The 144179-nt window shown below is 37.5% G+C and overlaps 2 protein-coding genes across 2 annotated transcripts; one reads left to right on the forward strand and one right to left on the reverse strand.

The window, feature by feature from the left end:
- Positions 1-2018: 2018 nt before the first annotated feature.
- LOC145993910 (uncharacterized) lies at positions 2019-56183 on the forward strand. Its single transcript, XM_083129822.1, has 15 exons — positions 2019-2292; positions 7354-7529; positions 12218-12328; positions 12909-13047; positions 18071-18185; positions 20177-20352; positions 23294-23494; positions 27081-27234; positions 31625-32013; positions 33620-33946; positions 37585-37666; positions 41332-45345; positions 51404-51510; positions 52668-52801; positions 56066-56183. Exons 1-15 carry the CDS (start codon positions 2137-2139, stop codon positions 56097-56099), a joined length of 6315 nt encoding a protein of 2104 aa, XP_082985948.1. The 5' UTR covers positions 2019-2136; the 3' UTR covers positions 56100-56183.
- Positions 56184-126675: 70492 nt separating this feature from the next.
- Positions 126676-128550, reverse strand: LOC145994103 (uncharacterized). Its single transcript, XM_083130190.1, has one exon. It carries the CDS (start codon positions 128548-128550, stop codon positions 126676-126678), a length of 1875 nt encoding a protein of 624 aa, XP_082986316.1.
- Between the last annotated feature and the right edge of the window lie 15629 nt (positions 128551-144179).

The following is a 144179-nucleotide window of genomic DNA, read 5'->3' on the forward strand; positions in this document are numbered from 1 at the left end:
ATTACTGTACAAACTGAGAGAGGCAAACTTATAGCAGAATTATTCTCATACAAATTCAATTTCAATTCAAAACTATTAGTAAACTTTGTCATGGGTAAATCAGATATAAGAATTCATGATACAAATACAAAGAGGACAACATTACTTATTTTATTAAAATAGCATTAAATATTATAAGCTGTTTGCGTAGTAGTCCTGTAAATTCACCCACGGTACTGCCTTCTATTCGCAAGACAAAAAGGTTCGATATTCTTTGATACCTCCGTCAATAATATCACTTTCAATCTTAATGGTAGAAGATGTTTAAGATTCATACAGATTTAACCATGTACCGTAAATAACAAAGTAGAAATATTTATTTTTCCCTTCCTTTCTTAGTATTGCCTCTGTTTTTAACAATTTCGATCGATTGGTGCTTTTTATTATCGTAATATGGCAATACAACAATGCTGGTTTAGCACAGGGCGCTACGATGCCAGAGGTCCAGTGGTTAGACTCACGGTCGGGTTTGTTTGTCTCTAGAAGAAAAATGTGAGGAACATGTGTATTTAATATACAGCGTATTATAATGCTCAACAGTATTATGTGTTGTCACCTGAAAATGTTAACTTTTAACTATTGTATTCAATATTTTGTTTTGGCGATCCCAGTGAGATCAATGTAAATTATTTGATTTCTTCGTGACTTATCATTCATCGGAAGAAGACCACGAAGAAAATTTTAATCTTTCCCATATTCAAAGTTTCCCCCGGGTAAGCGGGGAAATTCCTAAATGCCTAAATTGACATTCACAGTTGTTATTATGAACTTATTTAGTGAGAGAAGTTTTAAGGTGTTTGCTACATTGATACATATTTCTCTTGTTCAAAAAATATGTTGCTAAACATTGAACATCCAGGAATGGCTGATATAAGGAATATTATCATAGTGATTGCTCAAGTGGGTTAGTATAGTCACATATTCAAAGTTATGACGTAATAATTCTTTACTTATGGAACCTCTAAACTTAACATACATGTAATTTATAGGCAAAAGCCAGGGTCCCATGTTCTACGACCTAAAAATGAAATGTTATATGAATATAGCACGAATAATATTATGATAAGACCACCTATCTGAAGATTAAGTGTACTATACAAAACTCACAAAAGCGTAATATGAACAAATGTTGTTTTCTTTATAGAATGTCAAAGGTCAGTGTTGAAAACACTGTCAAACCACAATGATTGAAGAATGTTATGCAGCGTATGTAGTACTCTAGCTCTTATTAATTATGTATTATTAATTGCATTACGATTCTTTAACTTTGCATCAGTCTGTTGCGTTTAATGTAAATAAATAAGTTGCAGACACGAAGAAGCTTCAATGTATTAGCAAGAGCATTATATCTAGAATTCCCAACTTTACGGAGCGTTTCGTTAAGACCTCAGTTACAAAGTCTAGCTACTGATCAATCAAAAAAATATGTGTAAACAAATCGCAGCCAGTAAAATCAATAAAAGATTCCCAAGCGGGATTAAGGATAAAAATTATAAAATGTGTAAAAACTTTAGAATTGTTGTCGGAATATAATTGTTATGTAAATAACAAAGAGTGCATCCATGCATAGTATAACCTACAAGAATAATTTCATGCACAAAGTCAAGCGTAATAGCAATAGAACAGTAGGAGGATACTTTACGAGCGTAGCGTCGATCAGTGTCATATCGTTACATGTAAAGTGACCTACAAGCATCGAGCATTCGGCGTGACCATTCTCCTATAATTCATACCTTGGCTCCTTGGAGATAGGAATACGTGATAGAAGCGTCAACATTGACAACCAAATTAAATAGATTGTTGCGCAACATCTAGGAATAGACAATACAAACATGATTACCATTCGGATATGATTGTACGCTCCAGCAATTGAAATTAAAAGACGGGCCAGCAAAAGCGATTATACGCAGAGCCATTCTGCATGCACATAAACTTTATACTTATCTATATTCCACATTTGGGTCGTATAATCTTAACCTTGTACGTGACATTCTGCATAAGGCAGGTTGTATATTGGAAGATTCTTCAACTCTTGCCAATCGCCATCCACGTAGGACAGTCGGCCGACAGACAGCGTAGTGACAGTCCGGCTGAAGGATGGACCTGGTCAGGCACAGAAGGCCTTCCCTTCGATTACTTGTTGCAATCATTTTCTTCTTTTCCACAACAGCCTTAGCTGGCGCACAAAACCCTGATACGTACGACTCGTTAGATTATCCCGTGAGGAAAAATTCTTACAAGAGACCACCACCGGTGAGTTTTCAGGGGTTTCTACATTCCATTCATCAAACGTTCTAACATCTAGTTTTCACTTCCACTATAATATTAAATTCAATCTCTATAGTATTACTGACTCAAGCAAAAGCTCAATATGATTTTCATAATTGTGAATATTAATTGCATGAATATCGCGCAGCGTGCGGTCTAAGGCGTCATATATTGGGCTCCGGTTATTGGACGCGCGCAGGTTCGAGTCTCCTCTGGGAAGCGCAACAACTTTTCTGCTGACATTTCGGCCTGTGTATGGGGACCGGTGGCCACCCACCATCGTAAGGAAATTGGAGTGCTACGAAAGAGTAGCGTAACCCGGTCATGGAAACCTACAACGACTGAGGGTTAGTCGTGCTGACCACACGTCACTCCGTAAATGGTTGGATGGTCTACCAACTCGGCTGAGTGAGTGAGTAGGTGGGAGTGAGACCGGCAGTTGGTAAGTAGGCTCAGGCCCTCAGTGGGATGTTGCGCACGTGTTATTATTAATTACATGAATATATTTATTTTATTTCTAACAGTTCATTTTTTTTTGTTTTTTGTTTAACTACGTAATGTACATCTTACTTTTAATAGCTTCCACGCTGCATAGGAAAGTGCTAATCTATAAAAATGTACGTCAACATGTATTCGGAATTTAATCGTATTTCTACGTGTATATAAACCAAATTAGAATTTCAAATATAATACTATAAAAATAAATCGATTAGTGCATAAAATGAACTATTCAACCGATTTTTAGTATCCTATCCAATATTATTTTTCAAAAAGGTTGTTGTTGAAGGAATTTATGTGTATTTTGCTTCAATATTTGCCAGATTGATTCTACAATGTGTGGCTCTGCTCTTGTCGTTTGTGGCATATAAGCACAGTTTTTGTTGTAGCATTTCAGTAGATCATACGCTCCTTTTTCAGACATGTATTTTTAGTTTGATTAATTATACAGTTAAACAAAAGGGAAATTAAATTAAAATACATAGTTTTTGCAATGAATCTTGTCAATAATATTACATTGTTGGAATATACTCGTAGTAACTTAATTGTGAAACAAACAACATGTTATTTGGTTGTTATATTATTGTTATTTTAAATGAAGATCTTTATAATTTTTTTATTATCGATCACAAATATTATAAGCTAATTCAAAATCATTTTCATTTAAAATAATAATAATCATATAATAATGACAAAAATTAAATCGCTTGTTTCACAGTTAAGTTGTTACATTACAACAACGTAACATTACTGACAAGATTCATTGTTATATCTTAACCTGTAGCTCGATAGCCCAGGAAGGTCCTTGGCCTATCTCCCGAATGCCAGTCTCCCTACCACAATCCTACCTAGAGGTGTGGAGATCTTCAACCGGTAATTGTGTGAGGTGGGGTCAGCACGTCGAACCCTCAGCCGTTCTAGAAGATATCCGAGACCGGGTTACGCTACTCACTCGTAGCTCCCCAATTTCCTCACGATGGTGGGTTGCCACCGGTCCTATACGCAGGACGAATACCCAGAGACTGAACCCAGGTGAACTCGAACCCATGCCGTCCCTCACGGCGCCTTAGACAGCACGGCCACGGAGGACGACTCGTTGTTATAACTGCTTCTCTCGATTAAATTTAACGCATTGTTATAACTGTATCATTAACCAAACCAAAAGTATATGTCTGGTGAAGGGAGCGTGTGTGCTCCTGAAACGTTGCCACGTAAGCTCGTTTATATGCTAGTAACAGCGGAAAACTACAAGAGAAATAATTCTACAGTGCATAGTTTACGTACAGTCACCGGCAATAAAAATGGGACAGCCAGATCATGGAATAATCGCTTCCCTGGAAGGCGTTATGTGTGCTACCTAAGTCTACGGCGATAAGTGGGTTTTAATAGAAACATGTCAATGGCAAATTCTACCAGCACCATTAAGTTAGGCAACACACATAACCTTGCAGGGAAGCGAGTATTTCAGGATATAGGTGTCCCAGTTTTTATTGCCGGTGAGTGTACATACAAAATAAATATTCCAGCTTTGTTCACATAGTACTTAACTGAACCTAATAAGTTTTGTCTTGATATTGTTTAGGTCTCCTCCCTCCTTTCATCAACGTAGAGAAAATTCAACAAATCCGACACATCATTTTGTATTTTACCCAGAAGTCAGAGAAGAGTAGGAATTTTCAGGAATTGGAATGCATCAATTCCATACCCAAGTATAAGCTGTGTAACAATATCCATTACAACAACATCTTTTATGACAAAATCTTTTTATCACGAAAGATACAATTATGACATCTGAGGAATTGAGTTCCTAAACCGACATACACCTCTTTGAGGAAGGAATTAAATTATAAAGCAACACACAAAAAAAATGGATATAACTTAGTGAGGCTGCTCATTTGGCACGTACAAGAGAAGAAATCTCGTTACCTATGCCTGTACCAAACGGAATGAAGTCAGCATCAATAAATATATTCCTGTTTAATGGATACATATTCCATGAACTCCATTTACTGCTATTTCCCCGAACTGCCCTTTTAAATAGACTTTGCCCAGCAGCTCCGCTTTATCAAACTGACAAGCCGGCATTCCGTTTGACCGAAGGATTTGATTTTCGGCATAATAAACCTTTAAAGGTCACACAAAGCTTTTTTCCAAGGCCTGCAGCTTGTCGGCCGAGTATGATGTTAATGATTAATTTTCGCAAAGTTCTTGCTACGTCAATTAATTCAATGTCACGGGTTTCACTTAACAATTTCTTATTTTAGGGAACCCAATTATTGACGTACGTCGGTTTAGGGAACGACTCCATCAATAACAATAACCTCAAAATCAGTGGCGTAACTAACACGCTCTGCGCCCCACCCCAACTATCATTAAAAAGAAAACTATATTTTCCAAAATATTTATTCATGTCTACATTTATGTTAGGTACATATAAATATGATATTAGATCTCCTTCTATCTCAATCTTGTCATTAAAAAATAAACATTGCAACAGCCCTTGAAGGACCTAGGCAGATCTTCAGATTGCCGGTCTCCCTCCCACAATCCAGCTACAGGTGTGGAGATTTTCAACCGGTATTGGGGTGACGTGGGGTCAGTACGTCGAACCCTCAGTCGTTATATGAGATTTCCGAGACCGGGTTACGTTGCTCACTCGTAGCTCCCCAATTTCCTCACTCCGCTTTTCAAGTAATTTCTGATCAATTTTAGCTTGGAAAACAACCTCTCAGCTAATGAAGACATAGGTAGGGTCAAATACAGCATATAAACAGTGCATCCGTCAAGAATTCTACTATTTTCTATTCAAGATGAATTCTTCAACTTTGCTGATTATCGACATGTTTCGTCTTTTGATTTCAGTTGACACCGCATTCTGAAAAAGAAAACAATTTCTGTAGCTATAGGAAAGGGTATATCTTCATATTTCTCTCAGAAATTAGCATCGCATTCCATTCCAACAACTACAAAATAAACCTAACAATGTACGAAGCAGCACAGTTTCACCAAACGTTGCTGAAACGCGGGCAGAAGTAGAGGCGGGGAGAGGGTGAAACTCAATGTTGACAGCAAGGGCGCTTACCCCACACCCCGCCTGAGATTTCTGGAGAGCGTTTGTGTAATTCGAATAGTGAAATTGTAGCGATGTTTTATTACCAAAAAAATAATGTTTTCTGTGACTTACAGGCCGAAAGTTACGGCAACTATTATTATTATTATTATCATTATTTAACAGTACCCATCGGCAACAAAGAAACATGCATCAGAGGTACATGAAGGAAACTAGATTTAGTGCTCTCTAACTCTGATATCTGTGCCATTGTGAAAAAGAACAAAAAGACAAAGAACTGTTCATCAACATAGTGATAGATGTTTACTGAAAGGAAGCAACGCTAGTCCAGTTTCTATGTATGTAGTAGACTTGAGTCTGAACCTGTGTATCATACGAGTACAACGCCAAAATATTATCAATTCAATTTGAATTTTATGATTTCTAAAGTAGTAGTGGTACTAGTAAACTTAATAATAATAACAAAGGTAATAGTTATAATAATAACAGTAATAATAACAACAACGACAACATTAATAACAGTTTCTATGACTGCCTCCCTTGAGAAGGAATCCCGCGGGTGCCCTTGGTTGCCAGCGCATTCTCTTGACTGTCCTCTACCCTTCGGCGATGTTATCAGACTTGAACTATTCTCTAATGAAGGTTTTCTTATAAGCTGGTAATTAACTTACTAATATTGTGGTGATTAAAATTTCCTGTTTACAGTTGTAGGAGCATAAAAATATAATATGTTTGGTTGAAAATATATTTTAACGCCGAAAGAAAATCTTTTGTGAATTCGTAATATATCATTCTTACTGCGCCCCCCCCCCCAACCTCCGTTGCGGGGGTGTTATTAAGGCCACTGCTAAAAATCTACAAGCACCACATCTTTACAACTAAAATTGGGAATCGTTATTCTATATACATAATGTGACAAAACTGTAAAACTTTACTCACTCTTCCCGTATGAATAATATATTAGTACGTACTCTTCACAGACAAAAAAATATTGAAATCACCCAGAAACAAAAATCTCTTCCTACCCGTACCGTCTTCATCGCTCATTTCGCTGGTCGCACAGTATCTTGGGAGCTTAAAGAATAGCTAGAGTTACGCTGTTACCCCGAAGTGGCAGGACCTTTCGGCTGCGAAATGGGGATGTGGCGGTTTAGGAGCCCCATATCAGTTTTGGAGACTCTACTTAATTCTTCGTACTTTCTATGTAGGTCCTTCCTTGCATTATAACATCACAAATGCTGGAAGCATTTAATCGATAGCATTGATTCTTCACCATTTACGAACTTTCATGGAATGAAACTCTTAAGAAGTATATAATTTATTCGTATATGACACTCTGATGTTGGAATAACCTAATTTTCTGTTATGAGAGAAGATCCTTTATTGGTTTTTGTTGTATCAATATTTACTTCTTAAAACAATTTTGAATAAAATAGAAGCACGTGTGTCTTACATCTTACCGCCTTATCTCGTTGCAGTCATATCCTTCAGTGCCAAAACCCAAACTCCACAGCTGGCACGTGAGATCAGACATCCAGTTCAGGTACGCAGTGACCGTGATCAGCAGCCAACTCTCGAACCCCGCTCGGGAAGCTCAGGAGATATCCTTCAGCATCATCCTGCCAGAAAACACCTTCATTTCGGATTTCCTTCTGTAAGTAGGCCAGAATTTTTGGCATAGACCGGGTACCAGTGTCATGTTTTCAAAGTTTTATTAATAGTAATGTGGAGTTTTAAAAATATAGTTTTTTATTACTTAAATTGTATTTGACTCTTTTTACCACCATACTCATAGATAGGAGTATATTAATTTTAAAAAAAGAAGTCGTCTTCACAAAACTTTTCCTGCAATAATAATAAAAAATATGTTTCCAATATTTTAGAGAGATAGAGAGAGAGAGAGAGAGAGAGAGAGAGAGAGAGAAGAGCTTAAACGTAACTATACTCTAAATAATCATAATAATTGTCTTGTCACTAACGTAAATATAGGCTTAATAGTAACCACACTTATGAAAAGCATGAGAAGGCACTAAAGAAATTTCCAAAGGTTAGCACGCAATGCATTTTGTAAGTAGAGAGTTAATCATATGTACCTAGGTGCTTAATCTGTGCTATTGAGATAGCATAAAAACTAGGATTTCATACAATAATAATCATACTTTCGTTGAAGTCGCCAGCATTCTGAAGGGTTTGAGGTGCATTTAAAAGCTGATACGAAGTGTGTATAACTTTTGTAGGATTATTTTTGATAATATTCGTGTTTCTATGGCTGAAAGAAGACGAATGACAGATAGTGAGTGCTGGCGTGCTGTAGGACGCATTGAAGCAGAACAGTCAATCAAAGATGTTGCTATTTTCTTTGGCGTTGATCATTCGGTAATTTCTCGATTATGGAAACAATTCCAAACAAGTCAAACAGTTGTCCGAAGACCTGTGTCTGGTCGTCCAAGGGTTACCGCCCCCTCTGATGATCGATATATTGCTATAGTAGCTAAGCGGAATCGACGAGCGACCTCCACAACTGTTACATCCATGGTTGCAGCTGCACTTGGTAAGACAATATCTGCCAGTACTGTGCCCCGAAGGCTCTACATGAAGGGATTGTATGCCCGAGTACCATGTGCTTGTGTTTGTGTTGCACTAACCGTCCAATCCAGAGGGGCAAGATTAAAGTGGTGTCGTCAACATGTCAATTGGATTGTCTCAGATTGGTGCAACGTCCTGTTTACGGACGAGTCCAGATTTGCCCTGGAATCAGATGATAAGCGTGCAAGGGTCTGGAGAGAACGAGGCACACGCAATCAGGCCAACAACATAATCGAACATCACAAATTCAGAAGTAGTAGCGTCATGATGTGGGCTGGAATTTCAAAGGGGTATTGCATGGAGCTGCACACCTTTAAAGGCGGTTCTGTGACTTTTGCTCGGTTTCGGGATGAAGTCACCCCATTGTGAGACTCTACGCTGCAGCAGATTGTCCTGATTGTCTCCTATTGGACGATAATGCCCGTCCCCATCGATCAAACATCGTTGACGAGTACCTGGAAAGTGAGGGCATTTCTCGTATGGAGTGGCCGGCGTATTCCCCCGATCTGAATCTCATTGAAAACGTTTGGGATGCCCTCGGGCGTGCTGTCTCTGCACGTTTACCTCTTCCAGCCAGTCTCAGAGAGTAGAAAACTGCCCTAATGAAGGAATCGCCATTGCTCATATCTGCGATGGTTGATCATCGCATTGAAATCATGGAAAATCGTTGTAAAATTTGTGTGAAGGTCCGGGGTGGCCACATACCATATAGTTTTGTTTTGGTCACATACCATATTACTGTAAGTTTTGTTTGGTTTGTTTGCCTTTAAACATCATTATGTTAATAACCCAAATGTGACATCATCATATAACTTACAAAAAGTAAATATTCTTTTTGATCTTTGTACACAATTCTTGTTTTCTTTAATGCATAAACACCTTTGCTACATTTATGTGTATGGATATTTATGTGTATGTGTACCCAATTTTGTGTTAATCATAACTAACTAACTAACTCTCTAGCCTTCTTAAACCCGAAGGTTCATGGCTGCAGCAACACAGGCCTTCCATCTGTCCCTATCTTGAGCAAGATCTATATACTCTTTCCCATCCCTACCGATTTCCTTTAGGTCCATCTCAACGTTGTCCCTCCATCTTCGTCTTGGCCTTCCTACAGGTCTCTTACCATCTGGTTTCCCAACAAGAATCCTGTAAACTCCTCTTTCCTCTCCCATTCGTGCCACATGGCCTGCCCACCTAAGTCTTCTTGATTTAATTATTCTAATAATATCTGGACATGAATACAAATTCTGTAGTTCTAAATTATGTAACCTTCTCCACTCACCTGTCTCCTCATCCCTTTTAGGTCCAAAGATTTTCCTAAGGATCTTATTTTCAAATACTCTCAATTTATGTTCCTCTTTCAATGTAAGGGACCAAGTTTCACACCCATATAATACTACAGGCAAAATTACTGTTTTGTATATTTTAACTTTTAGTTTCTTAGATATTAAACGAGAACATAAAAGTTTATGAAGAGAGAAGTAACATGCATTTCCTGAATTGAGCCTACTTTTTATTTCCTCTTTAATAGAATTTTCATTTGTTAATATTACTCCTAAGTATTTGAATTTGGAAACTGGTTCAAACGAGTTGTTATCAATAATTAGATTTTGATTATTACCTAACACTTGGTTTCGGCCTGTAAGCATATATTTAGTTTTCTCTTTGTTAACTTCCAAACCTATCTCTTTAGCAGTTTTGAAAAATATTTTAGCATTATTCTTAATTGTATTCACATCATCCCCCAGTAAGTCTACATCATCTGCATATGCTAACAACTGAGTCACACCATTTAATTTTAGTCCTTCTTTAGTTTCTCTTACCTTCCTTACAGCATATTCTAAGGCAAAATTAAAGAGCAATGGAGATAATGCATCTCCTTGTTTTAACCCATCATGAATTGTAAATTTGTCAGACACATTATTACCCACACGAATTTTACTTTCTGTTTCACTGGTGCATATTTTTATCATACTAACAAGCTTCTTAGGTATTCCAAACTCTACTAATATATTATATAATTTATCTCTTTTGACCGAATCATATGCTTTTTTGAAATCAATGAATAGCTGATGGACATTTTGATTATATTCCCACTTTTTTTCAAGTGTCTGTCTGATGTGAAAAATTTGATCTGTAGTTGATCTGTTACGTTTAAATCCACATTGATAATCACCTATAATTTCATTAGCATATGGGGTTAGTCTTGTTAAAAGAATGTTAGACAATATTTTGTATGTTGTTGAGAGTAGAGAAATTCCACGGTAATTACTGCAGTTCATTTTATCACCTTTTTTAAACACAGGAACAATTATGGATTCTTTCCACTGTTGAGGGATTTCTTCTTTATTCCATATTAAACAAATTAATTTATGAATTTGACATATTAATGAATTTCCACCATATTTAATTAACTCAGCTGGTATTAAATCAATGCCAGGTGCTTTGTTATTCTTTAGGCTTTTAATAGCATCTTTAACTTCAGTCAAGTTAGGTTCTGGAACTAAAGGTTCTGCTGTGTGTACTTCATTTACTTCTGATTTATCTCCTACATGGACATTTAAAAGGTCATTAAAGTAGTTCTTCCATCTATTTAGAATATCGCTTGGGTCAGCTAGAAAATTACCGTCTTTATCTTTTATCAAATTTACTTTAGGTTGCCACCCCTTTCTAAATTCATTTACACCTTTATATAAATCTCTGATATTTTTATTTTTGCTGTTTATTTCAATTTCGTTAATTTTGCTTTTCAAGTAATCTCTTTTTTTACTTCTAAACGTGCGGTTAACTTCTCGCTTTATTCTATTATAATTGCTTAGATTTGTATCATCAGAGTTATTTAACCACCTAAGTCTAGCCTGATTTCTTATTTCTATTAGATTATGACATTCATTATCAAACCATGGCTTACTTTTTCTCGGTTTATGGTATCCTATACTTTCTTTAGCTGCTGATTCTATTGCATTACGTATGTGCTCCCAATTCTTATTTACGTCTGTTTCATTTATATTTTCATCATCATTTAAATCCTGCAAAACATCAAATCTATTTGACAGTTTAATTTGGTAATCTTTCTTAATTCTTTCATCAGTAAACTTTCCTGTATCAAATTTTATAACTTTTAGATTTTGTTGCTTATGATTTATCACTGAGAGTCTTTCTCTTAATTTAGCAATTACTAAATAATGGTCACTGGCACAGTCAGCACCTCTATGTGTACGAACGTCAATTATACTAGTATGCCTTCTCTTATCAATGAGAATATGATCTATCTGATTATGAGTTTTACCATCTGGAGAAGACCAGGTATATTTGTGGATATCTTTATGTTTAAAAGTGGTACTTTTTACAATTAAATTCTTTGAGGTTGCAAAAGTAATCAATCTTATACCATTATCATTACTTAATTCATGAAGACTTTCTTTACCAATCGTGGGTTTAAATGTCTCTTCTTTGCCAATCTGTGCATTACATAACAGATTTGTGTTAATCATAGCTTTACATTTCCATTTTTGTTGATTTTACCATCGGGTGCTTAACTCTTGGAAGTTTGTTTATATCTTTGATTTGCGAAGTAAAAATTTATTTTACGTGCGCTACGTGCATGGATTGACTACTTCAAAATTAACCTAGAATATCTAAAGTTCTAAGTCAGAATTAACACTGAACCGAAAACGGGAATAGGTGATATCAGTAAAGTTTGTAAGCTTTTTGAAGAATAGAAACAACATTATACTCTTGTTTCCGTTACAGCGAGTCCGATGGAGAAGTGTACAGAGCTTTGACTAAACGAAGAGAATCCACGAAAAGGGAGTACAAGTATGTTTTACAAAACAGAAGGATAGGAGCATATATAGAATCAAGGTAAGGGCAAAAACACGTCCTACACAAATTATTGTCAAGTAGCAAAATATCCGCCTGCAAATCTTCCTTAAGATTTCTCTACGAAACTTTGTTAATGAATCCAAATCATTTGAACAAAGACAAAAAATCCTTTTGAAGAATACCACAGGTAACGAAGGTGCTAAGGTAGTAATCAGTGTTTATTCTCCAAGACGTACATTGATACATAAATTCAAGTTCTTTCTCAAAATGTATTTGCAAAATACAGTATTTGATCAATAGTGTATACAAGAATCCTAGAATTTAATATAAGTCCATGTCATTTTTTAATATATGTTCTTACTGATAAGAATAAAGAGAGATATGTTCAAAACGAGATTGCAAATTAAATACAATATATCTAACATTATAAAAATGTAACCTGTAGAATTTGTCTCATTTAATTTTTTTTTTGTAATACATAAATTTTGGAAATTTGTTTATTTTATACTTCCTTTTGTGGTGTCGTGGGAAGAAGCTTTAATTACCATTGGACTGTATTACGAAAATGGTAAAAAATGCGTTTTCTCATTTGACTATCATGACATTTTCTATTGCACAGCGGAGATGACATAAGTACCTACATTGTGTCCATCAACATGGCTCCTCAGTCGCAGGTGTCCTTTGATCTAACGTACGAAGGACTTCTTGATCGCCGACAAGGACTATACGAACTTGAAGTTCCTGTTAATCCTGGGCAGGTACGTAAGAAGGTTGAATGATTGATTTGCTTTACTTTACTTCGCTTTTCGTGCCACTTTTGGCTAATTTGCGATGATAGGGATGAGTGATGATATGATAAAATTGATGAATGGCCACTCACAAACATCCATGCCCAGGCCAGAATTCGAACCCGGGAGCCCTGGCTTCGTGGGCGCGATGTGCTAACCACTCCGCCAAGGGGCCGGCACGTAAGAAGTCTATCATTGATAACTTAGTAATACACCCACTACAGCCCATCCCGCACATAGTGTAGTATATTATGTAGATGTGACGAGGGGAATGCTAAATTTGCACTCATAACTTAGCTACAATATATTACAATCTTCCCAAAATTTCGGAAAGACTTTATGTACCACGTGTACTCCCAAAAGCGTACGTGGCGTTCGAAATCAAATTTGCGTTCTGCGCTTCATAGTCATGAGCTAGGCTCGTTGGATTTTCGAATATATTAGTTTAATTAGAACGTACTAGAGATAAAGTGCTTCCTAACCCAAGTTATTTAATTTTAATAATTTGAAGTAGCTGGTTATTAATCTTCCGAATGTAAGTTGTTACTTGTTTCTATTTTTTAAAGACTTCGAAGACAACCGATAAACTAGTACTGGTTTGTTTCGTCGTATGCCCTGCAGAAATCTCAAAGCATTCTTATAAATCGGAAAACATTTCCGTCAGAAGACTGATTATTCATGGAGCATTCCATGTCAAAACACACACCACCAACAATCATGTCCAATGTTGTCCAAATTTTTAGTAATAATCCCCTCAAATACACTGACGTAATTCAAAGACACACGTTTTTACACATGCATCATTTTTAATACTTCGTTTCTCATTTTTTTTTTCAGACAAATATTTCAAGATTTTAATCTGTTTTCAAGTGAGAAACCCAACTCTGAAAACACTCATTTGTACCTCTTAGACGCACACATACTAAGGCTGGTTAAAAACTGTACTTTATTTTAAAACTTTCAGTTTTAAATATGTTTATGTAACTAACTCTCTAGCCTTCTTAAACCTGAAAGTTTATAGTTGCAGCAACACAAGCCTTCCATCTGTCCTTATCCTGAGCAAGATAAGTCCAATCTTTTCGTCCTTACCGATTTCCTTTAGGTCCATCTCAACGTTATCCCCCCATCCTCGTCTTAACCTACCTACAGGTCTCTTACCATCAGGTTTCAAAACAAGAATCCTGAAAACTCTTCTTTCCACTCCCATTTGTGCCACATGGTCTGCCCACCAAATCTTATTGATTTAATTATTCTAATAATATCTGGACATGAATACAAATTATGCAGTTCTAAATAATGTAATCTTCTCCACTCACCTGTCTTCTCAACTATTTTAGGTCCAAATATTTTTTTAAGGATTTTATTTTCAAATACTCTTAATTCCCGTTCCTATTTTAATATTTTTGAAAATTTTAATATATTTTGAATATTTAAAGAAACTTTCAATTTTAAACAGTTTTGAAAATACCAGTGGTTCCTCTAGATCATTAATTGAAGGCGAGAATTGGCAGTTGTCGCAAATATGGAGGAAATTAAATTTTAGGCAGGATGTTAGAAAATAATCATAAATGTATTCCAACAAGAGTTTCGCCTGTTTCCTTTTGCTTCCCCTACATGAACCCAACCTGAAGATCAAAATGGAGCCCACTTTCCTTCCATCTAATATATCGGTGTAGTACTTCGAAGTTTCTAAAATAGATTACTTACATTCTCAGTTAAAACTTTCGATGCATTATTGTTTCTCTTATCTCGTACAGATATTTTGTAATTCTATTTAATAAGAAAAAAGAAATGTGAAAGTAGGAATGAATGTTTGAAAAGTGTAATAACTTTAAAATAAATGAGAATTTTGAAATTTCAGATAAAGTTGTCGAACAATTACAAAGTTCTTGAAAAATATGTCATTTTAAGATATTATTTTGTGAAATGGAGCCACTGTTAATTCGCTGAGTGTTGAAATGCAAGCGGATATTAAGCCACTCAGCCTATTGCCCCAATTAATTAACGTTTCATTTCGAAAAATATGAAGAGATGTTTGCTTAAATTCATCTCATTATAAGGGTGCATTAAAGCAAGCGTCACCGCCTCTCCTCTCGTTCGTCCAAGGGTAAATCCGTACAAAGAACAGAATGAGCCCAAAATACTTTTGACCTTATTTATCTGTGACGATGAACTTTGCATTTTCTTATTCAATTTATCCTGGAATTCAATAATTATTATCGCCTGAAACTTTCCTTGTGTGAGGAAACGTTGTTTGATAGGCGATTAAAGAGTGCGTTAATTTTACCACTATCACCCTAAAGAACATCTCCCATTTCCCAGTCTATCGCCTCTAGTAGTTTGAGTCTGAAGACTTAGTCTGTAAATTATTATTTCATTGTTGTTGTTGTAACTAGAATTTTGAGAGGTTTACAGATGAAATCGAGCCTGGTGTGCTTGTCGCGAAACGATTATATTCACTAATCTGATTTTGCAAAAAGTACGTATCTGTTTAGAACAAATGGGAAGGTTGTGATTGTAACTTAATTTTACGTGTAAACAAAAATACGTGCAATAAAACTTACTTTTAATTCAGTTTCCTCTTTGAAACGGCCATCGTTCGTAGCGGGGATTTAAATACCTAATAAAATGTTGCTTGTACTTTGAGATCATTCATCATACTTTGTGAACGAAAAGGTGTCGTGAATTTAAAACAAATAACTCTAGTCATGAATTTTAAGTGTTAAGCAACCTTTAGTTCGAAAGCGTTGTTGAATTAGTGAAGGACCGTCTAATTTTGGCTGCAGAAACGTTACGACCAAATAAGTGCCACGTGTGCTTAACGAAGACCAAATGGTTCGGCGAATAATGACATGCCAGGAAATGATCGGGAAAATGAGTATAATTTCATATCACCAGTTGCTTGTCATATGACTCGCGAAATGGGTATGCTTCAAGATACACCAACGTGAAATGTGAAAGCTTACAGCGAATGAGGAGAAAAATGTAAGGGGAATATGCTTGCTTGCAAGTCTCGTATACTTGGAAGGGTGTCGTGTCCCAAGGAATACAACGGTGAATAAATATGTTTCAGAATCTGCAATGGAGGAGTTGAATGCCCACTTGTTGTATCTTGTAGCTGTGATGATAGCATTCACTCTTTTGCAAGAAGCTATCTAACCGAGGTAAAAAAAAAGACGTAGTGTTAGTACTACTGGGTGGCCAGAATTAAAGTTACCCAACTCAGAGCCCTCTGTAGTATGTTTGAGACATTGTAGAACTATGACATTTGGTGAATCCACTATGCAGACCATGGGGAAGAGGATGGCAATAAAAAGTCCAATTTTCCGCCACCAGGTTGAAATGTGGCGCCTACTTCCATGATGGGTTGTAACAATGACGTAAACTGCTCCAATTGGTTATGGATTTGTCTTTACCTTGCAATCTTGCAATGAACCAGAGATTATTTTCTCACAACTTCCAGCCACTAACAAATGTCTTTCTAATTAATAACTCAGCTAAATCACTTAACGTGATTATTTGTACAACCCATCATGGAAGTACAGAGCCACATTTCAACCTGCTGGCGGAAGATTAAACTACGATGCCTCAAACAGGCTACAGAGGGCTCTGAGTTGGGTAACTTTAATTCTGGCCACCCGGTAGGTACTTTGGGAAAGAGAAAATTTCAGCAGTGTGCTACCAGAATATAAGCCTGCAAGGAAAATAGGAAGAATTATTTCTAATTTAAAATTATTCAATTCTGCTTTACACGAAACATTGTTATAAATAGACCTCGGACTTTAGGTTTCTAACCTATTTTTTCCTTTGCAGGTAAATAAGAAATATCAAGTAACGTCAGCGTTTCATTACAAAACGCAACAACCGATGAAGTTTTATAGTGCCTCAAATTAACTACCTATTTTGCTTGTTAGGACCTATTGTAGGTTTATGGACGTAAATCAAAGTTTTTTTCGGTCTTCGTGTATATTTTCGAGGTTTTACAGGATTTTTATATCACGTCGTTTGGTGTTGAAACATTATATGACTGACGTGTTTCAAACACATGTTCTGTCGGTTTCCCAGCGCCTTGTAATCAAAGGGTCCCCGTGTTTGATACCCCGTGAAGGCACATTATTTCAATGTTTTGAAGCCCACTTTAAATTGTAGTTACAGTCCCGATTAGCATATCTGTACCTAATTTGCAATTTCTTTTAAGTTAGCAATATTGACAGATTTTTTTTAACCTCTGTTGATCCATTAGCGATCCGAGGTAGTTCATTATTCTTCGTCGCATATTCTAAATTGATGCCTTAAAAAAGAGCTTTGGATGGCGTTCTCTGTAAACGGTGCCTAGCCTACCCCTCGCAACGAGCGTATTAAAAATTGTGATGAAAATTGGAAATGAAGAAGTAGAGAAACAAAGAGCCTGCATGATTTGGTCGATTCCCTCACCTCTTGCGCCTTACCCTGGCGTCCGGTTGACGCCGACGTCATGTTGCGTTGTAATTCCGGCCGCTGGAGTAATTCCCAGTTGGTGCTCAAAATTCAGTGCCTCTTATATTCAACTTTAATGAACAAATAACAAGGAAAGATAGTGAAGTACAATGCCTATTTCAGGGATATGGAGGACCAAACATGTGTTCCACAAGCACGAAAGCGCATTTTGAAAACTTGCATACTTCGATGGTTATATTTAGATATAAAAAACACTGATTTTGAAACTAACAGAAACTGAACATTTAAATTATCTCATTTACTTTTTTAACGAAAATTCATTTCCAAGTGCAAATAGTAGAATGTCGTTAATAATTACTGAATGCTCTAGAACGTTCCATATCTATACCACATATACGATATATACGTTTACATCCAATGGATAAACTTCATGAAATTAGAGCGACCACTAATTTTTACGTGCCACAAACGTAATTAGATTAAATTGATAGTTTAGCCAATTGCAGCATCTGTCTGGTTTTTCCTTCCCATACACCCTATTCTATCTTCTTTTCAGATCGTAAAGGACCTGAATGTTGAAGTGAACATCCGTGAAGCGCAGCCAATCAGGGACGTCTACTTCCCTCCGCTGCGGTCTTCCAACAAGAAACCTTGCAAAGACTGCAGGGAAGGTAGGGTCCAAGTAATTAGTTCAAGAATTATTCAATTATAATAACTTACTAAATTACCAACTTTGAAATTCAACCTTTCATTTGGTATGTTAGTTTATCAGCAGAATGTGTTGTTTAGTCTAAGAACCGTTTACAGCAAACCTGACGTAAGTCCGTTATGAGAATGAAATTAGATTTTGTACATTTAATAGTTTAGTGCGTCATAATTGCCAAATTTCCGTGGAAATTTGATTTAATTGACCTTATCTATTATCATATTAATATTCAGCAGCTTCAAACTTGTAAAGAACAGTAGGCTTCAATTCTGTGGCAGAACTATCATCAAAATTTGTTGAACAGTGCAATATCTACGTTTCTTGATATCGTATCATTAAGGTTAAAGTATAAGTACTGTAAAGTACTTTTTAATGGAGAAATTAATGTGACCTTCGCACGATCCACTCACTACAAATATCTGCAATTAGCAACGTTCATTTGGATTCCAAATATCGTATCAATCCATAAGATTATATTGCGTTGTAATTCCGGCAGCTGGAATAATTCCCAGTTGGTGATGAAAATTCACACTGCCGTAAGTTATCATTGTTTCATGAATTTTCTTTTTTCACTCATGATTTCATTCTATAATTAAACACTTTTTCAAGGAATCCCTTTTTATTCTTGAAACCAGGATTCGAAATGGACCGGAACGACTTTCCGGTTCCGTTCTGTCTCGTCAGAAATGGTAACGGATTGTTCCGGTTCCTTTAGTTTTATAGATATCTCATTACATTTTACTTTTTAATGTAAACTAAATTGTTATTGCTCCTTAATAGTTCATATTCTAGCATTCATATAAGCTTCCCCTCTACGTGATAATGTATTTTGCCGTGATGTGCCTCCACGGTCACGCAGTGGTAGCGCCATCGCCTTGCAATCAAGGGTTCCCGGGTTCGATTATCGGTGGAGGCACATAGTGGTTCGTATCCCACTTTAAACTTTATGTCCAGTCCCAATTTGCCTTACTGTGCATAAAGTGGACTTAAAACAACAACTTAATCGTTGTTGCCGCGAAAAGCTTAGCAAAGTATGATGGCATGCATGTTACCATTTTTTCTTCTCCCACCTGGTTCTTTTTTTTCTTAATTTTTTCACTTCTTAATTATTATTCTTTGTTGTGTCTTTTGCATTCGATTGTTCTGAAAGAGGTATGCTCCTGAAGAAGATATTTACATCAATTCGGATTCTCTTTATATGTTCCTAATTTCATAGCTATATAACACACAAAATATAGCAATAATTTCGTGGCTACGTAAGGCCTAATGAACTACAAACCACAAGAAGATTCCCGTGAATGCTCTAGAAGGAATTCGAATCAGACGTAGTGGTGAAGTCTATCCATTGTATTATCGCTTTCGTGGATTATCCCCCTCGTGATTTTAGCTCACTCGTGTCCCTTATGAACTCCATTATGCGAAAGCATAGGTAAACTGCTTGATAAGAAGTTGCAAACAAGTACATAGCGCTGGAACTGCAACCAGAACACCATAGACGTCAAATTCTCTTAAGTATAGAACTTAATGTTGTCTGGGTTAAGCTTTTCTGTTTCTGAATATCAGTAGTCCAGTACATCGGGCACGAAATGTAGTCGTAATAATAACTCTTGCTTCTTAACAAACTGATCAGCCTGGAGACGTGGATGTTCCTTGGTGGTAATTACACTGTCAATTTATTAATTCATGTTGTTCGTTGTATTTATTTTAACAATGCAGGAAAGTCATGCAATCTAAAATATACTTAAACATATTTTGTTTCCCTCATTTCAAACAACTAACTGGAAGGTTAAATATTAAAATGCATCAAGAAAATGGTGAGTACACGAAATTAATTAATTATTCAAGATCTTGATTTTTTCATTTATAATGTTTGTTTTAGATATTCATTTAGAACGGTCATATTGACTGGAACCATTAATGCATGCCTCTGGAATAAATACACTTTTTTAATTATAGTAAATCCTTACGCAAAGGTGAAGTCAGTTACCAATGGCGGACGCAAGTACAAAATAAAGTTTGCACCAACTCCAGAACAGCAGAGGAGGTTAACCAAGGAAGGGAGAGAAGATGGTGACTTGGGACAATTTGTTCTTCAATACGACTTTAACAGAGAACAGAGGGATGTTTTATCGGTAGGTATATTTCTCAAGAGTGATTATGGGGAAAATATGTTCAGGACTTCCATATGAAAGGACTGTGACACAACGAATATTAGGGAATCACCTCTAGGCTGACATTTTCAGGAATGTTCTTCTTTTTCATACGTACCACTATTTCGCTCCTTGTGATTAAATCGTCTACCGTTCAATTCGTAAACCAGAACAGCTGCTGCAATTAAAGGAACACTTGCTTACAAATAGTTATAGACACGATCAAGAATATGCTTAAATCAATGGCGCAAAGGCACATTGTACAGGACTATTCTGAAAAAAAAACATAGCATGTAAAATAAAGGAGAACGAAAATAACTTTGGACAATATACTACTGCTATCTTTGTCGCTGATTATTCATCATATGTTGGTCGGGGGAAAAAAACTCCATTTCCGTAGAAGATTACACAAATGCACATATTTCCACAGCTTAAGAACAATCCTGCTGGTCAGTAGCATACGGTTTTCTTTTAATAAACAGACCCTACATGAGTAGAGAAGATATGATGGAAATTTGAAATATTCAAAGTATTTATCTATAGGCTATTGTGCCCATTGGTCCAGTTATGATACTGCGTGTTTGTATTCTTCACATACACAGAGAAAAGAAACCAGCTGATCCTTTCTTACCTGTAGATAGAGTAGAGCATTATTATATATATAAATCACAGATTATACAGAGCTGTTATGGAAATTATCTGTAACTTTAAAGTCAGTCAAGTAAGTGGAGTATAGCTGGAAAAGTCCATTATCTATCATCAGGGCTCGAAATGGGAATTTTGACAAAACGGAACGCTTTACTTTCGTTAACATGCTGTTGTCTGTCGTTTTGTCTTCGATTACGAGAGTGACAGGACGGAATGGGAAAGTTGCAGATATTCGGCAAAGCGGAACACCGTTGCTGTCCGCTTTGGTCCATTTCGACTGCTGTCTAACATGCTAACATTGAAATAAAAAATGTCTGGTCCTGGAGGTGATTGAGGAAAGTAGTCTTCATATTCTCAGCATTTTGTAAATCACTTCCAATCGGGCTATTTTTCATCCATAGTGTTATATACATTTCTTCATTACATATCCCGGGCTGTAAAGAAATTTTGTAAAAGATATATTATTATTAGCAAAGGTAAAATTTATGATCTTCATCTCTCCAACAGGTTGTATCAAAACTACATGTTTGATTTTAGAACAAAAAATTATTGGAGCACATTCTTCTAAAATTTCTTGAAAAATGAATATCTTAAGATTACACATACACGCGCGCACATACATATAAACGGATATATTCACATTGGGGAAGGATACCAATGTTGTTTCACTTATAAACTGCAGGGTACGACCCTGCCCTCTATGGGTTTAAGGTAGGAACATCCTAACTGACTGATAAGTAGTGTGTAGTGTATGAAAGTTTACACAATATAACACTCTTGTTCCGAGTTATATATAATTACAGAGTTAGCATAAAAGAAACAGACACTTTCAAAGTTTTACAGAAAGAAGACTTTTTAATAATAGGACTGAAATACTTACATGGTTTGGAGAGCCTGAAGTTTACATTGATAAGTTACAAGTGTTCTATGTGTGAGTCTTTGTAACACGACAGATATCAACGCGATATTCCAGTTCTCCTCTCCCAGCACTTTTCCCCTAGCACAGGCAACAAGTTTCCTCAAATTTCTTGCTGCCATCGTAGATGGACTGCCCTGTGGGTGGTTGTTAGCCATACAGTGTTCTAAAAAGATGCTGTACAGTAACATAATTTGTTATTTCAAATTCAATCACGCAGAAAGCCTTCTACACCTGGCTAGTGGCCTTACTGCTCGACTTACGTTAAGGGTGCTCACGTGATCCTGACGTCACGAAGACAAACGAAAAGCGGAGGTCGTAAACTTGAAGACTTTCTCTGCTTTCTGATGTAACAAACAAATTTCAATTTATGAATAGCTTAAACTGCATATTTCTTTTAGGCCAACCCTGTATATTCGAGGAAATACATTTACATTCAAAATTTTAATTTAAATTCGAACATTTATAGAATGCAAAGAACGGGTGTCTGCTGACCCTTGTCAAAGATACCGTAGTAGCAATTGTCTAAAAGATACGGAAGAAAACTACAGTAAAACCTTAGCCAGGATGGATTGATAGATTAGTAAGAGAAGATCATATTTTGGACACAAATTGTGTCCAACACAGAATTTTCATAAGGTTTGAAATGAGCGAGAGCTTCTATTCAGTTGCAGAACTTCTCCTCAGACGTTTTTTTGGTGACTCCAGAATTCAAATAACCGTAAGAAAATATGCAGCCGTGATGCTAATTCTAATCGTTTCCATTATCATTACACGCAGCTAAAACTGTTAATAGAAGAACAAAAACCGAAAAGGATTTTGAGAACAGTACCCTAAAAAGCCACAATTTTCGATAATATACATACTTGGCATGTATTTTGGATGTCATATTCATTTTCTCCCAAGGACTTGGTGAGAGCAATGCTGCTCTTAGCAATATCATGTCCACATTTCACGAGCGAGGTGAAAATAAAATAATTAGCTAGGTCCGCCAAAGATATCCCGTGTTCGCAGGATTCCCGCTTTACGAAAATCATATTAGTATTTAACACAGCTAACAAATGGCAATAAATTACATAAATAAAGAACACAAGTTACAAGCCATTTTACAAAATATCCATTTCGCACACATTATTAGTTATAGGGGCTATTTTTTTTTATTTCAGAAATTTATATTTCATTAGAGGTTTGTAAATTGTCCTAGAAGCTTAACTATTCACCTACCATAATAGGGAATTTTCCGCGCATTTTGATTTTGCTGCCTCAAATAATGTGGGCTCCTAGGCCACTCCTAGACTTAAATCTGTCCCTGACTAGTGGCATGAGTAATCCTATTTCGTTGTTGCTTTTGTATTCCAGGTCGTCGACGGCTACTTTGTAGATCTCCCGCCTGCCCGGAATTTGAAGCCTTTGCCGAAGCACGTGGTTCTGGTGATCGACACCAGCCTGTCGATGGCAGGACGTAAATGGACGCAGCTGAAGGACGCCGCCGCTTACATCCTGGACGACCTACACAAGGAAGATTCCTTCAATCTCGTGAAGTTCTCTACGAACGTTGTCGTGAGTATTCACTTCATGAAGTTTCAGGAAGCACCAATTTATATTTAAATTGCCGGGAATTGCAGGGCCGGGCGACTGGGTCAACTGCCCGGGACGCCATACACTAGAGTCCCCTTGAGTAGCGCCAAAACCTTATTTCTTATTATGTATTAGGGTGGCTATTTGATTTTAAATGATTATGATTTTTCAGACAATGATTAATTGAAGTTACTGCTGCATAACATAATAAGTATATTGCAAAATTATGCATCGGCCAAGCTACGAGATTACCGTTATTTTGATGCACCTTTAAACCACAAAAGCGAATCACTGCTCGCTGTTATTTTTTGCTAGTACGGAGAGTTTTAGTGTAAGCGATCATGTTTATTGCAACAAATAAAATAGAAAATGAGCAGTGGAGGTCAAATGTACGCTAAACCAACAAAAATTACGTACATTATTGACGAGGAATATCTACGGTGGCGCCGCCAAGTGGTAGAAATTGCAATCTTCCAAAAAGTGATAGCAGTTTGTAGACATGCATGGACGTTTATAGAGAAATGGTGACAATGTCGTAAAGAAAACCAGTTTCAACCAGTCTGGGAGTTAATTGGATCTCAAAACTGATATCTGTATAAATGTTAAAGAGTGGAAAGGATCACGAAATTGATGGGCTTCTGCGTTGTCATCTTCAAAGAATGCTCCGATCTGTTTGCCCGCCAATTTTGACGTAAACAAATATGAAGAAACGAGGACTTCACGTAGAACGAAACCAAATTCAATGAAGTACTGCTTGGTTTACGGGTGCAATGTGCATAAAGCTTCAAACATAGCACTGCAAACTTTCCCAGCAGACAAGAAGTTAATACATGGGCAGCGGAATTTTCAACTGGCAAGGAAGTAACAAAGCTTATGCCGGAGCGCTGTTTATACTATTTTCCTGAAAAGTTTTGGTTCCCGAACGTAAGTACTTCTTTATTGTATGTCTTACGTAAAATATAATTAGATACAATATATATATACAATATTCTTATTTTATGTTAGTATATTCTTTACTACTTTAGATAGTGAATCGAAATTCACTGGAATTTAATCAAGGTGGTACGATTATATTACATAACTGTGGAAGGAAGGAAGATAGTTAGATCCGCTGTCAAGGACTAAATATCAAGAAGTTCAATCTTGAATGTGCAGTATTTGTTCTGGTTCATTGTCAATTTGTGCGTGGTTCAACTTAGAACACAACGTAAATGGTAGCATTTAAATCATATGTTCTGACTTGAGTATAATAAGAATTTCTACCAGCGAATTGATTAATATTGTAATAACTTTGCCGGTTTTCATCAATTCCTCGCTCATTTTGCATTTTTTAATGCAATTGTTCGCCAAAACGATTGACCTGCTAGATTAGAAAAATAGCAGCAGCCAGGTACTTATGGATAACTTTTCCATAAACCTTGGACTGATAACATAAACGTATGCATCAATGTGAGGGAGTCGTTTCCAGTAAATGACAAACCCTCTCCATAGCCCGTGGCTTATATTCTACTTTTGCTTTTTTGTGCCTTGCACGAGACCCTTCCTCGAGCCTCGCGTTTTGAATAGGTCGCTACTCTCCAGGAAACGCAAGCGCTAGCGGACAACACACCACCAACTTATCACCGTTTGGACGCCATACTGGAAACATATGAACGAAGGCCACGCCTCCGTTTCCCTCGTCAATACTGGCACAGAAAGCAGTATGGCCATTCTAAAGCAAATGACAACAAAATGTTGATACATGTTGACTCTCCCTGCATACAATCTCAAGACTAATAAATATATTTTCTTTTATACACAACAGTGCTAGACTATATCATCATTAATTATTTGTAAACGAACTGTACAGGGTGGATCAAAAGTCACTATCTGCTATCCATATATTATTATTATTATTATTATGATAGAAAATGCAGTACTCAATTCAGAAACTATAAGTGTGTCCGTAAAATAATGGTGGGTTTTTAAACTGTCATAGTTTTGGAACAAAGCATGGTAGAGAGATGAACGATACGTCAAAGCAAGGAGATACTCCCCACGTTTCTTAGCTGTTCAGTAGACTTCGATGTGTGAATCCTTAGTTGCCTGCAGATGTCAAGACATTAGTCAGTCTCTTCCCATACACGACAGAGAACATCCGGCGTGATGGACAAAACAGCTTCAGCGATCCTTGCTTTTAAATGGTCCAGATTTTTAACTTGACATGAAAACACTTGTGTTTTGACATAACCCTACTAATAGAAATCCATGGGTGTAAGGTCTGGAAACCGTGGGGGCTGGCAATCCACCCTCCTCGTCCGACCCATCGCTGAGGAAATGTTTCGTTAAGAAAATACCGCACGATTGTGGAAAAATGTGGAGGAGCACCATCTAACTGGAAAATGGAACTCTCCGGTATTTGTGGCACCGCATACCCTTGTAACATATCCAGGAAGGTGGTCCCCGTTATTGTTTGTTCAGCAAAAAAGAAGGGACCAATAACTCTGTCTCGTCCAATAGCGCACCACACATTCACTTTAACACTTTCACGCTTATGTTCCATAAAGGCATGTGGAGGTTCACTACCCCATATACGAACATTATGACGATGTACTCGTCCCGAAACATGAAACGTTGCTTCATCACTGAAAACAGTTGTTGAAAAACTCCTCATCCTGCTCTAATCTCTCCAGAATGTCTTTATCAAAATCACATATTTTAACTTTGTCCTCATCTTTATAACATGTGAAGTTTGTACGCCGTGAAACGTAACCGTTTTTTAACATCATGTGAACAGTTGTTTTCGGAATGCCCAACTCTCTAAAGCACTTCCGCACTGATTTCTTCGGGCTACACAAAAAAACTGTTCGCACAGCTTCAATTGTTTTATCAGTAACTGCTGGCCTTCCTGGAAGTGTTTGCTTCAGTAGGCTGCCTGTTTCTCTGAGTTGTCTGTCCCATCGGAGAATTATATTTTTATGGGGAGGGTCTTCATTGTATACACGCCGGTATTCACGCCTAACACGTGTAACTGACTCAAACTTAGCAAGCCACAACACACATTGAACCTTGCTCTGCACCGTAAACATGATGACTAAGTAGCGAGGATGACTAACGAGCTTGCGTGTTCTTGTGTAGGTGTCAGCGCTTAAGCTTTCGCATACATAAACTTGGGGAGTTTCTCTTTGCTTTGAGGTATCGTTCATCTCTCTATCATGCTATGTTCCAAAACTATGACTGTTTAAATCTCCACCATTTTTCTACGGACACACTGTATTGAAATAAGAATGTGAGGAAACCAAGTACATCAGTAACACAAGTCGCCACAAGTTTCCTATTAACTGCAGCATTCGAAAAACCTGACTCCTAACCACGGAATTAGTATGGACCTACGAATTATTACCACGCAACTTATGTGAGAGAAATAAACATTCCAGTTAAACTACGACACCTCCTTGCGTGAAAATCGCTTCAGAATGATGCGTTCTTGCACTATAAATAGCACACGCACGTGCGTTTTGGTCCGCGGTGTGCATTATGTATCTAACGTTTTCTTTCTAATCAAATTGTGTGAAAATTTCTACTTCAGGAATGGGACTCTGACATGCCAAACGTGGATTCCGGAAGATATGCTTACCCTTGCAAGGACTCTGGGTCAGAGCGTTATGGACGAATGTACCCGGTGACCCCAAAAATCGTAAAGAGAGCAAAGAACTACATTAGGAACTTGACCGTCGAAGGAGGTAAGCTCTAGTGGTTGTGAATAAGGAACTAGAATCAAATAACGCTATCTAGTCTTAACCAATTGTTTATGATTCAGGGGTGAAAATAAAATAGTGTCCTTATATAGTTGTGGCATTTTGCAGTAACCCTTTTATTGCACCGTACCATGAAGAGACAAAACAGGTATGGAGGTAGATCTCTATGCATTCTCCATCTCAGCCGCGTACATCCGACCACCTACTTGGCAAACACAGAACCCCATTATGTACAGACTAGGGAAGGCCAAATTCGGATTAAAATCCGGAATCCGGGTAGCAAAAACGAAGAATCCGTATTTCGGATAAAATACGGATTTCGGACGGAATTTGTGGTCAGTGATGTTTGCATTAGTATTGTACAAAGTTTCGGCCAAACATGCCCACATTGCTCGATGACTCCTTATCTGCCGTAGCAGTTGCACAACAGCGATATTTTGATAGATTGGACAAGTTCACGCTACAGTATAATGCACAAGCAGTTTCTGACGACGAAAGAATATAATCATTTGCATTTGCTTCATGAGAGGACATTCTTCGGAGATCAAACAATGAAATCGTATACAACACAAAATGTCATATATATTTCTTTCTGCTTACGACCAAACTTTTCTTGCATTCATGCATGGGTGGCGCGGGGAAGAAGGTGCGAAAGGGTTTTTCAGCACCCCTTAATTTTCGTCCGTATCTGCCATGTCACGTTATGTCTAACTTACTATAACTTTGTCGTCACATTGGAGTAACACCGCTGTCATTGTAGACAACAGACAATGATCCTTATCTGAAAGAGAACCCGCATTTGCTTTCCTCTATTGGCGGGGGGGAGGGAGTCTCTACACTTATTAGTCGCTATTGTCCTTCCTTCCTTTCTTCCACCATTATTACTTTTTTTATATAAAAAATTCCTTTTTTAAGATAAAGTATATATGGTCATTGGCCTGCAAAAACAAGCCTTGTTCGTTTAACATTACAAAACATTTGCTTGTAGTGGCCAAAACAAACAAATCTGAAACAAGTCACTAATAGTCTTCAGTTTCATTGACATATTTTCATAAAAGCCTATTAAATGTTCATTGGTATTTGATATAATGGTTATAGAATGCATGTTTTCTTTATTTTCAACATCACACCCCGAAAATTTCATTCCACGCCCCCTCAGCACACCTACATGATTAATACTGGCGCTGCCGCTGCTTTCGTATCATACGTACAAAAAATATTCAGATTACATCTGACTGTTGCGGAACTGATCTCATGTAACAACTTTTTGTTAACCTGTACCAATTATTTTATGGTAAAAAATGGAAACATAATGTAGTGCAATCATTTCATAGAAGAAGGGAAATCTGCTATATTTCTAAGCGCAGTCGGCTTCTTTCATGCGCAGCGCTAGAAATTTTTGATCTTCTGGGCAGGAGACAAATACTGATAAATTAGGGTTGATTGATATAAAGTTTGAGTTTCACAAACAGATATTCCCTCGCCCTCTCCCGAATTCCTTTGTAAGTCTTTCACCTTTTATCATTGCTGTTGTACGTCTTATTTTCCCCTTCCACCATTTTTCTCTGCTTCTATTACCCCCTCCCCTCTCTCTGTGTTTTAAAAGACACACCTGCGTGCACGGGTAATCCGTTCACCAAATCTTCGGATGGAAATTCTCTCCATCCCCTCCAGTCTAGAATAAAGTAGCGAAAGTAACCGATGTCGTCACCTGTTGTAAAGCGTCTTAGCTATCATTTCTATCTTTCGATCACACTTTAAACTGTAGGTCCCGTTCCGATTAGCCTTACTGTGCATAAAATGGACTTAAACCACCAACTCAATCAATCTATCTTTCCTGTGTGAATCTTGATATTACTTCCCTACTTCTCTCATTTATGTGTCCCTTCCCTGATGCCCTTCAATTGCTAAGTATGTACTTCGCTTTGTACGTACAGGGGATATTCTATCTTATCCATATAAATTAAGAAGAAATTTATCATAGCCCATACTTTATTAGTTGAACGACATATTTCATTAATTGATTTGATTTATTTGTTGTATTTAACTTCGCTCTTCTTCCACTTTTGGCTAATCGCGAGGATGAGGATGAATTGTGATAAGATGAAGCAGACGAAGGGACAATCACAAACACAAATGGGCTGGTCACAATACCACAAAAGAACTCCACGTAGGATTGTACAATTATTGAAAATATGGATCAAAATCCGTTTTCCCTGCAAAATTCGCTTTCCCTTTATAATCCGTTATTCTTCCAGAACCTGCTTTGCCTCCGTAATTCTTCTCGCTCCGAAATCCGGATTGCCTCCGAAATCCGGATAGCATATTTTCCAATTCCGGATTTCGGATTTTTTGGCTATCCCTAGTACAGACATGATTGGGAGAAATAAAATCCCTCTTGGATTCACCTAAAACATAATGTAACGGATTTTTTTTTCTTGGAATTGAAACAGCTAAAACTCGTTCTTTTCGTATTTATTCCGTTACTTTAAAAATACGTAGAAATTACATAGTGAATATCTAAATTATTATATGTAAATGTTTTAAAATTAAATATTGTATCGGAGGAATTCTTATCCACGGAGAATAATTTCCAATTCAGTTTAAAACATTGGTGTAACAATTACGCTAAACGTGACTATTTTTTTTAACATGATAACAGGGTGGATAAAAATCATGATTTTCATTTAAAAAAATCATTTTTGTTGATTTGTTTTATTTAAATCGGATTTTTTTTAAAAAAATCAATTTTTTAGAAAACACGCTTAAAATTCATTGTATGTTTTTTGGCCCCATACATAAAGATATATGTCTTTTATGGAAAGGATTTTTCTAGTAAACGGTCCTGTAAAATATTTGAACAGTTTTATAAAAGCAAATTAAAAAAATATAAGTAAATATACATTTTTCTGTTTCTGATACAGTACCTAGTATGGAAATGCTTGTTGAGTGCGTTATTAAAACTATAATAAACTTAAGTAATTTCCCTTCAAGTTAAAATAAAACATTCTGAATATACTCTAAAATATTAACTTAAAATATTAACTTTAAAATTTTAATAATCCTTGTAGCTGCATTTTGGAAATTTTTTTATTGGTAGTTTGAAAAATACCAGCTGCCATGTTTATTTACAGTTTATGACACTATTTATTGTTCAACATGGTTAGTATTTAGTAAATTTTTCTACACAAAACGTTTTCAATTTTTGCCTATAAAAATTATTGATTTTTAAATCAAGAGAAATGTGTGTTTACATTATCCTCTGTATGAGCTTCACACCATCAGTAAATGTATTTTGTTTTTTTCCCCCCTTTTTTTAGAGACTAATAAACACCATTCAATGATCATGAGATTACTGTATTTCCACCAAAAGTGATTCTGGTATATACAAAATAATTATGTTCATTATTCCATAAATTATTTATTTCAAGTGATTTAAATCAGCATTTCTTTTAAATCACCTGATTTAAATCTTGATTTAAATCGCGATTTAAATCAACTTGATTTAAATCAATCCACTTTGCATGACAATGATTGAACTTTATATACTTTAACCAGCTGATCGTTCTTGTCGTTGCGATTAACGTAGACGTGGTAAGACCTCACGGGTTCCGGGTTAGAATCCCGGACATAGGTGTTTTGTATGAACGTCCCTTCATCAATTTCATCCTATCAATACTCATTCTTATCGTTGCAATTATCCGAATGTGGAAGAAAAGGGACGCTCAACAACAAAAGTAAAACATCAAATCAAGTAATTTAAATAGAAAGTTTGCATTACAGTGTACGAACATATTATTTTTCGATTTTTTAAAGCCATATTTTCACCAAAGTAAACAGAAATACGTATATGATACTACGACCATTGCATTCAATATAAGCACAATGCACTAACGTCTGCCAGAACAGATATCCAGGCGGTACTCTCATCATCATCGCCAAACCTTCTGTAGAAAGTGTTTGTTGTCTTCGATGCAATCCCACAGGAAGAAATCGCACTCTGTATGGCCCGGCGACCGTGCGACCATGTGCTTCAGCAGGCTTGGTGAGAATATGAATACCGCCTGGATATTAGTCCTGCCACACGTTTGATACAAATCGAATTAATTTAAGATCTATTTGAAACTGCAAATATTGCTGCCTTACATGATTGTAATATAATGTATTTCACTTCAGTATTGGTGAAAATATGACCTTACAAAATCGACTAATAATTTGTGCTCACCTTGTTAACTATGATGTCCAATATGTATAAATATGAAAGATAAAATAATATTATTGAATAAATCTCCTTAACATTCTTCGAACAACGGCTGTAATTATGTTTTTTTTACCGTAATTGAATTATAATTTTAACATAACTGTTTGGTAACAGGCAGCAACATAAAAGCCGCGCTGACTCGTGCTCTGAAGATTGCGAAGCGAGCGAAGTCCAAAGGCTACGACGAATTCTCTGGTAAGCAGCAGGCAGAACCCGTCATCATTTTCTTGAGCGCCGGGAAACCAAACGTAGGAGCGGATTCCGTGAACGACATCTTGGCGTCTCTGAACGGCGCCAACGAAGTGGAGGGAGTCCCTATTTTCAGCCTCGTCTTCAGGGAAACCACGGGCTACGACCTCATGAAGCAGCTGGCGAGGGAGAACAGCGGAGTGGTGAGAAACGTGTACGAGGACCTGGACATCGACCTGCAGCTCAAGGGCTTCTACGACGGCCTCTCCTCCGTGGTGGTGAGCAACGCCACCTTCAACGCCACGAAGCTGGAGGTAGGTGGATCATGTTGAGCAACTTCCTCATATAAGTGTGGGTCAGGGTTGGCGAGGTGGTACTCACGTCTTACACTAGTACTTGCATTTATAACATAACATAACATAACATAACATAACATAACATAACATAACATAACATAACTACTGATTTAACATAGTAACATTTGACTTTTTATTTTAAAATTAACAGATTTTGCTTCCAATACTGAAACAAAAGTTTGTCGTTATTTTAATTTCACTCCAAAAATGGTTAACACTTTAAATTGTTGACACATATTCGGAACGAAGTTTTTTTTACAGCCTTTGTTTCATTTCTGCTACTTCCAACTGCCATACATAAGAAAAAACATAAAAAAACGTGATTTGTTTTAATTTTAATGTTTGATTCTAGTTTCTTTAAGTACTTTACGATTTTTACGTATTCTACGAGCTTTTACGCGTAATTTACGAGTCATGCAGAAAATCTTTTTTAACGCGTAATTGCACATCACTACTGTGGGGTTAACAACTTTCTCTCGTGGGTGCGATTGACTTTAAGTCATGAAGTAGATTCATACGTCATCTCCAGAGAGGACTGAATGACGATCTTCAAATTCTCTTACGTTAATTGGCAATTCATTATTAGTGTTAAATACCTCGATGCTGATTTAGGATGTCAAGGAAGGACCAGCAAGATTAGTTCAGGGGAGTACAGTATTAGTAAAGCAAGAACGTTTCCAAGTTATGAATCGAGTGTCACAAAACTTTCTAGTTATTATAAAACTATTTTTTAAAACGTCAATTAACTTTATAGTTTGAACTGTATGAAATTCGTTTCTCCTGAAAAAATCACGGATGGAAACTTCTTGGGCAAGATTAAATAATATTGCTGTTCATTATTTTCAGTAACCATCCAAGATGTGTTAAGAAACTACATATACAATGCTGACAATTAGGTGGATCTGATGAAACCATCTTAAATTTACACATGGATTTTATTGTTTTAGTGTAACTATTTTTATGTGTCACAAATAATGTAGTATAGTTATTGTTCTTGATGTTATTTTTTGTAATCTCTGGAAGTTAGCTTACCATAGATATATAAACGTTCAATATTTTAGCCCAGTTTTGATGACATCGAATATAGTATATATATCTTGCGACACAGGTTGTTACAAGGATTACAATGCTGTTCTTTTGATAAGGTGGAACAATTTTTAGTGACGGAATATGATTGGATTTTGTTAAAAAATGTTAAAAATTGAATTATGAAATTTCATGATTTTTCATAAATACTTGGCAATATACAAATAAGTGTAGTGCTTGATAATAAGTGAAATCTACTTATTTAAAATATTCAAAACCTTTTTTTTACTTAATAATAAGCGAAGAAGATTTTACCATTACTGAGAATCATCTTGAGTCTGATGTTCATATTTTTGCGTCTTTTATAAAAATAGTATATTTCTTCTTTGATAAAAAAACATTAATTTTATGACATAAATATGTGTTGACTCTCAGAGTACTATAACTTGCAGCTTTTTAAACGAATTTCATAATGTCAACAAGAAACTGCAAGTACTCAAGTTCCATTCATAATTATCTTAATTGTTCCACTGAGCAGGGCGAATGGAGCTTGATAACCAGGACCCTGTACGACTACGACGACAGCTGGCAGCAGAAGTACATCCAGAGGAAAGGCGACCTCGACTACCAGTTCCAGGGGAAATCCAACTTCGAGAGATCTCCCCCAAAGGTGTCCATCAACAACAGCACCCGGAAGATCGGCTTCAAGGAGCGCCTCTGGGCTTTCCTCACCATCAAGCGGATACTGGAAGACGACGGGACCCTCAGAAGGAAGACCGAGGACGACGACCGCTCCGAGAGGCTGCCACGTGACCCGAATTCCAGCCAGTCACCACGAGAGAAGGCTCTCAGGTTGGCACTGCAGGTAAGCATTCCCTACCTTGGTCTTGACGAAGGTGACATACATAGCACATGCTCCGGCTCGGTTTAGCACTAGATGCACAGAAGCTAATTAAGCCCTAGTACCACTCACTGGAAGTGTTCCCATCTAAATACACCTATTTCAGGATTTGAAACAGGATACTATTCTGAAATTATCAGTTACGATTATACACTTCGATTTCATCAACACGTGATTTATTGCTGTTTGTCAGAAATATGAAACAATCTTGGAGAATGGTCTGGAATCATTGAAAATAGTGAAAATCTTTCGAATTGCACTTCGACTAGAGCGTCAAATACGATCCGTAGATAAAACTTAGAACACATTGCTTTTACCGCTTTTTAAACGTATATAGAAATCCATAAAATCATAAAAATCACATAGCATTTTAAAATATTCTTATACTTATATTTCCACATATTAGAATAACTACAACAACATCCGGCTGACATTCAACTTCCATGATTTGAAACAAAGAACAACGAATGAAGAAGTGTAGCAAAGAATACTACATTATCGAGTCCTGCATCCTGCTAACTCCAATGGTAGTTTAATTGGCGCAATTAGCCTTCCTGTACATAACGTGGACTTAAAACAAATAACTCAAACTCAAACTTTATTGGCGCTTTCGAATTGCAATTGGTGACAAGCCTGTTTAGGGACTTTTCGGATAGAGCCTTATTATCTTATTAAGTTTTTTCCCAGTGATCTGTCTCTATAGATCGATACTGTCACTTCGACGTTCACAATTTATTGTTTTACTTATCCTGACATTAATCATAAATACATTTCTGTCATTTTGAACTATTTCAGATTTTTTTCCAAAATTCCATGGAAGTGTACCATACAATTAAATTTGATTGGTTTGATTTCATTGCTGGGCGAGATTCAGCCTACCACCTAAACCCAACAGTACAGATTAAAATACTGATAATATTAAAGATTTCAACGAAATGAAACGACAAGACAATACAATCAAAATAAAATCAAGAGACAATTGAATAACTAAGTAGGCCAAAATGTCCATGTGCAGCTTCCACTTAACCTACCGCCATTCATTGTAAGCTTTCGGTTGTTCTAAAACTACTGAGAGTATTAACTTAGTATCTAGTCATCTAAAAGAGCCCCGAACAGCAGTTGGTTCTTATATATAAAAGTTGCAAACAATATTATGTCCTAATAAACCTAGATTATTCAATTCACAGTTTCATAATACACTTTAGATAATATGCTAGTATATACCATGAAAAAAATATGATTCATACAATGACCTAAAAACATCTACGCAGCATAATGTATTAACACAGAGGCACCGATTTATTGACATCTGACTACTCAATGATTCTTATCACGTACAACATAACATGATTTCAAACCAAAACGCAGACCAAAATTCTAACTTCTTATAATCGCAAATAGATGTATTTGGACATAGATGCAAGAGAAAATAATAATTTTAATTATCATCATGAAAAGATTGATATAGAACGTTACGTGGGGAACTTATGTCTTCTCTCCGAAATAACCCTGCTAGCATTTCTGCTAGCATTTCTGCTAGCATTTCTTGACCTACCGTAACACATAATTATATAGGTAGAATTCATTCGACTTGCTTTCAGAATCCCTATTTCATTTCTACAGTAATATAATCTGTGTTGACAAATTGCTGACCCCGAAGTTAACTCTTCTTTTCAGGGAAGCGAAATAATTTTGTGGGTACGACATCAGGGAGATCCATCAATGATCATGAGTTATGAGATGTGTAAGGAAATTCTCTTATTCCTTAAGGAAAAATCTCAATTAATAAAAACAAGACAGGGCTCGAACAAGCTCAGAATTTACTACGAATCGCTACGAATATTTCTAGAGGCAAATTATCCTTGATCAACTGGTAACGAACTGTTGTTGGTTCTTCAGTTAGGAAAGACCAGTACTAGAATGGTGATTACAACTCAAGTGACTTTCATATTTTTTGTTTTGTTTCTTCATTTTTATCAGACATGTAAGTGTCGATTTTTTATTTTCTTTTACTGCTAAAGGGTGTCTGTCTGGAGTAGTTTTGCATTAATAATTAATAAAGTATTATTATTATTTTTTAAGATCGTCTTTTCACATAAAAACACCACATGCGTAATTTCTTTACAATGTATTGTAGTTCAGAAATAAGTTACGAGTTAAAGTAAGGAGTCTATACAACAGAAAATATCTAATTTATCATACATTAAACCCTCCCCTCAAGAAGTCAAATCTCTCCTCAATTCTTTGCCGTTGTGCCGTTCTTTAGGCCCCGATGAAAACTTCTGACTCACTGGCTCAATCTCTGTGTCTCTTACCAAACAAGTGTTTTTTTTTATGCAGCTGTGTTTCCTGAACAGTTCAAGGGTGCCCATGTTGTACAGATCTATAAATCTGTAGAGAGATATTCAGTAAAATCTTATCGACCAATCTGTCTTTTGTCACCTCTCTCTATCATATGTGAGAAAATGATCAAAGACAGGTTGCTAAAGTTCACATCCCCCCTTATAAATACTGCTCAGCATGGTTATCTTCCAGGAAACTCTTGTTTGTCCAATGTATCGTTATAACTTCCCCATGCTACTCAGTCTATCTCAAATAATTCTCAGCTTGACGTTATATATTTGGACATTTCAAAAGCCCTCGATAAAATTAATCATAATCTTCTTCGTAAATTACAATCCAGTTCTAATATCATGGTAAACTTCTATATTTGCTAAAAGACAATCTGCATGCACGAGAGCAGCTTGTTATCCTTTCTGGCTCCTCTTCCAGCTTTCTAACTGTCCTATCAGGTGTTCTCCAGGGGAGAACCTTAGGCCCACTTTTGTTTCTTCTTTACATGGATGATCTGTCCGACATAATGTCTTAACTTCCCATAAATGTGCTTCTCTTTGCCGATCACTGTAGACTCTTGAAAGAAATTTCATTTGAACGCGATTCACTAATCCTACAACAAGCTCTTACAGAACCACTTGCGTGGTATCGCCCGTGGAAACTTGAATTGAACCCTCAGAAATGGTCCTGCATCACCATTTCCTTAAAAGAGTACAAAGTGCTTTCTCTTTATAATCTCAAAAACGATCTCATCAAAAAGGTTTCCTCTCAAAAAGATCTTGGTGTTAACATTGACGAAAAACTAAACTTCAATCACCACATTACATATAATAGTAGATGAGACCATGCGTCTCCTTGGTCTTCTGCACAGGTTTCGTGAAATACAAAACGAATCGTCCATTAACATAATTTTCAAACCCTTTATCTCCCCCATTCTTGAATACTGCTCCCCAATCTGGACTATAACATCTAAAACTAATCGATCCAAAATTGATTCTGTCCTCATGTACATGTAACACTTTTTTCTTTCCCATCTTGTATTGTCTTGTTTTGTTGTTGTTGTTTTTGTTTTCTTGTTGCACAGTTTCAGTATAAAATGGTCTCTTAGCATTGTATCTGAAACTTTAAGTAAATAAATAAATAAAAAAATATTATACACACCTTATGAAAACAGTTTTCTTGTAGTGTTCTACAAATGAGGAAAATGCCACATGTGTTTCTTATGAAATAACAGATTCAATAAAAGAATGGAATTTGTTTTCTTTCAGTATTCATTTGTGACTCCTCTCACATCTCTGGTGATTGTAAATCCTAATGACTCTCTTGACAACAGAAGCAAGAAGTACAAACGTAAGTAAATACTAGCAATTGAATCTTTCTTCTTGATAACTACAAACAGAATACTTCATTAATATGCTTATTAAACGAAATGTGTAAATTGATTCTTCAAAATGTTTGAAAGGGAAGAATTTAATATTGGAAACATAGACGCCAGCAAGGATTTTCATTAAAGAAATTAAATGAAACACTTTTGCCAAAAAAAATGCTTAATATGACGTTATCGTATTTCTGTAAGATCTGTGCCAGTCCCTTTAAAATAAGTATAGCAAATTACTCTGAATGAAATTTTACATGTGACACAATATTTTTCGGACCTCCGTGGTGGAATGGTTAGCACCTACGACGCCAGTGGTTCCGTATTCGAATCCCGTTCATAGCATGGTTCTTCTGTTTGAGTGTCTCTACATTAATTTAATCATCTCAAACCTCATCGTCATCTTCGCGACTAGCCAAAAGTGACAGAAAACGAAGTAAAATTAATCTAATCAAACATATATAATTAATATTATGTTGACATTCATTATGCCTGAAGGAAGCATGCAGCCTTTACCCACCTTCGAACGCTTATGTTTAGAAAGTAAAATAACAATCGATGTTCACCACTAATATAAATTTCCAGTAAAGAAGTGAGAGGTTTACACTATGAATGTACAATGCAGGGTTAGAATAGAAGCACCTGAGATTTTTAAGATAATGTTAAACTGCTTCAGTTAGCGAATGTTTTCTGGTGTTTTCTTAGACTTTGAAATATGTGATTACTTTTCGTCACGGTCTAATATATCTGTTACATTAAACTTATGTTTTCAAACTGTAAATCTTAAAAGTAACGTTGTTTAAGCAAGCCATTGGTTCGTTATTATGAATACAACATTCAACGCAGTGTTGCAAACAAAAGCGGAACTGAGGGCATTAACCTTGGACGGGTTTCCTCTCTACTCCACTCGTATTTGCGAACTAAAAGTAAGTCAGTAGTATCATCTTTTATATTTTGTTGGACATTAGGGAAGCATTAGAAATTTTCAATCTGTTCAACCCTAAATAGCAACAGAAACTATATATATATATATATATATATATATATATATATATATATATATATATATATATATATATATATATAGTATATATATATATATATATATATATATATATATATATATATATATATCGGAACGTTTTTATCATAAATCCAAAAAAATAGTTTGGAAATTACTATTTTCCTTACAAATACACCTCATCGAAGATTTTGATTTTGTTATATATTTTGTTATTTCATCTCAAATCATACATTTTAGTAATAAATGTGCACATTAGAATTACAAATTGAGCTGAAGAAATGTCCATAAATAAATTATTTTCATTTTCTGTTGATTTGTTACAATATTGCATGTTCACAAACAAACACGGTATTTGGTAAAATATTTTAAATGAGGAAATTACTACAATTTTCGAATCAAAAATCGAAAATGATAGAGACTTAAGGTTTTCGTTATTTGAAAGCGTGTTAAAAGTATTTCTAAATACACATTAGCAAAAGTATTTATGAAACTGTTTTTCAACAATAATATTTAAAATGAAAATGCAAAAAATATTTTTTTTTAAGGTCTATCTTTTTAGAAATTGGAAAAGCATAGCTGGAAATGAATTTTGTAGCCATTATAAAATATTTAAGCTAGACTATTAGAAATTCCATTTTGGTACAACTCCTTGTTATGTGGAGAATTCTTTGTTAATAATTTTTAAGAAATACATTTTGTATGTTTTAGAAATTGTTTTCTCAAAATTTCTGAAAATTTTGCATAGTTTTTGGTTATTGTACCTGAAGGATGTGCCTTCAGATTTGGCAATATTTGTGTGTGTAATCATGGATAAATTTTTCTAAAATGTCACCCATATTCCATATTTCTTATCTCTAGTTGTAAAATATATTACACTGGCAACACGGTTTCCGATTGCTGCTGATCAGGAAACCTGTTGACATGAAATATATTAATTATTGATAACACTTAATGTGTATGTGAGAGACAGAGAGAGAGGGTAGAGGGAGAGAGAGGGTTGAAGAGAATGGGAGAGTTAGACAGAATGAGAAAGAGAGGTGGAAAGAGAGAGAGAGAGAGAGAGAGAGAGAGTAGTGGAGAGAACCTACTTGAAATATGGTCATTCCCTAACATTTCGATCACCCCTTGAAGCATCACCATTTGTAGAAATATTAATAATTTAATAACTTATGTATATATCCTTCAAGTGTTCAAAATCGACAATTATTAATTTTTCAGGCTTGCATTTAGATTTGGCGGTCATTTTTAATTAAGCGCGTGCGGTGATTTTTGAAGATTCAAACGTTTATGAAAAAGCTAGAACTTCCGTTCTGAAATTGAAAATGTAATGATTCAGAATCAATTTTCTCGAGAAATATGTTTTTTTTAAATTTTGTTTGATACTGTATTTTCGCCCATATTAGTAACTTCAATGCTATACTACGAGATTAAAGGTTAAGTACGAAAATTGTTAAACGAATGACATGCCTGAGCCCTCATTTTTCTATAATCTTCCCAAAATTGATAATTTTTTAAAATGCACGTTTACCGGATCTAACGCCTTAGGATTCCACCTTTAAGAATATTTCAAGGAAATGTCATATGCACTAAAAATCTGTGATATTGACCATCTGAGAATTCTGTGATGCTATTACACGTCACAACTTCTGAAATGTTTTGTGTAAGTTGGAGAAACGTCAACGAGTGTACATATATCAACATGGACAATATTTTAAGCACATTTTATAAGTGGAAGATGTACGTACAACTCGTTTCTGATTAAATATACGTTGAAAGAAGCTTCCGCACTGCTGAAATTCTAGACTGACGTTTATGACATTCAAATAATAACAAAACCTCTACATTATTTTCATTTTGTACAAGTAGTTCACCAATCAAAACCTGAAACACTCTACAAAAATTCATACCAATATCAATTTTCACATCAATGCTAATTTCCGTATTATATTTTGTTTCTACCGTTAAGATATCCCCAAATAAGAACTCTATTAGAACAAAGGAACTATTAGATATCTATTGGGTGTTATGAATTACATAAGAAATATAGATTAAGTTTTCCTGTTTTTAATTAAATTATTGAGAAATATTCTATTTGGAGATTGGTATCATGGTCTAATATATCCAGAATCTTGAACTTGCCGTCGACATTCCTTTTTATTCTGTCTCAGTTGTCCAACTTTTTCGTCGAAATGGCAAGGACAGTCCAATATGAACCCGCTTAGACTTATTCGTATCGTGAGGTTAGTTGCTTGCACAGAATTGCTATTGAACTTCAACATTAATCAACCTCTGTACAATGCGGGAGAGGAAATTCCCCTTTCGCATTTCGCTAGGCCATGCTATACTAAACTGGTAAATGTCAAAAAAGTATAAATAATAAAGTTAATTTGAAAAACATAAGGGTCGAAGGTTTTAAAAAAGCAGAAAATCTAGTATATATTTATGTGGTATAAAATTAAATCTTTCAAATTTTAATAATATTTGTATGATTCAGATTTTAAAAATATGTTATATATTTGAGTATCATGAAATTAATATACAGAATATTTATATTGTGCAATTCTGGAAATATGTGTGTGAATACGAACTTGAAGTGATACTGAATTTTCATTTCAGAGTCCGGTAAGCGCAGCCCTTATGGAACAAGTTTCCTAGGCCTAAGTGCGGCAGCAGAAGGATCAATGCAAAAGAAGGTGAACGAAGAGCTTCAAGGAATTGAGAGTCTATTGGAAGGAAGCGACCCATTCCCTGCTGTCACTAAATACAGAGATCCATCCGGCGATGCATTTGATCCATGTCGTTATAATCCCAAAAAACCTAAATTATACGAAGATGATGATATCCGAGAGAGGACTCGACATCACCCAAAAGTGCCGAAAGATGAAGATGGCATGACTAAATCTTCAGAAGAAAATAGCAGTGAAGAATTTCAACCAAAGCTTCAAAAAGGAAAAGCATATCCAAAATCCTACGAACCCATGAGTGGACAAGGATTGACTGCAAATGCAGGTTCCAAATCTACAATACTTGGTGGACATGGAAGATCTCCTAAACTAGGTTCCCAATCAAACACACAAGCTGGAGCCTTTGGTAATCCCCAATATGGAGGAAATCCTGGAGCAATTGCAATCTCTAATGCTGTAGTCACTCAAGGTGGACATAATATGCCGTATGGTCCCAGACCTCCAATACCCAGTTACCCTGGATACCCAGTTAGGCCGTCGGGCTACTTAACACCAACAGGCCAGCAGTATGGAAACGCTTTGTACGGAAAATATCGCGCTCCCGAAAATGGTCCCTCATTTGGACCTTCAGGACTTGCATATCGCCCATATGGAAAAGATCAGGGGGAATCAGCAGCAGCTCTAGCGAATGCATTGACTGCTGGACAACCAGATGGAGGCACAGCAACGGCAATATCGAATGCTGTTGTAGGAGACGATATGAATAGAAATATACCATCTAAACAATCAGCTAAAGCACTAGCAAAAGCAGCAGCTGAAGAGAGGAGACGCTCTAGACAAAAGGAGAGTGCAGCAGCAGCAGCTGCTGCAGCCGCAGCCGTACAGAATGAAGAAGATGACATCGGTACACTGCAACGTAGGAGACCCAAGGGAACAGCCACTGCATTATCAAAAGCAGAAGCAGAAGAAAATTCATATGAGAGACCGTCTAGATCTAAAGCCATAGCATCATCACTTGCAACTGCTACCGACGACGAAGAGATTCCCCGCCCAAGACCTAAATCAGCAGCAGGTGCTGCCGCAGCAGCAGCAGCCACTGCACAAGACGATGAAGACGAGATCGGTTCACCACATCGTAGAAGACCCAAGGGATCAGCCACTGCATTATCAAAGGCAGAAGTGGAAGACAATTCATATGAGAGACCGTCTAGATCTAAAACCCTAGCATCATCACTTGCAACTGCTACCGACGACGAAGAAATTCCCCGCTCCAGACCTAAATCAGCAGCAGCCGCTGCCGCAGCAGCAGCAGCCGCCGCACAAGACGATGAAGATGATATGGGTACACCCCAACGCAGAAAACCCAAGGGATCAGCCAGTGCATTATCAAAGGCAGAAGCAGAAGACAATTCATATGAGAGACCGTCTAGATCTAAAGCCCTAGCATCATCACTTGCGACTTCTACCGACGACGAAGAAATTCCCCGCCCAAGGCGTAAGTCAACAGCAGCCGCTGCCGCAGCAGCAGCAGCCGCCGCACAAGACGATGAAGATGATATGGGTACACCCCAACGCAGAAAACCCAAGGGATCAGCCAGTGCATTATCAAAGGCAGAAGGAGAAGAAAATTCATATGAGAGACCGTCTAGATCTATAGCCCTAGCATCATCACTTGCGACTGCTACCGACGACGAAGAAATTCCCCGCCCAAGGCGTAAGTCAGCAGCAGCCGCTGCCGCAGCAGCAGCAGCCGCCGCACAAGACAATGAAAATGAGATCGGTTCACCACGTCGTAGAAGACCCAAGGGATCAGCCAATGCATTATCGAAGGCAGAAGCAGAAGACAATTCATATGAGAGTCCATCTAGATCCAAGGCACTAGCATCATCACTTGCAACTGCTACAGACGACGATGAGATTCCCCGCTCCAGGCCTAAGTCAGCAGCAGCCGCTGCCGCAGCAGCAGCAGCCGCCGCAGCAGCAGCAGCCGCCGCAGAAGACGATGAAGATGAGATTGGTTCACCACGTCGTAGAAGACCCAAGGGATCAGCCAATGCATTATCAAAGGCAGAAGCAGAAGACAATTCATATGAGAGACCGTCTAGATCTAAAGCCCTAGCATCATCACTTGCAACTGCAACCGACGACGAAGAGATTCCCCGTTCCAGGCCTAAATCAGCAGCAGCCGCTGCCGCAGCAGCAGCCGCACAAGACGATGAAGATGAGATCGGTTCACCACATCGTAGAAGACCCAAGGGATCAGCCACTGCATTATCAAAGGCAGAAGCAGAAGACAAATCATATGAGAGACCGTCTAGATCTAAAGCCCTAGCATCATCACTTGCAACTGCTACCGACGACGACGAGATTCCCCGTTCCAGGCCTAAGTCAGCAGCAGCCGCTGCCGCTGCCGCAGCAGCAGCAGCCGCCGCAGAAGACGATGAAGATGATATGGGTACACCCCAACGCAGAAGATCCAAGGGATCAGCCAGTGCATTATCAAAGGCAGAAGCAGAAGACAATTCATATGAGAGATCGTCTAGATCTAAAGCCCTAGCATCATCACTTGCGACTGCTACCGACGACGAAGAGATTCAACGCCCAAGGCCTAAGTCACCATCAGGTGCTGCCGCAGCAGCAGCAGCCGCCGCACAAGACAATGAAGATGAGATCGGTTCACCACGTCGTAGAAGACCCAAGGGATCCGCCAATGCATTATCGAAGGCAGAAGCAGAAGACAATTCATATGAGAGTCCATCTAGATCCAAGGCTCTAGCATCATCACTTGCAACTGCTACAGACGATGATGAAATTCCCCGCTCCAGGCGTAAGTCAGCAGCAGCCGCTGCCGCAGCAGCAGCAGCCGCCGCACAAGACGATGAAGATGATATGGGTACACCCCAGCGTAGAAAACCCAAGGGTTCCGCCAATGCGTTATCAAAGGCAGAAGCAGAAGACAATTCATATGAGAGACCGTCTAGATCTAAAGCCCTAGCATCATCACTTGCAACTGCTTCCGACGACGATGAGATTCCCCACCAAAGGCCTAAGTCAGCAGCAGCCGCTGCCGCAGCAGCAGCAGCCACAGCACAAGACGATGAAGATGAGATTGGTTCAGCACATCGTAGAAGACCCAAGGGATCAGCCAATGCATTATCAAAGGCAGAAGCAGAAGACAATTCATATGAGAGACCATCTAGATTCAAGGATTCACGTGCAAGATCAAAACCTCTTCATGTGCCTAGAGGTTCTGCCGTTGCACAATCCTTAGCAATAGCAGCAGAGGAACCATATGAGAGGAAAGCAAGAAGGAGACCAGAGTCTGCTGCTTCTGCTGCCGCCGCTGCAGCAGCAGCTTCCGGCGAAGAAGATGAACCAAACAGAGGTTTACGACCTCGCGGTAAGCAAAATGAAAATTCTGCCGCAGCCGCTGCCGCTGCCGCTGCAGCATCAGGTGAAGAGAACGAGGAACCAAGGAGGATATCACGACCACGTGGTAAGCAGAGTGCAAATGCTGCCTCATTGGCTGCTGCACAAGAAGAAGGTGGTTCTTACCGAGGGCCAGTGGCTGGATCACAGGCTATAGCACTTGCAAATGCGGTATCAGGCGATCGACCATACAAACGAGCGCCAAAGTCGTCTAAAGCAGCCGCTGCCGCCCTTGCAGAGGAGCAACCTTCGAGGTCAAGGGCTAATGCAGCAGCCTTAGCTGCCGCAGAGGAGGAGCGTCCATACGAAAGACGACCAGGATACGGAGCAACGGCAGTGTCGGGCGCTTTCTCGAAGGCAATGCGAAGGAAGCAGCCTGCAGGATATCCATCGGGCGGTCAAGCTATAGCAGTATCAAAGGCAATCGCAAATCAAGGAGAAGGTGATGGTGGTGACGCTTTTCTGAATCAACAACCTGGTCGTAGTCGCCCAACCAGTCGGAAGGCGAGAAACCAGCGTGAGTATTAATATTTTCAATTTCGTTTAACTTCTCGAGTTGATTTATATCTCCCACTCTCTATGTCTTACTTAAACTCCTCATGATCGTTTTACTTTTGTGGAAAATTACTGTAATGTGGCCTGCATTACTGGATACATTTTTAAGTAATTATAAAAGCAAATTAATGTATGTTAAATTATCTTAAAATCAGACATCGAAGTATTTAATAGCAACTTCTTGTCGCTCTATTTGAATCGCTTAAACAAATTACTTTACAAACAATAAATTGCGTTTGGGGAACCCTTGAGTGAAATTCTTATTCATCAATGTGTGCAGGAAAATATGTAATTTTTCTCACATTTGATTTTTTTACGTTAGAATTTATGACAATTCCTTACAATAAGTTTATCAAACTGAATATAATTTTTTGGTTATTATCGTTATTTACCTAATTGAATGTTTATCTTGCTTCGTTTCTTCTTAATTGATTCTGAATTTAAAAATATATAAGTTACTCATTTTAGTTCGATTTCGGTTAGCAATTCATCTGTTTATTTGTATAGTTTTCTTAAGATGGAATTTACGGAACCCTCTATTTTTTTTGTCTACTTGGCCACTTGTATTCAAATATGTTGAACATATAAATTGAAGGAAGTACGTTGTTTTCCGAGAGAAATTACATATCGATGTATACATTTACATGTATTTACATGTAAGTCTTAGGCAGAAAAATAGAAACATGTTGAAACAAGAAATTATCTCGTCAGCGTAAGACTTTTCTTCCACGAAAATCTAAAAAACAATTTCTCATATCATTCGTTCCATGAATGTGATCAGCGCTGGTAAGCAAAGCACACGAAGAATTTGTTTTCATTCATTCTTTTCAATGGTGTAGGAACTTTGTAGACATGCCTACATTACAGAGCTAAAATTTATATTGCATATTGTAGTCACTCTGTCACGCTTCTCCTCTTCCACTCTCAAACAAGGGACAGGGTCCTGTATAGAAGAAGGTGCATATTATCGTCTCATATCACCACTTCGTTTACTAACCATTGATTTTCCTTTTCATTTCCACGAAGCGTGTGCTTTGCCCATAACAATATCATCAAATATTCATTCATAGAATATTTGTATTGAACAATTTTAATCTATTACCAGTAGTTTCCACTGATTGAAGTTCTTGCCTCTGTGCGAGATGTGTCGGACTTTTCTTGGAGGAGCTATAAGCTCCAGATGAGAGAAAATGTTGAGGATTTTTGCACAAGACACATTCCTGGCGCATATATCACTTATGAATGCATGCCTCTTCTTACATGGATAAGTTTCGGAATCCATAAGTTTAAATATTATGCAATTGTTTTGCAGTATGCTTCCACATCCCCTTACAATACCTTTATTGGGTGAAACATGATAAATTCAAACTATGATGTAATAGCCCTAGTTCGCTGCACTTTTTGACTCTCTTTACAGTCACGCATCTAGTTGGTTACAAAGTGCTACACCGAGCCTTCTACATCGTTGATTTGGTGTCACATAGTGTATTGGTGTCTGCAGCGTTTGAACTACTTTCTAGAGCCAGGGCTCGAGCCACCCCCCCCCCCTCCCGAAAGTTTTCGGTTTACACTAGATAACATGAGGTTCTTTGTTTCTTGTGGTGTGAAATAAGATAATGTGACGATAATATAAAGAGAAATAATTATGGAGGCAATACGGAGAATGTTCTGTAACCCTGTTATTGTTAATAGCGCGTATCCAAGGTGGGAATCAGGGGCTCGAGGCCCCCCTCCCCCCACATACACCTTCAGAAAATGTTTCTGTTTACACTAGATTAAATTAGGACTTAGGCTTCTTGAATAATGTGATGAAAATTTGAGAGAAATAATAATCGAGAAAAGACGGAGAATGTTCTGTAACCCTGTTATTGTTACTAGCGCGTATCCAAGGTGGGCATCAGGGAGCTCGAGCCTCCCCCTCCAGGATTTTTTTCAGTTTACACAAGATAAAATTAGGTTCTTGTCTTCTTGAAAAATGTGACGATGATTTAAGGAGAAATAATTATCGAGGCAATACGGGGAATGTTCCATAACCCTGTTATTGTTAATAGCGCGTATCCAAGGTGGGAATCAGAGGGCTCGAGCATCTCACCCCACCTTCAGGATTTTTTTCTGTTTACATTAGACAAAATTAGGATTTTGGCATTTTGAATAATGTGATGATAATTTGATAGAAATAATTATCGAGAACAGACGGAGAATGATCTATAACCCTGTTATTGTTACTATCGCTTATCCAAGGTGGGGATCAGGTGGCTCTAGCCCCCCTAGGGATTTTTTTTTATTTTACACTACATAGAATTAGTTTTTTGTCTTCTTGAATAATGTTACGATAATTTAAGGAGATAAATACTTTTGAAGCCAAGACGGAGAATGTTAAATATCCCTGTTCTTGATAATATTGCATGTAAACATTTCTTGAGCTTTCAGTGTTGTTGCAGCAAACTTGAGCAACTTGGAAGCTGCACAGCAAAGGAATCGCCACACGTAGGGCGATTCGTTGTAATTTTTAATCTCTGGAAGGCCCGAGAGGAAATGTTCTTGAATAAGAGGAGTCGAACTACTGGCAATATTTATAAATCGTTTATATGCGAAACGTTCTAGAATGTAATGAGGATATAAATATAAATAGAACCATTCCTAAATAGAAAATATTTGACCGAACCTTGGATCCAATGAGAAAAATTACATTGTCTCTGACATCATTTCCTTTTATGCGTCCAATTCAAGAACTTGTTCATGATTTATTTGATCGTGTACAAGGTGCTTTACTTTAGTCTCCAATACGAAATGATAAAAAACTTCTGGTGAGTTGATTTTTGAAAATGTGTCCGAGATAAACAGTGGCGTGTCCAGGATTTTCGAAAGGGAGAGGGGTTACGCATACTATTTTTGGTGGTCAGTCCCCATTTTGCTATCTTTTCCTGTCTTTGACGTTCTTTTGGAAAGAATACTGGATCAAATGGGATTATGACCCCACCAACCCTCCCTTGGGCACGTTACTACAGATAAATGAGTAAAGCATTTGATCATATTGGGAGAAGAAACATTAGATGTGTTGGGAACAGAAGGGTTTTCACTGTGCATTAATTGTTTCGCGTTCCAGCTGTATTCTAGAAGACTTCCTTTGTTTCGTGGCTATATATGAAAAAGACTGCGGAAGCTTTAAGTTGTGACAGACAATTTTGAACACTTGCGAGTGCTTAGGCCTAAATGTGAACAATTTGGTGGTTTTCGGCTTTTATAAGAGCTGCAAACATGGGAGGACAAGACACATAACTGGTGTTCAGGCTCGGATCAGAGAAAAATATTCGGGAACTTTCTGCGTCCAGTTCGCAGCCCACAGTTTGAATCTCGCGTTGTCGAGTGGATTGTCCATCCCGTGCGTGTGTAACAGCTTGGTAAAAACACTTAAAGACGCCACAGATGTTTCGATGCCTGATGAGAAGAAATGGACAAACACAGATACTGAGATGGTTCCAGCACACAATGTTAAGGCATGGAAACAGTGGAGTTGAGTGGTAAAAAATGTTCCGATTTCACGTTCTGAATAATTTGGCAGCCTTAAACAGTGGCGACGATTTTGGAGATAGTTGCTTCCCCATTTTTTTGCCTCCATACTATGGCCTCTTAATGCTAAGCCTTCTCTACCAAGATAAACTTAACTTTCCTTGCAGCCCCTTCCCCCCCAGCCCGTTTTGGAACCAAAGTGCCACCACTGGCCTTAAGCATACAAATGGGAAGTTATATCTATAACCCTTTTAAAAAAATGTGTTAAGCCACCCTCCCCCCGAAAGGAATTCCTGGATACGTGCCTGTCTAGAGCGGCGTACAATATGGTGTATAGTCACGTGGTATGTGCTAAACAATCAAGTTAACGATGAAATCAGCTAACAGGCTTTTGTTGAATTTCTTGGACTTGAACACCGATATTCGCCTACTTCGTTGAATGCGGTTTCCTTGCACCAGCTTGGCACGGGGATACACCTGCACTACATCTTGTGTCAAAAAGTGTAACGAACCAGAGAAGGCTAATTTATTCTCGTTGATTGGCACCGAAGACTCAGGGTTGGAGGAGACCGAGCTTAGATATTAGTTTTTCTGTGAGTGTTACGTCATCAATTTCAGCAAATACTTATTCAACTTGAAGATTGCGATTAATCTAAATATGCAAAAAACTTGCACAAGTAAAACACGAATTTTTACTCTTAGTATTATATACTTGTATATGAAGTTTCTATGTTGTAAAACCTTGTTTGTTTTTACAATATGTACATAATTTGTTTACGATTGAAACTCTAACAAACTGGATTCTTCTTTATTTATTTATTTATTTACTCACAGTTTCAGATACAGTCTTATTTGGCCATTTTACACTGAAACAACATAAAGTAGAAATAAAAAATAACAAAAGATAAAAACAATAACAAGATGGGATAGATTTACATGTTCTTCGTCAGTAATATACAAAAATTTCGTTCTGGAAGAAAAATATCTACATTCAGGGGAAGTTTGTTGTAGATTTCTGGGAGCCTGTAAAACAAGGAGCGCTGTAGAGGGGATAGCCTAGTGGTTGGGTTGTGGAAGAGTTGCAGGTTTCGCGTTAGCTTTTGGGGTACCCTAAACGTGAATTCACTGATTAGGAGATCTGTTCTGATTTTGCCATTTATTATCTTGTATAAAAATTTCATGTCAGCTCGATCACGACGAAAGGATGGAGTGTGAATATTCAGAGCAGCCATGGTGTCTGATTTGGATACATGTCGAAAGGAAGGTATTCTGTGGCGAACAATTGCAAGAAAGAAACTGAGAACAGAATCTATTTTGGTGAGATTGGTTTTTGAGGCCATTGCCCAAATTGGGGAACAGTATTCAAGGATGGGCGAGATGAAAGATTTAAAGAATAAAGCAAGAGATGATGGGTTTTGAATTTCGCTAAATCTGTATAGAAGACCGAGAAGGCGCATGGCTTTTTTAGTGGTAGCAATAATATGATAATTAAAAGTGAGTTTTTCATCCATGATAATACCTAGGTCCTTTTGCGTGGAAACGTTTTGGATTGGATTGTTTTGAATAGTATAAGTAGACACCACTTTGTTCTTTTTTAGGGAATAAGTAAGGAAAGAGCATTTCTGAGAGTTTAGTTCTAAATGCCACTGACGACACCACTTAACAAGTTCTGTGAGAGCATTTTGAAGAATCATCATGTCATGATGCGATGAGATCTCCTTAAAGAGTTTACAGTCATCCGCAAACAAAAATATATTAATAGGGAGGGAGGACAGTTTTTCAGGGAAGTACAGAAGGAATAGGAGCGGCCCTAAGACAGTCCCCTGGGGAACTCCAGACAAAACGGGAAGAAAGTTAGAAGAGGTACCTGAAAGAACAACACGTTGTTCACGCTCATGGAGGTAGTCCTGGAGTAAAGAAAGAAATTTGCCATGGATGTTAAATCTGGATGATAATTTATGAAGAAGAAATTTATGATTAATTTTGTCAAAGGCTTTCGAAATGTCCAAATATATAGTGTCAATTTGGGAGTTATTATCAATAGCTCTGGCAGCATGCGAAAGTAAGACAAAAAGGTTTGTTAGGCAAGAGCTGCCTGGAAGAAAACCATGTTGTGCTGTGTTGATATATGGTGACGCAAACTGAAGTAACCTGTTTTTAATGATTTTTTCACAAATAATTGATAGTGGGGATAGAAGTGAGATGGTCTATAGGATTTTACACATTTTTTATCTCCAGTTTTGTTAATGAGCACAATGTTGGCCCGTTTGAATTAGTGTTTGCTAGTGTTTCATCTTCCATTAGGGACTTCTAACGCTCCTGCTATTAGAAGCTCTTTATTGCTCTGATTGTAAATACGTGTGACATCCTCTATTCCCGTTTTACTTGTAGTTGGGAGCATAGCCCGTTATGACTGATTGATGGTTTTATTTTATTTTATACAGCCAAATTTCATTACTAGTTTCACGCCATATCTCCATTTACAGTTATATTTAATTTCTACTTTTCAGAGCTAGTATCCCTGAATGAAATCACTTGGCTTCCCGAGGAAAATTTCATCTCACTTCCAGTTGGCGTAGGAGGTGCCGACGAGGAGCTGCAAATTGGCCTGAACAAGGTAAATGCGGGGAGCTCTTCTTCAAGTCCTCAAACGAATTCAGAAAGTTACTGTGGCGGATCATTTTCGGTTATAAGGTCAAGTATTCGCAGAACAGATTCATCCCTCTGTAGTTAACACATGACTGGCTGCAACGTTACCCAGGAAAATAGCACCATTTTTAGCAGGTCCGACCTTAATCTGAGTGCAAGTAGCTTTGCTAATTATTCATTCCCATTTAATACATTGTAACCTTTCGAAGCTTTCATTATTTCCTTGGTAAGCGAAACAGTTCAAAATTTAAACGACACGTAAATGTATAGGGTATGATCTTTTAAGTCCACTTGATGCAAATATAGGCTAATCATAATGCGATCTGAATAACTATGTATCTCCACCGTACATGAAACAGGGACCCGTGATTACAGTACAGATCGATTACTTTGCCATTATGCCATAAGAAGAGACCTAGGAAGATCGTGAGCTTCTGAAGAGGAGGAGATGGGGTTTGAGGCATCCTTGATTAAATTATTTTTGACGGTGTGTCGCCAATATAAGGCGAAGGTTAACATATAACATACAATTGAAGCAGGTAGAACAGAAAACAAATCTGGATAATTGTGTACCAACTGTCACGTTAGCGAAGAACAACAAAGTTGCACGAAATGTCTAAATGGGTGTATTGGCGAACCAGAATATCGCATTTATGTTATCACCATGCAAATTATTTACCTCATTAGCAAACCCATATAAAGTACTTGGAAAGTTCTTTCATTGATGACAACTACTGAATTGCCAACTGCGAAACGTGCAAGGTTCACTATAAATAAATATCTGGATATTTTTCTTTGTTATGCATCCAAAGATATTGCCATTTCAAATGCGATACACTACTGAGAGAAAAAAATAATATGTCAACTTTGAAAATTTGAAAGTTTCAACCTGCACGATGTGAGAACATATCACGCTGTATTTCGTGATTAAAGTTTATTATGGAAGTTGAATCATTATACTGTCAATATCCTCCTGCAAAATCTTCTTGATAGAACTTCTAGAGCGGTTTGTTTTATGAAAATATCACAATCCGACTAATTTGTTGTAACGTGGTGCAAGTCTCAATATATATTACTATTTTCCTTAATATCATATGTAACCTGCCATTTAATTTGCTTCTGCAGCGGAACGTTGGATTGTTTGATTGCTCTGGACCAACCGGATACACAGGTCAATGCAAGCACCTGGAGCACTGCGCCATGAGGGCCTTCAGCAAAGACATCAATGCTTACCTTGACTATTTCTGTAAAATCGACAGGTAAAATTCAGCTTTAATCCCAATGGTTTATCTATAGGATATCAATGTCTAATTATATAATTTACCTCTGTTATCTCTGTATGTCTATACATATAATATTCGATTAGTGCAAGTAGCAAAAATTCTCCTACCATGTATCGAATTTTACTGACATCTAAAGATAATGTTATATCACCATTTCTCACTGGTTACTGTTCAAAGCGAAATCAGTAGCATAGCCCCCTTCACCAAACACACATATCAAGGTTCCTTGAATATGTGCTATGTTCCCTCTAGTTCTGAAAGTAGCATGCTTGGAAGGTTGGGAAAAGGCATTTATTTATTTTTGACAAAATGTGACGACTTGAAATAAATTTGCATACCTGAATTCAAACAGTTCTCTGGATTATCCTGTAGCACGTCTTACAGTTCCAACTTCAGTCTACTTGCAATAAACCCAACATATAGGAAGCCCGAATACCGCTCGCTTACTTATCCGGTCGCTCACTCACTGTGATAAGTCGACCTCCCTGGGAGAGTGGTCTGGTCGTGGGTGTTCTTTGTAAGTGCCCCTTCGCCAATTTCATTATAGCATCACACGAAGTATCAGAAAAGCGACGTTAATAACAAAAAACAAAGCAAATGAATATACTGACAACAATTCTCGTCACGAAGGAACCTCTGAGCCAGATTATGCTTCAATACAATCCCTAATGAAATTTGTCTGAAAATACAAAAAAAACTTCAAAGATCACTTTTTTTTCCATAGTTCTAATGGCTCCTCGCGGCACTGTCAACATTTCCCCTATATCCATGTGGGTAATGAAGAGCGTAGTTTTGAAAACATTATTTAAAATTTGTTCGATGATTGTTGCGTAAACATACATTTCTCTCCCTCAATAACAGCATCATCTTTTCGGATATATCTTTGGTGATTAAATAATAGGAGATAAAAATACATGCATCGGGAAACGATATAGTCCAAAAAGTGTCGTCATAATTGCGAATTACCTGAACACGAATAACACTGTATTATCTACAAGGGTTGTGTTATAAATGCCAACACATTTTTCTACTTTGGGATCTACAACTTTCTCACACACTTCCTGAGTCTTCTTGAAGGGCTCAGTTTCAGACATGAAGCTGGTCAGCGCCTATGGATCACTGATGATGAGGATGATAATAAAATGATAATGATAAAATAACAATAAAATCGTCTTTATTAGAGAAGGCTTTTTTCGGCCTCAAGGACAGTATTTACAACTGACCCTTGATGATTTAAATGTTGCAGTTCAAACTGAAGGTATTCTATATAGCATATTTCCTACTAATTTGACAGGACAGAGAGCCAGACGTTGGATAATATATTGGGAAAATACAGGGTGTCTATAAAAGAACTCCGGGTTTTTGAAGCTAAATAATTTATTAAAAACGCAAACTCAGGAAAAAGTAAATACATGTTTTTGAAGGTAATGCTATCAACTTTTGTTTATAATTTAGTAAATTTCAATATGTGCCCCGTTTGTAGCACGACATACATTCAAACGATAATTGACTTCTTGCCACTTCCTGACCAGCATGTCTGGGGTGATGGTTGCCACAGACGCGATAATTCTTTGCCTTAGATGGTTGACATGTTGAATGTTCTCCGCATAAACCATGCTATTCACATATTACCATAGGAAAAAGTCTAAGGGAGTAAGGTCCGGATTTCTTCGAGGCCATGGAATAGACCTTTTCCTTCCAATCCACCTGTCGCCGAATCGATTGTTGAGTGCTTCTCGCACACGCAAGCTGAAGTGGGGCGGAGCTCCATCTTGCTGATAGTAGACGGGCCCCTTCTCCGCTTCAATATCACCCAACTGAGGAAAAAGATAGAGCTCTAGCATGTCACAGTACACATCACCATTGACGGTTCTTTCGGCAAAAATGAAGGGTCCAATAACACGGTCATGCATAAGACCGCACCAAACATTCAACTTTTGCGGGTCACGTTGATGCTCAATGAACTTATGAGGCGGCTTTGAGCTCCAAATGCGACAATTGTGTCGGTTAACATTTCCACTGACATGAAAAGAGACCTCATCGGCAAAAATAACATTGTTTAGAAAATCATTGTTTTCTTCAATCTTGTTCAACATATAAACCGCAAACTGTGATCTCTTGGTCTTGTCTGTAGGCTTAATTTCATGCAAAAGTTGTACCTTTTAAGTTGTTAGACGAAGCCTCTTGTGCACCACTTTATGAACAGTCGATCTTGGTATCCCCAACTGAAGACTGCGTCGTGTCAAGTATTTTTTGGGTCTTTGTATGTATGAAGTGCAAATTCTTTCCACGTCCTCTTCAGAAACACGCGGTCTACCTAGCGACTTCTGTTTCAGAACACTTCTAGTTTCTTCGAACGCCTTAAGTTATTGACGAATGGTTTTGTCCGAAGGCGCAACACCACCATACTCGCGTCGAAAGTTACGCTGTACAGTAATTACAGATCCAGTTGATACGAGCCATATCACACACTACACCTTCTGTTGTGGCGTCGCCATTGGCACGGCCACTTCAACCGTTGTTGGAATAAACTCTAAACGGCGTCAATAATAGTTGCTGAGCTACTGATTTCAAAGTAATTAACTAACCTGAGTTACTTAATACCATTTGCGCGCTATGGTTGTTTAAAACACCGAAGTTATTTTATAGACAACCTGTAATTTATAATCTGCACTAAGTTGTGGAACGGTAATGAGAAATTTTATTTTGTTTCGCTATTTTTGGGACTAATACTAGAACTCCAATATTTGACGATTTATCTGTGAGATGTGTTTTAAAGAAATTACTTATCAACTTTGTTATTACACTGTGACACATCAAATTCCAAAATGTTCTAAACAAAAGTGTAGAAAGCTCACAAATTCCAAGGGAAGAAAATGCTTTCTCTACATTACTATTTTGTGCATTTTCTTCTTTGTGACATTATTGTCTCTAGTGAATTTATCAGAGTCATAGAACACTTGGACATTTATTTACCAATAGCTTTAACACACATTGAAAGTAAATAGTACCCTTAAAGAGCTTCATTCTCTTCCGCAAATAATGATAGGTGCCTGGGATTGTCACATAATGGTTATATTCATGGAGTCTTCCTTGAAGTGTTAATGCTTTTTGAGCATGTTCTTATCTCACTATGTAAAATCATCATTGCCATTTTGTGAAGCTTACCATAAAAACAATGGTAATGTAATGAGGAACTACTATTTGATTCAGATTATAATGTGTTCATTTCTGTTTCAGGTTTGCGGGAGTTTGCTGTCCGCACCTGGATTAGTGTACACATCCATGTCATCAACGATCATAACTTGTTATTAGTGTAAAAATTAAAAGTTAGTAAATAAAGTAGCTCCAATTAAAATTGTATCCTATTCACTTCCTAGCATTTTATACGTCACTCGTGTTTTGCAATCATGGGAAAGATTAAATAAGTTTTTGAGCCTTTAGAGAGTGCTTCACAAAGTGGGTGTAGCCGCCCCCTTCATTTTCGACACTGACATGATTATGGTTAAAAGCTTGATATATACAATTACATCATGGTTTAAGAGTCCGGAACATAGGTATGGAGCTAGTCATTTTCGTAGCACATCCAAATCTGTTCTGGCAGATGTCTTGCGAAGATATTCCGGCAGGGGTGCCCATGGTGCCAATGGCGCATCCCCTCAAAATCATGTCATGCAAACCCCCCAAATCATATTTATTTATTTATCGAGCACAACAACAGGCAGATGACCAATTACAGCGTTATATAAATCTGGTATTGTACTCATTCATAATAATTATATTAAAATTAGCTGATACATTTATGCAATACAATACATTCAATAAGGTTATACAATACAATACAATATAAAATAATGAAGATATAAAAATAAAACAAGTGCAAGGATATAAATTGATTACTAGTATAGTTATATGTATATATCATGTCTACTGTCTTAAATCACGAAATGTATGTACCTTACGTTACTACGTGAATGTATGTACAATATACTTATTAGGCCTCCTCGATGGCGCAGTGGTAGCGTCGTCGCCTTGTAATCAAGGGATCCCGGGTTCGATACCCGGTGGAGGCACATAGTAGTTCGGAAACCACTTTAAACTGTAGGTCCAGTCCCGATTAGCCTTACTGTGCATAAAGTGGACTTAAAATACTAAATCAAACACTAAACAAATGTACTTATTACGTTATGCGTAATAACTCCAATAAATGTTTTCATCAATAAATTCAATAAAGAGACGCTCCAGGGGAAGGTGCGTACGAATACCACTTTAAACTATAGGTCGAGTTCCAACCGGCGCGCTGGGGTTAATTTGACCCCCAGGTAGGTATTTCTTAACGCCCAAGACACTTGTTGGTTTCCCCGGTGCTAGTTTATCTAGTACCTTCTTAAAACAGTCTGATACAACTGCCGAGGTCATTTCCTTCATTGTGTGTGTAATTGAAGAAAGATGAAGCTGTTCCAAAGTTGATGGGGGTCAATTTACCCCCACGTGCCTTGTTACGTATGTGATTTTTGTTGTTCATTTTTCTTAGAACTTTCGCTTACTGTGCATCGTGAGTGAAATATTTTAACAGTTTTTACTTGATCTGTGTTGTGTGGCCGTATTTTAAAGTGAATGTTTAATTTTTCTAATAAATCGTTCAAAGAAAGACAGCAGGAGCGTATACGGTGACTGTTGGAGGACATTTCGAACCTAGTTCATCTGAAGTGCTTCAAGATGAATAATTGACTCTAAATCAGATCATGTTACTGAGTGAGAACAATATACTATTTCTAAGACAAATGACGATGATGTATCCCGGAAGAAGATGAAACCTATTTCCTGGGAAAAGACAAAATAACTCGATGGATAGAAGCTCCCTGCTCATGTTCGAATGTTCACGAAAGAAGTAAGGACATTGTTTTACGTCTTTTTGGATCACTTGCAACTTCAAAAAATGCCAAATCTGCTATCAAGGATTTTCACTTTTCATGGAGAATCATTTTCACTGTAAAAGAAAAGAAAGTAAAGTGCTCCCCTGTGCATAGCACCACACCATGAAGGCGTATAGGGGGTGTGGGGGTAACTCCCCACACTTTCCTGATCCGGTCGTGAGTGGGGATGATGTGATCAGCATCACGCCCCTGACCGCCTTTACCCCCCAGGGTTTCCCCCTGGTACCCATGTTATTCGACGCTGGGTGGGCGCCGGGGCCGCTTGCATCGTTAGAAAAGTTCCCGGATTTGAACCGGCCGGGGATCGAACCCGGGACCTTTAGCATGGTAGTCAGACGCGTTACCGACTGAGCCACCGCGGCCGTTTTCACTGTGAGAATCATTATGGAAAATACCAATACGTACGTTGAAAATAGAAATTATGCGGGAATATTCTGTAAGGGAAAGAAATGCCCAATTTGCCGATGAAGATGAAGTTTTTAAAGCAAGACAAGAGTACTGTATATTGGCCGGTTCAACGCCACACTTTGTAGGTATCCTCTTTTTTTATCAATTGAATATCACTTTTTGACATATTTTGACAATTTTTTGTCGATGTTTTAGCGTTTAGCGATGTTTTAGTACAAATTTTCACTGCACCACTTTTTTCCCACTCACACTTGGTGGGTATGCATTTGTAGCCTCTTTTTTTTATGAATTGAATATCAGTTTTTGACATATTTTGACAATTTTTTGTCGATGTTTTAGCGTTTAGCGATGTTTTAGTAAAATTTCCCTTTTTTTCCCACTCGCATTTGTAGGTAATCCACGATCTTACGTGATATAACTTAACCTATTTATTTTTTTTCGTGCTAAACTACACGAGAGCCTCTACGTGCTTTGACCTACTTTAGAGTAGACCCATATAGACAGTTGAACGTCACCAAGTGGGGTTCACCAAAACCTCAAAAACTCACTTTCTCTCCACGTTCCGCGCCTTATTTATTGCGCTGACGATGTTTCACAGCGAAGAAAACAGCACCAAAACCTCAAAAACTCACTTTGACCAATTGGGGTTCACCAAAACCTCAAAAACTCACTTTCTCTCATTTATTGCGCTGACGATGTTTCACAGCGAAGAAAATAGCACCAAAAAACCTCAAAAAAGCTCACTTTCTCTCTACGTTCCGCCTCGAAGTGAGGCTCGGTGAGGCTCGCCTTAATGGTTTTACGTGATATAACTTAACCTATCTTACGATTTCTTTTACGATCTTCAGTGATCTATTATTTTTTTTATTTGCACACCGAACTAACTTACATTATATTTTATATAACCTTGTTGATTTTTTTTTAGTAGGTGTGGCAATTTTTTTTTTACGAATTTTTTAAAACTGTTCCGTCACCCTCTCGTTCTTCACGTCGTACGCGAAAGACTTCTCTGCGACCAGGATGACGCTGCGTAGAGTATCGGCAGGCAGCGCGTCGTGGAACTCGCAGACGATCTTGATGTTGGTGCGATCGTTGACCACGACCTGCTTCCTTTTTGTGGTGTTGATGACGAACATCGGTCTGTGGGTTTTGAATTCGCTGGGCGCGTAGTACATGTCCACGTTTCCCTCGGTCACGCGCTTGTAAGCCGTGTAAGCTTCGTAAAGTTTTAGATAATCATCTTTGGTCATGTCGAGGTTGTAATTCTCGCGCGGGAACACTTCGTTCCTGAAATTCTTGAGATAAAAGTTCTTGATCTTGCAGTCGTCGAATTCGCAAACAGATTTTTCCTAAGTCTTACCGTTTCCAAGATAACCCCACTTCCGGTCGCCATTTTGGATTTCCGAGCATAGGTGCTATTGATATTTTACTTACATATAGGCGTACGTGATGAATCCGCAAACAGATTTCTCCTAAGTTTTACCGTTTCCAAGATAACCCCACTTCCGGTCGCCATTTTGGATTTCCGAGCATAGGTTCTATTGATATTTTACTTACATATAGGTGTACGTGATGAATCCGCAAACAGATTTTTCCCAAGTCTTACCGTTTCCAAGATAACCCCACTTCCGGTCGCCATTTTGGATTTCCGAGCATAGGTTCTATTCATACTTTTTCTCACATATAGGCGTACGTGATGAATCCGCAAACAGATTTTTCCTAAGTCATGAATTGGAGGGTTCTATGGCAACCTATATTAATTCTCGTAAGAGAACAGAAAACACACAAAAAAAAAAAAACGATACTGTGGTCACTACAACAAATAGTCTTCTTCAACCCCTATCCAACAAACCAAAAAAAATCATCATCCTAACTAGAACCATGTAACTAACATTGTGATGACTCATATTAAGCACCCCTTAATTGTATTACTTATAAGGGTATACTATTACACAACATGTTGCAACAAGTTATGACGTAATGTGATGAGTCATATCTAACGTGGCGTCTTCTGATTGGTTAATTATTACAGATGTTTTCAATACGGTCCGCGCTTTTATTATATAAGACGGCATACACTGCAGATCAGTCAGTCTCGTGAGAGCAGCCGAAGAGTACGGACGTCCTGTTGTAGCGCTCCTCGTTTTTGTAAAAAATATAGGTATTTAACTTTCTTTGAAGCTACATACCATCTATTATTTCAAGTTCAAAGGTGTTTCACGTGGTTTTACATAGTAATTTCGACCAGATTGAATTTTGACGTGATCGTGCATTTTCTATTTCACCTCAAGAAATTCTATATAAATAACATACCTAGACTTTTTGATTTCTGTGATTTTCGAAAAAGCAATGGCATCCACCACCAGTTTCAATCGTAAAAATGATAAAACTGAATGTGTTACTTGTGGGAAGCTAATCTCAAGGAACAATTTATCGGTACACAGGGCAAGATGTAGCGAAACGGGTTCGAGAATTAATCGTTCGTTACCTTCTAAGCCTTGTGCTCGATGCGGAAAAATGATCAGCATTGCACATTTAAGTAAACACCTCAAAATTTGCAAACCATCGACCGGACAAGCATCGAAAAGGAAAATCGATAATTCAGAAACGGAAGCTTCCACTTCCAAGCAAATTAAATTATCTAATGAACGCAAACCAATTAGATCTGCATTCAACGACCAACTCCAGGATTTTTCAATTAAGTCAGAACCAGGTCGTGACATCCTTAGTTTCTTGGATGAAACGAAAACATCTGTACTAAATATTTTGAAAGATAAACTTGAAAACAACTCTATAAAAGTATACGTTGTTCTGTTTTCTGAATACGAGAAAGTTGATGGCACAACGAGTATTTTTTATCATCGTACAATCCCCCGTAAGGAAGTTTATGAACCATGGCATGTCCGTAGAGATTATTAACGTCGGCGTAGAAGATGTAATTCGATGCTCGATTTGAATCGTAATCTTCTTTCATGTGTACGTTATTAGCTTTTGCATGTCTCCGTACGCATTGCACCATTCCACCTCGTATCCCTCTTTCGATAAATAGCAACATGTCAACGTCCGATATCAGTTCCAGCTTGACCTTTGTCTGGAATAACATTGCCGACCACGCTAATCCCGGTAGACTGTAGAAATACGCTGGATCTAATTTATAAATATTCGTTGCCGTATTCCTGAACGCTTGAAAAACATCCGCGAGTATCGTCACGTCTAATTTTAAGTAGGCATCGTGGTAGTCTCCGAGTGTCCTACATTCTAATTTCTCCCACATGAGTTGCGCGTGTTCGTATTCTTCGTCCGTGATTCCTTTCTCTCTGAGTCTGCTCTAAAATTCTCTTGGAAGTGGAAGAGCGTCGTCGTTAAATTAGAACCATCACTAACATATTCGTAAGGATAAACCCCTTTACGTCTAACGAGTTCTATGTCTACGTTGGGAAAACTAGCTCTAGTTATTTTAAATTGATCGTCAGTGAGTTTGTTCGCTAAAGCATCCAGACTTGCAGAGAGAAATCTATACGAATCCAGGAAGCGCATCTCGATTATATTTTTCGTTCCCGGAATCGGCACTTGCTTGCTGAGACTAATGTAGCGTTCTTCATTCTCGGCCAAGACACCTATACGTTTCGGATCGTAGCCAAGATGTCTCACCAGGTGGTGAAAATCATATCCGCTTCCGTTGTGAAAGAATATGGGAATGAATTTAGGTTTCTGGATTTTAAGATTGCACGTGTTGCAAATTCCACCTATGTAGTTTCCGCTAAAATGATCGTGGTGGAATATTTTCTTGTTCTCATCAGTGAAACTTTGATCACATACCGGACACACCTCAGTGGAATTGTAATTTTGAAGTTCATTTTCAGTTAAAGGTGCCATCGGTTTTGATGTAAGCAGTACGCTACCAATTACCACAACCTCCTCCACCATTTTTTCCAGGAAGTGTTCGATTACATTTGGCCCGCGGTGTATATATATGCTTCATTTATTTTATCACGTCGCACAACAACATAGCCGAAACTATTAGGTTGATGAAGCTGGTACGGCGTTGTGGAGGAAATTTCAGGATCCGGTTCGCAGTAGGAGAGTGGTTTCAGGAAAGACTCGAAATCTGCGACGATGATTGCGGGATGTTCTAACAATGCCTTGTGCATTTTGAATTCTTCGACTTCGTTCGTTTCGGGCATCAACATTCTAGCCGGTCTGTTGTCACCGCAATAAATTTTATGTTCGGCAAGTTTCTCGATAGCAATTTGACGTCCGGTGTAATTTCGATAATCGAGTTGTTGTCGATCGTCGAACGTGGTTAGGCATCTCGGGCAAACTTCGATGCAATGTTCATGCTTGGTTGTTTGGCTTCCTAGTAATCGAGACATTAAACGAATTAGCGTGTAATGATAGACATCCTCGTTTGAAATTAGAAGGAGATTTATTACACGAGCATCGTTATCGTCGATATCGCTTATATTGACGGGATGCACAAGATATTTATCTGACGTGAAGGAATATACATTAATAGCGATGCGTTTTCCTGCACGATTTTCGAACTTTGTTATATCCGACAATGTCACCGGGTATTCAATGCCAGACATTACACTTTCAAATTCGGACTCGTATTGCTTGTAATGATAAATCCGTTCTGGATGATTTGACCAATGAACAGGATGCAGTGCAGCCAATATACACCAAAGGAAACATTTTTATCGCTGTTCTGTATATTTAACACAGCCCTCTTGTGTTGAATGTTCGGTGGAAGAGGAACGTAGCTGGAAGCGCGAAGAGGCGAGAATTGGTTCACGTAAACAGTTAACGTGTGAGGACTTCCACACAGAGACCATCCCGACCCTTTAGCCTCGAAATCGTCATGTTTCTTAACCAGCTCGTTGGAAACTTTATAATAGAAGTTGTCCAAATTTTCGACGTCAGCAAAATAAAGTGTCTGGTTTTTTGTACGATGATAAAAAATACTCGTTGTGCCATCAACTTTCTCGTATTCAAAAAACAGAACAACGTATACTTTTATAGAGTTGTTTTCAAGTTTATCTTTCAAAATATTTAGTACAGATGTTTTCGTTTCATCCAAGAAACTAAGGATGTCACGACCTGGTTCTGACTTAATTGAAAAATCCTGGAGTTGGTCGTTGAATGCAGATCTAATTGGTTTGCGTTCATTAGATAATTTAATTTGCTTGGAAGTGGAAGCTTCCGTTTCTGAATTATCGATTTTCCTTTTCGATGCTTGTCCGGTCGATGGTTTGCAAATTTTGAGGTGTTTACTTAAATGTGCAATGCTGATCATTTTTCCGCATCGAGCACAAGGCTTAGAAGGTAACGAACGATTAATTCTCGAACCTGTTTCGCTACATCTTGCCCTGTGTACCGATAAATTGTTCCTTGAGATTAGCTTCCCACAAGTAACACATTCAGTTTTATCATTTTTACGATTGAAATTGGTGGTAGATGCCATTGCTTTTTCGAAAATCACAGAAATCAAAAAGTCTAGTATATAGCGATACAATTTTCAGGTATGTTATTTATATAGAATTTCTTGAGGTGAAATAGAAAATGCACGATCACGTCAAAATTCAATCTGGTCGAAATTACTATGTAAAACCACGTGAAACACCTTTGAACTTGAAATAATAGATGGTATGTAGCTTCAAAGAAAGTTAAATACCTATTTTTTTTACAAAAACGAGGAGCGCTGCAACAGGACGTCCGTACTCTTCGGCTGCTCTCACGAGACTCACTGATCTGCAGTGTATGCCGTCTTATATAATAAAAGCGCAGACCGTATTGAAAACATCTGTAATAATTAACCAATCAGAAGACACCACGTTAGATATGACTCATCACATTACGTCATAACTTGTTGCAACATGTTGTGTAATAGTTTACTCCCTTATAGTTAATACAACAAAGGGCATTAGATATGAGTCATCACAATGTTACGTAATAACTTGTTGCAAAAACGTTGTGCAATAGTATACCCTTATAAGTAATACAATTAAGGGGTGCTTAATATGAGTCATCACAATGTTAGTTACATGGTTCTAGTTAGGATGATGATTTTTTTTGGTTTGTTGGATAGGGGTTGAAGAAGACTATCTTGGAAACGGTAAGACTTGGGAAAAATCTGTTTGCGGATTCATCACGTACACCTATATATAAGTAAAATATCAATAGAACCTATGCTCGGAAATCCAAATTTGCGACCGGAAGTGGGGTTATCTTGGAAACGGTAAAACTTAGGAGAAATCTGTTTGCGGATTCATCACGTACGCCTATATGTAAGTAAAATATCAATAGAACCTATGCTCGGAAATCCAAAATGGCGACCGGAAGTGGGGTTATCTTGGAAACGGTAAGACTTAGGAAAATCTGTTTGCGAATTCGACGACTGCAAGATCAAGAACGTTTATATCAAGAATGGCAGGAACGAAGTGTTCCCGCGCGAGAATTACAACCTCGACATGACCAAAGATGATTATCTAAAACTTTACGAAGCTTACACGGCTTACAAGCGCGTGACCGAGGGAAACGTGGACATGTACTACGCGCCCAGCGAATTCAAAACCCACAGACCGATGTTCGTCATCAACACCACAAAAAGGAAGCAGGTCGTGGTCAACGATCGCACCAACATCAAGATCGTCTGCGAGTTCCACGACGCGCTGCCTGCCGATACTCTATGCAGCGTCATCCTGGTCGCAGAGAAGTCTTTCGCGTACGACGTGAAGAACGAGAGGGTGACGGAACAGTTATAAAAAAATTCGTAAAAAAAAAAATTGCCACACATACTAAAAAAAAATCAACAATGTTATATAAAATATAATGTAAGTTAGTTCGGTGTGCAAATAAAAAAAATAATAGATCACTGAAGATCGTAAAAAAAACGTAAGATAGGTTAAGTTATATCACGTAAAACCATTAGGGCGAGCCTCACCGAGCCTCACTTCGAGGCGGAACGTAGAGAGAAAGTGAGTTTTTTTTTAGGTTTTTTGGTGCTATTTTCTTCGCTGTGAAACATCGTCAGCGCAATAAATGAGAGAAAGTGAGTTTTTGAGGTTTTGGTGAACCCCAATTGGTCAAAGTGAGTTTTTGAGGTTTTGGTGCTGTTTTCTTCGCTGTGAAACATCGTCAGCGCAATAAATAAGGCGCGGAACGTGGAGAGAAAGTGAGTTTTTGAGGTTTTGGTGAACCCCACTTGGTGACGTTCAACTGTCTATATGGGTCTACTCTAAAGTAGGTCAAAGCACGTAGAGGCTCTCGTGTAGTTTAGCACGAAAAAAAATAAATAGGTTAAGTTATATCACGTAAGATCGTGGATTACCTACAAATGCGAGTGGGAAAAAAAGGGAAATTTTACTAAAACATCGCTAAACGCTAAAACATCGACAAAAAATTGTCAAAATATGTCAAAAACTGATATTCAATTCATAAAAAAAAGAGGCTACAAATGCATACCTACCAAGTGTGAGTGGGAAAAAAGTGGTGCAGTGAAAATTTGTACTAAAACATCGCTAAACGCTAAAACATCGACAAAAAATTGTCAAAATATGTCAAAAAGTGATATTCAATTGATAAAAAAAGAGGATACCTACAAAGTGTGGCGTTGAACCGGCCATTATACACTACTGACAAGTTTTGACATACAATATTATTAAAAAAATAATACAATGGTCCCGTTTAGTTAGTTGTGTAAAACCATTGAGATCTTCAAAATTAATGTATATTGGAACTTCACTTTTATTCAAGGCAACACATACAGTCATGTTCGAAAAATCTGTCGCATGGAATTTTTCTAAGTCCAACGTCTTACGAAATTATGATGGTAGCTCTGAAACAAGGAAGTATTGTGAAATACACAATCCACCAATCAGAGTGAAGTTCGATTCGGAGGGGCAGGGGGCGTGACTCACGGTCTTGTCCACAGAAAGTTCAACCAATGCAGCATTTTCAAACAAGAGATAACGTCCCTATTGGTTAAATATTGTTTCAATAATGCGAATCAGCAGAAAGATTGCGCATAAGTTTACTTTGTCACTTTAATTGCCTTTAATCGTTTCAAATTAGTATTAAATTGTCCCAATTATAGTTCACGAACTTAATATATGTATTCATCTATGTGTTTGACAATCATACATCACTCATTAGAACAATTTTCACATTGTTTTCACTACTTGAGCTGACATTTCATTTACATTTACGATAAAATAGTCGTTTGGGTGTAATAACAGTTTTCATTAATTGATTTAGAGATGCATTTTCATTTGTTGAGTTAATGATTATGATAATTCGTTGTTTTTCGCGAAAGGAAGGAACCACAGCTGAAAGAAAATACACAAAATGCATTATTGAGGTCAAGAGTTCGTTCAACATCACTTTTTGCACACATAGGCTGATCACGACTCGGGATACATTTAAATTGGAATGTGAAACATTATGCGACCTGACTGGAACTTGGAAAAGACACACTGGTTACAAGACGTCGATACATTACCACTATGATCTGGCGAACGCTTATAATAATGAGGGGCCAATTAGTTCAATGTGAATTAGAAATATAGTCTCCACCCGCTTCTTTATAAACAACACACCCGAACGCTCTTTTCTAGCAAATTAAAGAAAGGTGGTATAAATGTCACAAAACATTTAAGCAAAATCTGCTATATTTATACTTCGAAGTCGTTTTACATGGACTGCTGGAAAAGAATCGATCTGCTAATCAGAGTGGCGTTCGTTTCGGAAAGAAGAGGCGTGACTCACAATCGTCTCCACAGGTGGAAGAACAAATAGGTTGTTACCAAATGTTGGCATAACATTGCTATTGGATAAATATTGTTTCACTATCGCGAATCAGCAGAAAGATGGGATAAAGGTCTATATTTTTGCTTTAATGATGTCGCAAATATTACTAATAACATCGGTTACAATGAGTATTTAATAAACTATATATATTATATCAAATGAAATAGTTTTAACGTTGTTTTCACTATGTGAAATGGTATTGTGTATATTTATTGACAGAGAATATCAAATTACGTCAAATAGATTTTCACTAAATTATTTACAAATCTTTTTCTTGCATGATTATTAAATTAGCGTCGCCAAGTTTGACACCAAAGGTATAATTGCAACGGAAATAAATGGAAAGTATTGATGAAAAAGCGTCGATATTTTACTACCACAATTTGCACGAAATCCAATATTAGTGATACTTTGTATTAAAGCCAGTCGCCGTGATGGAGTGGTTAGCGCATCGCGCTGCGCCCACAGAAGTCCCGGATTCGAATTCCGGTTTGGGCACGGATGTTTGTGAGTGTCGTTCATCAATCTCATCATATCATCACTCATACCCATCTTCGCAAATTTGCCAAAAGTGGCACAAAAAGATTAATAAAATAAAGCAAATCAATCATTGTATTATGGATTCCACAGGATTACCTCTTATTGAATTTTTACACCGGAATACAGACAGACACAAAGCAGAGCTTTCGTCCTTTACGAAATTAATTGCAGCCATTCTTCCGCAATAAATATTGTTAACATCACCTCTTCTTGCGAATATACACAGAAAATGAAACACACACAAAATATAAAATTCATTAAAAGTAGTCTTGAGCAAAAAACATTATTAGGATTAATTCTTTTTACACTAATTCACAGAAATACAGGCATGCCCAAAGCAAGGTTTCCATCTATTTCAAAACTCATTGAAGCTAGTCTTGCGCATTAAACATTATCAGGATTAATTCTTGTTAGCTACATTCTTTCACAGATATACAGGTTTGCGCAAAGCAAGGTTTCCATCTATTTCAAAACTCATTGAAGATAGTCTTGCGCAATAAACATTATTATGATCATTTGTTACTGTACTTTGCACGAGAAATTCTAACGTGCGAAAAAGCACGTTCCGCTTCGTTGTGAAAATTCACGAAGCCTAATCGTACACAACACAATTCATGATGCTTACTTGTTGTTGGAATTGTTAAATAGATATACAAACGTGGCATTGGATAGCTTTCTTCTTTTCGTAGCTCTTAGAAGGAATTAATTTTGAACGAACATTGTTATGCCTACTTCTTATTGAAATTACGAGAATAAATGTTTACGTGCACAAAATATAGTTTTCCAAAATAGCTTGTCTTGCGAATTCTTTGAGTTTTTGATAATGACCCAAAGTTGTTTACTTCATATTTATCCATGCCTCTAAAGAATGTGGCCAGTATCTGCCTTCTGGTCATTGTTTTTATTTAAAATAGGGCTTATGAGCAAAACTATCAAATGCGCATCATTATAAGTCTTATGTACTCTTACGACGGGCGCTATACAGGGGATGAGGGAAGCAGAGAGCGGGGAATAAGCAGCTGACCAACCAGACAACAGCGTTGGCGCCGAGAGGGGAGAAGGTGCTGCCAAACCTCGTTTTGCAGCCTGCTGCGTTTCTTATAGCTCTGGACTGATCGCTTCACCGTTCCCCACTTCCCTTGCCAGCATGTAGAGCGCCCGCCGTAAAAATGGTTTGAAGTTCTATGAAGATATTTCCCGGCACAGTAAAAATAACATAGCCTATATTCCTTTAGATAAATGCATTTGAAACGGAATAATCATCAATTGTGTTAATTTATTTTTGAAACTTCAACAAGATTTGTGCTAGTGACATTAATTTACTCTTAAAGTTGAACCAGGTGTTAGTAAATTTCGAAAATGATTAAGATAAATATGAACTGAGTACAAACTATTCGTCCCTTGAAAATTGTGGTTACAAGAATTTACAACGAATTCTTTTAGACGATTAAATCTTATTTTCAAGGGGACTTTATCTACTTTTTGGATATTAATTCCGTGTAATGTAATAAGATTAATTTGATGTACTTGTATGTGATATCAAAGTCTGTGCGTCATGACCTTTGAATTATTGGTGGAAACTTGGCGCATAACTCACCAATAGATAGATATTTTTCCAGGTTATCTAGGAAATTGTTTTCCCTGTCTTCTTGCTTTCAACGCCCATGACTTAGTATAACATTGTAGATAAACACTTTTTTTATTGTAGTAATAAATAATACAAGATGATACTAGAAATTTAATGGCCGCACCAATTTCCTTCATTTGCTTCGACTTCGTCCATTCGTCTTCTGATCGAGCGGATACAGGCTTGAAGGTATCGTCTACTTTCCACAACTTGTAGCCATGAACTCTCAACTAAGCTCCAGAATTGCTGTTGGTTACGAATTCGTCTTTCATTTAGAGTGTTGTTCATTACCCTCTGCACCTCTGCCCATACGTTTTCAATTGGGTTGAAATGAGTGCTCTTGGGCACCCAGGGTGTAAATTCAATGTCTGCGTTTGGGTCAGCGAATCTCTGTACGCGAGTCGCGACATGGATGGAGCACATATCCTGTAGGTAAAAGAAAAGTAGATTTGAAGAAAACACATAAATACACAATGCAGCATGTATGTTCACTATTAAATTATAGATTTTCTTTTTGTAATAATAGCCAATAATGAACGTGATGTGATGTATTGTAAAATTCCATGACACTTCAGTATTGAACTACTACTCCAACAGCCTACACGTGCTAAAGTAAAGTCTTCCCCTGACCACTGAGCTACCGCGGCTCACCTGCATGTGGTACAGCTGCAATGTGCATTAGAGGGTTTGGTATTATCGCACTCGACGACGAAAATTCACAAATCAGAATAAGTTTTGGGATTTGTTAATTTGGTGTTTCAAATTCATTTTATGCACAGTAAGGTTAATCGGGACTAGACCTACAGTTTAAAGTATGATCGGAGCCACTATGTGCCTCCTCCTGGAATCAAACCCGATACTCCTTGATTACAGGACCACGACGTCACTACTGCGCCATCGGGGAGGCCCTAAATAAGAATGAGTCGCAACGTATCAGTACTACCTAATCTGGCATGCAATCTCGAATAAACTCATTCTACTCTACGTAACCATTACCTCCAATGATAACATTTTGTAAAAAATAAAGACATTGGGAGAGTAAATGTTAAATGTTAGCTATGTTGGATAGTCCATATTTCAAATGTGATATATCTTAGGAATTTATCTGTTGCATTTGATAGTTAATTATCTGTTGTATTTGATAGTAACAAAGAATGAAAATAGAATAAAATAGGACGACTTCATTGGATAGCTGCTAAGAGAAAGTTTTCTCTGTACACACTGAATTTACAAAGAATCGGAGACGACGCGGCACTTCATTCTGTCTTTTTACTCTACATATTGTGTTGTTTTAAGGGATGGAATTCTGGTGATTGGAAGCAGATGATATCTGCTTAGTGGTGTGTTTATTTCAATGAGTGATCAAATTGTAGAAAAATTACAGAATAAAAATAGTAATAGACAATATTAATCTACTGTTATTTTTGCCATTAGGTGTAGGCTTAGATATAGCTGCAATACTACCATAACATTGGTGGTCACATCTAATACTCAACAGCATCTCGCCGACCATCATGGCTGAGTGATTGACATTTCGCGCTACGACGCCGAGGGTCCTGGGTTCGATACCCGATGGAGGCACATTGCACAGTTCGGATATCACTTTAAGCTGTAGGTCCAGTCCTGATTAGCCTTACTGTGCATAAAGTGGACTTAAAACACCAACTCAATCAATCACTCATGATATGAAAACCACATATATGTGGTATATGTGTATAACATTATGTAATGAAGATAGACCACTATTATTGAACGTTAGAGATGCAAGCCATTGATGCAAACATCATCTCTTCTGCCGCCTTGGTAAGTAGACTTATAATTCCTTACATAGCATGCCTTTCCGGATCATCCAATAAATTGAAATTCAACTCTCTGCGATGGCTGGAACCGGTAATTTGGTCACTGTAAATTTGGCAACGCCCCCATCCAGCCCATTTGCGGAACTCGGAGACTTGTCCCTCTCCCCAGGAAGTGTGACCGACCCCTCCCCACCCCCTTCACGGCAGACGATTGTAAACTTTTTTCCCAAACCCAGGTCAACTTTCGCCGCCGGCAACCTCAATGTAGCGCACATAAATGCCCAGAGCGCCCTCAAACATTTCCTCGAGATCCAAAATATATTTTCCACGCTCGAACATATCGATGCTCTTTTAGTCTCCGAAACGAGGCTGCAAGAGTCCTTCTCGAGCGATCTGGTGCATGTGGCGGGATTTAAACTCTTTAGGAGAGACAGGATCGGAAAAAGGGGCGGGGGAGTAGCAATATATCTAAGGGAAGACATTAACGCAAAAGTAATAGGAGAATCTCACGGAGAATATAACTATTCTTCCGAATTCCTCATTCTCGAAGTCACCGTAAGACAACAAATGTTCTTTTGTCCGTAGTGTACCGACCTCCTTGCACTTCCCTCGTCAACTTCGAAAATGAAATCGGGAATTTCTTGCCCAACTATGAACATTCGATAATTTTGGGGGACTTTAATGTCGATCTCTGCTGCACAAAGAAAGAAGTCACGTCGTTCCGGTACACGGTGTCGGCTCTGAACCTTTCCATCTGTCCTCTCGACCCAACTCACCACACTCCAACCTCTGAATCGTGGATCGACTTAATTCTTGTTTCCAGCCCATCACGCGTAGTAAGTCACGGACAAACCCCAGTACCCGGAATCTCTTACCATGACATGATATTTTTATCTTATGGGCTGCGCGTTCCCAAGTACAAAGCCAAACCTGTATGTTACAGAGACATTAAAAACATAAACGATGCGCAATTATCTGCCGACGCCGCCCTTCTCCCATGGCACGTAATCAGCACGTTGCCCACTCTCGACCAACAGGTGAATCTCCTTAACACTTTAATTCTCCAGTTGTACGACAAGCACGCCCCGGTGAAAAAGAAACGCGTCTCTCGCCCCCCTTGTCCGTGGTTGACGGACGACCTGCGGCAGCTCATGGCAGCCAGGGATCGAGCTACGGCAAACATCGGAGGGACGTAAAGCGCGGCCAGTCGGCAAGTGGCAGTTTCGAAAGTTTCAGAATATTACGAAATCGTTGTAACCAAGAGGTCAGGAAAGCAAAGCGACGATTCGCGAACGATGTTCTGAATTATGAGAAAAAGTCGGATGTTATTTGGAAAAAACTGAAAACTTTAGAGGTTGGTAAACAAAAAAGGAACGATCAATTAAACTTCTCCATAGAAATGTTGAACGAATATTTCAGCGAAGTTCAAACACTGGACAATAATGTAAGGGAAGAAACAATACGAACGATTTCAACCACCGTTCACAGCACCGCACCAAAATTTTTCTTCTCGCCCATTCGGCCAGAACACGTTCAGTCAGCTCTCAATAAAATAAAATCCACTGCTGTGGGAATAGACGAAATCTCTGTTCTAATGATTAAAAAAATTCTCCCGTACGTTCTCGTTCCTATAACAGGCATTTTTAATTTCTCCCTGTCCTTTCCCGTCGATTTGGAAACTGGCTAAGGTTCGCCCTCTGCCGAAAACAAACAACGTTCTCAGCCTCGGCGAGCACCGGCCGATAAGTATTCTTCCGGCTCTGTCCAAAGCTCTCGAACACGTTGTCAGTAACCAAATGCGTAATTTCTTATCAGGAAACAATCTAATGAATCCCTTCCAATCGGGATTCCGGCGCAACCATATAGCACCTGCACAGCGCTCATCAACGTGACGGACGACATAAGACACGCCATGGACATTAAAGAAGTAACTATTCTTGTACTTCTGGACTTTAGTAAAGCTTTTCAGACTATTGACCACGACATCCTGCTATCCAAGCTATCCTTCCTGTACAACTTCTCTGACCCAACCGTAGCTTGGTTCCGTTCGTATATTAATGAATGCCAACAATGCGTCTTCAACTCTGGTGAGAAATCGTCGTGGCGATCAATCAGCGCCGGTGTTCCCCAGGGAACCGTCCTCGGTCCACTCCTCTTCTCTCTGTACATTAACCATATTCCTGACGCACTCGAACACTGTAAATATCACATCTATGCAGATGATGTTCAGCTGTATTTGTCATTTCCTCCAAAGAATATTGAAAATTCAATTCGCGATATAAATTATGATCTGAACAAAATCAGTACTTGGTCAGCTAATCATGGGCTACTAATTAATCCATCGAAAACCCAAACTATTATTATAGGATCACAAAAAATGCTTTCAGCATTTGAAATTTCTTCCCTCCCGCCCATAATGGTCTTAGGGAAAGCTATTAAATTAAGTAAAACAGCCAAAAATCTGGGCGTAATGTTTAATCAGCATCTCTCATGGTCAGATCACGTAAATTTAACTAGTAAAAGAGCCTTCGCTGCATTACACGCTCTTGTTCGGCTTAAACATTTTCTACCCGTTAGCATTAAAATCAAACTGGTGCAAGCACTTGTTTTTCCACACTTCGATTACTGCGATTCTGTCTATTCCGAATTACCAGATGATCTCGCTCAACGTCTTCAACGAGTACAAAACACCTGCGTCCGCTTTATTTTCGATCTGAAATATAGGGACCATTTATCCGTTTTCTTTACAAAGCTAAATTGGCTCAAATTAATTGATCGGCGAAAGGTACACAATCTCACCCTTCTCTATAGGGCAATCAGTTCAAAGGAACCGGCTTATCTCTCGAGCAGATTCTCAATGCTTTCCGAATTACACAGCCTTGACACCAGATCGCGAGGGAGAACTCAACTACTCATCCCCCTTCATAACTCAAATTTTTATTCAAAATCTTTCACCGTTTCTACTTCTCGTCTTTGGAACTCACTGCCCGTCGAAATCCGAAACTCATCTTCAGTATATGTCTTTAAGACGCAATTAAAACATTTTTTATTGGGCACAAATAGTTAGCACATTATATTTTAGTGATAAATTGCATACAGTTAAGCGCAGAACAACACTGAAAATCCTTATTCACCTTAATATTTCAAATCCCTGACTACTGTCATGAATATCTGATTGTGTGTGTGTGTGTATGTGTGTGTTTTGTTGTATGTTCGTGTGTATAGGTTAGGATTTTATTCCCGTATGTATTTTTTTTCTTATCATTTTTTTCTGTAATTTTTTCTTTGTAATTTTATATTTCTCTTTTTATATTTTAAAATTTACCTTTCTATGTAATGGTTTAAATGTTGTTGTAAACATGGTTAAGTGGTAGAAAAGGCTACAAAGCCTTAACTTCGCCATGATAAACAAGACGCAATAAATAAATAAATAAATAAATACTAATCTGCAAGCGAAGCCACATTACTTCTTTGTACCTGTACTTACATGTTGTTGTCATAACATGCAAAGGAAAAATAAAGCAAGTCATTGGCACATTTTCGTATTTGAAGTAGTGGCTAAAGCGTACATGCATTTTCCCTTCATTTTCAACATCACATCCCCTAAATTTCATTCCGCAGCCACTCAGCACCCCTCGATTGTTAATCCTGGCGCCGCCGCTGCCTGTAAGATAACTTGCAGACTTCTAGTCAGACATTCCGTGCCTCGGTTCTGCGCGTTTCCCTGTAGTGAGTGTTACACCATTTGATTTCAAAAGGATATATTGAAATGTTACACCACTATGAAACCTACCAACTAAATAATAATTTACCTCGAATTAAAAGACTAATGATCATGCTACCTTCTCACGGTCAAAATACAGCGGCCATTCAACAAACGTCATTGGGCAGGTCATACTTCTTACTCTTGCTTTCTGATTCGGCTTTTCTCTGGGTGTCAGTGGGCGTTAAACTTTATATTGGGATTTCTGACTCTGCAGATAAAAGCAGGTAGTATACGTTAATTGTGTTGGAGGCACAATCTTTGCAGCGAAGGTGCTAATTTTGTGTTCTGTCTTGGTCAGCGTTATGTAAACATAAATCATTTTGATCGTTGTGACTAACTAACTAACTCCCTAGCCTTCTTAAACCCGAAGGTTCATGGCTGCAGCAACACAAGCCTTCCATCTTTCCCTATCTTGAGCAAGTTCTTTTCCATCCCTACCGATTTCCCTTAGGTCCATCTCAACGTTGTCCCTCCATCTTCGTCTTGGCCTTCCTACAGGTCTCTTACCATCAGGTTTCCCAACAACAATCCTGTAAACTCCTCTTTCCTCTCCCATTCGTGCCACATGGCCTGCCCACCTAAGTCTTCTTGATTTAATTATTCTAATAATATATGGACATGAATACAAATTATGTAGTTCCAAATTATGTAACCTTCTCCACTCACCTGTCTCCTCATCTCTTTTAGGTCCAAAGATTTTCCTAAAGATCTTATTTTCAAATACTCTCAATTTATGTTCCTCTTTCAATGTAAGGGACCAAGTTTCACATCCATATAATACAACAGGCAAAATTACTGTTTTGTATATTTTAACTTTTAGTTTCTTAGATATTAAACGAGAAGACAAAAGTTTATGAAGAGAGAAGTAACATGCATTTCCTGAATTAAGCCTACTTTTTATTTCCCCTTTAATATCATTTTCATTTGTTAATATTACTACTAAGTATTTGAATTTGGAAACTGGTTCAAACGAGTTGTTATCAATAATTAGATTTTGATTATTACCTAACACTTGGTTTCGGCCTGTAAGCATATATTTAGTTTTCTCTTTGTTAACTTCCAAACCTATCTCTTTAGCAGTTTTGAAAAATATTTTAGCATTATTCTTAATTGTATTCACATCATCCCCCAGTAAGTCTACATCATCTGCATATGCTAACAACTGAGTCACACCATTTAATTTTAGTCCTTCTTTAGTTTATTTTACCTTCCTTACAGCATATTCTAAGGCAAAATTAAAGAGCAATGGAGATAATGCATCTCCTTGTTTTAACCCATCATGAATTGTAAATTTGTCAGACATATTAATACCCACACGAATTTTACTTTCTGTTTCACTGGTGCATATTTTTATCATACTAACAAGCTTCTTAGGTATTCCAAACTCTACTAATATATTATATAATTTATCTCTTTTGACCGAATCATATGCTTTTTTGAAATCAATGAATAGCTTAGGTACATTTTGATTATATTCCCACTTTTTTTCAAGTGTCTGTCTGATGTGAAAAATTTGATCTGTAGTTAATATGTTACGTTTAAATCCACATTGATAATCACCTATAATTTCATTAGCATATGAGGTTAGTCTTGTTAAAAGAATGTTAGATAATATTTTATATGTTGTTGAGAGTAGAGAAATTCCACGGTAATTATTGCAGTTCATTTTATCACCATTTTTAAACACAGGAACAATTATGGATTCTTTCCACTGTTGAGGGATTTCTTCTTTATTCCATATTAAACAAATTAATTTATGAATTTTACATATTAATGAATTTCCACCATATTTAATTAACTCCGCTGGCATTAAATCAATGCCAGGTGCTTTGTTATTCTTTAGCCTTTTAATAGCATCTTTAACTTCAGTCAAGTTAGGTTCTGGAACTAAAGGTTCTGCTGTGTGGACTTCATTTACTGCTGATTTATCTCCTACATAAACATTTAAAAGGTCATTAAGATAGTTCTTCCATCTATTTAGAATATCGCTTGGGTCAGCTAGAAACTCACCGTCTTTATCTTTTATCAAGTTTACTTTAGGTTGCGACCCCTTTCTAAACTCATTTCCACCTTTATATAAATCTCTGATATTTTTATTTTTGCTGTTTGTTTCAATTTCGTTAATTTTGCTTTTCAAGTAATCTCTTTTTTTACTTCTAAACGTGCGGTTAACTTCTCGCTTTATTATATTATAATTGTTTAGATTTGTATCATCAGAGTTATTTAACCACCTAAGTTTAGCCTGATTTCTTATTTCTATTAGATTATGACATTCATTATCAAACCATGGCTTACTTTTTCTCGGTTTATGGTATCCAATACTTTCTTTAGCTGCTGATTTTATTGCATTACTTATGTGCTCCCAATTCTTATTTACGTCTGTTTCATTTATATTTTCATCATCATTTAAATCCTGCAAAACATCAAATCTATTTGACAGTTTAATTTGGTAATCTTTCTTAATTCTTTCATCAGTAAACTTTCCTGTATCAAATTTTAGAACTTTTAGATTTTGTTGCTTATGATTTATCACTGAGAGTCTTTCTCTTAATTTAGCAATTACTAAATAATGGTCACTGGCACAGTCAGCACCTCTATGTGTACGAACGTCAATTATACTAGTATGCCTTCTCTTATCAATGAGAATATGATCTATCTGATTATGAGTTTTACCATCTGGAGAAGACCAGGTATATTTATGGATATCTTTATGTTTAAAAGTGGTACTTTTCACAATTAAATTCTTTGAGGTTGCAAAAGTAATCAATCTTATACCATTATCATTACTTAATTCATGAAGACTTTCTTTACCAATCGTGGGTTTAAATGTCTCTTCTTTGCCAATCTGTGCATTACAGTCACCTAACAGAATTTTCATATCATACTGAGAAAATTTATCAAAGACCTGTTCTAACTCTGTATAAAAATTATCTTTAGTATTATCATCTTTATCTTCCGTTGGTGCATGTATGTTTATTAAAATAATTTTACACCACCTACCCTGTAAAACTGCATATGATATCCTATCATTAATAAATTCTACTGTTTTAAGAGCCGAGATAATTCTATTATTTATGAAAAAGCCTGTTCCAAAATTATGATTTTCAGTACCACCATAGAAAAAAGTATAATTTTTAGTTTTACAATTCCCTTCTCCTGGCCACCTAACTTCCTGGACAGCTACTACATCTAATTTATACTTAATTATCTCATTAACTGTACACTGAAATGCCCCAGGCCGGTAAAGGCTCAGAACATTCCAGGTGCCTAATTTAATATCCTTATTCCTAACGTAGATCTTATCCTTAGTCCAGGGACCTCCCAAAGTAGTCCCCACCCGGAGATCCGAACGGGGGACTATTTTACCTCCGGAATATTTTACCTTGGGAACATCCATGGCCTTATATTGCTGTTTCTTGACATTTTTTTACAGTGCAGAGTTGTCAGCTCTACGCCTAACCCCCTATATGAATGGAGGAACTACTACACAAGACAAACACAAACACATTAGACAGCACAATTACTACACAAGACAAACACAAACACATTAGACTGCACAACTACTACACAAGACACACACAAACACATCACAACTATAACACAATATAAACACAAACATGCCACAACTACTACACAATATAAACATAAACAAACTACACACCACTTAGCCGCGAATGGTAATTCAATGTATCCAAAAATTTCAATTCACTTCAATTAAACAGTATAATAAATATACAAAAAATCAGAGGAAATGTAAGGTTTTGATGGTCTATACCTTCTTTTACAATTCGGACCATTCAAAAAAGGCTCTTTCCTTTCTTGCTTTAACTAGGGTTACCAGACATCCGGATTTTCCCGGACATGTCCTACATGTCCTTATGTTCAGCTCTTAACCCTCGGATGCATGTCACTTTTTTTTACAACTTTACATATGTGGGGTCAATTTGACCCCTATGCAATTATGCATTGAAATAAGTACGACAGAGTAAATAGTTCAGTTAATATGGTTTATTGATCAATAATTTATCTGAATATAACATAGGAAACACTTACTCTTTTACTATTATTATTATTATTATTATTATTATTATTATTATTTAAGCCCCCAAAAATACAATGTATTGACAATTCACTGTTCTACATATTAATGGTAGTTACACTTCGCTCGCAATTATCAGAACTTCAGTTGACCTGAGAAACAGTATTTTAGAGATAACACAATACAGTACTAAATATTATTTTATCTAGAACAAATAAATTAAAAAAAATAAAAATAAAAAAATAATAAAAAAGAAATAAAAAGGAATGCGCCGGCCTCTCATGGCAATTAAATACACCTCACTCGCATTCTGAGCAAACCACAGTCACACTGCTGTGGACCTGCACACAGGTTTCCCACATCTTCGGCAACGTTCCGTCGTCTTCCTGTCCTCTTTTCTTGTGCAGACTTGGCATCTTACTCTTTTCTTTGAAGATCTTTCCTCCAGTCTCTGTGCCTGCCTTACTACGCCGTAAAGTTTTATTGGTTTCTTCAGGTACAAGCTTTGGCACCTCCCACGCATGTGAGGAAGAATCAACTCATTCGCCAACTCGATAAGGAACATACGGCGTCTGTGACTGACGCCTGATTTGTAATCAGAATGCTATGACAAGTAGCATGTGTATGCATTGAGAACGCCTACATTGATTACATTATAGAAGCGGGCCATTGGCCATCGAAGTGTCTTGTGTTCTGCAGGTGTACGTTTGAACCAGTTTGTGCATGACGTCCACTCCACTCTTTGTTTGGTTGTAAAACGTTATGATTTCTGGCTTCTTCTTAGAATCATCATCATCAATGTGTATGTCATGATGCATGGTGCTGAGTAGAATGACATTCTTGTTTTTCTTCGGCACGTACCTTACCAGGATCTCATTTTCATGGAAGCCGAATTGTGATGTGCAAGGCTGTCTTGTCTTGATATTGGATAGTGCAGGTGGGATTTCACGCTTGTTTTTTTTACTGTTCCGACAATGTTTACATTTTGTAACAGGAGATCGTTAGCCAAGTCATGACATGTGAAGAATTAGTCAGTTGTGATATTTCTTCCAGAGTTCCGCAGTGTGTAGTACAGTTTCTTCACGACGTTGCTGACGAGATTCTTTGAACTGGCTCTCCTGGCTGTCGTCCCAAGTAGATTACACCGTCTTTGGCGTAAAAGTTATGAGCATCGCACAACCAGAAGATCTTGATGCCGTATTTGGCCGGTATACTTGGTATGTATTGCACGAACTTGCATCTCCCACGGAAAGGCACTAACTGTTGATCAATCGTAAGAAAGGCGCCGGGTACCATGATTCTGCGACAGTTTTTGATAAAAAGTGTCCAGATATATCGAAATGCAGCCATGTGATCAGTCTCCAGATGTTCAGCGCCAGTATGTGTCATCAGATCAGAGCAGTCTTCTGATGTCATCGAAACGATTTACTCAAAAGGTTGCTTTGTACTTCTGGTTGGAGAATTTGTTGAGAAAAAGCTCACGAACAGGAACATCCCAACTTCTCTCAGTTTTCCTTGATCCGTGCCAAATACATCTGCGCATGCTCACTTTGCAGTGAGTCATGGCAGGGTGGGTGGTTGACCTTGAGATGATTTAGTTAGTTTTGGCCATAATTGATCATAATATGTAGGATCAATTTCCCTTTATGAATGTTTTCCTGCTGTTTTCAGGCTGGGGTCAAAATGACCCCACACATGGAAAGGAGGGGTATTGTTAAAAAAACGTTAAAAATATAATTTAAAATAAATTGTAAGAAATGTATTTATACATGTTCCTATAGCTGAAGTAGCATGGTAAGATGTCACAGAAAATCAGAATTATTTATTTCGATTTTATTATAATACCAGGAAATAAACAGACAGTGGGGTCAAAATGACCCCACACATGCATCCGAGGGTTAAGGGAGTGATTCCAGTGATTAGGCTTGTAAAATAAAGTAATGAAGCTACAGAAAATGCATTACTTCGCTTGAACTACAATAACTATCGAATAGCTTGGCAGAACATGAAAAAAATATTTCCCTATTGATGCACAGAAACGTGAATCTGCTCTGTGAGAAATTGAACAAACATTCACTTTAATAACTATTTCCTTTCAAGTACTTGTATTATTAATCTAAGGTAAAATGCCATACCTGCTGAACTTTGAGTGTACCCTCTGGATATAATATACGTGCTGATGGAATCAACATATCTTGTAGGATGGTTACATATTGTGCAGCATTCAGGTTTCCATCTATTTTCCACAATGCACCCCCTCCTCGGGAAGAAATCCATCCACATGCATGGACAGAGAAACGTCCACTTCGCGACCGATGTGCAACGAAATGTGGGTTGAATCTACTGTCCTTAGGGCGGTAAACACGTATTGGGCCGCTCGAAGAGTTCTGATACACTTTTTCATCAGTAAATATTACTTCATGCCATGGATAAGTTCTATACAGAGAAATGAACGCGAGCCTATCAATTTTTTGATCCTCCGTCAAATGTTCCTTCACGGCTGCACGGCGAGAGACAATTCCTATGTCTTTCAATCACCTACGAGCCGTGAGAGACTTACCATGGAAACCAGTAACAGCCACAAGTTCACTCGATGAGGAAAATGGCCTTCTCCTGGCATAGTCGCGCAGTGCCATGTCTTGTTGTGGAGTGGAAATTTTGGGTCGACCAGATCCTTCCTTGCGTTTGACCGTTCCTGTTTCCTGGTAATACCGCCACCATCTCTGGGCAGTGCGAGCATGAACACCATACCGCGATCCTGCAACAGCTGCAGACACCCCACCTTCCTCAATGAGTGCAATCACTTTGCTCTTTAAGTTCTCACCGGCCTGTTCCATGACTGTATTTCCGAATGTGGCGTACATGAGCCTTTATATACGTTTCAGGTCTGTCGTCTGCTCGGCTGAAATTACTACTCAATCAAAAACAACGTTCATTTAGCAAGCACGACAGTTCAAATGCGAACGTTTCCGATGTTGTTTCAGAACAGATAGAACTCTTAATAGCCCCGACTAGTTCGCTACACTTCTTAACACTCGTTTTAGTGCAGGTATATCGCGGGGCCAGGCTGGTGCAAGAAAATTACGTTAAATTGCAGTACTCAATTTCATAAGATTCAACAAATGCCTGTCGGCTGCTTTAAACGTTCATTTGATAAGTTAGCACACGCCATGTGACCATACACCACACGGTGCACCGCTCTAGAACGTAGTGCAAATATAAAGAAAGGTGGTATGAATGTCACAAAACATTAATTAATTATATTAATTAAAGCAAAATGTACTATATTTACGTCGAAGTAGTTTTACATGGAGCGGCTACACCTTCGAAATTGAGTTTGTGGTTGTGACTGTAATTGTAGGATACCCCATAGGTATTGAAAGTCAAGGCTCTAGTGTGTACTAGATTGGTTCATTTGTGGTGACATGCTCAGGAATTTATAAAGAGGTAGGTGGATATAAAAGGGTGTTAGTGCTTCTTTATTTTTTAAACAGTGAACTCATATTTTAATATCAGCTGGGTTACGAAGGGTTACGGATTTCCCCTACATCTCTCTGTCCATCTCATTATCCCACTTAGGAACGAATTGGTATTGCAGCAGTCATACTGAAAAAAATCACACGTGACAATGACGAAAAATTAGATTTACTGAAGGAACAGTTTTAATATTTTATAACCCAAGGCGCGACAGCCCTTGAAGGGCTTATCTCGATCTCCCGACTGCCAATCTCCCTCCCACAATCCTACCTCGAGGTGTGGACATCTTCAACTGGTAACGAGGTGACGTGGATCAGCACGTCGAACCCTCAGCCGTTATGGAAGATATCTGAAACCGGGTTACACCAGTCACTCGTAGCTCCCCAATTTCCTCATGATGGTGGGTTACCACCGGTCCTATACACAGGCAGAGAAGCCAGGCGGACTCGAACCCATGCCGTCCCTCAGTCGGAGTTCAAAGCACAGCGCCTTAGACAGCACCGCCACGAAGGACAGTTTTCATATTTTGTTTCTTATAAATGTCGACAATACATTAATTCTATTACGCACCAAAAAATAGTGGAACAAATACAGAAGGTAGTTTCACGTCCATGGTAACAAAGTTAGAACCCACCTCACCTTAAGAAAAACCGTGACGTCACGAGCGGTGGTGCTCCACGTGATACCCCTGTCTTGCAGCAATGGCCCTCCATTGGAGGAGACTGCGTTGAAGAACACATTGGTCCAAACGATCATATTCCTCCTGACAAGCTTTCCAAGACCCTCAATTGTGCGGGACCCTGTGCTTTCCAAGGCTCGTTTCAACAACGGAAACCCACAAAAATCCATGGGAGAGGCATCGGGGGATTTCACAGAGATGTTTGTAAAGGAGATTGCATGAATGCCCGTTTCACGTGCCATCCGATCCATGTATGCCTGCGTGGATTTTGCCGTATGACTGGAAGCCTTGTCCTGGTGGATGACAACACGAGATGTGTCGCTGCCATAGAGAGAAGGAATATCGTGTCTGTAAAGTGGCTCCAAAATATTCGTCTGGTAATAGGCTGCATTTATTTTAGCCTTTTTTCCTACTCTGCGCAGTGGAAGTTTGCCGTTATGGCAGTAACCACCAACAACCATGAACCCGCGTGGAAAACTTTCAGCACATTCACGTACCCACTCAGATCGACCTCTTGCATCACGTGGACGATAGTAGATGACCCTTTTTTTACCACATCCCGACACATACACCCATGCTTCATCCAGGGACACCACATACTTCCAGCGGTCCCCTGCCAGATGGCGTTCGTAGAGCTTCCGACAGTTGGTCTTCGTCTCCTGGACATGTGAGGCACGCAACTTATGAACTTGAGCCTTGTGCTTCCGCACAAGTTGTAAATCTTGGGCTATGGTGCGATTCACAGTTGCAGGGAAACATTGCACTGCCTGTGCAATCACTCTTTGCGTTGCAGAGTTTTCACATCGCACCAAGGATCTCACTTTCCGTACAACATCGGAGGAACGCTTGGGCATCCGATATGTCCGAGGCCCACTTTGACTGGTTCCAGCAACAGGTACGGTACAAGCTTTATGGCGATTCAACACTGCATTGATGCCCTTCTTTGACACATGGAATGCTTTCATGTGGCACTGTTTAAATATCTGGCTATAACCATAACCAACGTCGGAAAGGGCACAGATGTACCCCTTCCAAAAGACTGGAATTTTTGGTGCCATATAAACACTCACTCACACAACAACCATCGTCTTTGAAAGTCAACACACAGTACTTTCGTCCTACTGGCTCGGGCTGCTCTGTTCTGTGCCTACGTGCTGCTCCCTGGTGATCGAAATCGTTACCATCAACGTGAAACAACCTTCTGTAGCCGGTTATGCAAGAGATTTGATCTTCAATCAACTAGGCCGTTATTTTTAACAATTTCCCACTTTCTCACTCAAAAAGTTTCGTTGAACGTTTGTCGTAAGAGTCGTTAGCAATCTGGTAAATCGTATTAACATATCTGCTGTCTATCACAAATTTATTTTACAACCTGGAGTATATTATGATGTCTGCAATTTAGAACTAGACTTTTGTGGTAAGTACTTCTCTACCGTCTACTATAATAAATCAATCAAGGTCTACATATCTCATATTTTGTAAAAGCTAAGCGTCATTGTAGCATGTTACAAACGATTTCTCATTCCACCGTTAGTTCCAGATTTCGAAACAGCCACCCACATTTTGCAAGGTCACGTGAACCCTTGTCAGTTGTATTGGATGCCTGTGAAAATGTTACTTCATAAGTCATGGAGCTGTGGTGGATTTCTTCCCTTCCCCTTTAAACTTGAAAGGTAGTAATCCTTGACTGGGCACGACGAAACAATCACATAAATCGCATGCCATCTGTATTATTTCGAGCTCCTAGGTTTTGGAAAGTGAAATAACGAAAAAGTATGTAACATAAATTCATAATGGTTGGCTTCTTTGAGTATTATTTCATGTCACTTTTTTACTTAATCCTCTGAAACTTTTGTCTACTGTTTTCAGTAGATGAGTCACGTCACAACCTCAATTTTCGAATGATTGATTTATTTGGTGTTTTAAGTCCAGTTCATGCACAGTAAGGATAACCGGGACTGGACCTACAGTTTAAAGTGGGATCCGAACCACTTGTGACTCCACCGTGTATTGAACCTGGGATCCCTTGATTACAAGGCTCAATTTTCGAAGCTGTAGACTCTCCATGTAAAACGACTTCGAAGTATAAATATAGTAGATTTTGCTTAAATGTTTTGTGACATTTATACCACCTTTCTTTAATTTCCTAGAAAAGAGCGTTCGGGTGTGTTGTTTATAAAGAAGCGGGTGGAGATTCACATTGAACGAATTGGCCTTCCCTTATAATCATGCTGTATGAAGAAACGAACTCGTGGGGTAGTGGTAATCGCATTGGGTTGTCACACTAATAGTCGTAGGTTCAAATCCCCACGGTGGCAAGAACTTTTCGTAAGCTTTATTCCTTCCTTATTATTACTATTTGAATTAGTCTTCTTTGAAATTAACAACGAAAGATTATACAATTAACTCTCTCTCTCTCTTTCAAAATGAGCCCGACCCTGTGGCCGAGTGGTTAGCACATTAGTTAGTGCTTTCTTGTAGTATAGCAGATATCTTCGAAAAATAATTTCGAAGTGATGAAGAAAAACGAGAATAATTGTAGTGGCGAAAATGCGAGTTATATCTTCTAACTTATTATAATGATTAGACTTTATTAATGGAAAATATCTAGAGGCATGAACATTGCAGGACGATATTATTTTCCTGCGATACTGCAACAGACGAAATGCTTGTTTACTGACGCAAGTGTCGTGTACAGAACAGTCTTATGAAATGTAGTTGCTGTTGCGTAAGGTAACACGAAATAATTACACCGTTTGCGAACTACCAAATCTGCGCAACGTTAGATGTAAACAGGCGGAAAATGTTATTCATAAAATCACTTCACTTTTAACAGTATTAGTCAAGAGAGACTCGTGGGACACTGTGTTAAGGTGCTGGAGTAAATACTTCTTATTTTTCTTCCTCGAAGAACAACAATTTTTAAAGTAGAGTAACAGTCGTTCTGCTCTTTCTTATTTCTTTTAAATTCTTCCACATTCCTTTAATTGGGTTAAAAATAAATAGTAATATTGCTTGCATTTCTGTCATTGACGTAGACCAGGCCCATACGCAGGATTTCTTTGAGGGAGGGGATAGACCCAAATATATATATATATATATATATATATATATATATATATATATATATAAGAGAGAGGGGCTGTTGCGCAAAGGATTATTATTATTATATAAGAGAGAGAGAGAGAGAAAGAGAGAGACAGATATTACAAAATAGTTCAAATAGTGCGAGCGCCATTGAAAATTCATGATAATTCTATGTTTAGATAATAATATATTTATAAATTAAATGTTGCGTACTAGGAATTATTATTATAATAAAGAACATGTCTAATTGTGAGTTAAGAAAAAGCAATAATAAAGTGACATTCTCGCATCACGATTGCAGTTCGAGAAAGTCAGGACAGGAGTTGAAAGTAACGCAATGTACTGACTAAATCGCTGAATCGGACGTCTGGTAGCATTGCATCAATGATTATAAAACTAAAACTACCCAATATTGCAGCCTGGAGACTTTTGCGCAAGAAACAGATTCATTTATGTAAGAACAAAATTGAAATGTTTACACATTTCTAATATCGACGATGTTATTTTCGTAGTTATGATAGGTTCACATTTAAATATTTTTTCAGGGTTCGAGGGGGTCATGGCCCCCATGTCCACCTCCCCCTGGGTGCTGGCCTGACGTAGACAGTGGGAGATAAATTTTGGAGAATCTTTCTATTAAATTTATTATTTACATCCACCTTATGCTCAGATAGGTTTATTGACAATCGTGAACTTTTCGTTTAATAGAAAATATTTGGTTTTAAACGACGGGAGAATATTGGTCAAATTTCCTTTCGTGCTCTTTTGAGAGAATATATACTTCTACAATAGCAATCGCGTTCGGAAACGGTAAAAAAAATGACATTGTTTTGAAAGGCTCACAAGCTTGATAGCGTAGCTTGCTCGCGTTTAAAGTGACTCACTCACGGTACTCAAGGCCGCTTCTTATCAAAAAAACACTGTGTGTCGATGCACAGTTTCTGCACCTAGCAAGTTACAATTGACCCAAACCCTTCCGGTGGTAGAAAATTTTCATAAGTTTTAGACCTATCCCATTGTGTTCATTGTCCACGCCGTGTGAAACGGAATGATTCAGTTTGGAACTAACGATGGGGGGAGGGGAATATTAAATTGCAAAATCTCCATTTCATGAACCGAGAAGTGGACAAAAATTGGATAATTCTTATAAATATTCAAATTACATTCATGTTTTTAGTGGTATAATCGCAGGTAAAATCAAGATCCTACATGGAAGATTTTACCTTGCTCTGAACTAAGCCAAAAGGCATTTCGAACCGATCTAATACATTCTCCAATACATTTCAAAATGTTATTGAATGTTTCATGTCGATAATTTGACCAATGCATCAATTCTTGAGGCTGAGACGATATTTTCTGCAACTACCTCTTCTCTTCAGTCCCTTCTGTTCTTCTCTTCTCCTTCTGCTTCTTCTCTCCCCTCTTCCTGCTCGCTCTGCTTTTATCTCATATCGCCTTCCCTACTTGTCTCGCATCTTATCTCCATCCCACTCATCTCTACTCCTCGTATCTCCTCTCCTGTCTTAGATTTCCGACTCCACTGCACTCTTCTCCTCATCTTTTCGTTCTTCTCTTTCTCTCTCCTTTACTTTATTCTCCACTCCCCTCTTCTCGTCTTCTCTCTTCTTTGCTCCATTTTCCGCATCTCTCCTAGAATCCTTTTCCATCTTCCTCACTACATCTCCTCTCCTCGTCTATCCTCTCTTTTTTCTCTCCTCTACTTTTCCTCTTCTCCTATCGCTTTCTCTTTCTCCTCTCCTTTGTCACCTTTCGTTTTCTCTCACCTCTTTTCCTTTCTGTAGATTCATCAGCGATGAAATACTAGAAAACCTATTTCTTTTTCTTTCAGAAAGTATTTTGTCAATTGCGATATAATAGTGATATTTCTAATAATTTTATACAATATTACTTGTTTTTATTTCTTTTGCGTATTTTATAAATATCTACTGTGCATGTGGCAACCCTGAAATTGAGCCTAACTCTACAGGCAACCCACCAACGCCTTGTGTAAATTGGGTTGCCTTGTTTAAAATGTCGTTGTCCAAAAACTTTTGAGAGACACTGTACACCCTAAACATTTTTTTTTGGTATTGCTTATTCCACACTTTCCTCACTATTATTTAAGTATTGCAAGAAATAATTTTGAAATGTTGAAAATGCAGTGTCTGTCCACATTATTTTTTTAAAAACTAATTGCACCTCTTTTCTATATTGAAAAAACTACTTTGTTCTTTAAAATAGTTAATTTAATCGTAAGTAAAAAGTGAAGTAAAAATGCTCCCTTGTACTTTGCAGAACGCCATGAACGCGTAAAGGGGGTGTGGATTTAAGCCCCCCCCCACTTTCTTGATAACAGCCGAAGTTGAGTGTGATGTGATCATCACCACGCCCCTGGCCGTCTTTACCTCCAGAGTTTCCTCCAGGTACCCACTTTATACGACGCCGGAGCCGCTTAAACAGGTGGGAAAAATCCCGGTCTTTCGCATGGTAGTCAGACGCCTTAACGACTTTTTTTTTTTTTTAGGAATACCCCTAAGCGGTAGTATCCCCCGTTTTTTAAAACTTTTTCTCAACTTTTACATTTCTCAGTTTCTCTCAATTTTCAGTTTTTCTCACATGGACAAACACAAATATTTATTTATTTATTTATTTATTAAACACTACAGGCAAATGCCCAGTTACAGTGCTTTGAGGTTAACTGAGTTCAGTTTACATACATATTGACAACAAGTAATTAAAAATTGGTAAGAGAAAACAACAAAGACAAGTAGAAAATAACTACGTATAAGACGGAACAGAATAATCATTACATAACAACAATATATAATACAAGGGTGGTATGTCATAAAGTATACAACATATTTGGTTACAATGCCATTATATACAGGGTTCACATAATAAGTTTGCTTTTAGGTCTAAATAGATCAATGTCAGGGGTATTATTGGAGACTATATTGTACAACGCGCACATCCTCCTCATGGGATCCATTTCAGCCATCCTGGTTCTACCGCGTGAAATTTTAAAGAGGTCATTTCTGGGTCTTAATTTTGAGCATGGAACGTAAAAGTTTATTTTTGCGAGAAGTGCGGAGGAGTCTGTTTTTCCATTGACAAGTTTCGAAAGGAATGTTAACTGGTGCATCTGTCTTCTTTTTTCAAGGGACGGGACACTCAGCATGTTGCGTAAGATGTCACCCGAAGTGAATTTTGGATAAATGCCATCTAATTTATATACTAAATACCTTAAGAATTTATTTTGGAGTTTTTCTATTTTTTTCGATTTCCTTTATAAATAACGGGCCCAAACGACTGAGGCATATTCAAGTTTTGATCTGACAAACGTATAGTAAAGTAGTAAAAAGGTTTCTTTTTTCTTAAACTGGCTACACATTCTCATCACAAATCCTAGGTTCCTGTGCGCTTCACTGAGGATGCGCGCAGTGTGTGTCTGGAAATTTAAAACTTTGTCAAATGTGACTCCAAGATCAGTTACAGTATTCTCTCTTAGGATTTCTACGTCGGAAATGTTATATGAATATTGGATGGGATGTTTGTTACGTGTGAATGACACTACTTTGCATTTCTTGAGATTGAGATTAACCTTGTTGTTCTTGCACCAATCAGGTACTTCGTTAAGTTCGTCTTGTAATTTCGTACAGTCGTGATCACTTTTAATTTGTTTGAAAATTTTGACATCGTCAGCAAAGATTAATTTTTCGGAGTTTTTTAGTGCATCTGGTAAATCGTTAATGAAAATCAAGTACAGCAGGGGGCCTAGGTTCGAACCTTGGGGGACACCGGAGCTGGCTACGTAATAGGAGGACCTTAGTCCTTGGTGCATGACATATTGTCGTCTATTCTGTAAATATGAAGCAAGTAGTTTTATAAGTTGCGGGGAGAGGCAGATGTAAGCTAGTTTCTGAATTAAAGTATCGTGGTGTACAGTGTCGAAGGCCTTTGAAAAGTCCGTGTATATTACATCGACCTGTCCTTTATCGTCAATAGTTGACGCAACGTAATTTGTTAATTCGACGAGATTAGTCACAGTTGAACGGTTTTGTACAAATCCATGCTGGTGTGGAGAAAGGATAGGTTTGACATGAGAGTAAATATGATTATAAATTATTTGCTCAAAGAGTTTAGCTGGAGCTGACAGTTTCGCGATTGGTCTGTAGTTACTTATGTCTGTCTTATCTGCTGCTTTGGGGATTGGACAAATCTCCGTCGTTTTCCAAATTGCGGGGAATTTTTCTGTTTTCAAGATTAAATTAAAGAGGGTGTGGAGAGGGAACTTGAGCGCCTCTGAGCAACCTTTAATAACGTAGGGGGGGATTAGGTCCGGTCCAGCTGCTCTTTTTGGTTTGAGTTTCTTGATGGCTTTTTTGATTTCTTTTAGGGAGATCTCTGTAATGCTTAAGAGACTAAGTTGGGATTTCGGGAGCGCGTTCGTACGTGTGGTTTCGTAAGAGGACGGTTCCGCGGAAAAGACAGATTCGAAATATGTAGCATAAACATTCTGGATGTTATTGTTATCGATAGGTTCACCATTGAGTTTGGTTGGTTGGGCTGGTGGATTCTTCCTTTGATTCTTAACTAAAGACCAAAATAGATTTGGGTCGCGAGTCAGATTAGCTTCGCAGCTGTTAAGGTAGTTTTGGTAAGCTTTGTTCATTTCCGCTTTTAATTTCGTTCTTAGGGCTTTAAAGTTAGCTTCGTGATACCCTACATTCCCTTGTTTTTGTTTCCATTTTTTATGATGGTGCGACTTGATCTTTATACCTTTTATAATATCTAGCGTGAACCAACATGGGTACTGATTAGAATAAGTTGAGCGGGAGAATGGAACGCATTCATCAAATATACACTTAATTATTTCATAAAATTTGTCCACTGCAAGATCGATATCTTTGTATTTATGTAATTGTTCCCAGTTAGCCGATTTAAATTTGTGAAACATACTGACGAAATCAGCTTTCTTAAAATTGTATCGCTTAATACTCGACTTTGAAGTTTTACGCTTAGGTGTGGGGCGTGGTACATTTATTCCTAGGGGAGGGTGGTGAGTATCTTCAGGGAACCAGTGCATCCTGCCGGAGTATCGTTACGTTATCTATATTTGTTAGGACTAAATCTATGGGTTTACCGTTGGCATTTTGTATAGTATTTAAGTTTTTGAGATCATTAAAATCAATAAAGTACTTCAATTCACGACAGTGGGAACCTAACGTGAGGAGGTCGTTAGTAGGATGAGTTATGTCAGGGATGTTAAAGTCACCAGCGATGAGCAATGGGGCCCCTAGAGAACAATGTGCGGTTATGTGGGAAAACAAAGTTTCATATACCGGTAGGGGTGATGACGGCTGGATGTATATTACAGAAATATAGATGGCATGTGCATGTTCCGGTTTTAATTTTATAATTACACAGTCTATGGTTTGTTCAGTTAACGGTAAATCCACCAGTAAAGGGGAATGTTCTTTCTTTACACCATGATAAGATCCATATCTTACCATGATAACCACTCCACCACGGAGGCCGACAACGAATGAGCTACCGCGGCCCTGTAGAGGATCTTTTAGCTTCCGAAAGAAGTCGTCACAAGAAGTCACGTCCTGACTATAGAGGACACTGTAGCACTTTCCAATCTCAATGTCTTGCAGTGGACTTGAATTTTTGTAAAACTCGACTAACTCGGAATGAGTTGATATTCCGCGATCTTGGCGGTTAAAATAAAAATACAGGGGAAATAGAATGTTAATACGGGAGCCGGAAGGATAAAAAAACAAAATTACTTCTAATACGATAGTTGGTCATCTTAGTCGTACACGATCACCATGGGAATACATTTTTTTATTAACTTCATTACTGTAACATAGAATTGGTCTAAAATATACTTATATAGTTAGTAAGGCACGTATCCTCTTTAATCTATCCACTTATCAATTTAATCGTATAAAAGTATTTTTTGGTGCATATTTATCTTACTTGATTACAAATAATATTTTATATTTGGTGGTCAAATTTACCCCCACGCGCCTACTTAAGGTGGTGAAAGAGGTGGACCTGGTTAACGGTTAAAAGTAAACTGAAACAAATAAAGAAACAACCACGCTTACGTAAACAGAAATAAGGTTTTGACGCCCGCCTGGACAGCGAGGGCACCAGAGCCTTCAGCCGCCTCTGGTCAACACTAAGTGACCTTGTGTGAAGCAAAGCAAACGGCATGGCATACCCTCACACTCTTAACGACTGCGGGCAACCTGAATCTGTCATAGAGAGTTGAAGTAAAGATGGTATACAGGTGGGACATATAAAACACTCGAAATAAAGACAAATATTTTCTCACATCGACAAACATTTTATTGAAAATAAAAATACTATGTGCTTACTGTGGTATAGCAATAAATTCGATTATTTGACACTATGCACTATTGCAGCTCACACGAACTTACTTAAATCACATTACGTAAAAGGAGTTACATGATTTCTAATGAAATGTTTCAAGTTCGTAGTTATATCTGCCAGATACGTTTATTCCAGACGGTTAAATATTTCTCGTAATTTCTTTTTATCACATTGTAGTTTTTTTGTTAGAAATTGATATTTTTCTTTAAGGACGTACTAAAGGCACTTTTGTGGTAATTTTTCGATAACAGATGGCAGCACCGTTTGCCATGGAAACCGAGGGCCATGTTGCCAGATCTGCGCGTAAATATAACCAAGGTAGATACATACAGGTTGGTCGATTAGGGTACTCGATGTGAGATGACGCCATATTGGTTAGAGGTGAGTTAGTGGATTAAATAAATAGTAGTAAATCAGGGAAATTGATAATCATTAGATTTTAGTTATATGTTCTTCTTACAGAAATAAGCAATATATCATCAGTGGAAGGTAGTAATAGTCGAAATATTAATATAAAATCCGTTGTTCTATATTAAGCATTTGTTTTAATATTTAGAACGCAGAGAAGAAAATGCAATAATAAGTGCAGTTAAATATTAATATAAAATCCGTTGTTTTATGTTCAGTATTTATTTTAATATTCAGAAATCGCAGAGACAAATACAATAATAATAATAAGTGTGTTAATTCAAACACGAAACGGACCAAGTAAGGACAGTAATTGAAATAATTGAAAATATTTTGTGAATTCGTTTGAAGCAAATGCTGCGTTGACTCAGGTACGCATCCAAGGGGGGGCTTAGGGGGCTAGAGCCCTCGAAAGTTTTCGGTTTACACTAAATAAAATGAGGCTTTTTGGTTTCTTGTGTGTGTGAAATAAAATAATGTGACGAAAATTTAAGGAGAGAAATAATTATCGAGGCAAGGTAAATTTTTCTACAACCCTGTAATTGATAATAGCACATGTCCAAGGTGGGGATAAGGGGAAATGTTTCAGTTTGCACTAGATAAAGTAGGTTTTTGGCTTCTTGAATAATGTGACGATAATTTAAGGAGAGTAATAATTATCTAGGCAAGACAGAAAATGTTCAATAACGCTGTTATTGATAATAGTATGTATCCAAGATGTTGGATCATGGGGGGAGGTCGAGCCCCTTCCAAGGGAAATCTTTCAGTTTACACTAGATAAAATTAGGTTTTTGGTTTCTTGAAAGATGCGTCGAAAATTTAAGGGGAGAAATAATTATCGGGGCAAGATAAAGAATGTTCCATGACCATTTTATTGATAATAGCACGTATCCAAGGTGAAGATCAGGGGGTCGAGCCCCTCAAGAAATCTATCAGTTTACACTGGATAAATTAGTTTTTTGGCTTCTTGAATAATGTGACGATAATTTAAGGAGAGTAATTATCGAGGCAAGACGGAGAATGTTCTATAACCCTTTTATTGATAATATTGCACGTAAACGTTTCTTGCGCTTTCATTGTCGTTGTCGCAGCGAGAGCGATCATTGTGTAAAGATTTGTCATCATTTGGAAGCTGCACACCAAGCGAGTAGTATGATTGGTCCTATTACTGGAACAAAAAAGTATGACCCCCCTCAGACTGGTTTTGGCTACACTTAAAACTAGGTCAAGATGCTTATATAAGCGTATTGCCTACAGTGTGCTACTCTGTCAAATCCAAGAATTTAGTAAAAAAGCCCTCGGGGATTTCCCGTAAAACGTATGACCCCCTCAAATTGATTTGGCTACACGTACAAAAGCTGCATCTGTCAGATTGTTGTCCATAGGATCGTAAAAAATATGGCCCTCTTGGCAATGTTTTGGCTACACTTAAAACTAGGCCAAGATGCTCATATGAGTTTATTGCCTTTAGTGTAATATTCTGTAAAGTGGAATCTTATTAGCTATATACACACACACACACACAAGTAGTTACAAGTAGTTACAAGTATTTTTGCCAAACTGCCATGTTAATATGCCAACCCAAAATATGCTGAATATTTTAATTGGGCACCAGGCTCAACTTGTATATCTAGTACTAAGACAATGCATTATGCAGAGGCTTTCTAGAATTGCTCTGTTACTCTTTCGTTTCTTATATCATAAACATATGATTTCTGACCTATAAGAATAACACTGCATATGGTGTCGGCAGGTGGTGTACGAGTATCATGGAATTCACAGATTATTTTAATGTTTGTCCTGTCATTAACTACAACCTGCTTGCGTTTTGAGGTGTTGATTACAAACATCGGTCTCTGTGCTTTGAATTCATCGGGTGAGTAATACATGTCGGTATTGCCAGTAGTGACTCTTTTGTATGCTGAGTAGGCCTCGTATAATTTCAGAAAATCATCCTTGGGCATGTCTAAATTATAATTTTCTCTAGGAAACACCTCGTTTCTGCCGTTTTTAAGATATATGTTCTTGATATTGCAGTTATCGAACTTACTTAAATTTTGTTGCTGGTTGTTGTCTCGACCAGTCTGAAACAGCACCACCACAAAAATCTGGCATGTCATATTGTATACTAGAAAATGAATTCGTAGCATCGAATTCGTAATAGCTACCAGTGGCAGGCTTCTGGACACATTGATATGTATAAAATTGTAAAGGCACCTGTGGATTTTTTAGGATATCTGCTTTGTATTTAAGAGCATAACTGGCTTCGTATTCAACAACCGGGATTCTTAGCTCCATAGTCTGAATAAGACATTTGCCTTCGTCAGGTAGGGTATTAGGTAGAGCCGCCCCAGTAGAGTTTAATGTACTGTACCTCATCAAGCATTATTATCATTGGCGGCTCTTCGAAATGTGATTCTTAAACCACCCTCCACATAATGTCTTTGTAATCTGAGAAGAAACCAGGTAACAGGCGCATCGGAAACAGTACAGTGTGGCCCTTATTTATTATTTTATCGCCAGCATCAAATCCACCGATTTTGAAGTACGAGGCCTCGGTCTTGGATAAGTTCAGTGTGGCCAAAGCTGTAGAGGTAATACCAGGATAGTCTACTCTGTTTATGACAACACTATGCTTTCGGATCTCGATTTGAGAAAACAGATGAGGTGCAAAATTGTCTACTAGTCTTATATTTGAGTTAGCGGAATAATCTGTGCCGTCGAGCTTTACAACATCAAACATGATATAGAGGTCTGCTCTGTGGGGGTCTATAAAGCCATCCCCTACGTCAAGGTCAACCTCAATCTCTGTGTTGGGCTGATTCAAATTGGCAAAGGTCCTACGGTTCTGAGGGAACGACTGTAGCTCGTAGCTTTCGATATGTTCCATTTTTTAGTATATATTTTATTTATATATTAATCTCTATGATGGCGATTGTTGTGGCTCCGGCAAAATCAACTAATTCTTCTTTTTCGTTAGTGACCACCAACTCAATGTAGTCGATTCTATTATGGCACACTGGAAAATATAATGTTGGTGATGGAGTGTAGATGATTGGCTTCATTAATTCAGAGTTAGGTTTGAATGTTGCGATGATGCCAGTTTGTTTGTGAGTGCCTATGTCATCTGATTTGGTGATCATACCCTCGGCCACATTACAATGAATATTCAAAGTCTCTATGGCCAAGAATTTAGGTATATTAACAGCAGTGTGTTTGATGGCTGGTTCAAGTTTTGTGTTGTTCTGGAAGCCTAATAGCTCTGCTATAGTATCCAGATCCACTGTCTCTGTAGCAGTCACAATCTCTACTCCGTGAGTGACAGAATTTTGAGTTAAGACAACACCACTAGGTAACGGAGCATTCAAAGTAGATATATTATACTGCCCTGGAGTGATGACAATTTTTTGATCCCCAACTGTGATTGTGTTGTTATGGTGTGTAATATTAGGGATCAAGTACATGCCGTAGAATGCTCTAAGAGCTATTGATTTGGGATACATAATATCATCATGTAGTTTGAGTTTTAAGATTCAATTCTGGCTGGTCAGATTGAATATGCCCGTGATATTTTAGATACCACAGGGCCTTTTGAAAATCTTCAATTGATGGTTTATTTATTTGGGACAGATATCTAAGAACAGATAAACACAGATGTCCACAATTAATATCTTCAAAATTTTGAATACGATCGTCATTGTAATTCAGATTATGAGATTTTAGATATCTTACTACATTATTAGGTGGAATCCCCCCAAACGATTCGAACACAAACGCCTCTTTGTTTGAATATTTAAGATAACAGATCCAGTGTGTGCCCGGATTTTTGTAGCTATCCAAATTGACTATGCCACACTCTTTTTTGAGCGGTTGTTTTGGTAAAGGATCAGACATATACACACCTCTAAAATTTTTGATGCCCAGTTGATCGATTAAAGCTTCAATATCTTGGTTGATAAGCGGCGCTTGTTTTTTTTAAACTTATTTATGACTCTTTTAAGACATTTGCCTTGTTTTTCTATGGCCAGATTATGGCGCCTTTGTTCAGCTATTCTTCTTGGCATCTATTACTGATTTTGCTATGGCAGCCGATCCCCCTGCTAAGCTACTAACTGCACCGAGTGCTGCTAAGATAGCCGGGATACTAAATATAAAGCCACCTATATGTGATTTTTTTTTCTGGATCGCTGTAATTTTTTTAATTGGGAGGTACTAAGTAACAATTTCATACCATAGCCTTTGACAAGACAAGAGCTTTTCTTTTTGTGCTGTTTTTTGGTTAAAAAAACTATCGATAGTACCAAGAGATTTAAGACCTGCATAAGGTACCTGATACATAACACCCTTGGCCTTCATCGTAGGTTTATTATATACATATTCTGGGATTACATAGCTTAATTAAGTGGTTTAAATTTAAGTGGTAACACTTATTGCTGGGCTAGTTTATTTAGTCTGTTACAACCACCACCCTAGTTTTTGTTTGGTGTTCATAGCTATGGTGGTCCCCAACGCTGCTATTTTTTCTCCCAAATAAGCATCTCTGCTTACTAATCTACCGAATACAGCCTCTTCTAATTTTTTGTCTGCTACATGTCGCTTGTCAAGATCGTTATGTGTGTTGTATGCTATGTCATGGTCTCTACAAGCAGCGTCCAGGGGATTAACACCAGGGTCCCTTCTGTTTAGTCTATGGTCTAGTTTGGTACCGGGACCACAATACTGATAGCCTGGTATGTGTAGCTCAAATGGCAGCTTGCTTATATGTCATTAACCAGCCCCCGACCCTCAGAGATATTCCAAAATTTAGGCGGTAGAGTATTAATAATTTTTATAACATATCCAATCGCCTTAGTGTCGTTGACTATGAAATTGGACTATTTGGTGGCTATCATATCCATAATTCCGACTTTTTCGTTGTAAAAGTTGTGGTTACCGGCATTTTCTTGGCCAGCTATGACGAGCAGCCTATCTATTAGTCAACCCAGACAAATTCTTTAGGCAGGGTGTTGTAATGTTTGATCCCGCTACCTGTCTTGAACTGTGTCCATATGGGCTTGATTAAGTTGTTGTATTTTGCTCCACTGCTAGACTTGGCTCTTTTTTGTGTAGGGTCGTTATATTGGTACAGGGCATCCGATTTTATTAGCATTTCTTTGTAGTGCTCATAGTCTTGATCTGTATAGTGGTCAGGCCGTTTACGAGTCATCAGTTCCCACAATCCAGGTGTTCAAGAATACTTAACAAAACCGTCTCTTTCTCCAAAATGAGATTCTGAATATACAATCAGATCATCGCCCATAAACGTAACTCTAAAATTGCCAATTTTATGTATGATGCTACCGTCACGCTCTGTGTCAGCATATAAACCGAAGACCTCGTCTTTGTTGTCTTTAGGTGTGCTTAAATATTTTTGAGCAAGAAGGCCCAATTCAATAGGATCCTGACTAGCTTCGATTCTTTGAGGACGAACTGGACTAGGTGTATGAATACTAGAAAGGTGGGTGATTGGATAATCTAATATGTTCCGAGCAGCTACCGGCACAAGTTCTGTGATCAAATTTTGGTTCTGCTCTGTAACAATTTTGATATTTTTACCCAGTTCACTAATAGCATCAATAATAGGCTGTTCTGTGCGCTTGTGTTGTTCATAAAAACCTCGGTTCTCTGACTCGAATCCCTTGAATCGTTTTACAAGATATTCTCTTAATTTAAGATCGTCAGGGATTGGTCGTTTCATGGTTGTTTATATACGTCTCTACGTCTAGAAAATCGTTGATTTTACTTCTATATTTACCACTATTGGGCTTTCTTGTCATATCAATTGTGACAAACCCGTAGCTGTCCTGGTTTCAGCACCTAGCACAAAACTTAGAAAAATCGTTGTAGCTTAAGTCTGCACCTACATACTCGTCATGTATGTGTTTGAGGTTAGTATGATCTTGACGAAACGCACATATGAAATTGCTGTTGTCTCGTAGCAGCTGTTTCGGTATTTCAGAAAAGGTCTGCGCAAGGTAGAAGCAATCTATATCTTTGTGCCGCCCCTGTGTAAAGAAATTTCGAACCTCGTTTTGATTATCCAGTATGTCATCGAACACAACAACAGAGTTATCGAGACAGTCATCGAGTGGCTTAACATCTGATTCAAAAGTGGCTAAATCCAGTCCATCGTACATCTTCATCAGCTGCTGATATTTTAATTGTTCCAAGCTCTTAGAAAAGACGTACAAGTGACTGTTTTTCCAGTCCAACCAGTTAGGTTCCAGTAAAAAATTATCAACCAGTAGCGTAGTCTTACCGCAGCCCGACGGCCCAACAATAAGACAACGAATATTATCAGGTAGCATATTGCCATTTTTCTTAGTCTGCTGTTCGGGCTCTGGTAGTCGCTTTATAACATCCCAGGTGTTCATAGTATCACTTTGTCTGCTTTGATCCAGCTGTTTTCTGGATGACCTAGCCATTTGACAAATAGCTTGTTGCCTTTTTTGCGGATGACTTTTTCTATGAGATATGTGTCAGGCTGTTTAGTTTTGCTAAGTTCTTCTTCATAGAATCGGCCCTTGAGGATTTCGTTGTGATGGTCTTTTATTATATAATTGTTACGGGTCCCAGATATAACTTGAACCACTGTAAATAATTCAGTGCTCCAGTTTCTAGTAAAGACTCTTTTGAATATGTGCTTATATTTACTAATCCTTACTTGATCACCTACCTTGTATTTAGGTCTTCTGGTTGTTGGCTGATATTTCGGATAGTAAACAGTGTTGATCAATTGCTGCTCGTCAGATTTGGTTACGTCAGATGGCTTCTTATTAATTGTGGTGTGGACCGAGTTGTTATACTGATCTAGAAGTTCTGATATCATTGCAACCCATTTATAAGTACCTTGAAGCGTAAATTGCTTATACATATGACTTTTTAGGGTCCTGTTGAATCTTTCTGCAATAGAGGCCTTGAGATCGCTGTAACTTGAGTAATGTCGTATTGACTGGCTCTTAACAAATTGTTGAAACACCAAATTATAGAATTCTTTACCGTTATCTGTTTGTAGATAGCGCGGTAATCTTCCACTCTGATTGATGATTGTCCTAAAAGCTTCTGTAACACATGCTCCAGTCTTGGAATAGAGTGGCAGAGCCCAGGCATATTTCGAAAATGTATGTATGACAGTAAGTAGATACTTGTAGCCCTTGTTGATCTTGTGTATGTTTTTCAGCTGTCCTTGCTATCTCAACCAAGTCAGACTGCCACAAATCGTCTATGCCTTTTGTAACCACTGGCAGTCGCTTATAGTTACGTCTGGCTGGTCTGTGTAGCTCGTCAACTATGGTTTGTCTAGACATAGTATGTAAACAAGAATATTGCAACTATGGGGTGTTCAGCAGCTGATACTACAGGATTTTCTAAATACAGCTTATCACAAATTTCATGTCAAATTCCAAAGAACCATCATCTTCAGCATACGCTGTTTCTAGTGTATCGGGGTCTGTAAAATCCTCTAACGCCACACTGGTGATTTTTGGTATGTTGTCAGCATTTGCTATTGATAAGGTAGGGTAGTGATGTGCCTGTGGTTGTAACCAGCATTTAATCTTGACCGGTTTAAGTGTGCCCCTTACGAAGAACTGGTAATAAAATTGTGCAGGGGACAACATATACAGTTTGCCACCTGGTGTAAACGGTGATTCGTATTCTTTGTTGGTGACACTGTACAATTCGATTACTGTGTGCTTAGGATTCTCGATTAGGCCAGTTATTTCTTTTTCTGCTGTAAGCAATCTACTTATTACAGATTCAAGATGCTCGTTGATAGTCCTAACAATCTCGTCGTGGCCTGGTTTGATTCTTATGTCCACAGCAAGTTTCTTGTATTGTTGCACAATCTCTTGAAGCTGTGTGGCAAAAACAGACAGAGCATTTGCTTGGTTGGATTCTATGGTCCCTAGCTGTTGCTAGATGTTGGCTACAATTTGCTGTAGATTTTCAACAACAGCCAATTTTGAACTTCGGGATGTAAGATCATGGACTTGGGTGCTGATATCCTCAAACAGAGCATGCAGTTCGTTAATATGCTGATTGGTTGGAAGAGTAGCCACCGTCTGAGTAAGCTGTTTGATCTCTGTCTGAATATTCTTGATGTCTTCAGATTCCAATATGCGATGTACGGCTCTTTTAATATTTTTAAGTTTCTGTGATGTAGGCAGATTGGCCACCGTATTCTTCAGAGACTCAAGGGCCAATTTTACATCATTTAATTCACTAGCGTCAGCCACACTACGCATACCATCTTGGAGCAGGGCTATGTCTGCTTGAGTAGGTGTTGATTGTTGTAAAATTTCAAGCTTTGTTTGAATATCATCGATCAAGTGATGAAAATGTGATAGCTCAGATTCGGTATTAATATTTTCAAGTTTGGTAATCTGTTGCTGGATACTGGCAAGGGTGTCTACGATACCAGGTAAACGGGACTCCAGAGTTTCTTGTACATTTGTCAGATCGTTGAGTACTGCTGCTATGGTACCCTCAAGATGGGTTATGGTACTCTGAATTTTGCCAAAATCCTCGTATGTCTCTAGTTGTAGCTTGATGTTGGCAACACTACGAGTAATAGCACTCAGAGCATCCGAAGATAGAAGGTTGTTCATAAAATTTTCTAGTGTCTCAATTTTTTCTTTGACCTCGGCTATAGCATTGTTTAAGGGGTCCAGATTAGGTATCTGTAGTGATTGAATCTGTTCTTTTAAAGTAGAAATCACTAGATCAAAATCATCTTGGGACTTTATGCTTTTGACAATTGTTTGGAGCTGTGTCTGGACACTACCAATCTGCTCTTCTAGTTGCTGTTTGAGTTGCTCAGAGTTGGTAGCCTGAGTCTTAAATTTGGCTTGAAGAGCTGCTACGGCCTCTTCAAGACTCTGTAAATTATCTAGTGCAGCTAAGTCAGTATATTTCTGAAGCAGCAATTTAAGTTCTGAGTCTCTTTTAAGAAGCGGGTCCATGCATTGTGATTGTAAATTGGTAATCTCAAGTTGAACACTGACATTAAGTGTGGTTTGTAAAGCTTGTAAATCGCTTCTTAATTTTTTGACTCTGACATCAAGCATCAGAATCTCGTCGCTGTGATCTTCGCGCCTTGTTTGGCGAAATATATCGTTAGGCATTGTGTGTTTTTTAGCGGTTATTTATTATAGAGTATCTGATTCTTAATTCTATAAAAAGAGGTATAAGCTTGTCGTAGTGTCCCAGGACCTCAATATATAAGCAGTAACCGGCAGAGACGGTATATACAGTGCCAGAAACCATGTTTGAGTGCTTAATTCTGTAAATATTTCTGCCTACTGAAACCTGGACATTCCCTTCGGGGGTTGTAATAAATTGTAATTGACCACCTACAGGTAACTGGTAGTGGTTTAAGTTATTGTTAAATATGTACAATGTTTTACCTGTATTAACATCAACATCTGTAAGTATGCTATTCAGACGAATAATTAACAAACCACTTAGTTTAGATAGCATACCCAGTCAACACGCTAACGTTGCCACAACGTTGTATGAATGTTGTATTTATGATGAATGTTGTATGTAGGGGAACAACGTTGTGATAACGTTGCATCAACGTTGCAAAAACATTCCACTGAATACGCTTTAGTTTGGATGATCACCACCATGAGCGCCACAAGCGTCAGATCGGAGTGTTTTGTTTAATCTGAATTTGTGTGTGCACTGACCACCAAACCTTATATTTCCTACAGCGTACACTAGATGGCAGTACGACTCAAATGCAAAACAAACAAAACTTTTAGTAACACAAATAAGGATACTTTCGATTGTAATTTGTCAAAAAATGTGTTTTATTATCCTTCGAAAGATGTGTGAATATTGAAATTGTAAGGAAGATCAGAAAATGAAATGTGTTGAATACAAGTGAAACTACCATGATAAATAATTTTATTCCAGACTATATAATCAGGAGCTAAGTACTACAAAAAGAAACTGATTACCAGGTGTAGTTAGAGATTGGTTAATTCATCACAATCTCCAGACTAACAATTGCCTATTTTGGTGGAGCAGGAAAAGTTTTTATAATATGTAAAGATAAACTGTGACGTTACAAACATGAATTTTTCCTGTTACGCATATGTATTATATACAAAAATGGCTTACCATGCGAAATAACCATATTTTAAATATGCATTGTTATATTCATAAATTACACAGGCAGCAAGGTAATGTTGCAAAAAAGTTGTGGCAACGTTAACCCCTGACATACGTAACGTTGCTGCATAATGTTCAGTATATGTTGTGACAACGTTGTCAACCAACGTTGCAGCAACGTTGAAATAAATGACCCTTAAACGTTGACACAACGTTTTCACAACGTTGTATCAACATACATTCAACGTTGTAGCAACGTTAGGTTTGTTAGGGGCTAACGTTGCCACAACGTTGTGGTAACATTGCCTTGTTGACTGGGTAGACTGTATATCAGGAGAGGGTGCTGGTGTTGGCAGGTCCATAATAGCTTGTTTTTTGAACCCAAATAAGTTCATTGGCATGTTTATTTAATGCAAACCATGCTCTGTGATTGGGCATTGATTACCACTTATTAAGTCACAATGATTCCATGGTAGAGTATGTATGCCACATGATAGAACGCATCTCTTATCGTCATGTGGGTCCAGAGCCACTTTTCTTACAATATTTGTAGTCAACAAGTGATCCACACTCTGGATTCTGCATTCTGATGTTCTGATTGTGCTACATGATTTGAGACAATCTTCGTAATCTTCAAATCTGAGCTCTTTGTCTACAGTTACTCTACCAATGCCCCTGGCTTTTTTGGTGACAGCACCACTGGATGTTTCAAAGCTGTACATCTTGGCTCTTAACCCAGCAAATGCTACAATAACATCGCCAAGTGTCTCGTCTTTTAACTTGCCAGGCACCTTTTTGTTGTGTGGTTGAATATTTAGATGGCCAGGCAATTCGCTGGTATCGAAATATTCAAGCAATGCAGGTTGTGCTATATCTTTATAAGCATCATCTGTCTGAGTATCAAGGATAAAGCTATCCGTGTCCATATACATCAGTCTTATACGATCACCATAAAAAGGCTTCAGCACATTTAATATAGCTCCAGTATGTGTAATTTGGCCAATTCTAATATGACAGCCCCTACACAAATAGGTTTATCAAACTTGATTTTTTTTTCATGTTAAAAAGCTAAAAAGCGCCAGATTATCGTCATAAATTCTTCTGTAATTGAAGTTGGGCTTTGCTACCACTTTTGTGCTCTGGCCGGAGCCAGTAACCAATTTGACATCAGTATGTTTTCTGACATTTTCTAAGGTCTTACCATACACCGAATTGACCATCAATTTGAACAAGATCTTATGAAATTGTGTTATCGCACGTGTTCGAAGCTCGGTATTTGTATCAATATATGGCTTCAACCATTTTGAGTGCCTGAACCTTAAGATTTTGCCAACCTTGGGCCTTGGTTACTTTAACACCATGACACATCAGGAACTGGAGATTCTTGTAGTATATGCCATAACCCTGTTTTGGCTCTAGAGTCATCAACAGCTTCTTCTGTTTAGAGCCAGGCGGACAATGGAACTCAGCAATTGGCGGCAGATTAGAAAACTGGCTGTGCAAATTATCAGGAATTGCCAGATCGACCTCTAAGAACAGGCCATAGTCACTGTCATCAAAGTCTTGAAGATCCTCAATATTAAAATCTTCAACCCACTCAAGCCCTGCATATGGCAATTTATCCATCATGGCATAACCATACAGCTGTTGGCATCCACATAAAGTATATAGTTTGATGGTCGCGCAGAATCATAATTGAGAACACACTTGTTGTTGGCTCTGGCATATATTTGAGAACATTGTACTATACCCCCTCGTATACATTGTTCGATGAACAGATACATGTCCTGGTCCTGGATCAGATCCAATTTTATTTTAGTGTTCAGAAACATCGCAGACCATGCTAGGCCTGGAGCACTGTAAAAATAGACCGGGTCAAGGTAATAATTTTGTATTGAGGATGCTCTAAATGCCTCAGTAACATCGGCTAAGAGTGTCACATCAAGTATCAAGTATCTCTCATGATAATCACCAAGCGTCTGGCATTTTAAGTTTGTCCACATCAACTGGGCATGGCGATAAACATCATCACTAATTCCTGATGCTCTGAGTTTGCTGTAGAAAGCTTCTTGCGGTGGCAGAGCACACTCCTTAAATTTGAAAAAATCAGTAACATAATCGTATGGATATACATACACCCTTACGCCTAAGGAATTTCAGGTCCAAATTTGGAAACGTGTCAGACGTAATTTTGAATTGGGCATCAGATAATTGACTGGCCAGAGTGGCAAGGCTAGCCGACAGAAATCTATATGAATCTAGAAATCTTAGGTATATGGGCCTGCCCTTAACACTGATTATTTTGCTAATAGCTATATATTTTTCATCATTTTATGCTAAAATATTTAAATCCTGCTTGTCAAACCCTTCGTATCTGATCAAATGATGAAAATCATAATTAGATGCACCTTGGCAAAATATCGGGACAAATTTTGGTCTCTGGATCTTAATATTACAGCTACTACACAAAGCCTGTTTATATCGACCGTCCGTATGGCAATGATGACGCACCTTGATATTTGTATCCGAAAATTCAAAATTGTGTACCGGGCATTTTTCTGTACTGTTAAAATCTTCGATTTGATGCTCTGTTAAAGGTAGCATAGGTGTTGATTTTAATAATATATCATGGGCTTTGCGACGACACTCACTTTCTATTTTACGTGCAAATTCTTTAACAGCATCTTGCTCCATGTATAAGTATGGTTTACTAATAAAACCATCCTGTTCAACCACATAACAAATACTAGAAGGTTCATGTAGCTGATACGCTGTACTTGATGATTCTTCAGGATCTGGGCTGCAGAATGCAAGCGGTTTGAGATTTGATTCAAAATCACAGACTATATACGCTGGGTGCCCCAACAAGGCTTCGAATTTTTTGAATTCGGCATTTTCGTTTGGTTTCGGCATAACTATATGAACAGCTTTATGGTTGCCACGGTATTTAAAATGTTCAACCAACTTATTTTGAGCAATTTCGATATTTTTTTACGAAGGCCATTTACCATTTTTCGACCATCAAATACGGTCAAACATCTTCGACACAACTTGTATATTGCGTTGGATTTGCCTTGTTGTTATCTTACTAAAGCCTGAAGATTGCGTATCAGAGTGAAGTGATATGTACCATCCCTCTCAATTAAGAGCAGATCAATCGGGACAGCAGTCATCATCAAGGTTGCTGATTCTAAGAGGCTCTATTAAGCAATCGCCACGACTAGCAGAACAAATAAACACATTAATAGATAATGGCGTACCATTGCCATCTTTGGACCTTTTTTCGAATTTATCGATATTCTTGACAGACATCGGATATTCTAGGCCCTCCATAGCATCATCAAATCATGTTCGTGCTGTTTATAATGACTTATTCGCTGTGGATTATTTAAAACTGGAAACAAAGCAGCCAAAATACACCACAAAAAAACATTTCTGGTCCGTATTTTCTACGTTAACCACAGCTTTTCTGTTTTTGATATTGTCAGGTAAAGGCAGATATGTAGAACCTTGTAGAGGTCTGAATTCAGAAATATTAACATAGAGCCTGTGTGGGGATCCGCAAGGACTCCAACGCTATTCCTTAGCAGCAAACTCAGAGTGTTCGACAAGCAAATGGTCTACCAACCTGTTTAGTATATTGTCTAAGTTTGTATTTGAATACACAGCCACAGTTTCTGTTATGTGGGGGTGTGTAAATTTCGTGCCGTTTAGTTTCTTATATTCAGTATACAATTTAAGAGATAGCTTATAAGAGTCATTTTGTGCATTTAGATTAGCTAGCATATCAGGACTTTTACTGTTCAAAAAATTCTTAATATCACATCTTGGCTCTGATACGAAACGGACCTACTACCACAAATGCTTGTCTGCACAGGCAGTTCTTGTACATAGAGGAGTAATGACCTAATACCACAAATTCGTGTCAGAAGCCGTATTGATCTTGTATAATAAACTGGGACAGATATAAATTAGTGTATCTGCCTGACTCTAAACATGAGTGGATTATAACAAACAAGCTGGATGTGTCAAATATCGGACTATTTTATACAAAATATAAGCCTATCATATAGTATACCAGAAATACATTTAATATAAATAATAAGAATTTTTGTATATCAAACCAAACAGACCTGTAGTCCAGTCTATACGATTCTGTTCTAAATCAACTCGGAGGGGGTTCAAGAATATGGTCATAAGCATGTGGGCCGAGATAGTTAACAACACGTCCGTACTCTTCAACCACTTTCACGATTCTAACTTATCTGTAATGCAAAAAGTCTTTAAGTAGCCTAAGCGCGAACCGCGTTTAAAACATCTGAAACAGTGAGCCAATCAGAAGACACCACATCATAGCATTACGTCATAACCAACCAATCAGAAGACACCACATCATTGCATTACGTCATAACCAACCAATCAGAAGACAGCACGTTAGATACAGGTCATCATAATATTGCCTAATAATTTGTTGCATAATATTGCGCAATAGTTTACCTTACGAGCCATCGCAATGTTGCATAATAATTTGTTGAACAATATTGCATAATAATTTGTTGCGCAACATGATACAATAGAAGTAGAGCAGAAGTAAACTTGGATTCGACAGAGTAGCACACTGTAGGCAATAAGCTTATATAAGCATCTTGACCTAGTTTTAAGTGTAGCCAAAGACAGTCTGAGGGGGGTCATACTTTTTTGTTCCAGTAATAGGACCAATCATACTACTAAAGCGTGCCACGAGTAGGACGATTCTTTGTATTATTTATTCTTTGGAAACCGGGAAAGGAAACGTTCTCAAATAAGAGGTGGAGTCGAACTACTGGTAATATTAATGAAACGTTTTATCTGCAGAACATTCTAGAATATAATGAAGACATAAATACCCGGCTTCAATTTCCCGGTTGATCAGTACAACAGAATCTGTTAGTAATTCGAAAATGAAGAGGACTAGTAACACAATTTCCCGTAAACTACCGAATTCTACTTCTATTTCGTGTCCAAAGCTGAAGATATGGACTTCTTTGTAACTCTAGGAGACTCAGTGTAGTGCTAGTTCGGAGCATGAGCCGAAGAGATCGAAGGTCTAAAGTGAATATTTCAGGAGTACAGGATATTGGGGCGGTTTATTAAGACATAAATAAGTTGAACAGATCAACTGTAATTTTATTTGTGCCATAGCCAAATTTCGTGTATGCAGTCCGAGACTTTCGTGGGATAAAAAGGACTTTTATTTAAGCTAACTGGGTTCGACACACACTCAAACACTTAACCTCTACAAAGAGACAGCCGAAAATGATATGAATGTCGAGAAGAGAAAGTAGGAAGATATTGCATATGTAGATATTTTAGCGGAATTTTCAGGCTCTGTCAGGACCCGAACCAGGATCTCTGGCATGCTGTGCCACTCTACTGGCATAACTAGGATTTTCGAAAGGGAAGGGAGGTGGTTACGTATACATTGTTCGATAGTCAGTCCTCACTTGACCATCTTTGTCTGCCTTTGACGTTCATTTTTTTAGAAATACTGGGCCGAAGGAGGGTTATGACCCCCATCACGCCACTGGAGATAAATGAATGAGCATTTTATCATATTGGAAGTCGAAACATTAGATGTGTTGGGAACGGAAGGGTTTCCACTGTGCACTAATTGTTTCTCAATCCAGCTGTGTTCGAGAAGACTTCCTTTGTTTCGTGCCGATATATGACAAGACTGCGTAAGCTGTGACGGACAATTTTGAACACATGCGAGTGCTTAGGCGTGAATATGCACAATTTGGTGCGTTTCAACTTTTATAAGAGCTGCATACATGGGAAGACAAAACACATTAATGGTGTTGAGGCTTGAATCAGGGAGAACTATTCTAGAACTGTGTGCGTCCAGTTCGCAACCCACAGTTTGAATTTCATATCGTCGAGTGGATTGTTCATCCATTGTGTAACAGCTTCGTGATGACACTCAAAGACACCAAAGATGTTTTGATGCCTGATGAGGAGAAACGGACAAACATGTTGCGATAAATATTTCAGCCTTAAACGGTGGCTACTAATTAGGGGACAGTTTCTTCCCATTTTTTTGCCTCCGCACTATGGCCTCTTAATGCTAGGCCTTGTCTACCAAGAGAGAGTAAACTTTCCTTCCCCCCACCTCCCTGTTTTGCCACCAAAAGGGCACCACTGGCCTTAAATATAAACTTGTCAAGTTCTATCTATACCCCTTAAAAATATATTGTCCCGCCCCCGAAAGGAATTTCTGGATACATGCCTACACTTCATTTTGTGTGACAGTACTTTCTACCTTTCATTGGAGACTTTATACTCTGTCCCAACTATCTCTGCTGCAGCAAGGCTGCACATAGTGGCAGAGAATCGGTTGATCGAGTGAGTCGATCAAAGCAGTACACGTTGCTGCGAAATCTAGTAAATACAGCATCTTTCCGCCGTTCTACGCAATCCCGTTCCCTCTAACGTGTTCATTGGTAGAGCCGTCTCCCGTCACTACTTGCGCAGAGACTTGATTTCGTTCACTTGCTCCAGCGAAGTTCTTTTCTTCTGTATGGAGCGACCGTTCAAAATATTCTTGGGTATAAACACCAAGCGCAAGGCACCGTGCTTTCATTGTTGAAATGCCATTTGCAAGATATTATTTTCCGAACCCTGTATTAGTAAAATGAAATTAAAGATAAAACACGTTTTCAATTTTTTCAATTATAAACATTGTTGAAAAATGCTTAAAAGTATTAATGGTAAGTTTTCCACAAGGCCGTACATTTCAGTTTCTTAATGTATTTTTCTTGCAGAATTCCAATTGATACAAAAAAGTGTTCCATATTCTCAGGATGACGATAAGACCAAATAATCTTTGCTTATTGTCAATTGTGAATATTCGTCTGAAGAACACCCTGTTAGAGGGTGGAAACGTTACGTCTTGATGTATATTTTTTATACTATAAAAGCTTTCCTTCGTCAACATTTTAATGACATGGAAACAAGGCTTAAAAGTGTTACAATGGAAATTAAAGCTCAAATTACTATACTTTAAGAAAATTATTTATTTGAAAACCTTGAGTTGATGTTTTAAGTCCTATTTTATGCACAGATAGGCTAATCAGGACTGGACTTACAGTTTAAAGTGGGATCCGAACCACTGTGCAATGCGCCTCCAACATGTATCGAACCTCTTGAGTAGCTACAAGGCGACGACGTTACCACCACGCCATCGGGGAGGCCTTTATTTGAAAACCGGGAATAAAGGTAAACGAGCAGCAGAGTAATTGTTATTTCGTTTCATAATACTTAAGTACAATTTTACACACGTTGCTTCCGCACAATATCCAAAATCCTGTTTCACAGTTCTTCACGAATTATACTGGTTTGTTCTGCAGCTGTCTTTGGAAGTAACAGTAACATTTTCGAGTAACATTAACTGTAAACTACTTACTTTATGAGATTTGTACCTGAAATTCAGTTATTTTTCCACCTAGTTAGTAACTAAGTTCAAAGTTAGTTGTACACTCCTGTTCACATAAAGTATCACTCTTTATAGGGTCTAACAGTTGAAGTATGTACCAATTGATCTGAACAGAAGTGTACAATTACTATTTTTTCGCATAGAAAGGAATTTTTTTCTGTTCCATTTTTACAATTTGTTGAATCATATCCTCGCCTGAAAGAATGGATGAATTAGTGATTATTGAAATCGTGAGACCATGAGAACAATCTTATTTATTGCCAAGAACCAGAATGTATCTATTCCAAGTGTATTTTAATTAGAATAATTTCGACATAAAGCTATATAATCTACAACAATCCTCATTGGTATACCACAGTGCAACAGTAATTCTGAATAATATATTGTTTGCTCAACAAAAATACAATAAAATATTTTTTTTCATATTTAAGTAAAAGATGTGGATTGTATTGTCTCTGTATTTACATATAAAATATATTAACTTAGTTATAATTATATGGTTGATCGATTTAGTTTATTTTACTACGCTTTTCTGCCATTTTTGTATAATGGCAAAGATGAGAACAAGTGATGAATGATGAAACTTATGAACGATCACATACAAAGAATACCCATGCCGGGATTCGAACCAGAGACTCCTAGCGTCGTAACGCGCTGTTCTAACCACTCCAACACGAAGACCGCAGTTATAATTGAAGGCTAAAATTGGTAAACGCTGTAAGTGTCACAATAATACAAACACAGTTTTCCACGTTAAACTGTGAAATGTGCCATGCTTTATAATGTGGTAAACGTGAAATGTGGCTGTTAGCCCTCTAAGTAGTTCAAAGGGCGTGTAAAGAGGTCACTAGTGTGCACGTTCTTACGGGCTGATGTGCGGAACGATGCGATTTCCCAACACTTTCGCTTTTGGCACTTACAACGTTTACCAATTTTAGTCCTCAATTATATATGAAACTTAATGCTAAATTGTTGGTGGTCATCTGTGATGAAATGAATAGTGAGCTTGCATTTCATGTTCTGAACCATATCTTACAAGATATAACTAATCTAGAATAAAGTGTAATAGTAACTAAATTAGATACGTTTTAAAGCTACAGTAATTATAACTGAATAAATTTCTCAAGTGATTAACGTTGAATTACTTTTGAAAAGTAACTTTCCAAACACTGTCGATATCTTAGAGTTCAGCATTACTCAGATAAGAATTGTGAGAGAAGTTTCCTAAGATACAATATGGTAATAATTATCATTAGAATAAAATTCAAATCATTCAAAAATCATTGCATGAAGGGACTACTAAAACTATATATTCGGGATATACTTATAAATTCACATTATTTTTCTTTCAACGTAACTTCATTCTCCTTCTTGCCCATCCTGCAAAGGATTATGTCGTTCTCTCATAGATGCGTAAGCTTCTTGCTGTCTTGAAATCATCATCGTAATCAGAAAGCAATGAATATCCTAAGATTTTGGGCAAATACCCTTCAAAATTGGAACTAGCAAAAATTTCAAGGAATATGTGCTATGACTTGACAGACAAGACAAATAGGTTATACCCATTATTTTGAGTTTCTCAAATATACCGTTCTCAATTGCTGACTACTTGCAACCAGATATTAAGAAGTCTCTCAACATCATTTCTTGAGTATATTTTGGACTCTTGATATCTTGTAAACCATCACCATTCAACCATGTATCTGCAAATTGTGTACAGTTCAAACAATCCACACAGACGATCTTGATTCCATGAAAGCATATCCACAAACTTCCACGGTATTGGGTTGCCATTGTTATAGCTCTTTTCAGTTCTTACGGCGGGCGCTCTAGAAGCTGGCAGGGGAAGTGGGGAGCAGGGATTACGCAACAGACCAACCAGACAACAGCAGTGACGCCAAGAGACACGACGCGGCCGGAAAAAGTACTACGTGAAACTCGTTCTACTGGACGCTACGTTTCATATCGTGCTGGATTGGTCGCTTCCTCGCTCCCCACTTCACCTGCCAGCTTCTAGAGCGCCCGCCGTAAGAACTGAAAAGAACTATAGTCAAATCTGTTGTCCTTTATACAAATTTCAATTTATTCTTAGAAGACACATCAAATAGATTCTGAAAAGTTCATCTGCAAAAGGAGTAAATACAAATATTGTTAATATGGTGTAGGAGACTATTAACTTAACAAAGGTGAAAAAAATCATTTTCATTACATTGTTACAACCACAGACAAGTTGAGTTAATAATAAAATGAAAACAACTTAGAGATGTTGTGTAAGTGGATGTGAATATAATTGATCTAAACTGCACCATAATGGTTAACGAAGTGGTCCTTTTATAACAGAATTATGAAAGGTTTGATTCACGGTATCAGCTTACTTCAGTGACTCACATCTATGTTTACAGTGCATGTTAAATATGACCATAGGGTGCGCAGACCCTCTGATTAGGGAAGGGGGGAGGGGCAAAAACCTTGTATGTTCAGTCTGGAAAGAAAAACTTCACTTTATCTCACTGTTTTAGTTCTATTGAATTGATGGGTATATGTGTGTGTGTGTGTATGTATGACATATTATTTATATGCATTACATAATCAATTCATCCGCCCCATAACAAACGAACAGCAAAAATGATATAAATTGTTTCTGAAATATGCGCGCTCCTTTTCCTCCAAACCAAGCTTTTACAGGAGCAACTGTCTGAAGTCCTTAATTGTTCTTACACTGTAATTTACAATTCACTACATAAAATAAAATGCGAGCGAAGCGAGCAAGAAAATTTGACAATTCGAATTTTTGCAAAGTGGAAACAGTATTGATTTAATATGGCGCAAAAGAAAATCACGGGACGCCATGGCGTTCTCTTTTACAATTTTTCTCATTCAGATTCTTCAGCGTCCAGGGACAACTCCCGCCGTCCCCTAGATATAACTATGAACTTTACAAGACTGTAAGAAAGCAGATATTGCGAGCGAACCGAGCAAGAAAATTTTACGAAATGTATTTTTGTTTGTATATGAAATTTGAGGTCGAGGGAGCAATTGCCCCTCTGTGCGACCCTACATGTGCTCCTGGCCGTCTGGAAAAAAATTATGATAGAAAGACGTGAAAACTAATTCCATTTTGAGTGTCCTATTGTCCTGCTACTCTTAATTTCTGCTAGTTTTACTTTCTCTTACTTCAATGTTTGCCCTCCTAGAATTGATTTCCATACAAGGTTGGGATAAGGCATAAGGCCCCTCTGCCCCCTTGTTGTTGCGCCACTGCAACCCCTTCCCCGTAGTTGCTTTGAATTTTCATCGGCTTGAAATACTTCATTTTCTCCAATAATGTCGTTTAATAAGTCATAAGATTCCTCTACACTAAATTTCTAGTTGAAAGTATAATAATGTAGGGGCATGGAAAGTGTAGAAGGGGGCAAGGATTACCATACCTCCCTCTTCGAAAACGAATATCAACCTAAAAGTATATATTTCACACGTATAATTTGATTTCAGTCATAGTAATTTACATTAATTATTATGTAATGGAGTGTCGCAAGTATGCGATAATTTCAAATTCAAGTGGTATTTTTGAGGGGGCAGCACTATTATCGGGGTTATATGCCCCACGGAAAAATATCTTGCTTGTTCCTATGTGGAAAAAATCTGCGAATGTCCGTGAGCCCCCTTGCCAAGCCCCCCCCCCCCCCCGGCAACGCCTATGAATATGACTTGGACTTCAGTAGGTTATTGAATCAAATATTCGTAACATGATCTGCACAACTAATCTTTACTAATCTATACTAATTTGTAAATTCTCAGTAAACACGCAAACTATTGTTTGGTAGACTGTTAGGACTTTACTCTTTTAGCTGTTAGGGTGTACTTTTACACTTTAAATATATAAAGCTTCAACTTATTGGAAATGCTGCACTTCCATTACAAGGCGTTCAAAATTATGAAAGAACGAGAAAACCGAAGAGTCTTATACAGCTTACGAAACCGGTTTTCTGACCTGATTCTGTGAAAGAAGATAACAGAACGTTGTCCAGAACTTGCACAAAATTCGGCGATCTCACATTAAATCTATTCCAATCCAACCTAACAGCTTAACCTACTAAATGCATTTAACATTTGCGAGCTTTATGAACTGTGTTCAAGTGTCAAAAACATAAAAGAGAAAACTCTTGTTCAAAACAGGTCAGAAACGACTCGTTCCAACATTGTACAAGGGCAAAGTGAAACTATAATGAACGACTGATTTGTAGTACAAATTCCGATGTACGTACATTTGAATAGCACCAGTCAAATACGAAAATAATCTCACAGGAACGATAGTAGAGTATTTTGTGCAATATCGATTTAATGCCAGAATATAATGTATATCAAGGTATTTCATGCTCTAGTAATAATCACAAAACTGTAATATCTGCATTATGCCTAATTTAATATAACATTCTCTTCTGATTTTACAATTGCAAAGAATTATGAAGGTAAAGTAGAGACGTTGAAGCGATATTCTCACAGAAATTATATCGGAAGGTATTTCCGCAACATATAAATAAATCATACATTCTGCATCACTCTTGCATATATAAAAACGTTTTGCTTTTTATGGATTAAGCAACATGCATTTAAATATAAGACTTACCTTTCAGTTTTTTCCGACGTTTCCTTCTTCGAACATTTACTGGGATTCGTTATTCTCTGGTAACTTGGTTTAACTTTCACAATTTCGAAGCACTAGCATTGATCATATCGTTAGAAAGCACGGAGTGAAATCTCGGCAACAGTGTTTACTAAATTGCGACGAAACGCCACTTCAAAAATTTTGATGATAAACACTACTCTCTTAAGTTACGAAATGTTTTCATTTTTTCACATAGAATTTCAGATGCTTGCGGGAAGAAAATGTGATCTTTGTTTCACCACGAAATCTTCCATACTTGTCATAAAAGAAAAAAAATGCACCGGTATTGACAAAACTACCACCTCAGCGCCATGTGTGTGCAGAAGTTTGAACATGACGGAGACCTTTCATTTTCTGTTATTTACTTATATACCTTCAATAGTAACAAAATTATAAAGATCACAAGTTCTAGTGAATAAAACAATCTTTTATATCGGAAAATTTCTTCCTTACCGAACCTATATTAGTTGTACGATTATATTTTAAAATTTGGTCCTGTACTTTAACATGGCTTTAGAACCCCCTTAACATATTATTTCGAATGAATTGGTCGATTTAGTCTACCTCTCTCTCTCTCTCTTTATTTCTTTCTTTCTCTTTTTCTCTCTCTTTCTTTTTCTCTGTTTTTCTCTCTCATTCACTCTCTCTTTCTCTCTCTTTCATTCACTCTCTCTTTCATTCACTCTCTCTTTCTCTCTCTCTCTTTCTCTCTTTCTCTTTCTCTCTCTCTCTTTCTCTCTTTCCTTCTCTCTCTCTTTTTCTCTCTCTTTCTCTCTCTTTCATTCACTCTCTCTCCCTCTTTCTCTCTCTTTCTCTATGGTAATTTACCTAAAATTAATTGAAACATATTGGGAAAATTTATTGTGAAATATGTTGACTGCATATATATTTTGCATTTTCGGTCTAAATGTCATTTTAGAGGCCCTTGCAAGCCGAGCAGAGTAGAGCTTTTTTTCTGGATATTTTGAAACCTTTGCAGTGGAAAGATATAATTGATGAAAGTATTTTGTTTTGTATTGATGCACAATTGCATAACAGACAGCTGATGGCTTCCGAGAAAAAAATCATATGTCCAAAACGGGTAATCAGAAAGAATAACTCAAGACAAAATAATTCACAAAGCAATTATTTTCTTGTGAGGTTTACTTTGATCTGTGTGTCATTGCAAAAATTATGTAATTATGTATTTTACCAGTCATTCTGTTTTTGTGGTAGACGTGCGGCTTGTATCTTTTTATGAATTTGTTGTCAATAATTTATTTTTTCGTCGTTGTTACATAAAGCAATGTCTCAATATCGTCTTCAGGATAGGAGGAAAGTCTGTAAGAAACCCACTTTAACTCTGCAGTTTTCGGAGATCTGCGCATACCTAGAATGCAATAAGTGATATTTTTGACATTCGCTCAATATCATTGCTTAACCCTATATATTAATTTTCTAAGCTGAGGGCTTCAGATAAAGGAAAATAGCCGTTGTTATTAATTTATCAATCCCCCCCAAAAAGTACATAATATAAAAAAACTGAGCTCAATCGTTGTCGATCTTCGTGGTGGAGTGGTTTTCACAGCGCGCTAAGTATCCAGGAGTCCCGGGTTCGAATCCCGGTTTGAGATTCTTTTATATGAGTTTGATGTTTTTGGAAGGCTGCCGCTTAGGTGTCTCCCTTTAAAGAAAAAAGTCGTTAGGGCATCTAACTACGATGCGATGGACCCGGTTCCGATCCCCCGGGGAAGAACCGGGATTATTTCAACCTGGTCAAGCGGCTCCGGCGCCCACCCAGCATCCTATAAAGTGGATACCTGGAAAAATCTCTTGGGGGTAAAGGCGGTCTAGTCACAATGCGACTTGGTAGGAAACACTGCTCACACGTTTCGAGTCAATGTCATCCCTACCACAACAATCTCCTCCACAGTTTGTGAGCGAGCGGCTGAATGACACGTTGTATGTTTGCAAATGTCATGAAAATATTATGTAACTCTTGATTAGCTGATAAATGCTACGGCTGTTTCTATAATAATTAATATAATTTGTGCTAAAATTAATATTGAAAGTCCAATAATTTCTAATATTGTTCCTGTATTTCCAATTATTTTTATTATTAGATGCCCGACTATTATGTTTGCTAGCTATCTTCTGAAAATTTTCTGTGATTTAATGGCATATGTTTCCATCCACGAGTCGAGGCGTGGGTTCTCAACCAAACCTATTTTAACCATAGAGGAAATAGTATGGTTTCCCCGAAACCATACGTTATTAGACATGGAAATCCTCCTCCCCCCCGGAAAACATGAATTTCACTCTATTTGTACATACATTATTATGCCCATTTCCCAAATTGCACGTTCAACTTCCCTCTGCCATATGAACGTACGATGCTCAAATTGTTTTCTTATTAGTTCAGTCTTCAAAATTAATTTTAACATTTACCACAAACTTCAAAATCTACCTTCGTAAACGACGCCGACCTGCGGTACCTTGGCTCTCTCACTGCCTCTCATCTTAGAATCGTCGATGCTACGCCTGATATCTTTCGACGCGCAGTGAATATCTATCTTCAGGAACTGTTCCATGCTTTCATAGTGCAGATTGTGTTTGCGTTTCATATCATTTGGTTCATATTTGGTGCTGTGCATGGACCGTTTAGATAGTTTTGACACATAAAACTATAACTTATATTTTTCTAACTGTAGCCCGAGAACTCTTTTTCATGCTCTCCAGACATATTAACGACCGAACTTTAGGTTAGCCCATGTCAGGAGATCTTGAACACTAATTTGAAATTGTTACATATAGTGTACGAATGAACATTTGTTTCTTATATACAGGGTGACGATTTATTATTGGATAGCGTACAGGGCGATAGTTAATTAGTGGATATGCATACAAGGTGATGGACAAAATAATTGACTTTCTGAAAACGTAGTTCAACATCGTGTACTTTATATATGTATCTGGGTATTTATGTAAATGTGCAGCCACGAAGTGGATGCCTGGGGCCGGCAGAATGTGGACAGAGAAGGAGAGCTTGAAATAGTAATTCAGGTGCGAATTTCGATCGGGCAATGTCACTGCTGAGTAATGGAAACTGGGAAACATTGGCCGGGAGGAAGTCGTGGCTGATAGAGAGTTGCGTTTGGGGATCGTTGGCAGAAGGTGGTGCCAAAGAGAGAGTGGCGTTATGGAAGTGAGGAGGTACCAGGAAGGAGAGAGATTGCGTTAGGTAAGTGAGAGGTGCCTTCTTCCTGTCCATGTTCGGGTCCGTATGGTCTGGGTGTCGTAATAAATATTGGCTCAGAAATTAAAGCGAGTGTCTCTACCTCTATGTCCCCGTACTGCCAATTGGGCAGTTCAACAATATTGATCTAGTGAAAGAGATGTTTTCTCTTCATGGGGATGCGAGAAACACAGTTGAAGTTGAAATTTACGCATTCTTTGGTATTCCGCCTTGCATTCATACAAGAAAATTAGGCTTGAGTTTGGACTGATCTACGGTCCTTAACATGCAAATTTTATATTTAAATTACTTTCTAAAATATTATTTTTGTGTTTTTGTATTATCTCACAGAGCCTGAACTTAAATTTGATACTTTGAACTACAAAAAGTCATTTGTTACATTCAGTATCACCTTGATTTCTTGATAATGTTTATAAATTTACATGTATAACTCAGTTTGTGACGTAAACGTGAACGCACCAATCAGGGTGCTTATGATCTAATGAATTAACCTTCATGTAATACAGTAATGAAGTCACTTCGTTTAACGCAACATGCATAATATTATGATGTAAATAGAAACCCGCCAATCAAAGTTTACCAATTCTAATGAACTAACCAGATTGTGTTTAGATAATGGCTGAACTTTTAAATTTGTAATTTTCCAAACTGTAAGAAGTTTTATGAACGTTAAAGAAATATTGTTAACTCAAATGAATATGTAAACTTTCTTAGTAAAATACTCAAAACAAAACTATGTATATTCTAAATACCTATCTGCTATAATTCAGAATATTATATCAGAAAATTCCCTAAAGTCCGGAGTTCGAGGCTGGAAAATACGACGCATTTTGGCCTTGAAGGTAGTTCAGTTTCAGTCTAGGAAGAAGTGAAATAGGGTTACGCCGCTCTTCTGTAAACCCTAGACTGGACAATTAGGAACGGTTCCGACCTAGGAAGAAGTGAAATAGGTTTACGTCTCTCTTCTGTAAAACCTAGATTGGCCATCTCAGGTGATAACTCCACGTCTAGGAAGAAGTGTACAGGTTTACGCCACTCTTCTGTAAAACCTAGATTTGGGCCACCTTAGTTTTGACCTTTCCAATTAGTATATTTTTATCTACGAGAAACGATACTCAAAGTTCCGGTTTTCGGGTTACCTACCTACCCGTTGTAAGTATCCCAGTGAAATAATAAACGTTTTTCTATAAACTATACAACCTTGATTAGATTCTTCTTACCTACCTTGAGATGAGTTTCATTGAAGACCATTAAGAGTCTTGATGTCCACGACTACTAGAGTAAAGGGTAAGAAGAGTTACCAGGAACGTAACACATTTTTTATACAATGTTATTCCTTTGATCCCAATATCCAACTCATGTAATATGTCACATCATGATGATTACATAATATTTGTGCTTTTATTATACATGTTTGGGCACAATTGTCTTTACTAAATCAATATTAACAAAATTATGTAATACATATGTGAAAACCGTGCAATGTCCATAAGTGCCTCCTACACACAATTACCACACTCTAACCACTTCCATAAAGTGGGTGGCAGTGCAAAGTTTACCCATGATTACTAGCATAAACAACAGTCAGAAAACACAAGATTCTAAAATATCTCAGGGCTTACTGGGTGTGTATATGATCAACAAGGTGACCAGAACGCAGGTGACCAGTTACAAAGTGAGAAAAGGAAATTATAAGAGATAAGAAATGTTTATTATAATCACACACAAGGATGTCCGTTAGCACACTTACACACGTGTATTTACCTATAACCCTTACGTGCATTTACCTGTACCACGCACCTGTATTTACATGCACCACTTTTGGTCTCAAAGAGATAAAGGGGAGCAGAGATCATTCAATTCATCCCTGCAGTGAGGTGCCAAGGGGAGTATGGGGACCTAATTTTATTTAGGGCCTTGGTCGCCGCTGACGTCACGGGTTCCCCTGTAAGAGAGAGTAGGTTGCGTGTAGTACCCCCAACCACATTTGGGAATTGACCGAAACCAATCGGTAACCCCGAATAGCGGGTGCTGGGTAAAAGGACCAAAGGAATGCCGACACCCTCCTGCGTTAGCGGGGAATTGGCGAGCCAACCGGTGTCTCCTATGCAGGGACGGTAGGTTAGGAAGGAAAGGTCCTGGTACTCCCAGACAAGCCGGGCAGGTAGAACCTGAGCACCTATCAGTCGAGGCGATCGGGCCAGGTAGGTATACTGCTTTTCCGGATTCTCTGGAGTAGCGACGCGCAGAGGGGAAAGCTTGTGGGCGGGGCCAGACTAAGTGGGGAAGGGTGCGGGATGAAAGCAACGAAGTGCTGCGCGGTGTAACGGCCGTAAAGCAAAACGCTTTCTGCTGCCAATTTCTTCTTTTATTCTTAACAATGGCCAGTGTATTGTTTTACACAAAGAACAAATAATATTGCACTTTTATTTGTCTTTTGATGCTACGAAGAACAGAAAAAAATTAAAACAAATTTAAACATACATTTTCAAAAATCATGCAAATAACCACAAACTATGAAACATCATGTATCAAAATGTGTTTTAAACAAGTCTGAAAAACATGTTTAAAACACTTTGTTTTAAATGTTTTAAACATTTGTAAAAAAAAAGCCATGTATTTTAAACTTTTGAAACAAGTTGTTCTCGAACACATTCAACACAATGAGGCGCTCTCCTGAATGCAGAGTTCCCCTATACTTGCGAGCTGACATGTTTACTACGGAACTACTGGACCGCGAATGAGCCCCCTCCCGTGGATGCCCCTCCCCTCCGCGCGTTCATTGGACGAGGCACACACCCTTCAACATGCGCACAGAAAGCGTTCGCGTTCTCTTACTCCAGAGAATTCGGGAAAGGAATATAGGTTGCTGATAGGCTCTTTTTCTTCTTCCTCCTTCCTTCTGGGATGGCTTCTAGTCTTCAGGCTGGGAGTCCGATTAACCCTGGATGTTTTCCCGTTGACATCAGGGAGCCAACTGAGCTCCGGACCTCTCTGTGCTGGCTTTATACTTGCGGTGGCTCATGGGCGGTGAAAATTCTAACTAAAAGTACGCGTTGCTAACTATTTTTTTTACATATTGCAAACTTCGTACTGAGAATTATAAAGGTCTGATATTGAGAAATCACTAGTGGGAAAATCACTAGATGCACGTGTCATAATAAACTAAAAATGTTTGCATTCAGACAATACAATTAATAATGAGTCACAAAGGACTCTGCAATACAAAACCAGGAGTTCGACAGTGTAAATGACAATAATTGATAGCGTTTACAGAATACAGCAACCACGCAGGGTCTAATAAGAAGTGAAGCTAATAAACGTAGAGGTGGATCCGTTAACGTTTACAGAATACATTTAAACTAAAAGCGTACGCCTCGCAGGGACATTGCGCGTAACTCTTTCATCCGATATTAAAGAGAATATAGCGACCATGCAGGGTCTAATAATAATTGAATGGCGACCACGCAGGGTCGTTACAACCGCTTAGGTACCTTTTATCATGATTTTTTTACTGAACTTCCGTAGCATATTCTATAGCTTCAAATTTGAAGGAACTTTCTCTTTTTTTTTTTGTTTTGAAAATTCAAGCATTAAGTCATTTTGGAACAAAACTCTCATTTGTTCAGAAAAAGTAGTTGAAATCACCATACAACCCGGTAAAAAGGTCAAAAAATGTCATGCAACTGTTTTCTCTTTAATTTTGAAATTAATTGTTTTTTTTTTTTAAAAAAAAAGAAAGTGACGGGCTACGGGCTACATGTGTAGCCCGTACGACTAATAGTGTCACAAATGCTGGCTAGGATTAAGTTTCCACAGATCTAGACCGAATCAGTAAGGGCAAGTCCGTTTGTCTTAGCGAAGATTTTACATCTAGTGTACGACATACTTCTCTTATTATTCCAAACTTTAGACGGTCTACAAATATTCGCGGTTTGTTACAGTAAATGGAACTTCAAAAGCAAGTGATGTATCAGTATTTTGTTCTGATCTACCCCTTCGTCAGTTTACTGAAACCATGACAACTGTGGCAGTAATTAATCGCAATGTTAAGTGAAAAATAGGAATTAACAGATAAATTAAAGAAAATATACTAAATTCTTAATTGTAAATAACAAAGTAGTTTCATTTCTCGTAGTCATATAAATAGAGGCCGCCCCAATGGCGTACTGGTAACGTGGTCAACTCGAAATCAAGGGTTCCAGTGTTCGATATCCGCTGGAAGCACATCAATCACACAGTGGTTGGCTCGGAACCTACTTTAAATTGTAGTTCTAGTCCCGATTAACCGTTTTGTTCATAAAGTGAACTTAAGAGAACAAATGAATAAATCATAAAAATAGAGTATTTCCAGAAGAAAAGCTAATATGAAATGGCACAACACCAGAGAACAGAAAGAATATTAGATCAACAGTTATGATGTTATAAACTTATTTGCGAATTCTTAGAGAAATCAATATTTTTCTTGCTTATAAGTCTTGAAAGCATTACACATGGTTTGTGAATTTACTGCAGCATTTCAACCAAAGCTCAGCATTAAACGTTTCTGAATAGTAAATGATTTTTCCACATGAGCGTGAAGCGTACTATATAATATACTACATGTTTTAAAGAGGAAAGATTTTTCTCTCCGTTGTAAAACGACAATGCGAACTTAAAGGGATATTTCCACTGGAAATCTAGGTTTCACATTGGAGAAATTCGCAAATCTAAATGTAAATTAAACATTTCTTGATAAAATGTTGGGTACACTAAAAAAATTAAACAAAAATGTTTCCAAAGCATAGTCATGTCATAAAAGTCATAACGTAGAATACTAGTAGCCTTACTGTGCATAAAGTGTACTTAAAACACCAAATAAATAAATCAATCAATCTTAGAAAACTATTGTAATTCTGACATTTACTTGCGAATTTTGGCGAAAGAGAGCCCAAAAACCTCACTTCTCAATAAGAGAAGATTTCGATGTATAAGGCTGTGTAACTTGTAATTACAATTATTATTTGTATTTCAGTTAGACTACCCTGCAATAAAAAAGTGTTTGGAAACTAATAGCTGATTATTTTAGAATTTTGGCTACTGATTTCAGAAGTATCAGAAAAGTCCCATCACATAAGATTTGTCATAAAATCCTTTTATGTCCATCACTTTCGCCTTTCCTAACCAGCAATGTAAACAACAATTCTGCAAATCTGCTCGCTAAGTGGCAGCACTGTGGGTTCTTAAATTAGGTTAAAAAACTGGTAGAAAGAAGCAAACATAATGCAACTAGAAATAATAAAATTGAAACACAACATTATATTATACTGTGTATTTGACAGAATTAAATACTCCAGTCAGAAAAAAATATGTCATTTGTGTACAACTTCAAACACTCAATGATTTACTTCCACCTCTCTCGTATATCTGCTAAACTGATCGCCGTACAGTTTTACCGACCAAACTTCGAGCGACAGTTGCAGGAGTAACAAGGGATCCACTCATCGCAGTACGCCATTACCAAACAAAACAACAAATCAGATGGAAACCATGGAAACAAAACTTCAGCACGAGAAAACAAGAAAATTTCATTCATTCATTCATTCATACAGTTGCAGGGGTAACTAGAGATCCAATCATCGCAGTACGCCAATACCATACCAGCAAATAAGATAGAAGTCATGGAAACGACACTTCCGAACGAGAACTCCTGGAAAATTAATTCATTCATATCCTTGCGTGATAGTGAAAATGGAGGTCATATTTGAAATCAGCATGTCAAAATTAGACCTGAGCCGATACCGATACCGATTTATCCAATCCAATCATCGCAGTACGCCAATACCATACCAGCAAATAAGATAGAAGTCATGGAAACGACACTTCCGAACGAGAACTCCTGGAAAATTAATTCATTCATATCCTTGCGTGATAGTGAAAATGGAGGTCATATTTGAAATCAGCATGTCAAAATTAGACCTGAGCCGATACCGATACCGATTTATCCAATCCAATCATCGCAGTACGCCAATACCATACCAGCAAATAAGATAGAAGTCATGGAAACGACACTTCCGAACGAGAACTCCTGGAAAATTAATTCATTCATATCCTTGCGTGATAGTGAAAATGGAGGTCATATTTGAAATCAGCATGTCAAAATTAGACCTGAGCCGATACCGATACCGATTTATCCAATCCAATCATCGCAGTACGCCAATACCATACCAGCAAATAAGATAGAAGTCATGGAAACGACACTTCCGAACGAGAACTCCTGGAAAATTAATTCATTCATATCCTTGCGTGATAGTGAAAATGGAGGTCATATTTGAAATCAGCATGTCAAAATTAGACCTGAGCCGATACCGATACCGATTTATCGGTATCGCCCGATACCAAGGGTATCGGTATCGGAAAGTATCGGTTGATATTTTTGTACTGATACTAGCCGATTCCATTTGTCTCTGAGTCGTTAGAAGCGTGGCCAAAACCATTTTTTTTTCCTTTTCAAAGATTCATTAACCTTTTCCAACTTACCTTTGGCTTTGAAAAAAACTGAAAAATACGAATTTGTGCATTTGTTAGTTGAACGTGGACTCAAGTTCCGTGGACGGCAAGTACGTGACAAAGAATCCATACTCAGATAAGACTCGGGGTCAAGTATCTTGCAAACCAAGGGTAACGTGAAATTATCCCCATCGGTGCCTATCGGTGAGAGTATCAGCATCGGTATCGGTTCAAAGTGGTATCGGCTCAACCCTAGTCAAAATACATAAGAATCAGCCCTCAGATTCCAAACACTTTACACGAATTTTGCAGGGTTGTGTTATCGCCTCTAACATGCAAATTTTATATGGGGATTTGTCATCTGAGAACAGAGTAGGATAGATAATTATCTAGATAAGTGTTCTATGTTCATTATGTGTAATTTACTAGTACATTACTTAAGGTAGAAAAAAATGTTACCTTATGTTTGCGTACGAAAATATTTCTCTTCATCTATGCGAAATAATATTTTCCCTCCAAACACATGAATAAATAAAATACATAATTACATGGTATTCTCATGCTTTATAAACATATTAGCTGATTAACCGGCGTTGCCCGGGGATTTATTTATCCCAATCTTCTATTAGACAGGAAAATAATGAATTGTAACTATAGTGTAAAATAAACTTGGAGTTGGGAGTGTCACAATTCATCTTAGCGATCCCGAAAACTATGAATTCCACACTAATATCGGTCATTATCGATTATTTTTACATGTCTACCCCTTCCCACCCCCTCCCCTAAGGGTACAAGAGGTGTATTGACGTTGAATGGCATTGGGACTGTCACTATTCATCTCAGCGACCCCGACAACTATAGATTCCACCCTAATATCTGTATTTCTTATTATTTTTGCATGACACCCCCTCCCACCCTCACCCATAGGGGTGCCAGGGATGTCTTACCTCCACAGTATTTCTTTCGAGATTGCAAGTGATACGTGTTCCAAGTGTGGTTGAAATATATATATATATGTATATATATATATATATATATATATATATATATATATATATATATAGGGAGAGAGAGAGAGACAGAGAGAGAGATATCAAATAGTAATAATTTACTTAATTTTAAAAAAGAATTCTTGGATAGATGGAGGCACTTCCAAGGGAATACTCTGACATGTGTGAAAAATTTGTTCTGCTTTTGAGGATATTTTCAAACAACAGATCACAAATTCAAGATTTTCACTCTGTAGATGAACAGGAATTGTGGAGTGGCTTCAACTCAATAGTATTTTCTGAAATATCCTCACGAATACTGGATAAGAATATGAAACCCGCCGAACGTTAATGTTCGTATAAAATAATCCTTAAAACATGCAATTGTTTTTGTAAAAGTAGCATTTATGCACTCTGTTATACAGGGTGGCTCAAAAAGTCACTTAACACCCTTGGTACAAGGCCACTGCAGCGCGCAACATGGAAATGGTGATGACCAATCGTTGCCAGGACAAGGGGGAACCACATTGACGCCACCCGCGCGGTCGGCAGCCATCTTGATGTCCGCCATCTTGAAATCAACTTCAGAATTTTAAATGGGAAGGGAGTGATATGATATATCAAATCAGGCTAGAATTTCACGAGAAATTCAATGGTGAAGGTTGTTTCGACGTATCTGAGTCCTCCAGAATCTGGAAATATATTGAATAAAACCGCTTTGTTCTTTCTCCATTCGTTTTTTTTTTAAACTTTTATAACAAATTGGTAACAATCACCAATTTTCTTCGAATCAATTTTTCTTCTCCATATTACAAAAATTTAAATACATCAAAATTTTTCAAGATAATTACTAACTGTGTTCCTAATAGCTATTATGAAAATGCGATTTCAGTAATTCACAAAGAAATACCATGAAGCTGGCACCAAGACCTAGAAGAAGCATAATAAACACACCCTGTAGGTTTTGGAATCCTAACACAATCTTGTCTTCATTTTCCTTAGGTCGATATACTTCTTGAAATGATGATCTTAAATCTACCAACAATTCGCAATTCCAAACATGAGGGAGACCTGCCTCGACGGATGCGTCGACGACCCGCGTGAAGGGTTCCGTGAATGGGGAATTGCGTCTCATGTGAAACACAAGCGGAACAGCTCTTACCTTCTCTTTTCCAATGTGGAATGTGGATTTCCCATTTCGATCAATCTGATGGCAAATCCTGATTATGGACTTCGCATATGAAAGAGGTAGAAATATCGCATACGTTCTCTGCTTGACAACTTCGCAAATGTCATTATCGTCCAGTAATGGAACCCAGCGGGTGTATAACATTTTCGAAGTCTTGTCTTCGTAGAGGCGAAACTCGTCCTTCATCACACTTGGACCTGTGATGAGCAATCTGGAATTGAGAAGCTCCTCCAGATTGTCAACAAGTGGCGGCATCTTAGGATTTGTGGTGAAGCTAAACAGAGCGCTCTGGTATCCTGTATTAAGCACAACAGAACATGAAACCCAAAGGAAGAAAGCAAATCGCAATGAAATAAAATGTGGTATTTGTGGCACAGAATATCCCAAAATAATAGATATGTTGTACAACACATATTTCATTTGATTAAAAGGTACTCGTTCGTCAAAAGTACGTGGCATGTACGTCATGAGAATGCACATTAGTAGAAAACATGTGGTAATAAGAGTCCACGACAGATAATCGTAAGGGAATATCATGTTCATCCAACTAGGATACGGACTAGGAAGAGGAACTATGAATCCGGTGTAGGCGTAGTCTCTTGTCAAAATTGTGTCGAATACAGAATACAATGTAGCATTGACAACTGCATAGTTGATAGTTCCCTCCATCTTACCGTCAAAAATTTTCTTTAAGTGACCTACGACATTGCCTTCCGTATCTACAAATCCTTCTGTCAGTGCAAATTCATACAAGTAACCAGTGCTTATTGTAAAATTCAATTTATCTGCAAATGATTGCAGCAATCCTCCGTGTGCTCCTGTAAACATTTTCGTATCATCAGGAAGCTGCAATTGGTGAATATAGTAAGAGAGCCAAGCGTTGAAAGAAAGACTACATCCATACAAATCTTTCAATTTGTTAGGGAAAAGATATTCTCCGAATATGAAGCGACCACGTTTCCAAATTTCCACAAGATGCTCCTCTACAATTATGCCACACTCATTATTCTGGTAAGGAAAGTAATTATACATAAACACAGAGTTGCTTGTCCTCGGTTTGAATGAGAATGACTTTTCCATTGAGGGGTGCATAACAAGCACGTTATATAAGCGTCTATTGTGCAAAGACACAAATACTTTATGAACTTCTTTTGATTTTGTTTGTTCATCGTGAATGACAATCAAATATTTGGAACTTGGTTTCCAACCCATCCTAAATAAAGCATTTTGCATTATGTTATTAATGTTAGATGATTTTATAAGATTGATAATATAGTCCACTTCATTTGTAATAAGGAACTGAGAATATGCAGAAGTATTTTCTGCTGGGTCTATTAAATTGACAGCCAAGTGCGGTTTCTGAATCCCATGTAACTGTATAGTTTCTTGACCCTCAAAGGACACAACCAAGTTTCTGCTATGAAAATATTTCTGTATAACTTCGTAAGCACAAGAAGTTAAATCATCATCGTACGAATTGACGGAGTTCACGTGCAAGGTACCATTGCAGTGTCGGATCAAGAACAGCAGCATGAGTGTCAGGCACATTCTCAGAATATCTTGCCTGTAAGAAGAAGAAAGTGTCTCATTCAAAAATTGTTTGTTAAATTAAAACATACATAAATTAGTGAATTAGCTTCATTACAATATAGATGTTTTCTCTTGTGAAAAAATAGTATGTAACTACACAGTACTTATTTGTAGACTTAAAAAAATATTGCCGCAGTTGGGTTTGCTTTCCTGGTTTGCTCCAAGTATGCAGGTTCTGGAAACTGAGTCTATTGTACTGTACAATTATGGATCACGATAATATAGGAACGTCTTCCACATCAACGTGATATAACAGCCATTGAATGACAAACATATTTGTAAATTTGTTGTGTAGCTGTTGCACCCATCCGGAATGTTGATCTCTAACAATAATCTATGAAGCGTTTGTTGTAGTCAAAATATATAAAATTGTCGAGTATTATGAACAATTTATGGCAATTTGAAGCACAAAAAATAAATCACACATTAAAAATACAGAATATGAACTTCCATATATTCGAATCAATAGGAAGATTCCAAATTGTTAGTCAATCATTAAATTGAATCTAGAGGTTCGGATCTTGAAGCCATACATTACATTGAAATTCTAATGCACGCGACACTTGAATAACCAAGCAGCCTATTATACACCTTAAAATTTGAACTTAACATTAAGTTATTAGCTAGTAAACTGCGTGTTGCAATAATTAAAACGGCATTTATATATCTTCCGATATTATTTATATTGAAATAATCCGATACAAATACAATTTGCATTAAATTAAATCCATTTTGTTACTAAGGAAACTTAAAATATTTTGCACTTAAACAGTGTTATTGGACTCAGTGAGCTCCCGTTAATTTACAAGCATACGTTCAATGGAACAGAAATATATATTTTATATTTGTTACTACAGAAAAGAGTCACAATCAATAAATAACACATGGTCTGTAAATTGTTTCTAGTAATTTAAAGTAATTTAAAGTTTACAATCGTCTGACTATATTATGAAATTACAGGTTATGGATATTATGAATAATTAGTTTGTAATAAGTAATTTTGAATTAGAAGTTAATACTTATTACATTCCAATGTATGTATTTACTCTTTTCAATGACTATTGTGCGATATTTAGTGTCTAGCATTAAAGAGGACTAGCAAAACTTTAGCGAGGATAAAGTCCACTTTATGCTCTGATTAGCTTATCGGGAATGGAGCTGATGGGTCTCTATCGGGAACCCAACAAGGACCTATTGATTATAAGGATCCAGTATTTGCTCTCAAGAAAGCACAAGGAGGAGGGGGGGGCGGAGTTAGCAATGCCCCATCTAACGTTAGTTACACCACATACTACTCTACTATCCCAACCACTATCCTGCTTTACTTAAGGTTAAATCCATTTATTGAAATTTCGCATGTGTACACATTGATTTTTACGGCGAACTTATTTGTTACCATTCCAAAGGAAGTACAACTGAGATGGTTCTTTGATTGCAAACGGAAACGTACTAACATGGACGATGTTTTGGACTTGTTGAAAGGATTGCCATTTCCTACCAATTATCCCTTCCTAAAGTTACAAATACAGAAGGTTGTTCGGGATCTCTGGTGACGATTTTGAAAGCCGCTGGCGGCGCTGTTATCAACGTCAGTCCGTCCAAACGGTGCATGCTGAGCAACGTCAGTACCGCGAACGCGTGTGCAGAGTGTTGTGCCATTTACCTACAACGATCCCGAAGAAAGTTGAACCATGCTGGGAGAACTACATAACAGCCCTTTCCGATGCTAAATATAGCTATTCGGCAATCAAAGGAATGTGCAAGAAGCGTGGTTTTGTGATATCGAAGAACGGGATCAGTGCGGTATTGAACAAAAAAAGAAAAGGCCGACTGGGCCTAATTCCACAGGGGAAGAAACAGGCAAATCCACGAGCAGCTACGAGTCGTACACTGGACATAGTGAGAAAAGTGAAGGCCCTTGTGTCAGGTGGTAACCCTGCCCCCCAAAGGAGTATCGCACGTAAGTTGGGAATGTCTGTGTCAACAGTGAACACCATAATCAAGAAGGACCTGCAACTAGAAATGCGGCATAAGCGGCGAGTTCACAAGCTGTTGCCTCGTCACATTGCGGAACGTCGCACGAACGCTAGAAAGCTCTATGAGACCTATCTTGCAGGTGAGAGCTGGAAAAATGTGGTGACATTAGACGAAGCATATGACTAACCTTAGTGACTGTCACAAACCCCGCGCGATTTAGTACCGCCCTCGCGACAAAAACAATTATCAAACATTGTATCGAGAATGCCAGTAAAGTTTTCCACGGGGTTTCATGATCATCGCTGGATACTGCTATAATGGCAAGCTAGCAATTCGCCGTGGAGCTAATAATGTGAAGGTGAACTCCACGTACTATCAGGATGAGGTTTGAACACCCATTTATAACATAGATATTCCGGCACTGTATGGGGGGGCAAAAACCAGGGGTGTCTTGGAGTTGAACGGAATTGGGAGAGTCACTGCTCATCTTACCGACCACGAAAACTGTGGATTTTACACTACTATCCGTCGTTTTCGATTATTTTTACATGTCACAACATGAGTCATACTCTTAGTTTTCTTCTGGTAGTCAACTGCCCTAACAATTTTTTTTTCCGTAAGGTATGGACAGTTGATACAAGTCATATTTTACGTTACGTCACTACTTGAAAAATATGACATTAAGGTACCATTTTCAATGTCTGTTTCCAAGTTCAATTACAGGCATGGCTAGCACGACAGTATTACATGTCTAAAACATTTCATTAAAATAACCATGATGTATCGAATTTTGAGTACTAATTTAGTAAATTATACATGACTGTTTATGTTATCTCTGGACTAAATCTTCTTATATAGATGTCACTCTTGTCTGATGCATGTTTTGTAACTAGGAATTTAATCATATGTGATGGTGATTATCTCGAGGATAATAAAAAATGTTTTCGAAGGCACTAAAAACTCTCAACTAAGCACCGAAAGATACAAAATACAAGTTATTTAAATTGTTATTATTTTCTTGGGCACCATATGTCGCCTCGGTTGAATATGACCGTGCATTTTTCTAATCTAGCATTGCAACATCTGCGCTTACATTAATCAGTGTGATTCATAAAAATCGAAACATATGCCGGAGATTTGTTGTTATTTTAGATATCAAGATTAACTATTTTCCAATTTCGTTTGCAATTAGAAAAATATATGAAGAAGGTATGTCAATTTCCAATTTAATTATTGTATGTAGAACTTGTAAAAGCCATGAGGGAAAAATGGCGGATTTGTAGCCCCTGGACGGAAACAGACGTTGCTAGAAAGTACGAAACGGGCATTTGCACTCTCTGAAAAAGCCTAACCGAGCGTCTCGTGCTCTCGCCCAAAGTAAATTTGCTCTCGCCGACTTGGTTCGCTTATTTGAAAAGTTTTCAAGGTAATGTTATGTGTGTTTGGGCTCTAATATGTTACAAATATTGTCAATATTCTTAATAATAAACTAAGTAAGTAATATTCATTTCAAGATAGTTAGTAGAATGTAGAATTCAATAGCGACACTAAATCGGATAAGCAATATTTTACGTCTCTTGTCATTTTCGCATTTTTAAACGTAATTGAAAAATTATTGTTTTTCGTCATTCCCCTCGAATCGCTACCTCTCCTCTGTAATAAATTCTGATGCTCATGTTTTGAAATCCGAAAAGTCTAGCATAATTCACTTACAGTAGTTTTCGGTTTAGAATAAACTTTCTTTAAGTTCCGTAGCAACGTCCGTTTCCATGGACAACAACAAGCACGGAAAGGTCTAAAGAATTGTTTGTTATTATACCTCTAACATTTAGTTAAAAGAAGCACGATGTAGATATTTTCGCATTGAGTATAACAATATATACGTAATTGTATATGGACTGAAACTTGTTTGAGGCACCTTTTCAAAACCATGAGTTCATTCATCTGTGTGTGATCTGTGAGAAATATAATGTAGCTAGACAATAAAAATTATGAAATGTAAAACAAATGTAACTGGTGCATAGCAGCAAAGCTACAACCAAATATACATTTATTTAAAAAAAAACAATTGAAGGAAACAATGGGAGCCTGTGGTTGATCGAAAGTGAGCTGTTTGTGTAATATTGTGGTAATATTAATAGTTGTTAATTCAGTGAGTACTGTTTATAAAGACAGAATTTTGTGACTGGAATTGAGTTAAACCCATATACTTATTTAAGTTGAAGTTTAAACACGGAAAAAGGAAATATACACATTAATGTGATTTGCGTATGGCAGTTCTTGTTTACGTCATGGCGGATGTCATAGGTTATATGGAACTTAATAATCAAGTAGAAATTATAACGAATTTGGTAGAAGACAATGAAATTGTTATAGAAGAAACATCTAGGAAACAGGTTAAAAGAGTCAGATCTCCTGAAGATGATCAAGTTCCAGCAAAAGCGGTAAGGAAGGACAGTTTAGATAGTAGAGATAAAGTAAACAAGTTTGGAGAAGGTCGAAGAGAAAATAATGTAGACAAGTGTAAAATGTATTATGATACACATAATGAGCCTTATTTAGTAATAATGGCTAGTACAAAAGGTGCAGAAAAGAAATTTAACTCTATGAAAATAGGAAATGAATTGCGAAAGAAAGATATAAGGGTCAGGTATATCCAACCAAGAGCAAAGATTTATTTTTAAACCAGGAATGAAGCTAACAATTTCATGAAAAATATGCATTTTCATAAAGAAAATAATATTGATGTGTTCATCCCAGAATCCTTATTGATGAGGGAAGGATTGATATATGGTGTGCCCACTGAATTTGAATAGGAGGAAATTAAGGAAAGTATTGAAGACCCGACAGTAATATCAGTGGAAAGAATGAAAGAGATAATTCGAAAAGATAATGGATCATATTATTTTGTTCCTACTAAGCTAATATCAATCACGTTTAGATCTCAAGAAATGCCTAAACAGATTATTGTGGTTAGTCACATTTTCGATGTTACACCTAAAGTTAGAAATGTGATGCAATGTAAGAAATGTTACAGATTTGCACATTCAGCAGCCATATTCAAGGATAAAGCTAAGTGTGCTAGATGTGGAAAAGAGGAACATGAAATTTGTAATGAAACTCTGAAATGTTTAAATTGCGGAGGAGAACATGTTGGTAGTGATAAGTCATGTGCAAAATGGGAAATGGAAAGAGAAATCGTAAAGGTTATGGCGTATGATAATTTATCCCGGCAAGAAGCAAGAGAGAGAGAGAGAGAGTAATAACAGGTAACGTACCAAGCAATTATGTTGTTCAAGGCAACTCATATGCTGATCAAATAAAAAAACCATATAAACAAAAGTCAAGTAAGTGAAATTAAAAAAAGAAAGACTGGTGTTGTAGGAAATAGCATAACAATACAAAACGGATTTGAAGCCTTAAGTGATTGGGGTGAAAGAAAATCAGATACATACTTGGAAAATGTTTCATGGAAAAGAGTTCCTCCAGAAGATCATAGAGACTATTCCAAATTTGAAAATAAATTTTGGAAAAAATTTCAGACTAAATTCTTATTCGCAAAGAAAGAATTATAATGGTGGAAATTCTCAAGGACAATCAAGTAAAGGTTCTCTAAATGATTGATTGATACTTTGTTTTAAGTCCACTTTATGCACAGTTAGGTTAATCGGGACTGGACCTACAGTTTAAAGTGGGATCCGAACCACTTGTGCCTCCACCGGGTATCGAACCCGGGACCCCTTGATTACAAGGCGACTAAAGGTTATCTAAAGAAATTACAAAGTAATCAAAAACAATTGAATGGAAAGTCTACAGGAACTGTAATTAAGTCAAGGAATAATGAGGAAGATGTGGATAGTACAAACAGAAGCATGCAGGAAGTGAACATCGGAATCTACAACAATGAAGAACAGAAAAAAATCGTGTACTTTCCTCACATAACATCTCAGAAAGCTGTTATGTATAATTTGTTACAATTAATGGCGAAACTTATGGCGACATTAACTAAAAATTCTGACTTATTAAGCATAAAATAAATACTAACAGAATGCTCACAAATAAATGGCCAGGTGCAGAAAATTATTGAGGATTTGTAAATTTTTGGAGAGACACCTAAGGGTGTGGAAGAAAAAATAATGGAAGACATTAATGAGGGTACACTGGAATGTAAGATCACTGAAAGCAAAAAAGCAAAATCTGGTGAAATTAATAGATGAATATGGACCTGAACTTTTATGTTTATCGGAAATCTTTGTGGACCCATCAAACATAAATTATTTTAAATTAAATCATTATCACATAATTTATGAAAAGATTAGAGATGATAGTAAAGGAGTTGCAATTATGATTCATGAAAGCATTCCATTTGAACCTATATCTTTTGATTATACATTGTCTATATACGACACATACAAAATTGAAGTCGTAGGAATTAAAATTGCTTTTAGTAATCAAAAAGTTAATATTATATCTATATTTATACGTACAGGTGCAGAGTCACAGAAATTAACGACAAATACATTATCGCAAATGTTTCAATGCATAGAAAGGCCTTTTATTATAGCAGGGGATTTCAATTGCCATCACATAATATGGGAAGATCAGGATGAAGATAAGTTGGGGAAAGTGTTAGTAGAATGTATGGATTTGTACAACTTTACTGTAATTAATGACGGGTCTGCTACGTATATAGGAAGATTAGGTACTCGGCCAACAGCTATAGATTTAACGTTAATGTTAGATGATATATGTGGTCAATTTCAGTTGGAAACAGAAAGTGATCAAAGAACCAGTGACCATTATCCATGTTTTTTTATACTGATACTAATACAGTGAGATCTTTCACTATTCCGCTCAGAAAATGGAAAGTTAACGAAGCTGATTGGAATAAATATTCTAAATAACTTACAATCTTATTTAAAAATACAGATTTAAATAATATTGATAATAGTACATATGATTATTTTGTAGTTTGTAGATTCTGTTAGTATTGTTATGGACAGATCATGTACAAGGGCAAAAGAGGAAGTTGTAAAAAAGTATCCAATAGTACACTGGTGGAATAAAGATTGCCAAAATTTTAAAATACAGAGAATTGAAGCCACAGAAGTTTATAAAACAATACCAAATCAGAAAACTTGTATTATTTATAAGAAAGCAATAACGCAGGCCAAGAAAAGTTATATCAGTGCAAAAAGACAATCGTGGGCAAAGTATTGTGAAGACATAAATAACAAAGAGTGTATCAGTACCGTGTGGGCTAAATTTAAATCAATCCGCAAACCACATACCCCTCGATTAATACCACTCAAAGAAACCTGGAAAGATGAATTTATTATGAAGGTAACATGTAATAATAAACACGAACCTGAAGATGCCCCTGATGAAATTTTCTCTTTCAGTCCTAATGATAGACATTCACAAGGATTATACACCAATATCATGATCGATGAAATAAGAGACATAATAATTAGAGCCAAGGACACAACTACAGGAAAAGATGGAATATCATACTCGATGATTCAAAATTTGCCGGAATGTGGTATAATATATCTTTGTAACATCTACAACTATATAATGAATTCAGGAAATGTACCGCAATCGTGGTACACTCAAATGATTTTACCAATATTGAAACCTGGCAAAACCCACATAAAGGAGAATCTTATAGAGCGATAGCTTTGTCTTCAGTACTGGCGCAAATTTTTGAAAAATTAATTCTGAAGAGAATAAGTTGGCATATGGAGGGACAGGGTTTATTTTCAAGACTCTAAGTTGGATTTAGGAAGGTGTGTACAAATGCGTTGGCAATGTTATCATCAAAAATTTATGATACAATGAAAAGGAAAAGTAGTCTTATTGCTGCTTTCTTAGATATTAAAGGGGCATATGATAATGTAAATATAAATATATTATTAAACATTCTACAAAATCTGAAAATACCTTATATGCATCTAAAAATAATTTGGAATCTATTAAAAAATCGTTGTTTATATTTTTACTTTCACAATAAAGTTGAGGGTCCTAGATGGATAACAAGGAGACTTCCACAGGGAATCCCTTTAAGCCCTTTACTTTTTAATATATATTTAATGGATGTTCAAAGAATATGTCCTGAGCCATTTGGATATATACAATATGCAGATGATTTGTGTATATATGTGAGTGTCTCAAGCAAGTAGATAAAGGAGTCACCAACATGGAAGCGAAAATAATAGAAATAAAGAAATTTCTTGAGAATAGGTCTATGAATATATCGTCAGAAAAATCAAAGCTGATTATATTTAGTAAAAAAGGAGCTCCGAAAAATATGAATCAATACACAAAAAATCACACATTAACATAGAAAATACAGCAAAATGTTTAGGCGTTATATTTGATACTAAATTAACATGGAAACCTCATATAAAAATGTTAGTGAAAAAGGCAGAAGTAATTTATAATGTATTTCGTTCAATGGCTACAACAAAATGGGGAAGTCATCCTAGTAGCATGATGATTTTTTACAAAAACTATTACAAACCAACAATAGAATAAATAGAATACGGGATTATAGTCTCTTTAATAAGTTAAAAAGTGTATTTCGACCTTTGGAAGTAATGCGGAGGATAGTTCTTCGAAAGTGTCTAGGACTGATGAAGAGTACTCCCAATGTTGGGAGTACTCCAATACATGGGAGCATGCGAATGGAACTTAAATTATAGGAAAAGAGAAATATCTATTAAATATCTGTTAAAAACAATGTCAGAAGTTAATCATTCGTTTAACGACATTCTATTTGACTTGACTTGGTTGAATTATATGATACAGGCAAAATTAACAACTGCGAAGATATAGGATGGGTGCAATTATATAATGAGTACTATGAGGATCATCAAAAATTATTGAAAGTAAGGAGTAAGCCCATATATACTCTAGATTTTCCTGTTTGTGAATATAGAGATATTTATTTTACTGAACAATATACAAAATATGATTACATGGAAAAATGGAAAGATTATTACTTTATATATACACAGAAGGTTCAAAAAGTAGTCAAAATGTAAGATGTGCTGTTTATGATGTACAGAAGAAGTGGCCGCGGTGGCTCAGGATGTCGACCTTCGTGGTGAAGTGGTTGGCAGAGCTCGCTACAACGCCAGGGGTTCCGGGTTCGAGTCCCGGGTAAGGCATGGGTATCTGTGATTGCCCTGAAAAACTCCTGAAATAGAAATGTGAATGAAAAAAAAGTCGGTAACGTGTCTTACTACCATGCTAAAATACGGGAACTTTTTTAACGTTGGAAGCGGCCCCGGCGCCCACCCAGCGTCGAATAACATGGGTACCTGGAGGAAACCCTGGGGGGCAAAGGCGGTAATGGGCGTGATGCTGATCACATCACTCCCACTCACGACCGGATCAAGAAAGCGTGGGGCGTTACCCCCACACCCCCTATACGCCTTCATGGTGTGGTGCTATGCACAGGGGAGCACTTTACCTTTTTTTTACCTTTTAGAAGAAGGAATCAATTATGATATATTTACCGGAAGATTTTTCCATTTTTACAGCTGAAGCTTATGCAATTTACCAAGCACTAATTTATACATATAAATTGCAAAAAAATATATATTAATATTAACGGATTCCAAAAGTGTATTATATTCAATTCAGTCCAATTACGATTTATTATTTAAATGCTCCCCATATATTATAAACTTTGTAAAAACTTTACAAAATTTAAGGAGCAGGAGAAAGATAATTAATTTAGCTTGGGTTTAAGCTCATTATCAAAATTTAGGAAATGATATGCAAAACAAGCTAGAGTAATTCAACCTGTACTGGAGCTGAAAACCTGGTACAGAGACCTTCTACCGAGAGTGAAGAAAAAGTTGAAGGAAAACTGAAAGGAATGGTACAAAGATGAATTTCATAATACAGGCAGCTAATTTTAATAGAATCAGGCCTGGGTTTAAAAAAGTTCAGGGTTCACGGAATGTGATAGTATTACTAAATCGTATTAGGTCAGGACATACAACTACTAAAAGTCATTTACAAAAGATCAGGATTGTACAAAACCCAAACTGCACATATGGCAACAAGGAAGATATACACCATATCATATTTGAGTGTAATAGATACACACAAACAAGAGAGACATTCTATAAAACTCTTATAAACTGTTAAATTCCTTTCCCTCGGTGTTTGGAATCTTTGATTTGTGAACCTAACCTTACAGTTGGATATATATTGTTATCTTCTTTTTAGAAAATGTGGCTTAACTATTTAGTAGGAAAAAATTGTTGATAGTGTATTTTTATAATAATGTACTAAAAAATGTAAGTTTATGTACAGTACATATATAGATATGGGAGAAACTGCTTAGCGGTAATCCCAAGTAAAATGTAAATAAATAAAAGAAGGAAACAATGTGAGCAGGAGAGAAAGCCATGGAAACGGTTGCTAAGGACGTAAAAAAGGACATTTTCACCCTTAAAGAAGGGTCAATTGAGCGATTTCTTAATTTTCTTGGTTTTTTGGGACAATTTCATGGGGGGTCGTATTCAGACATTTTTCGCCTCCGGAGCTTCCTTCATGGAGAACATTTATGTCAGTCAGTCAGTGGTGGGATTGGGGCTTTATAGTTATTGGACTCGCGTACTTTCGACGTGGCCTTTGGTCACGTCTTGTACGCTCGCATGCATGATCTTCGGCCACGTTGTGGGCGTAGTCATGTTATACGTAGATGGGGTAAAATGTCTGCATGTTTTATTGGATGAAGCCAAACAAGTGTATAAGTTCGCTAATTTGAAAAGTTTAGAAAGTAACGTTATGTCTGTATGGGCTCTAATAAGGTACAAATATTCAAAATATTATTGTCTATTTTCCTAATAATAAACTGAGTAAGTAATAACAGTTTCAAGATAATTAGTTGGATGTTTTGCATAAACGAATTCAATAGCGACACTAAATTGGAAATGCAATCTTTCTGTCATTCTCCTCAAATTCCTACCTTGTCTCTGTAATAAATTCTGACGCTCGTATTTTGAAATTCGAAAAGTCTAGCATAATTACCTTTCAGTAGTTCTTGGGGTGAAAATAAACTTTCTGTAAGTTCCCTAGCAACGTCCGTTTCCATGGTGAACAACAAGCACGGCAAACTCTCTAAATAAGTGTTTGTTATTATACCTCTAAACATTGAATTAAAACAGCCACGATGTAAATATGTTCGCATTGAGTTTACCAATATATACGTTTCGCTTATTTGTAATTTGTCTAATATGGTACAAATATACAAAATATTCAAAATTGTCTATTTTCTTAATACTAAAGTGAGTAAGCAATAACTGTTTCAAGATAGTTAGTTAGATTTCTTGTATAAATGAATTCAAGAGCAACATTAAATTGAGAAAACAATATTTACGTCTATTGACATTTTCACATTTGTAAACGTAATAGAAAAATATTTGTTTTCCGTCGTTCCCATCAAAGTCCCACCTCTCCTCCGTAATAAATTCTGACGCTCATGTTTTCAAATACGAAAAGTCTAGCATAATTCCCTTACAGTAGTTTTCGGGGTGGAAATAAACGTCCTTTAAGTTTCCTAGCAACGTCCGTTTCCATGGACAACGACAAGCATGGCAAAAACTCTAACTAACTAACTAACTAACTCTCTAGCCTTCTTAAACCCGAAGGTTCATGGCTGCAGCAACACAGGCCTTCCATCTGTTCCTATCTTGAGCAAGCTCTATATACTCTTTTCAATCCCTACCGATTTCCTTTAGGTCCATCTCAACGTTGTCCCTCCATCTTCGTCTTGGCCTTCCTACAGGTCTCTTACCATCAGGTTTCCCAACAAGAATCCTGTAAACTCCTCTTTCCTCTCCCATTTGTGCCACATGTCCTGCCCACCTAAGTCTTCTTGATTTAATTATTCTAATAATATCTGGACATGAGTACAAATTATGTAGTTCTAAATTAAGTAACCTTCTCCACTCACCTGTCTCCTCATCCCTTTTAGGTCCAAAGATTTTCCTAAGGATTTTATTTTCAAATACTCTCAATTTATGTTCCTCTTTCAATGTAAGGGACCAAGTTTCACACCCATATAATACTACAGGCAAAATTACTGTTTTGTATATTTTAACTTTTAGTTTCTTAGATATTAAACGAGAAGACAAAAGTTTATGAAGAGAGAAGTAACATGCATTTCCTGAATTAAGCCTACTTTTTATTTCCTCTTTAATATAATTTTCATTTGTTAATATTACTCCTAAGTATTTGAATTTGGAAACTGGTTCAAACGAGTTGTTATCAATAATTAGATTTTGATTATTACCTAACACTTGGTTTCGGCCTGTAAGCATATATTTAGTTTTCTCTTTGTTAACTTCCAAACCTATCTCTTTAGCAGTTTTGAAAAATATTTTAGCATTATTCTTAATTGTATTCACATCATCCCCCAGTAAGTCTACATCATCTGCATATGCTAACAACTGAGTCACACCATTTAATTTTAGTCCTTCTTTAGTTTCTCTTACCTTCCTTACAGCATATTCTAAGGCAAAATTAAAGAGCAATGGAGATAATGCATCTCCTTGTTTTAACCCATCATGAATTGTAAATTTGTCAGACACATTATTACCCACACGAATTTTACTTTCTGTTTCACTGGTTCATATTTTTATCATACTAACAAGCTTCTTAGGTATTCCAAACTCTACTAATATATTATATAGTTTATCTCTTTTGACCGAATCATATGCTTTTTTGAAATCAATGAATAGCTGATGGACATTTTGATTATATTCCCACTTTTTTTCAAGTGTCTGTCTGATGTGAAAAATTTGATCTGTAGTTGATCGGTTACGTTTAAATCCACATTGATAATCACCTATAATTTCATTAGCATATGGGGTTAGTCTTGTTAAAAGAATGTTAGACAATATTTTGTATGTTGTTGATAGTAGAGAAATTCCACGGTAATTACTGCAGTTCATTTTATCACCTTTTTTAAACACAGGAACAATTATGGATTCTTTCCACTGTTGAGGGATTTCTTCTTTATTCCATATTAAACAAATTAATTTATGAATTTGACATATTAATGAATTTCCACCATATTTATTTAACTCAGCTGGTATTAAATCAATGCCAGGTACTTTGTTATTCTTTAGCCTTTTAATAGCATCTTTAACTTCAGTCAAGTTAGGTTCTGGAACTAAAGGTTCTCCTGTGTGGACTTCAAAAACTCTAAATAATTGTTTGTTATTATACCTCTAAACATTTAGTTAAAACAACCACGATGTAGATAATATTTTCGCATTGAGTTTACCAATATATATATAATTGTATTTGGGCTGAAACTCCTTATTATGTAGATGTCACCCTTGTTTGAGCCACCTTTTCAAAGCCAGGAGTTGATTCATCTGTGTGAGAAATATAATGTATCTCAACAAAATTTTCTCGGCCTTTTGGGACGATTTCATGGGGGGTCATAATCGGGCATTTTTCGCCTCCAGGGCTTCCTTCATGGGGAACATTTATGTCAGTGAGTCAGTGGTGGGATTGGGGCTATATATATATTGGACTCGCGTACTTTCGACATGGCCTTTGGCCACGTCTTGTACGCTCGCATGCGTGACCTTCGGCCACGTTGTGGGCGCAATCACGTTATAGATGGGGTTCCTCAATGACCTTAATGACTTTGAAAATGTCTGCATGTTGTATTGGATGATGGGGAACATGTGTACAAGTTCACTAATTTGTAAAGTTTAGAAAGTAACTTTATGTGTGTATGGGCTGTAATAAGGTACAAATATTCAAAATATTATTGTATATTTTCTTAATAATGAACAGAGTAAGTAATAACCGTTCCAAGATAAGTAGTTGGATGCTTTGCATAAACGAATTGAATAGCAACTAAATTGAAAATTCAATATTTACATATTTTGTTAGTTTCACATTTTTGAACGTAATTGGATAATAACTGTTTTCCGTCATTCCCCTCAAATCCCTACCTTGCCTCTGTAATAAATGCTGATGCTCGTATTTTGAAATTCGAAAAGTCTAGCATAATTCCCTTACAGTAGCTTCCGGGGTGAAAATAAACTTTCTTTAAGTGCCCTAGCAACGTCCGTTTCCATGGACAACAACAGGCACGGCAAGCTCTAAGGAATTGCATGTCATTATAACCCCTAAACATTTAATTAAAGCAAGCACGATGTAGATATTTACGCATTGAGTATAACGTAATTGTATCTGGGCTGAAACTCCTTATTATGTAGATGTCACCCTTGTTTCAGGCACCTTTTCAAAGCCAGGAGTTCATTCATCTGTGTGCTATTGATCTGTGAGAAATATAACGTATCTCGACAATTAAGAATTTGAAGAAAACAATGTGTGCTGCAAAAAATGCCCGTAGCAACGGTTGCTAAGGACGTGAGAAAAGGGCATTTTCACCCTTAAGGAAGGGCCGATTGAGAGATTTTTTAATTTTCTCGGCCTTTCGGGACGATTTCATGGGGGGTCGTAATCGGGCGTTTTTCGCCTCCGGGGCTTCCTTCATGGAGAACATTTATGTCAGTGAGTCAGTGAGTGAGTGGTGGGATTGGGGCTATATATATATTGGACTCGCGTACTTTCGACGTGGCCTTTGGCCACGTCTTGTACGCTCGCATCCGTGACCTTGGGCCACGTTATGGGCGTAATCATATTATAGATGGGGTAAAATGTCTGCATGTTGTATTGGAATTGGATGAAAGGGAACAAGCGTATAAGTTCGCTAATTTGAAAAGTTTAGAAAATAACTTTATGTGTGTATGGGCTCTAATATGGCACAAAAATTCAAAGTATTATTGTCTATTTTCTTAATAATAAACTGAGTAAGTAATAACCGTATCAAGATTATTAGCTGGATGTCTTGCATAAACGAATTGAATAGCGACTAAATTGAAAATTCAATATTTACGGCTTTTGTCATTTTCACATTTTTAAATGTAATTGGAAAATTATTGTTTTCCTTTATTTCCCTCAAATTCCTACCTTGCCTCTGTAATTAATTCTGACGCTTGAATTTTGAAATTCGAAAAGTCTAGCATAATTCACTTACAGTATTTTTCGGGGTGATAATAAACTTTCTTTAAGTTCCCTAGCAACGTCCGTTTCCATGGTGAACAACAAGCACCGCAAACTCTTTAAATAATTGTTTGCTATTATACCTCTAAACATTTAATTAAAACAAGGACGATGTAAATATTTTCGCACTGAGTTTACTAATACAAGTACCTATACGTAATTGTACCTGGGCTGAAACTGCTTATGTAGTAGATGTCACCCTTGTTTGAAATACCTTTTCTAACCAGGAGGTGATTCATCTCTTATTGATCTGTGAGAAATATAATGTATCTCGACAATTAAGAATTGAAGGAAACAATGTGTGCAAAAGAAATGCCCGTGGCAACGGTTGCTAAGGACGTGAAGAAAGGGCATTTTCACCCTTAAGGAAGGGCCGATTGAGAGATTTTTTAATTTTCTCGGCCTTTTGGGACGATTTCATGGGGGGTCGTAATCGGGCGTTTTTCGCGTCCGGGGCTTCCTTCATGGAGAACATTTATGTCAGTGAGTCAGTGAGT

This window comes from Lepisma saccharinum, chromosome 10 (genome assembly GCF_977018435.1).
Source record: "Lepisma saccharinum chromosome 10, izLepSacc3.1, whole genome shotgun sequence".
NCBI lineage: Eukaryota > Metazoa > Arthropoda > Insecta > Zygentoma > Lepismatidae > Lepisma > Lepisma saccharinum.

Excerpts from the sequence above, each read along its gene's own strand:
- LOC145993910 (XM_083129822.1), top strand. The coding sequence starts at position 2,137 with ATGGACCTGGTCAGGCACAGAAGGCCTTCCCTTCGATTACTTGTTGCA. Across the intron at positions 7,530-12,217 it reads TTCATTTCGGATTTCCTTCT|CGAGTCCGATGGAGAAGTGT; the intron begins GTAAGTAGGCCA and ends TTTCCGTTACAG. Across the intron at positions 27,235-31,624 it reads GAACTTGACCGTCGAAGGAG|GCAGCAACATAAAAGCCGCG; the intron begins GTAAGCTCTAGT and ends GTTTGGTAACAG.
- LOC145994103 (XM_083130190.1), bottom strand. The coding sequence starts at position 128,550 with ATGTGCCTGACACTCATGCTGCTGTTCTTGATCCGACACTGCAATGGT.